We start from the raw sequence: 121,597 nt of genomic DNA, 5'->3' as shown, positions 1-121,597 counted from the left end.
AATGTCAGAATAATAGTAGAGAGAATTATATATTTCTGCTTTTATTTATTTCATCACATTCCCAGTGTGTCAGAAGTTTCAATACACTTTGTTAGTATTTGGTAGCATTGCCTTTATATTGTTTAACTTGGGTCAAACATTTTGGGTCGCCTTCCACAAACTTCTCAAAATAAGTTGCTAGAATTTTGTCTCATTACTCCAGACAGAAGTGGTGTAACGCAGTCAGATTTGTAGGCCTCCTTGCATGCACATGCTTTTTTATTTCCAGCTCTGCCCACAAATTCTGTAAAGGATTGAGGTCAGGGCTTTGTGATGGTCACTCCAATACCTTGACTTTGTTGTCCTTAAGCCATTTTGCCACAACTTTGGAGCTACAGTATGCTTGGGGTCATTGTCCATTTGGAAGGCCTTTTCCAACTGAGCTTTTACTTCATGGCTGATGTCTTGAGATTTTGCTTCAATATATCCACAGAATTTATGTTCCTCATGATGCCATCAATTATGTGACGTGCACCAGTCCCTCCTGCAGCAAAGCACCCCCACAACATTATGCTGCCACCCCCATGCTTCACGGTTGGAATGGTGTTATTCGGCTTGCAAGCCTCACCCTTTTTCCTCCAAACATAATGGTAGTCGTTATGGCAAAAAAGTTAAATTTTTGTTTCAATAGACCAGAGGACATTTCTCCAAAAGTAGGATCTTTGTCCCTATGTGCAACTGCAAACTCTAGTCTGGCTTTTTTGGAGCAGTGGTTCTTCTTTGCTGAGCAACCTCTGAGGTTATTTCGATATAGGACAAATTTTTCTGATGCTTGTCCTCCAGCATCTTCACAAGGTCATTTGCTGATGTTCTGGGATTGATTTGCACTTTTCGCACCAAACTAAATTTGACATGTCTGGTACAAATATGCGGTCTTGTTTCATGAATACAGCATATATTTTTTTTCACCATCTGCTGGAAAAAAGGGAAGTGAAAAGTTACAACTTCCACCATAGGTGGTGCACCATGTAACTGCTGAGGGGCACATTGGAACATCACCATTATGGTCAGCCAAGGAGACTGCTGTCAATATGTACAATTACAAGAATTACATTTTGGTCTGTTCTCTCCCAAAATTGATTTGATCCATTCAGACAAACACTGATTAAACCACTGGAGTCGTATGGATTACTTTTATGATGTCTTCAAAGTTCTGCCCACCATTCACTTTCATTGAAAGGACCAACAGAGCTAAGACATTCTTCTAAAAAATATATGTGTGTTCTGCAGAAGATAGAGAGTCATACACATATGGGATGGCATGATGGTGAGTAAATGATGAGAAAATGTTAATTTTTGGGTGAACTATCCTGTTTAAAGGAAACAATATTTATACATCAATTAAGGTTATACGACTTTAAAGCTGAAGTATGTAATTTCTGCGACACTATCAACACGGAATTGCAAAAATAAACAATGTTTTCAAAATTGTTTTCTGAAAACACCCCTCATCTGCTTTTGACTGAAGAGTCAGAGAGTCCCACCCCCAACTCATCCCATTGGTTGAGTAATATTGGTGGGTGGGGTCTAAGCAGGCCACTCAAAACAAACTTTTATAGGTAGACAATTTCAAGCATGTCAACAATACTAATGGAATTAGAATGCAATTCATGAAGCACTTCTGGTATCATTAACAGATCCTTTAAATAAGGCTCTGAGTTAACATATTTTCCTCAAATAGCATCAAACATTTATCAAGATGTGTTGTTCATACTGAGTGTTTATGCGAGAGAGACGATGAAATTTAGATGTTCACAATTATTTCCTCAGCTGAAAGATTGGTAAATTTTCGCCTTTCCAGCGTGTGTGGAAACGTGTAAACCACGTGTGTTACAACTAGCCCAGGGTTAGTTTGTACCTTGCTCTCCCCTACTAACCAATACTCTGATTATTGCAATAATCATTAGATGAAATTATTAGATGATTTGGGTAAACCTTTTCAATCCCATTTAAATGCATTTTAATGCTTTTTTTTATATAAAATAATATTTACAAAAAAATCTTGTTGCAAATATGTATCTTTAAATATAGCTTGGGATAAAGAAAATCATTCTTTTTGAATGAGTTATTTAAATAACTGGATTATAAAGTCATTTTCGACTACATTGGATGCCCTGTCTGTTTTGACTCACTAAAAAGAATCGGTTCATAAGAGTCACTTGTTTGTGAATTGGAATACATGCGCTGGATGTTATTGTGTTCCGCCTACGAGGACAAACTCATTTGAAAGACATACAGTACTTGCCATTTTTTGCAGTATACAGTCTTTTTATATCACCAACATTCAATTCAGGGGCTCAGACATGCTGCTGAGATAACTGCTGATCTCCTGGGATTTTCACACAAAACAGACTCTAGAATTTACTCCGAATGGTGCCAAGAACATAGAGTGAGCGGCAGTTCTGCAGACAGAAATGCCTGGTTGATGAGAGAGGTCAACCAAGAATGGCCAGACTGGTTTGAACTTACAAAGCTAACCGCGCTGTATAAATTTGGTGAGAAGAATAGCATCTCAAAATTATATTCTGAGATGCGTGTTGGCGCTGTTTTGGCAACTCCTGCCCTATGATTCATAAGTGAGGGCAATCGCAACAACGATCCAGTGAAAGAGTCTTTGCTTGGAGATGGACATGCCTTTTGTGCATCCTCTATAGCACACAAAGTGCCGATCTTGACAGTATGAACTGTCGGGTGTGCTCCACATACGTATGTAATGCCCTTACAGGGCATAGCAAATATGTTGACTGTTCTTCATCTGAATTAAACAGTGGAGGAGAAGAGGCTTGAAGGTGGACCACCTGAGCCCTAAATTGTGTGGTCAAGACCTTAGGTACTCAGCCTTTCCTGGGTTTGATGGTGCCTCACGAAAGACCCATCCCAAACTCTAAGCATGTGCTATCAAATGACAGGGCCTACATATCACTCACCCGTTGTACTGAGTCCAGAGCCAACAGGAGTGCAATCTTTTAAGAAGGCATGCGCAACTCCACAGATTCAAGAGGTTTGTACGGGGGGCCAGTGAGTGCCTTTAGCACCGGGTTTAATCCCAAGTTGGGACTGTAGGGTGGCGAGGGGGATTCAAACTCCTCACTCCCCTGAGGAATTTTATCACTAGGTCAGCCTCTGGCGTGATATGCTGAGATAGTTGCTATATAGGCCTTAAGCATTGACAGAGTAAGACCAGCCTCCAAGTTACATAGCAATTCACATGGTCTTCACCATGTGTAGAACACCAGTTTGCAAACACGTGCCATTTCAGTGCATCGTGGACAGTGCTCTAGCCAGTAAGATGGTGTTCATCTGAGGATTAATTTTCCACACTCCTGGTATCATCCCATGTCAAGACATTAGGTCCGCTTCACAGATCAGGCAACCCAGGACATGTGTTGCAGACAGCACTCGCTCCACCAAAGGAGGCGTCACGCCAGGCTCATCATTGACTGCAAATTAATTCTGCCCTGGTGATTTATGTATGCCATCACCATCATGTTGTCTGACCGAATCAGCACGTGGTGATTCTGTATCTTAGAATGAAAAGACTACAAAGCTAAAAAGATGGCTAACAGTTCCAGGTAGTTGATGTGCCATGCCTTCTTCAGACCTGTCCAGGTACAGAAGGCTGGGCATCCATCACACCATGCACCCCAGCCGGTGTTGGACGCATCCATGGTCACAATTTTTTCACCTAAAAACCTGATCCATAATAACATTATGATGTCAAAAGGCTGGAGCTGTCCATGGTGCTAGAGTAGCCAGACAGGGTGAGTTAAGGCAATGCAAATGTGTGACACATGTCAGACCCCTTAAAAAGGAGATTTGTTGGCTGGGGGAATGTTTGCTCTTCTCCCAGTTGACATTGAGACCCAGACTGTTCAAATGCTGAAGTACTAAATCTCTTTGCTCGCACCATAGAGCCTCTGGATGCGCTAGCAATAGACAATCATTGAGATAATTGAAAATGTACATGTTGTTCCGTTTCAAAGGGGTGAGTGCTGCATTGATACACTTTGTGAACATGCGAGGAGCAATAAACAGAACATAGGGAAGGCCTTGAATTGATACGCTGCTCCCTTGAATGCAAATCTTAAACAGCTAGTGATGAGGTGCAAGTTGTGCATGAAAGTACATTTCCTTCAGATCTATTGATGCAAACCAGTCATTTCAGATTTATCATTCTGAACAAGCTTTGTGAGCACGCGATTCAACCCATCACATTTTCTGCGAGGAGATTGTGAATTTTCTCCACACCACATCATCACACCACATTTTTTATGGGACTGTGGATGACAGGACACCATTGGTGAAATATGACCCTTTTGATGCTCTATATTTGAGCGTGTAGCATTACAGTTGAAATCAATTCCTATCGTGTTTTCTGACAGAAGATTGTGAATTTTCTGCATACTGCACCATCACACCCCATTTTTCAATGGGATACCATTGGTGAAAAATTAACCTTTTGGTGTTCCATATTGGAGCATGTAGTAGAATGTGTGTGCATCTCATGCAATTTTGCACTTTGCTCTTTTGTGAGAACGTTCTTATTGAACGCAATACACAGAAACAATATTAAGAGTGACATCCCATAAGGATACAAAACTCCTGCCAAAGCGCTGCTGGGAATCAGGATGGTGTAGCGGCCCGTTCACTAGCAAAGCATCAAGTGGCGAGGTGGAGTAAATGTTCACCAGAACTTTGCAGGGGAGCGGAGAGTCTTCTCGTTGCCGTGAGGATCCTGTCTGCTGACTTGTGTATGTCGACAGCAAACAGAGCCATATAAAGAGAGAGTTGCGACAACTCCATTGACTCCAATGGAACGTTTTTTTTTACAGCAATGGCGGCTCGTGGAGCCTCTCAATAGTTCCCGGAAGTAGCAGCAAACACTGTACAGATGCAGCAGAACAAACCGTTTGCGACGCACTTTTAAAAGGTGAGACGTTTAAAGAATAATATTATCCTATTCTGTATATTATCAGTACATCTAAATAAAAATAACTTGTAAATTAAAACCTTATAGTTGAGTATTACTCATTAAAGTAGGAGATAAGGGATGTTATCGGATAACTAACAGATTAGGCAAGGATTGGATCTGGATAAAGTTTGTAACGAACACCCTATTAATTGTAAAATCTTTGCAAATACCTCACACATTTTTTTGTTGTTGTAATTTTGACTTGAGCCAACCATTTTTTTCTCCTCTCCATGTCAGTGGGGAAGCCATACATTCGCACACCTTTCTCTGAGCGATTGGAGCATCCCCATGCAGCACAGCAAACCATGGTGAAGACTATGCAACGACAACATGAAAGAAAGGACACATACAAAATGCTTGGCATGCTATTTAATTTATTAGAAATGTATTCATGAATTGCTGTAAATAGTTATTGCATTTATTTGAATAAAAATACAAAAAAAGTAATATCGTAATATATTATTACAATTTTAAATAACTGTTTTCTATTTTAATGTATTTTAAAATGTAATTTACTCCTGTGATGCCAAGCTGAATTTTCAGCCTCATTACTTTTGAACGGCAGTTTATATACGAGTATGTTTAAGTTGTTTTAAAGCTGAATATATTGTGTATATGAATAAGTATTGTAAGAATTATACATTAGATATATAATATTTGTAATACATAAATAATTATATTACTATATATAGAATTGTAAGAATTGTAAACAATAAGCTTCATTTCACAAAATTTTACATTTACGTAACTGCTGCTAATAGTTAATAGTTCATTGACCCATTGTGCTGTGCGAGCTGGAAATCACCTGTCACCAGCCTGTCTCTGTACTATCTAAAAAGTCATAAATATGACATTAGTTACCATGAGATTAGTGAAAACAATGAACATGAGGTAACATAAAAAGGCAACAGAAACCATAGCCTGAAATAAGTTGAGGCAAATAACGGTAGCTGAACACTAATCCTCAAATATTAGCTGATTTGATCTTTAAAAAACAACATCGCTGTAACAACATACTCATGCTACATACATATGTCGGTGTGTTACATAAATATATCAAATAAATGCATTTATTGACTACGAATTACCAGAAATCGCAGTTCTGTCACTCTACTCTAACAGTTTGGAATGACCGCAAAAGCACTTCCTGGAACTATCTGAAGTCTACGTGAATCACGTGACGATCAAGCATTTAGAACTTCCGTTGTCGCAACTCTCTCTTTATATGGCTCTGACAGCAAAGTAGTAGAAGCCTTCTAGATGAGAGAGATGCTTGCAGTCTTGAAGGAAGAAAATTCTGTAGAAATGTGTTCTAGCTCCTGCTTATATAGGCCAAATGCATGCCAAAAGAGGTGTGGCAGACACGAACAGGCACAAACACCATTGCCAATCACAAGATTGACGTGATAGTACAAGGGTTTCAACTAGGTCTTCGGAGAAGGAATTCCCCATAGTGTCAGCTTGCTAATGCAATGTCGAATGAATCATAATCGAAAGGGAACTGCTGTTTCATATTAAGCTTTTTGTGATGTTTTTGAACCTGTACTTGAGTGTAACATTGTTTGTCTGCAGCAATGGAGCAGGCCCACTTTGGTCAAAGTAGAAGAAATGTGATTAAAGTGTTTACATACCTGAATAAAGTGATTAAAATAGGAGTACTCCACAGATCTTATTGCAGTTATCATTACTCTGATTATTAGCATAATCGCAATATCAGAATCACAATATTCTCTTTAGAAGAGCAACAATTTTCTCAGAGTATTGCTCAGTTCTTATTAATCTAGGATTAAAGAAAAATGTTCAATTGGTGAAAATGCTCCAGCTACACGCCTGAAAGAATGTGTTACAGTTCAGTTTCCTGATTTGAATAATACAAGTCCACAGCAGACTTCTGCAGAAGGCAGCAGTACTGTGAAGGTAGAAGAGCATCAAACTGCTTTACATGGGCCTCATCAATCTACACGGGTGTTAACAGGTGCTTAAAGAGATCAGAAAAGGGTCATGCATATCCCTAGCACAACGCAAGAACGTCAAGAACATGATTCAAGAAATTATGGTGTTTCAGAAATCCTAAGATGACAAATTGAATTAACAAGAATTCTAGTGAAACAACAAAGTTTACCCACTTTGCCTAAAGGTAAATTGCAAGTCTTTGAAGGAGACATTATTCAATATAAGAATTGTATCCATTCATTTGAGCACATTGTAGAAAGCATGATGGACAATTACCAAGACAGATTACTCTTCCTCCTTCAGTTCACAAAAGGAAAGGCTCAAGAGCTCATTAAAAGTTGTCAGCACATGTCTCCAGAACAAGGCTATAAGAAGGCAAAGTTCTGTTGAAGGAACAGTTTGGCAACAAGTATAAGATCTCCTGTGCATATATGGAGAGAATCCTTAACTGGCCAACAAATAAATCTGAAGATCAAAGGGCTATGCAGGAGTTTGCACTGTTTCTGAGAGGCTGTTGCAATTCAATGGAAGACCTTAACACTGTCTCTAGAGAAATGTGGCTCTCAAGTTACCCTACAAACTTAGGGAGAAATGGCGTGCAAAGGCATTTGAGCTGCAAGGGTGGTAGACAAGAAGAGTGGCAATGGTTGACCTAGTCTGCTTCACTGAAACCCAGGCCAGCATAATTTCTGACCCAATTTTTTGAGATATACAAGATTCAAACACAAAAATCAAAGTCCAAAGCAACAATAAAAACCAAATCAAAAGGGCAGTTTTGCTACTAGTGTAAATACATAGTCATCACCGCCGCCAACAATCAGAAAACCAAACCTCTCATGTCTATTCTGCCGTGGTGAACGTTAATTAGCCGACGGCCCGCATTTTGAGAAGCAAGAACACAAGGAGAAGATAACCTGTCTAAGAAAGAATGGATTCTGTTTTGGATGTCTCAGAAGGGATGGACATATGAGTAAGTATTGTACTAGACGTCTTATTTGCAAATTTTGCAGCAAGCAACTTCCAAGTTTTCTTCATATTCACTTTTAGGCAAAAGAATCAGCAGAAGCATTCCAAAAAACACCAGTAAGCAGTGCATGTTGGTGAGCATGCAGGTGCAGGTAATGTGCAAAGGGAATGTGTGCTATCTCTTGTCCCAGTGCAAGTAAAAAGTTCTAAGGCGAGTACTGTTATACATACATATGCATTTCTCGACCCTGTACCTAATGCACAAGCTCAACATTCCAGGAAGAAAAACCAACATCATGCTTCGTAAGATGAGTAAAGAAAAGTCTGTGCCCACATATGTTGCTACAGGATTAAAGGTCTCTGCGCTAGAGGAAAACTTTTTTATCACGTTGCCAGAGGTGTATACACAAAAGAATATGCCAGTAGACACAAGCAGTATACCTACAAAGGATGAACTCTCCAGATGGCCTTACCTGAAAAAGGTGAGAATTCCAGTCATTGAAGCTGAGGTTGATTTACGGATTGGAAACAATGCATCCAAAGCTATTGAACCCTGGGAAATTGTTAACAGTCATAATAACGGACCACATGCAGTGAAAACCCATCTTGGGTGGGTGGTTAATGGTCCTCTTAAAGACAGTAGCATCACAGGTGAGAGTGACTTTCCTTATGTTATTGTAAACAGAATTTCAATAGAAGAACTATTGATACAGCAATATAACCATGACTTTATCGAACATTCAACTGAAGACAACTTGGAAATGTATGTGGAAGACAAAAAATGTAATTGCAAAATCTAATTGCAAGATGGGCATTTTAGTTTAAACTTGCCTTTCAGGAAAAAGAACCCAGTCATGCCCAATAACTTCTTAGCTGCAGTGCAACACCTCTCAAGTCTGCAAAGACAATTTAAAAGGAGTTAATTGTTCAAAACCGTTAACAGAGCTAATAAATAAAGGACATGCAGAAGTAGTGCCCCAAGATGAGCTGGAAAGATCTGATGGCAATGTTTGGTATATTCCACACCATGGTGTATACCATCCCAAAAAAGGGACTATTAGGGTAGTATTTGACTGCGGTGCAACTTTCCAGGGCATATCTTTAAACTCAGATCTACTGCCAGGTCCAGATCTAACCAACACACTGTTTGGTGTTCTCACAAGATTTCGGCAAGAGCCCGTCACTGTAATGACAGACATTAAGTCAATGTTCCATCAAGTCAGGGTGTCCAAATCTCATGTTGACTTTTTGCGCTTTCTTTGGTGGCCTCGTGGTGATCTCAGCAAAACTCCTGAAGCACATCATATGGTGGTGCATATCTTTGGTGCAGTGTCTTCTCCAAGTTGTGCAAATTTTGCATTAAGACAAATCGCTAAAGACAACAAAGGTTGCTTTTCACCAAAGGTGGTAAACACTATTGAAAATAACTTTTATGTGGATGATTGATTGAAACCAGCGCCCACAGAGCAGGAAGCAGTGGAGTTGGTGAAGGATCTCACCGCACTTTGCCACAAAGGTGGCATCTCACTAAGTGGGTGAGTAACAGCCGCAACATACTCTTTAGCATTCCAAAGGAAGAAAGAGCTCAAGAGGTAAAGGGGTTAAATTTGGACAAAGACAAGCTACCCATTGAAAGAACACATGGATTGCTGTGGTGTGTAAAAAATTATGAATTCAAGTTTAACATAATTATTCAGCAAAAACCTCACACCAGAAGGAAAATGTTATCAATAGTAAGTTTTATCTATGACCCGTTGGGTTTCCTATGTCCCTTTACATTGTCTGTTAAGTTACTTCTCCAGGAACTATGCAAAGGCAAACAATCATGGGACGAGAAGATACCTGCGTTGGCAGCAAACAAATGGATAAGATGGATTGCCGACTTGGACAAGCTAGATGACTTCAAGGTGGCTCGTTGTATAAAACCAGCAGGATTCGGTACACCAACACAAGCTGAGCTACATCATTTCTCTGATGCCAGCGAAAATGGATATGGCGCAGTAAGTTATTTAAGACTGACCACTAACAGTGAGCATGTTTCATTCATGCTAGGAAAGGCTAGAGTGGCTCCTCTCAAGCAGATTACCATACCACGCATGGAACTTGATGCTGCTGTACTTGCAGTCCAAGTGGATAAGATCCTCAGAAAGGAACTGGAGCTAAATCTCAACAGTTCAATATTCTGGACAGACAGTCAATCAGTTCTAAAGTATATAACCAACGAGCACACTAGGTTTCGCACCTTTGTAGCCAATAGAGTAGCAACCATCAGAGAGAACACAGATGTATCACAATGGCGGTACATTAAAACAAAACTAAATCTGGCTGACATAGCTTCAAGAGGAGTAAGTGCCAATGTTCTGGCAAAGCGAAAAGAATGGATACATGGACCAGATTTTCTGCGGAAGGCAAGAGTAGTGGCCTTAGGACTGCATGGAATCAAGTTCACTCTCGCCAGATGACCTGGAGCTAAAAAAGAACTCATGTTGTGCAATGCTATCATCAAAGATGATAAGAATCCCACAAGTAAGCTACTTACCTACTTTTCAAGTTGGGAAAAGTTAAAAGGAGCAGTAGCCTGGTTCTTTAAATGGAAAAATATCCTGCATTCAATCAGTTCAAAAAGAAAAAAGATCAAGGTGTACAGACTGTCGCTATGGAAGATTTATTGCAAGCAGAAAGAGCCATTGTAGAATTCTGTCAGAGACAAAGATTTGCAGAGGAGATTACAAAGCTCAAGGCATCACCTAGAGGTAAAAGTGTGATTAAAAACAGCAGCTTATATAAACTGAATCCCATATTGGAAGATGGCATTTTGGGAGTGGGAGGGCATCTGAGCAGGTCAGCAATGCCTGAGGAGGCCAACGTCCAATTATCCAGCCAAAGGACACTCATGTCTCATCTCTAATTCTACGTCATATTCATGAGCAAGTAGGACATGGTTGCAGAAATCATGTTTTGTCACAACTCAGGAAAAAGTTTTGGATTATAAATGCAATTTCTGCAGCCAGAAGCATCTTATCCAAATGTGTTTTATGAAGGCATGTCAGAGGAAAGACAGGGCTACAGAAGATGGCAGACTTACCACAAGAGAGACTTGGAGCGGATTTACCGACATTTAGCAATGTGGGAGTGGATTACTTTGGACCCTTTAAGACCATATGAGCAAGAGGTAAGAGGTAGTTTACGGACATGTCCGTAAACTATCTCTCTCTCCCACACAATCCTCCGCAGTCGGCCTTTATCCCTCTCAGAGGCTTGATTAGCCTGATAAGGGACCGGGTGTGTATGATCACGACCTGGCCCCGCCCTCCGGCCTGTCAAACTCACATTAAAAGGTATGGCATTATCTTCACATGCATGTCAAGCAGGGCAGTATACATCGAAGTGGCTAATAGTCTAGACACAGACTCTTGTATTATTGCTCTAAGATGCTTCATATGTAGGAGAGGTCAAGTTACACATATACGTTCTGATAATGGAACAAATTTGATTGGAGCAAAGAAAGAGCTGGAAGATTCATTGGCACCTTGGAACCAAAGTAAGATCCAAAAGATCATGTATCAAAATCACATCATGGTGGAGTGTGGGAGAGGGTAATCCGCATGGTGAGACAAATTCTATACTCTATCCTGCAACAAAAAAGTCTTGATGATGAAGGGTTGCAAACACTCTTTTGTGAAGTGGAAGCCATTCTAAATAGTTGTCCCATTACATCCTCATCTGATGACAGTAACTATTTAGAAGCATTGACTCCAAATCATATTCTTATTAAAAGGGCTTAAAAAGGTTCTCCCACATGAGGCCCTCTCAGTTTTCGTTTTAGAAAGCTTTAGTACTTAGTATAAACACAGATCTGTGACAACATTAGCATTCAGGAGCCATTTGTCTCAGTATGGTCTTGGTCACTGTATGCATTACACTGTGCTGGATTGTTTTTGCTTGTGAGTGTATGAGAGCAAGTTCAAGTCAAGTCAAGTTTGTGTGTTTGGCTGCCATTAATGAGTTTACCTGCATTAAAAGAGCCTGTATGTGTTTAATTTAATAAATCAAACTTTGTATAGGACAAAAACTTTATAAATAACAGAGTCCGGGTCCAGTTGAAAACTGAGCCTTTTTTAGGTCTCAGATATATTCCCACAGGTCTGCAGAAACTCTAATTACTCAGTTTCCCAGGTTGTTGTATTGCTAAACCTCTGTCATGATCAGCTGTTGAGAAACAAAGACACATTAGAGCTGTTACAGTGACAGATGAGATCTTTCAAGGCTTAAGCAAATGTGTTTATTCAGTCATATGATCCTGATCCAGGGTTTTTTTTTTATATCTAATGCTTAACCACACCAATTGTTCTTCTAAATTTCTGTCTGCAGATAAAGACCATTCAGCAGATGTGAGATCATGTGTACTGTAAAAATACCATGATTTTCTTCACTTTAATGGGCACAAAAAAAAATTCCTTTATAGAGTACAAACCCTAAACCTTACATGACCTTTAACCTTGATCTCTCCTTGAAACCAGACCTGACAGGTGCTACACATGCAATCAAATACACAGCTCAAGAGCTGCTGTTTAGCAGAACTGTAATGGAAACATCTACAGGTCGGAAAGCAAAATTAATCACATCAGTTAAGTATGTGTGTGCGTCACATTTTGCTCTAGGGACCAAATGCCTCACCCCCCAATGCTCTTTTTGAGGAGAATGCCTTAAGGGACTAAATTATTATTATATTAATATCAATATCCATTTGTAATGGATAGGTGTAGGCTTAGAGCATACGATAGTATTGTAGGTCAATATATTAGCTCAATATAAAACAATAGAAGACAATGGTATAAAACAAGATAGTAACAAGAGTAGGTGTTTCTGGTTTTGTCTACTTTGTGAGGACCAGCCAACAGCCCCTACAAGGAAAAAGGCTAAAGAAAAACACTATGTCTCATTGAACATATAAAAATATGCAAGAGTTAGATTTAGGGTAGGGGATAAAAAAATCATTAGCTCAGTACAAAAACAATGGAAGGCCCACTGTGATAGAGAAAACAAATCATGTGTGTGTGTTTGAGAGGTTTAGATGAGACTCTCTTTCAGCAGAGATCATGGGGTTATCTTGCATCTGTTTCCACAAACAATCACTTAGCAAACAGCTAAGCACTATTAAACTTCCTCAGACTGTGTGTAAATAATCATCGAGTGAGTGTGTGGTGTTATACTCTCAGTAAACAATACACTGCACTTGGTTAAATGGAGAGCTGCATTCCTCTGAGATTCACACCAGGTGCATAGTTAACAGATAGGGACTGAGAATAATCTTATCTCTGAAGAAAAGATCAACATTATTAGTCAAAGATAGCAACTTTGCATTAAACTGACCATGAAATAAGAAACACATCTGCAGTCTGACTCCGAATCTTCTTCTCCTTCACCCAGAATCTCTAGGAAAACAACTGATTCCAGGATGGTTTACAAGCCCACTCATTCAAACCTACTGTATATCAAAACCCTCTCACAATGCTTTGTACTGTCTCTAGCTTCCCATGTCTGATAAAGTCCTTGTGATCAACATCTTCAAGAACCTGTGACTCTGATAAGATATTATAATATATATATCACTGCTAATATTTTAGCAATATAACTCACCATTCCTCTCTGTCATTAGAACAGTAACTAAGTGTAGTTAATACAGTGTTTAATTTCAACAAGCACCAAATAAAATAAAAAAATACAAAGACCTCTCAGTTAACAACAAACCCCTCAGAGGCTCAAGTCTGTTCTGTAAAGAGCCCAGAAGTCTGTGTGTCCCTTTTTCTTTTCATTACAATGACAAGATAAAAATCAGGCAAATCCAAGGACAAAGGGAACTGCAGAACAGGTTTCTACTGTAACTGCTGTTGAATGGTTAGAATCTGGGTTTTTAATCTCTCTATAGCACTGATATCCTGAAAATGTCTTTGATGTGAAAGAATGTTGATGAAAGATCAGAGAACTTGTGCTCACATTCACACAGAGAGAAAACCGCTATAAAATGGTGATTTGGATGTTTAACAGATTGAGCGATCATAAATCCTCTTGAACTGCTTTCGACTGACTGTAAGCAAAGCATGATCCAGATTTTCAATGATTGCGTCAATAAACCATTTGCAGTCAGATATTAAATCTTAGATGATTTAGATGAAAAATTGCAAACCAGTCCTTCTCATTAAACATCTTTAATAAAATAAATACACATTTTCTATTTGACATAAATGTACAAGTTTTCCCTGGGTGAAAGGTCTTTTCAGTAATACAAAAAACTAAGCTGAACAACTTCACAAAAAGATGGGATACATTACTATAAAATAGTATCATCATTCTTTCATAATCAATCCTGAGTACAGAAATTTTTTTAGGCTAACCAAACTAAACATTTTGATGTCCATCCCTTGCACCGGTATACCCATGACATTATCCACACGAGAATCATATGGTTGTATCTGACCATTAGATGTAACGTGAAATGTGAGACTTTATCAGCAAGTAACTAACAGTTTTACCCTTCCCCCAGTCTCTTCCTCTTAGCTGGAGTTGATGAGTTTTTGCTGCGATCGGCTAGGACTTAACACCCTGGTTTTCTGCAGGGTGCCTTTGGGGCCTCACCACAGGGTTCTTTATTTTACAGCCATTCATTAACTCTCTTTCAATGGTAAACTCTTCACCAACCCTTATTCCTTTATTCCAGCTCTTTTTTCTTCACTCTCATGCCATCCTTACAGCACTTAGAGAGGATCATCCACTAACTTACGGCTCAAAAAAGATCATACAAGTTTGAGACCAGCATTGCTACCAACTCTCTTTCTTCCTCTCCATGATCTCCAAAGCTTTTAGATGGAGATAATGCGTGTGGTGGTTTGTCACTTGCAGACGTATCTCTCAACCCTGCGGTGGCAGGTTTTGCAGGAGACGTAACAGCACCAGTGATATTTACACTGACAGCGTTCCACCAGCACCTCTGTATAGGCATTATAGCCCCGCCCACAGCACATGAGCCCACAACTCTCACTGTCTGTTGCAGTTTTATTACACTGCCTGCAGAAAGAGAAACAGAGATGGTCAGGATTATTCACACATAACAATCTGAACATAATTTTATCAGCACCATTTGTGTGAATGCTTGTATGACTGCAAGTATTGTGCTTCTACGTGTGCGATAATGTTTAGCCAACTTTATTCACGCATCTCTTTTCTTTTGTGCTCTGTCCTCTCTGTCAGATTAGTGATAATACTTCATTCATCATAGTGACTGAGAAAGGATTGCTCTCTCCCTTACACACTAAAGCCAGAGCAACACATCATTAATCAAAAATTCTGATTGATGTTCTCACCTGTCTGTGGTTCCAAATGACCCCTGATTGGCGTTTTGTGAGCAGTAATCAGGTGAGCTGACCAGGTAGACGAGTTCATTCTCTCCGACAGGTCTCACCTCCATCTCCCGGGGGACCAGCTGTCGGCGGGTGCCTACCTGGCGCGGAATAACTTTGGTGGCCGACAGGTATTTCGATTTGAGATCAGCGGAGATGGTGTTGATGTCCTGAAGGCCCTTCCAACAGGTTTTCACAGAGCAGGACCCAGAAACACCATGACATTTGCATTTCATCTCTAGAGCATCCATAAGCACCTACACAGAAACAAAATCAGCAGACACATACATGAATGAAATACTGATAAACAACGGTAGGCACATATAAAAATCGTTTGAAAATTCAAGATTACACATTTTCCATGTTGCAGTTTGCCTTCACATGTAGAACATGTGTGTGAACAAACCGATTTGGAGCTTTGAAATGGTTTCTACACTTTTTGACAATGAGGATTTTCTTTTTACCCTGATTCAGAACAATTTGCTAAAGAATTACTAAGATTGGAGAATATAGAAATGTTGCCTATTGAGTCCACCCCAAGTTTCCCCCAACGGGGACAATAAAGTACATTCCATTCCATACCGATTTGTAAAGGGGTAAGACCAATTAATAAAAACTGACTCAAGAGAATGATTTGCTCACAAATAGAACATCACTATGGCACTATGGCATTATGGCAAGCAAGTTCAGTTTCTCAACACAAACACAAGATTTTATTAATCCCATGGCTTTGGCCAATCATCAATTCCCTGCAATTTGCAGGTATTCCATGACTGTGGAAACCCTACTTTTGAGTAGGAAATTCTGTGAGGTGAAATATCAGAGAGTGTGTCATGTACAAAATGAGGTTACCTGTCTTCCCACTGCATTGTTGTGAAGCTGCATGAGTCTAAAGGCCTGTGGTCCGGAGCGGCGGTTCCTCATGGGTGCGTCTGAGAAAGCGGAGCCCATCTGAAGGCCATAACGGACATTATCTCCACAGCCACCCCAACGGAAATCTGGGGCCGCCTGCTCTGACGGCGCTGTCGCACAGGAACAGCTGGGGAGTTCTCCAGATGCACAGGCACGTGCGATGGCATGACTGACCACTGCGGCAGCCAGAGAGAACACAAATGCTGCCTCACGCGTCCCTACACAGAGACACCAATGTTAGGACACTATGGAACCATTTTTGGCAACCCAAATATGCATTGAATTGAATATGCAAAAGCAGAACTATACTATCCAAACATGACCATCCTTTCAACATGTTGAACCAAAGACAATACATTTACAAAGGCTGTAATATATTCATTCACCTTTTGCCAGGTCAGGAGTAAAGTGAGGCGCGCTCTGGATGGAGGAGCAGTTCCAACGCATGTCGCTGAAGGTGCCTTGGCACGCGCTCTTGGTGAGTTTGGCCGCGTGCACGATGCTGTGCATGAGCTCGAGGTTCCGTTTGCAGAGCTGCTGCTGATCTGGCACAAGTCCGTCCAGGAGTTTACAGTGATACGTTTGGTTCCATCCGACCGAGCTCCCATTTACCGTTAAACCACTATAAATCAAACACGGGGTTCATTAGGGAAACAAATACACCATATTGACGTGTCTAAAACATACATTTAACTTTATTGTCTTGGTTAACACTTTTACTTAGACTTGTTAACGTGACCTGTTTTTAGTAGATAACTTGAAAAAAGTCGAGTACTGAGAGTCTGAGACGGAAAGGGTATAACTCTCAGAATTGAGTGTCTTAAGCATGTTAAAATCAAGTGGGTAGTCGTAAGGAAATATAAGACGAATAGTTTTTTCTAAAATAGGTTGAATAAATTATAAATTAACTAAAATAAATAAATAAACATATAGAGTCTAAGGTAAAATATCGATCAGATATGTATGTCCCATATAAATTGCCATTAATTAGTAAAGATATACTTACAGCCATGATATTCCTGCGCATGGACACATCACTCTCAAGGATGCCACGAAAAACAAAAGAAAGCTGCTGTATTCTGTCATATCGCTCTTCCGCTGTTTAATAATCCTGGCGAAGTCCGGTTTTACGTCTATGACTAGTCAAGGTACACACAGAACTATGACCTCACTGAGATAAATGTGAGTCAAGTGAACCTCTCTCTCTCTTTCATTGCTCAGCTATGGGGCTCGACCCGCCCCTCTAAGTGTGGGCGGTCACAAGATTCAAGAAGCGCGCGGAGTAATTACGATATAGATGATAGTGAGTTTGAAAATGAACATGTTAGTTATCATAAACAGCGAATAAATCCTATGGTGGAATTACATACTACTCAAAGTAGTACCAAGTTGACCAACTTAAACTGAGTAATTTGGACTATCTTGCAGATAAAATGTTTAGGCAAAGTTTAGTTTAGCCTTGTTTTTTCTTCTTTTATAAACTCTCAAGAGAGACTTTATGGTTTATTTTTTGTTAACTTTCCGCATAACTAAGTGTGTAAACTGTGTTTTTTTAACAGGTTTGTAGAGGCTAAGGGCAAGAAAAGCCAGTGGCAAGCACAGCTTTCCCAAAGGAAACAATTAGGCTTGGGTCTTTTTGAAGATGTCTGTCTAAACGGGATCAACAACCCGTTCATTTACATTAAAATAGGGTTGGTTCGGCTTTTCCCTGGAGATAAACCGGATTTCTCGTTCCTCAAACCTTACAAGCGCAAACATCTTAAACAGCAGTAGGTCGTCGCTGTAACAGAGCACAGCATCACGAGATCATGACATTTAAATGGCATATAATTATATTGTAAACAGTTTTGAAGTAAAAAAAAAATATTAGATTTATCGACACCACCCTGTTTGATTTACCTCTAAAATGCACGTACGCTCACACAAGTTTATACAAAATAAAATTTATAGCGTGATGGCTCGTTGGTCTAGGGGTATGATTCTCGCTTAGGGTGCGAGAGGTCCCGGGTTCAAATCCCGGACGAGCCCAAATTTTTTTTCTTCCACTTAAATCTAATTTGATTTATCACTAATATAAAGGTCAACACTAAAAATACACCGCTCTGTAAAACTATACCATAAAACATATATAGCTGATATATTGTCAATCTTTCTTATTGAGCTGAGGGCGACTTGACGCACAGATAGTGGCGCAGAGACTGTCCTGCGGGTGCTAATCGCTCTAGTCTGATCATCATATAGGTGTGAATATTCACATGTTCTAGAACAGCCATACTCAGTCCGAGACAATCAGAAATAACATAACCCTCACCTTTGTTCTCGTTCACTCCACGCAAAGGCGATAACAGCTCTTCAATTCGACTCAGTTTTGCATACAGTCTGCTTGAAAGTGTCGGGACAAGCTGGCATCAAGAAGCGATTGGTTATTGATCTACCAGTGGGCCGAAACTCCAAACTAGAATTTTAATTGATTTGTATGCGCGAGTCGAGTGCATGAATTAGTCGGGATTAAGATCAAACAAACCTTTTCTCTTTTCTTTAACGGAACCTGAATAATAAAATGCCCCACGGGGCTCCTAATCCGATCAACAAATCCTGACATAATCGGAGGCGTAATCGACAGGCTTTATGAACGTTGCGTCCTGTAAAGAAGCGACGTATGTACATCAGTAAATTGTGCTGTAAAGGTGCTAACCAGAGATCACTTCAGTTTTTTTTTACTTCAGAGGATTAACTGATACCAATAAGACATGTATGTCAACATGAGACTTCATTTGCCACTGCCTGAACCTTGGATTTAGGATAGACCTCATCAAAATGACCTGCTGGTTGAACTACAATGCACCACACTGATCTCTGCCTGCATTACTTTGGTTTAATGATGGACTACAATCTTAAAATGGAATACATAGACTATAATTGAACTGACAACAAAAGCCTTCATTGGCCAACTAACAAAGGACTTCAAAGACATTAGTCATTAAACTTACAGTTCAAGAAATTATTATTATTTTTAAAACACTGGACCTTAATGCTTAATTTACAAATTTTAAACCACGATTTACACTACAAGTAATATTGACATTTTATTCATGATGTTAGCCAGAGGGGAACGTTATAAATATAACAATGATCACTCAAAGACTTTATAGATATTACAGTTAATTGTTTTGTTAATGCATGATTTCCTGTGTTGTGAAAAGCACTATACAAATAAAAATGAATTGACTTACATTTTCCTCCCTGCCCAGTAGGGGGCGATATGCACGAATAATTTGAATTGCCAAAACAACACGAAGAATGTGTAAGTACAAGTGAAAGTGGAGATTGATAGTAATAAAGGACATTAATATTGATCTTCTTCTCACCCACACTTGTGATATTTCTTCTGAAGAGATGGAATTAACCACTTGAGTTGTATGGATTACTTTTATAATGGCTTAAAAATGTTGTTACCCATTCAGTTAGACCTACAGAGCTGAAATATTCTCCAAAAAAATCTTCATTTGTGTTCTGCAGAATTAAGTCAATCACATTATAAATAATGACAGAATTAAATTTTTTTGGGTGAACTATCCTTTTAGCAATGTCGTCACATTTACAAAATTTGCAAGACACAATTTCACATCTACTGCATCCTATCCTTCCTATTTCAAAGTTAATTTCATGAAGAAGTATATGAGATAATGGAAAATCACTTTGCGCAGTATGAGCTGGGTGAGTGACCATTTTAATTTACAAATGGTAAGATAGAAGATTATGGTGTCGATAAACTTTGGAGGTTCAAGATGTATTCAGACAGGGCATGCCTGATTCAGTGGGCAGAGAAAATAAGGCCTGGTCAGCTATGCCACAATAAGGACTCTTATTCTTGGTGGCAAAACACTGGACTGCAACAGACACCAACAATTCATAGATGACTTAAATAAATAAAATAAAAAAACAGGTTTCAAGCAGCCAAGACATGCAAAGAATATGCAAATAATAATTACAGGCCCATCAGGTTTCAGGTTTTTTGGTCCTGAGAAAATGTGGGAAATGTCTAATATGCTAGACGTTAGCTGTGAGATTTTAAAAATCAAGTTGGATAAAAAAAAAAGTATAACTGAAACAAAGCCAATTGCCTATGCTTACACATCATATTAAATGTAGAGTTCAAAACAGAAACATGTTTCTGGAGAGCGCAGAATAAGCAGTGGACAGTGAAAGTAGTTCCATGTGCAGAATGAAGTGAGAAATCTCACCTAAAAACCACTTGAATATTTGAAATAAATGGTCTAATCTGTAACTGAATTGAAATGTTTGAAACAGTCAGAGGGTTTGTGACGGTATTTCTCTGTATTTCTTGCTCTTTGACTTAATTGTCCTGAGATTTAAGACAAAAGCTTTGCACAGAGAGAGTAACTTGTCTTTGCATTTGAGTGTGCAGAATGTTGCCTGCAAGACAGAGGAATGTGGAAACAGAGGTGATGAAGTCTTCATGTTTTTGAAAGAAGGACATTCAGAGGTGTTATTAGCCATTACGCACCATGTAGACCACTTAACACTGAATACACACAGTGTCTACAATGAACTTTTGGTACAGACATAAATGAAGCTGACATATATTTTGCTTTCAGAGTTTTAGTGTTTGGTTTAACTGATTTGTTTGCTCCACTTATGTTGAATCGACTTTAATTACACCCAGTCTCTAGCTCTGATGAACAGCAGATCTTTTGGCTGAATTGTCTCTGCATATTAGAAACATGCAAGCAGATAATCATGATCATGTTTGACTTTAATGTCACAGATTTCAAAGGTGTTGGAAAACAGACAAGAAAGTTTTTATTGACAATAGGTGGCACCCTCTCTTTTGTTATGTGTGACCCTAAAGAATAAAACCACTCTTTCAAAAACAATTTAATATGACAATATTTTTACAAAAGAGCAAAAGATCTTATGTACATATTTACAGTCCCTGTATAGTATACAAATATACATTATCTTCCGTAAGACACCGAAGTAAACACCTCATTTGCCTACAAAGATGCTTGTACCAAAAACGCCACAGAAAACAAATATAAACTAAAACAAGTTGGTCAAATCTGATGTTTAACCCTCTTGATTGTACATGTCAATGGGTTAAGAGAAGACAAAAGAGATATAAACAACAAATCTGTCAGAACATAATCACATTCAGACTCTCATTGTCCATTCTTCCTCAGTTTTACATTTCCATGTGGATACTGAGGAAACATGCAGAGAAAACCTGAGGGCAGATTACCAGCGCTCTTCAGAAAGTTCCAGATAATTCCCCTTTGAACACACAATAAAGTAGTTTGTCCTCACAGTGAGGATCTGAGATCTCATCTATTCTCATGGACCAAAGTACACACATAATTAACTCATTCAGATCCTCAATCCTAAACTGTTAGTCAGGAGCTGGAGACTGCCTACAGGACAGATTCATGACTTTGTGATTTACCTGTGTGTGTGTGTAATATAAAGAAACAAAGACTACGCTTACTATTTCTGTAGTGTAGTAGCTATGCAAAGTTTCTGTATGAAATGCAGCGCAAAACAGAGCACACTGTACAGAAAACTCCAGTGTGGTAAATGAACCAAAGTATTAATAAGCCATGAGCATCTCAAAAGGCTGTTCCGAATGGAATACAAGCTTACTTCCCGAATACCGTACAGTATGTACAGTATACTGCCTATAAAAAAACAAAACATGAGAAACAGAACGCATTATGCATAGAATGCTACGTTGTTGTCGTCACATGACCTCATCACGTAGCGTGTTGAATTCTGTGAGCAGCATCCAGTTGTGTAAAAATATCTTAACATTTGTCAGACAGATCAAAAGTGAGCCAAGAAAGAAATGTTAAAAATCACAACTGCTTTTAATTCTGGTTCATCGAACACACTGGAAATAGTCTAGTCGAATGTCTTATATTGTACAGACTTTCCACAAAATATGCTCTGTTGTATACTACAGTACAGTAAATGTAATCGGCCATCTGGTTGCAAACCCTAATGCATTTAAAAAATGTGTACACAGTATAATATCTACTGCAGCAATATTAATAGTAGTATTTTGTAGTATGCTTTTCTGAACATACTCATCCAAACTTCTCAGTGCTCAACTTGCTGAACTACTGACGCTTATTGGAGACATGTGGTATTTTGCATTCAGGGAGATAAATCATAATTAAAAATAATACTCCTATTTCAATAAAAGTTAAATGTTGATATAAACACAGACAGTGTGCACAACGGCTAAACCCGTCCGTGTAGCACAGGATCATAGAGTGATAACATTCCGCTTTGGCATAAACATTTATTTTGACTTGTCCCTGCTTTAATTAATTATAATAAAACAAAAGAATCTGGGTCACAGTGAGGCACTTACAATGGAAGTTAATGAGGCCAATCAAACGTTAAAAAAAAAAACACTCACAGATGTACTGCTATGGCCAAAAGTATCGGCAGTGACATACATTTTGTTTCGCAAAGTTTTCTGCTTCAGTTGTTGTGGTGTTGATTCACATTATTTCTAGATTATTATGCAGAGTGCTCAGATGCAACTTTATCACAAAAACACAAAATTCATTGTTTTTTAGTCCTGGCACAAAATGACTAGCTACCATCATTTCACTAATCATATCAGCAGCACCTGGGAAAGTGTGAACGACTTCTTGTCAGGTGAAATCACTCCATCATTCTGATTGGATTATAAGAGCAGACTGATTGCTAAAAAAGGAGGGGAAAAGTGTTTCCAATCGTTGTGTTCTTGTTAGCAATGGTTACCTCTAAAGAAAGACGTGCAGCCATCATCACTTTGCACCAAAATGGCCTCACATGCAAGGAAATTGCTGCAAAGAATATTGCACCTGAAAGAACCATTTACCGGATCATCAAGAACTTCAAGGAGAGAGGTTCAACTGCAGTGAAGCAGAGCTTGCTCAATATTGGCAGCAGGTTGGTGTGAGTGCATCTGCACGAACAGTGAGGCGAAGACTTTTGGACAATGGCCTGGTGTCAAGAAGGGCAGCAAAAAAGCCACTTCTCTCCAAGAAAAACATCAAGGACAGACTGCAGGAAGTACAAGGATTGGACAAAAGAAGACTGGTGCAAATATATTTTCTCTGATGAAGCCCCATTCTGACTGTTTGGGAGAAGAAAAGGTGAACGCAACCATGAGTCCTGTGTCGTGCCAACAGTGAAGTATCCATCCATGTGTGGGTTTGCATTTCATCCAAGCGAGTGGGCTCTCTAACAATTCTGCCCAAAAATACTGCCAAGAATAAAGAATGGTATCAAAACGTCCTGCAAGAGCAACTTCTCCCAACGATCCAGGAGCAATTTGGTGATGATCCGTGCATTTTCCAGCATGATGGAGCACCATGTCATAGGCCAAGAGTGATAATGAAGTGGCTCGGTGATCATTACATTGAAATTTTGGATCCATGGTCAGGCAACTCCCTGGATCTTAATCCCATAGAGAACCTGTGATAAATCCTCAAAAAGGTGAGTGGACAAGCAGAAGCCCACAAATTGTGATCAACTCCAAGCACTAATGAGGCAAGAATGGATCGCCATCAATTTGGCCCAGAAGCTGATATCCAGCAAGACAGAGTGAATTGCAGAGGTTATGAAGAACAAAAGTCAACATTGTAAATACTGACTCTTTGCATATATTGAATTTTTTTTGCCAATAAAAGCCTTTAAACTCATGAAATGCTCATCATTGTTTTCCAGTACACCATAGAAACATGTGAAAAAATAATCTACAAATACTGAAGCAGCAAACTTTGCAATCACAAAATGTATGTCACTGCCAATTCTTTTGGCCATGGCTGTAAACATTATGGGAGTTAACAGGATTTTGGTGTGATAAAATCGCCTAACCTTTTCTGTGGTTTTATCCCATTTTACAACTTCATTGCCATTAGAAACATCATTACGGAAGCCCTGAACCGCAAGGTGGAAAATAATTAATTAAAAATAACGGTGAAACAATTTTTTTTTATTAAAAGTGTGTCTCAGTTCCTTTCTGAGCCAAAGTTTTAAATGTTTTTTTCCTCCTCCTAAAAATATTTTTTGTCTCTTTGTCTCCAACCTTGGCCACCAGGTGCCACTCTCAGTAAACATGTAATCTTATGCTTTTATTGCTTTATCTGTTGCTATATAGTTGAACAATACATGTATTATTAATTTAAGGGTTTGCAAACCTTAATCTAGACAAAATCAGTTTACATATGTTTGATATGGCATTCATTGTCGTGTAACAACTAGTTATTTTTTTGTTTGAAATTCTTGGTCTTTCGAAGCACTCGTATGCCGTTTGCTCAGTGTTACATGGTGGAAGCGAAGGAATGTATCAAGGAAAACATGGTGAAAATATTATTATGTCCGTTCCTTTTTAAGTGTTGTTAAACATCAGGTGATGTTAATATTGTTGTAAGTAATCTACTTTCTAAACGAAATGATCATTTATAAATTAAATCCTCACCACTGAGCGGGGATGTCATGTGCAGACTTTCATGGTGGAATTTAATTATAATATATTTGAATATGACAAGTTGTCTAAAACGATCATAAAAAGCGACGATTTAAAAGGAATATACTGGGATCACTGCAAGTTAACATCATTTGTGCCATAATATTACCACAAAAAATTATTGACTCATCACTACTTTCAAGGTTCCAGTGAGGCTCTTACAAATGGTGACGTGAATGGGGGCCAATTTTTTTTACAGTTAAAATTATTTTCCAAAAGTATAAACACATGACATAAACGATGTGGGTGCAAATATGATTTTAGTGTGATATAATCACTTACTAACCTTTTCTGTTATACATTTTTATACTTTGTTGCCACAAAGATGAAATGTCAACAAACCCTAAAATGACAAAAAATATGATTTAAACAACTTCACTGCTCAAGTAATACATGGGTTTTAACAGAATAGATGAAAGTGCTTTTATGAAATTATAAGCTTCACATTTCTGTTTAAACCCTACAAAAAATAGTCCCCATTCACTTCCATTGCAAGTGCCTCACTGGAACCTCGATTTGTAAAAAGAAAATTTGAGAAAAGGAGGGACGAGACTAAATCAATTTGTGTGATAATCAACATTATGCCACAAATGCTGTCGATTGAGCTTAACCTGTATTACACCTGGAACATTCCTTCTAAAAGGACATTAAACCTTTTTGAAGAATCATCAGTTTCAGTGACTGAACTACTGCCATCATATACAAGTAAACACTTTTTTCCCCCTACCAAAATGTGATGATTAAAGAACCTGTTAAAGAGAAAAGAACCAAAATAATTTTTACATCGCTGTCATGTTCAGAATTTCATTATTTCATATAAAAATGGATATCTGGACTGGGTATGTAAAGGATCAGAGATATATGAAAATAGATATTCGGTTTTATATACATTTCCATTATCAGTGCTTATTTTTTATAGAATATTACACAGGTTCACCATTTGTGTTTGTTGTATACTATAGAGACTTTGTCTGTTGCACTGGAGCTTCTGGTGAGCACAGGTTACTTCTGGTAAGTCGAGCACATGGGTGTCTCACATAAAACACTTCCCCTTGATTGATCAGCTCTCATTGGCTCCAGTCACTGTATTTATTGCATGCAGTAGTTTCTTGTGCTGTTGCTGGATAGGCACATAACATATATACTCCACAGCAGCAGTGAAGGCACAGAGGCGATCCAATTCCACTGTTCACAAACACCTGATGTGTGAAATTTTCTAGAACTGTTGATTTGATTTGTAAATAGACATTGACTCCTTGTCTGTGTTGAACTTTGTGTTGGTTATGTATGAGGATGGGTAGAGGATTTCAGTGCTAAGAGATAGTTTGGTTAGTGGTGAATGCTTTTCAGTGTTGGTGAAACCACACAGACACATTTCCTCTTTGAGCCTGATTCACACCGCAGGCTGACGGGCTCAAGGGAGCACTAGCTTGGTAGAAATGTAGATGAACCCATTAGTGCAAAAATTGTCTGATCTGGCTCTACATTTTGTATGTCCATGGGGTAGGGCTAATGAGACATACTGGATCAGATGCATTCAGTGGTTGTGATCTATGTGTCTGACAATATCAATCTAAGAGCTGATTGGCTCAGGTGTGTCCTGCAGATGGGGCGTCCCCTAGGCGGATGCTGCCTAGAAAGGTGGTGTGGTTGCTCATGGAGATGGAGGTGTCCTCGTATACCATGCGGATGGAGATCCTCTGGCGGGCTCGCAACAAACACACCCCTGCTGTGTAACAGGTGTTGAACTTGCGCTGGCCGGTCTCAATACTTCGTGTGCAGCGTAAGAATGGAGTCTTATCCACCATCACCTCGTAACTTGCTATGTCCGTAAAATTCAGGTAATATACCTGTCGCGCACACGCACACAAGCACACACACAGGAAAGTAGAACCATAGTTATTAATTCAGAATAAATATTTAGCCATCTATTTATGTCCAGGCATTTGTAAATATGTTTGTGTATAATGACTAGAGTTAGTCCAGGGACTGTACTCACTTCTACCTGACTATATATAAAGTATGTTCCATCAATTAAGACTTCCAGCTCTCCAGATCGTGAGTGCATTTTAAACACTCTCTGATGAATTGAGATCATTCTCCAATTCTTCAACACACCTTCTGACAAATCTCACAGACAGACATCAGTAAATACTCAATCATCTGTTATGATACCAGCGACACACATAGACACAATTAGGGATGTCCCGACCCGATACCTGGATCGGTATCGGCTTCAATACTGACATTTTTAGACGGATCAGGTATCGGTCCGACGAGCCCGACCCAAATCTGATACTCTGTGTTAGTCATGTTCGTTCCTGTCAAGCTAAAAAAAAAGGCATTTTATTCAAAACCACTTGAAGACGTGTGATAGCTCTCTGAAATCGCAATAGGCTGTGTTTAATAAGTAAACATATAAAATGGACACACAGCTCCAGTGCGTTAATGAATGGTGCTTCTCTGTTTACACGCACGTGGCTATTTTTAGCCTTCACACGTGCACAATATTTGAGCGCTACAAACGAACAACATCTCAAATGTAGATGCTCAGCAGTTCGGTTCACTTATAATATGGACTTAGAATGGCACCAGGTGCATTTTTCCAGAATTTAAATAAGCGAATTAAACTGTGAATAAAAAGCATGAGGGTTTATAAATTAAAGCTGTTATGGAGAGACTCAAGGAGGTAGATATATAAACTCAGTGGCAGGGTTTATTGAGCAGAGGATTGAAACAGTAATGTAAACATTGTGAGTAAATCCAGTTGAGCAGAGTGTCAAACAACAGGTGAGTAATATCCAGACAGTGTATAGACACAATGAAAGCGATAACTCAAAACAATTTTATGATACTTGCAGGCAATAATGAAGACACTGGTATGTTTGTCATAGTAGAAAGTTTTGGAGTCTCAGAGATAATATTGATGAGAATAGGCTGTGTGTGTGTGTGTGTGTGTGTGTGTCTGTGTTATTTATGCAGTCTTTGATTAGCCACTAATGATATGCAGGTGCGTGTAATCAGAACTCAGGGAGTGCTGTGATGCACTGACGAAACTTGCACGATTGAGATATATTACTATTACAATATATTACTATTATTATTATCATTATAATAATATTTAAGTTGAATGGGTTCCAAAAAGTGACTGTGAACTAAATTGAACAAAAAAGAGATTTGAATCCTTTAAAGTCCAGATACAAAAAAAAAAAAAAAAGTTTTTGCCAAAATTTCTATGGATGACTTTAATGGAATTACTGTTAATTTGCAAAATTAACAGTAATTCCATTAAAGTCATCCATAGAAATTTTGGCAAAAACGTTTTTTTTTTTTATCCAGTTTACTAGTTAATAATAAAGTGTTTCTTAATAAGCTATACATTTATATTGTAATAATGTGTTTTTAAAGGTTTGTCTTTTACATATTAAAGAGTATACCCAATTATTTCCACTCAGTAATGTAAAGATATTATAAACTGCTTATGAAAAAAACAACACTGGTATCGGATCGGGATCGGCCAATACTGAGATTTCCGATATTGGATCGGAAGTGGAAAAAGTGGTATCGGGACATCCCAAGACACAATATCAATTGACATTCTCATCCAAATGTTGCTGTGTGAGTGTGAGAGAACATTATTTAACTCTTACCTTCTTTCACTTGGATAGTGGTTTCCTGACCCTGAAGATGCACCACAGCTGGCTACAGAAACATATCATGTTTAAATTCACAAATTCAAAAACACACACTTTGCACAAAGAAACATTTACCATTCTGTACACAAAAAAAGGTGCTATACTCTTTTTCTCCTTATGGTGAAATGACATAGCATATTCAAACCGTGTCTGCACATTCTTCTGTTTCTGATCTCCCAACACAAATACAGAGAGATGTGTCACATGGAAAGATCAGCAGTGTGAAATATATACCTGTGTCTCTCTGTATTTGCCTTTATCTGCACCACCTGTTGACACACAGGGAAATAGAAATTTGCTTATACTGTACATCTAATACTTTTACTGTTATTTAGCACAGGAGATTTTTAATTCTGAGGATCCCTTTGCAAGGGACCCCCTCTCTAAATATTAAGGCAGATATATATTCTCATATTTGAAGAACCTATTTTTACAGTAAAAAAATAATAGTAAGTGTGATATTGACATGTTATTTGCTAAATTAAATAATTGGATTTTATATTGTTGTTATACTAAAGCCAAAAGAACTGAATTATTATCTGGAAAATAAGTACTTGGTAATAAAGGAATAGTCCCGATTAAATACAAGTTAAGCTCAATTGACAGTATTTTGTGGCATAATATCGATTACCAAATTTATTTATTTTTTATTACACACAAAAAAAAAAGGCACTTGTAATGGAAGTAAATGGGGGCCAATTTTTTTACGTTAAAATACTGTTTCAAAAGTATAGACACAAAACAAACAATATGCATGTAAACATGATTTTAGTGTGATAAAATAAATTACTAACCTTTTTGTGTAAAGATCTAGCCAATTTTACAACTTCGAAAGCCATGATGTAATAACAACAAACCCTAAAATGACTGTAAAAATTACTATTTAAACAACATTACAGCTCAAATAATACATTCGTTTTAACAGAAGAATTAATGCAAGTGCTTTTATAAAATCATAAGCTTCACATTTCTGCCTTTAAACCCTCCAAATATTGACCACATTCACTTCCATTGCAAGTGCCTCACTGGAAACTTTATTGTTTTATTTTTTTTTAAAGAAAATTAGTGATGAACATAATTTTTTGTGGTAATCAACATTATGCAACAAATACTGTCAACTGAGCTTAACTTGTACTGAACCCGGAACATTCCTTCAAGTTGACCGCAGGTCCTGCTATTAGAGTAATGTTAGATGTATGAACAATTCTTTTTTTAAATTTATTTGTAACCTTTAGACAGTAGAATGAAACATTAATAATATCAAATTTGATTGTTAACTTGTGTTAAAAATAAAACTTTAGTTTTGTTTTCTAAAATTATAATTTTTTTTGTAATCATAATACACTACTATTTTGTATCAAGGATAAACCTCCCACAATAGATCATTGGTATAATGAGATTGAAAAACGACATTTGATCATCCAAGTGCGTCTCTTAAAAAAAACTAGGCCAAATTCTGGTTCAATGTATAGATTTGGGATGTAAAATTCTGTGGCTCTGTCATGTCTTTTAGAAATTCATGTTACTCTGTTGCTTTGCTCTTGGTGTGAATAGGCCTTTAGATTACCAGCTTGGTTTGATTGTGTGTAAAGGCAAGTGTCTTTGTAAACCTGTAGGTCCCTGTGGTCCAGGTGGCCCTTGTGGTCCAGGAGGCCCTGCTGGTCCAGGAGGGCCAGAGGGACCCATTGCGTTACTGCCTGGGATGCCCGGTATCCCTGGTATTCCGGGAGGGCCTTGTGGACCGGGTGGGCCTGGAGGTCCGGGAGCACCAGGGGGCCCTTTCTTGCCTTAAGAGAAAGTAATATCAGTTTAACTGAAACTGAATTGATACTGTCATTGAACATGGCACCAAAACCTCCTCAAGAGAATCAAGCATTAGCGTGATGTGAATAAAATTATGAAATTACCTTTTTTCCGTTCTCCTTTCTTTTTTCCATTGCTCTCTGAAAACAGGGATAACCAGCAGGAAAAGAGAGAAGTCAATTAAAGATATATCATCTCATATTTTCAAAATCTTGTCTGTCACAATGCAAGTAAATGTTTCTCTGGAACTCTTTGTTAAAATTCAAGAAAAGATGATTTATTCAAAGAGACTGTCTATCATTATCTGTTTTTCTCACACCACCACAGAAAAATAAGCCCAAAGTTAATTTGAAGGACAATTGCTCTTGTTTAGGTCTACCACACACACACACACACACACACACACACACACACACACACACACACACACACACACACACACACACACACACACACACACTTTTTTGGGGACAAAACATTCTTTTTTATAAACAATTATAGAAACAAACCTATCCTTTTAACTTTGTACTCTTTCTGCACATTTCCCCATACACAAGTATGTGTGTGCATGTTCTTTAAAATGTAATCAAGTTTGTTGCTCTCTAAAATAGAGTTGAAGCATCAGATGTAGACAAAAGAATCCCAACATTTCTAGTAAGATCGTGTTTGTGTGCTCTAATGTTACAAACTGAGCACATCTATAATAACAATTATACGTGTCTGACAAAATCAACTGTTTTATAGTTTAAAGACTAGTCTAAAAACCCACAACCACTCAGACATACACACACACAACCACTTTCAGGAAAGTAATCTATGTTCCAAAGACCTGAGGTCACTCTGTGTTTGTGTTGGCTCATATTCTGTTTTCTTTTTTCGCAATAAAACTACTTCAAGTCATTTGTAAATGACTGCTGTTTTCATTGGGTTGTCTGGAGAGCTTCGCACGCGATATCTCTTTCTCAAAACACAAAATATCAAAAGTGAAGAGAAACAACTTTGTGTTTTTAATGTTTTCCTGTAATCCTCCCTTTTTCAATACAAAAAAACAGAAGGAGAGAGAGAAAGTACATAATTTGATAAACAACATGCATAAGCAACATAAAACAAGCAAAACATGACATAAGCAAAACTTCACCTGCCGTAAAAGGATAGTTCACCCCAAAAGTTCATACTCACTCTCATGGTGTTACAAACCTTTATGACCTTCCTCTGTGAAACAAAAAAGGACATATACGACAGAATGTTAGCCTCAGACACCATTCACTTTCTTTTAACTGCAAAAAGACACAATGAAAGTGAATGATGTCAGAGATTAACATTCTGCCTAACATCTTTTGTTTTATGGAAGAAGAAAAAAAAGTCATAAAGGTTTGGAGCAACATTAGGGTGACAAAATCAAACAAAAAATGCCAAATACCAAGTTAATTTATGATATGAGTGTATTAAAAGTTTGCAATTTTCTAAAATAATAATAATAAAATTCAAATATAAAATCAACATAAAAATAAACAACACTATCATCACAGAATGACAACTTTCATAATTATAGTCATTATAGTCATTATAGTCATTAGTAGAAAGTCAGCCATTTTGAATATTTAATTAGTATTTTTTTGAATATATTGCAGTCGTTGACATTTGAAATACTCCTAGGGGATTCATGTGACTGTCAACACATTTAGACAACAGTATGCTAAAGCATAGAACATGCTAAATTGCAAACATATTTTGATATATCGAATGGAATGCCAAAAAATGGGAAACAGGAAGTGTCTCATATCATCTATGTGCAATATTTTATTTAGATCAAAATTAAGATAAATGTTTAGTCTTGGGGGCTAATCACATGGATTTTACTATTTTGGGTTACGGTCATAGCCCCACCGCCTGGCAGCAGGAAGTGTGGCTCTTACGACAGACTTTAAAATAGTCCTCATATTTACCCAAATTTCTTCAAAATTGTTTAGAATAATGTCACATCCCAAATGCATGTGTTCACCTTGCATTGTTTTCTGAAAGCCAGAGGGAGGAGTTATGCTTGGACCCATTATTGCTGCTTGCAGCTATATTTATTATTGTCATTGTACAATAAATTAGTAATTTAAGTAATTTAAATATTTAGTATTATCCAAGTACTCTTTATTACCATTTACAAAATCTTATCATTACAATTTTTTTATATAACAAGTTCTGTCACAATGTTTCACCAAACCTTTGAAAACCATCACGTTAGCTTTATAAATACACACACACCTTATTAGCAAGTTCTTTGCTAAACTATTCGTATTGTGACCACAGAAATACCAGCCAAATCCCAACCAACTGTGTATCAAACAATCCTAAAATCCTAAATTAAATAATCCATTTAAAATCTCACCCCATGCACTTTTATTAAATCACATTTGTTTCTGAAATTGTTGATAAATCTGCATCATTGTTTTGACAGAACAAATTAACTCTCTGCTGGTGAGCTTTGAGAGTTTAGATCATTTTAAGAAAATTTGACACATTATCAAGTTTACACATTATGTTGGCTGATTTGACTGAGAATCTTTTAGCAGTGCTTTTGAAATAAATAAATAAAAAAGCACACAAAGGCGATACGTCGAGTAACAAGTGCTTTTAACTGTTGAAATGTTAACAGAAATTTGCCTGCAGGTGTGTGCACATTTACGTGCATGAAAATTGTGTAGATTTCAAAGAATTTTGAGGGAGGTTACTTGACAGTGGTATGGCGCTGTTTGTTTTAAGTGGTAGACAAAAGAATGAGTGTTAAAAGTCTTTTAATGAATGGAACAAATTAGCATCAAAGAGTCAATAATGGAACCATATTTCATACCAAACATCCAGCTGCCCACACATATCACCATCTGTACATTCACAAACTGCATGCACACACATATCACCATCTGTACATTCACAAACTGCATGCACACACATATCACCATCTGTACATTCACAAACTGCATGCACACACATATCACCATCTGTACATTCACAAACTGCATGCGCACACATATCACCATCTGTACATTCACAAACTGCATGCACAAACATATCACCATCTGTACATTCACAAACTGCATGTTTATGAGGCCAAAGGCACACAAAGTGTGCGAGTTTGTGTATGTCGTTGTGTAAGCCATACACAAACTCACCCATAATTTGGAAGAAAGAAAGTACGACGTGAACGCAGAATGGACTCAAATGGAATCCTTAATAAATTAGCATTTGTTATCATATGCAAACAGACAGATGCACAGACACAGTTTGACCCCAGACAGAGTAACTCCCACCTTAATATTCACCTAACAATCCAATGCATTCATGGGAAATAAAAGAATTAAGCCACAAAACATCAATTACAATGCAAGTTTTGTGTGTGTGTGGCATGATGTTCAAAATTAGATCACAGTGATGAATGAGGTCTACAGTTTCAAACAAACCCATTGATCTTTATGCAATATCCTATATGTCTACATAATAGTATGTTAAGGATTTATCAGAGTCTATGAAACATCCATGCACTCTGTCTGGATCTGAATCAAACACACTGAGATTTACTGCACAGCATATTACAGGAATTGTTTCCTTCATCCATCTGCAACACACCTGAGTGTGCCACTCTATGTGTGCGTGTGTGTTTATAAGACAATTTAATGCATAATTTAGTGCACAAGCTTTGCTCTCCACACACAACCAGAACAATAATCTGAAATAGATGTGTCAGAAGCCCACCTTCGAATGGACTATATTTGACGTTTATGGACTTAATTAATGTTTTCTTTGAAGACTTCACTGGCAAATCAAACAGGTGTATTTAAGGGATCAATCAGTCGCACATGAGGCTTTTTCTACCATTGCTATCTACAGGTCCTTCTCAAAAAATTAGCATATTGTGATAAAGTTCATTATTTTCCATAATGTAATGATAAAAATTAAACTTTCATATATTTCAGATTCATTGCACACCAACTGAAATATTTCAGGTCTTTTATTGTTTTAATACTGATGATTTTGGCATACAGCTCATGAAAACCCAAAATTCCTATCTCAAAAAATTTAGCATATTTCAGCCGACCAATAAAAGAAGTGTTTTTAATACAAAAAAAAGTCAACCTTCAAATAATTATGTTCAGTTATGCACTCAATACTTGGTCGGGAATCCTTTTGCAGAAATGACTGCTTCAATGCGGCGTGGCATGGAGGCAATCAGCCTGTGGCACTGCTGAGGTGTTATGGAGGCCCAGGATGCTTCGATAGCGGCCTTAAGCTCATCCAGAGTGTTGGGTCTTACGTCTCTCAACTTTCTCTTCACAATATCCCACAGATTCTCTATGGGGTTCAGGTCAGGAGAGTTGGCAGGCCAATTGAGCACAATAATACCATGGTCAGTAAACCATTTACCAGTGGTTTTGGCACTGTGAGCAGGTGCCAGGTCGTGCTGAAAAATGAAATCTTCATCTCCATAAAGCTTTTCAGCAGATGGAAGCATGAAGTGCTCCAAAATCTCCTGATAGCTAGCTGCATTGACCCTGCCCTTGATAAAACACAGTGGACCAACACCAGCAGCTGACATGGCACCCCAGACCATCATTCCTTCTCCCCAGTCTTCCTCCAGACTCTGGCACCTTGATTTCCGAATGACATGCAAAATTTGCTTTCATCCGAAAAAAGTACTTTGGACCACTGAGCAACAGTCCAGTGCTGCTTCTCTGTAGCCCAGGTCAGGCGCTTCTGCCGCTGTTTCTGGTTCAAAAGTGGCTTGACCTGGGGAATGCAGCACCTGTAGCCCATTTCCTGCACACACCTGTGCACGGTGGCTCTGGATGTTTCTACTCCAGACTCAGTCCACTGCTTCGGCAGGTCCCCCAAGGTCTGGAATCGGTCCTTCTCCACAATCTTCCTCAGGGTCCGGTCACCTCTTCTCGTTGTGCAGCGTTTTTGCCACACTTTTTCCTTCCCACAGACTTCCCACTGAGGTGCCTTGATACAGCACTCTGGGAACAGCCTATTTGTTCAGAAATTTCTTTCTGTGTCTTACCCTCTTGCTTGAGGGTGTCAATGATGGCCTTCTGGACAGCAGTCAGGTTGGCAGGCTTACCCATGATTGCGGTTTTGAGTATTGAAACAGGCTGGGAATTTTTAAAAGCCTCAGGAATCTTTTGCAGGTGTTTAGAGTTAATTAGTTGATTCAGATGATTAGGTTAATAGCTCGTTTAGAGACCCTTTTCATGATATGCTAATTTTTTGAGATAGGAATTTTGGGTTTTCATGAGCTGTATGCCAAAATCATCAGTATTAAAACAATAAAAGACCTGAAATATTTCAGTTGGTGTGCAATGAATCTAAAATATATGAAAGTTTAATTTTTATCATTACATTATGGAAAATAATGAACTTTATCACAATATGCTAATTTTGTGAGAAGGACCTGTATATCAATGAAATGCAGCTCTACCGTTCATCCCAGCCAAATGACCACACAGAATCAAGGCAAATCTAGACTTGCCTTTCGGATATCTATTGTAAGCTATTATAGTATGCTTGTAGTTAATGCTGGGGTAGAGCGATATGAGCAAAAATGATTCAAAGTCATTCAAAAACTTCTGAAATAATTATGAAAGTAAATTTTAGTTGAACCTATAAACATTTGCTTTGAAGGAATCCTTAGGCAAAACCCTCCATCTTATATTTGTTTAACGGCGCCCTCTAGAAGTTAAATAAAACAATCACTGACTACATATGACTAGACTATTTATAGCGATGGAAACTTCAAACGTGGATTTAAAACACAGAGAGAGAAAACGTACCAACCATTGAAAGTGGAGGCCCTATTGTTTTTCTAAGGATTATTATTATTAGGGCCCAAGCAATGAAAGTGCGGAGGGAATATTGTTCTTCTAAGGATTCTACTTCTTTTTAAGGTTTTTGGTACTTTCAGGGTACTTAACATGCATGAAAACTCTTGAAAGTTCACACGCAGGACAACCTTCACACTGACCGTCATAATCTCCGCCCAACAGGAAGTCGGCCATTTTGGATTGTTTGAAAAATGCATGCTCTGGAATTTGAAATACTCCTCATAGGGGATTCATGTTACAGGTTCCAAATGTGGGCGACATCATGCCAAGACAATGACAATTCTAAATTGCTAATTAATTTTTTATATATTGAACAGTGTTGCCATGGCAACATGATAAAGTAATGTAAAAAAGGTAAACAGGAAGTGGCTAATTTCTTCTATGTGCATCGTGTGATTTACATTAAAATTGAGCCGTATGTTTGGCCTTGTGGGCTGATTACATTGATGTGGCTATTGGGTATTACGGTCGTAGCACCACCAACTTTTAACAGACTATGAAATCTCTCTCTCTTATGTTTTCCTGAGTTGCATCAATTGTTTTTAGAATAATGCCAAGACAGTGCAGATTTAAAATTATTAAGAGATCCATAATATCTTAAATAGTGTTGACATAGCAATGCATTAAATGTCATTATTCCTTTTTATACATATTCTCAAGTTTTTGAGTTACTTGGCATGCTTGAATTTTCACAATATTTTGCACATACATCAGAGCTGTCAGGCCTGGGAACAAGTTAACACATGGGCATGGCTGGGGAGCTCTGTAGTGCCACCTTTTGACAAAAGTGGTGAGGTCCGTTTCTTCTATGGTCACCTAACATGCTACATATATTGTTCTTATCAAACTGGACAACTTTCAACATTAAAGTCATTAGCTCCGCCTGACAGGAAGTCGGTCATTTTGGATTGAGTGTGCATTTGGAGGGTGGTGGGGGTCTGTAGCAGCCTGTTTAAAATGGGTGTGTAAGACGGCCTCTGTAGCACCCCCATTTAAACCTACAGCCACCAAAATTGGTACATAAATGGTTATCAAGCTGGACAACTTCCATAATTATAGTCATTAGGTCCGTCCAACAGAAAGTCAGCCATTTTGAATATTTAATTTGTATTTTTTTGAATATATTGCAGTCGTTGACATTTGAAATACTCCTAGGGGATTCATGTGACTGTCAACACATTTAGACAACAGTATGCTAAGGCATAGAACATGCTAAATTGCAAACATATTTTGATATATCGAATGGAATGCCAAAAAATGGGAAACAGGAAGTGTCTCATATCATCTATGTGCAATATTTTATTTAGATCAAAATTAAGATAAATGTTTAGTCTTGGGGGCTAATCACATGGATTTTACTATTTTGGGTTACGGTCATAGCCCCACCACCTGGCAGCAGGAAGTGTGGCTCTTACGACAGACTTTAAAATAGTCCTCATATTTACCCAAATTTCTTCAAAATTGTTTAGAATAATGTCACATCCCAAATGCATGTGTTCACCTTGCATTGTTTTCTGAAAGCCAGAGGGATGAGTTATGCTTGGACCCATTATTGCTGCTTGCAGCTATATTTATTATTGTCATTGTACAATAAATTAGTAATTTAAGACAACCAAAGGTGCTTTGATAATAAATTTGTTTAAAACTAAATTGCTGTGCTGAACATTAGCTTTTCAAATGGTTAGAACAATGTTCCAATTTACTCTTAATTTGCCATTTTGAAAAAAAAAAGTCACTTATGAATTTGTGCATATCCATTGAGGTTTCTTTTTTTCCGAGATAGAGGTGCATCCAATTTGTTTCAATTAGATTAAAATCATGAGCGCTCTGAAGAGGTTTTGTTTCTAAGTGAATTTATAAGTTACTTACCAGTATTAAGTACAGCATTAATGGCAACCTTTTATATGCTACCTAAGTTTTTGATTTTGCACTGTCGTTCGTTTGCTTCAGAAGACAAAGCGCGAGCATGTTTTATTGTGTGAATTCACGCACAAAGGAACAGTTTTATAATTTGACTATACATTTTTTTAAAGTTTTTGTTCTCTGTTCTAACTTTTGTCTAAACTTCCTAATTTTATGGTATAGTTATGATAAAAAAAAAACTTAAGAGCATGGTAAAACATATCCGTTTGATATTCATGAGGGCTCATTGTTATATTTACATTTACATTTATGCATTTGGCAGATGCTTTTATCCAAAGTGACTTACAGAGCCCTTATTACAGGGACAATACCCCGGAGCAACCTGGAGTTAAGTGCCTTGCTCAAGGACACAATGGTGGTGGCTGTGGGGATCAAACCAGCAACCTTCTGATTAACAGTTATGCACTTTAGCCCACTACGCCACCACCACTCCAGTATTATATAATTATTATAACATAATGTGTTCATGTGAGGGTACATGCAAATAGACAATGCTATTCTAAAATTACCTTTAAAAAGACTTGAGATTATTTTTACTCCCTTTCTTGTACATAATTTATAGATTTAAAATTATAATAAAATAAAATAAAATAATAAACATAGTCAATAGTGATGAAGCATACAGTCACTATTTGGCTTTGTAAGGCAGTGTTTTATGTTAATACTGAACAACAAATGCATTTTTAATTAATATTTTGATTAATTTCAGATGGAAAATGCTTTGAAGAAGGTACCAGTGTGGGAAGAAATGTATTAAAGTATCGCCATGGAATGACTACCACCCCTGGAGTCACGAGTTCGAATCCAGGTCATGCTGAGTGACTCCGGCCAGGTCTCCTAAGCAACCAAATAGGCCCGGTTACTAGGGAAGGTAGAGACACATGGGATAACCTCCTCGTGGTCGCTTTAATGTGGCTCTCACTCTCGGTGGGGCATGTGGCGAGTTGTGCATGGATGCCGCGCAGAATAGCGTGAAGCTTCCCCACGCCTTAAGTCTCCGTGGTAATAAGCTCAACAAGTCACGTGATGTGCAGATTGACTGTCTCAGACGTGGAGGCAACTGATATTCATTCTCTGCCACCTGGATTGAGGCACTACGCCACCAAGAGGATTTAAGAGCACATTGGGAATTCCAAATTGGGGCAGAAAACGGGAGGGAAAAAAAAGACAAGACAAAAAAGTATCGCCATGGAAAGTAATAATAATGTTCAGCACTACTGTACACCAACCGATTAATTGTTATTGGTCTGTTTTACCTCTAGTTATCGTATCGGTTATCGGTCGACCTCTGCTCTGGATGCATAACGAAAAAAACTGGTGAAGCTGGACCTTCCCTCTACAGCTAATAAACTCGTTTGGTTTGAGAATCGGAGTGATGTTGTATTCTTTGAATGTTTAATTCAGTCTCTGAAGTAAACTGAAGGTATTTGGAGATCTATTAAACAGACTGATACGTTATCAGATATCTTAAAACAGATTTTCCTTCTGGTGCCTGCAGTGAGCATTTTTCAGAGTCATTGTGATGCAGTAAACTTATCTGCGAGTCTATATTTGTGCATGCAGATATTTGGAGCGCTGGCAGCATTGATGCTGTTTGCTCAGAGTGGTTCATGGCAGATATTCTCTTACGTCAATTTTAAAACTGATTTTGAGTTTTATTTAAACTATGGTTCAAGAATCAGTGCACACTGTCATATATTTCAGAGGGGGAGGGATAACAGCTTAGGTAGAATATTAACTAGCAAAAGTTGTGACTGAAGTTATCATTCTGCTAAACAGCTTTTGTTGTTCATGGAAGAAAGAATGTCCTACAGGATTGGAATTATGAGAGGATGAGTAAATGGTGACAATTTTCATTGTTAGGTAAACCATACTTTGAAGGATCTACTACACAATCAAACATTCCCCAGTGTAAAGTTATTCAAAAATTGCATCCTAATTCCATCTTTTACTATTGTTTAAGTTTGTGTGGTATTCTTGTACTTATTTCAGCAAACGTCAGCATTGTTAAAATGAATATCCCATATCAGTCAACATAATGATTACACGTGTGAGATTGAAAGGGTGTACAATACTTGTGTAGTATATTTGTGCGTTATCTGTGTTGTATCGGTATTTGGTTTGGCACATCACACACACACACACACACACACACACACACATACACACACACAGGTGCAAAAGCTGAACAGTAGAACTCCCTATCGGAGCCAGACACAGCCATAATCAAAGCCAAAACCACCTGCCAATCAAACTTCTGCCAACTGGAGCCAATCACAACAAGGTATCAAAAGTTTCAGTCAGCCAACAAGAGAGAGAGAGAGAGAGAGAGAGAGAGAGAGAGAGAGAGAGAGAGAGAGAGAGAGAGAGAGAGAGAGAGAGATGTATTATCAGTTTGGTAGAAGCTACTAGCGTGGAGAGGGATTTTATGTATAAACTACTGGTGAGCACAGCATAGCCCAATAATGAGTAAGATGGAAGGAATGAACAAGGGGGAGAGAGAAAGAGAGAGAGGTAGCATGATCAAATGAAGGAAATGCATCTCGTTCTAAACTCTAAACCACATCAAAGAAAAACACTGGCAATCTCACAGGCTGTATACTCACATACATGTAAAAACACACAGACACAAGCACCGACTGCTCTAAATTTCAAGAATACCAACACACATAAAAGTTTTTTTACCTGAACGTTTGGTACGATGAATGACTGTTTCAAGCTCTCTTGTAAGTTCATCCCTCCATCTGCTCTGTGAGGATGAAGAGATGAAGGAAAAAGTATTTTTAAATAGAATCCAAAGAGTAAAATTTCAAAGCATTCAAGAGTCATTTCACATTTGGTTGAGTTTCAGCCAAGACATGATCAATGAAACCAATCCACCTCTTTATAAAATAAATGTCACCATGTAAATTGAAAACACACACACACACACACACACACACACATGTTGTGTTTCCATGTTTTATGGGGACTTTCCATAGACATAATGGTTTTTATACTGTACAAACTTTATATTCTATCCCCTAAACCTAACCCTACCCCTAAACCTAACCCTCACAGAAAACTTTCTGCATTTTTACATTTTCAAAAAACATAATTTAGTATGATTTATAAGCTGTTTTCCTCATGGGGACCGACAAAATGTCCCCACAAGGTCAAAAATTTCGGGTTTTACTATCCTTATGGGGACATTTGGTCCCCACAAAGTGATAAATACACGCTCACACACACACACACACACACACACACACACACACACACACACACATGTTGTGTTTCCATGGTTTATGGGGACTTTCCATAGACATAATGGTTTTTATACTGTACAAACTTTATATTCTATCCCCTAAACCTAACCCTACCCCTAAACCTAACCCTCACAGAAAACTTTCTGCATTTTTACATTTTCAAAAAACATAATTTAGTATGATTTATAAGCTGTTTTCCTCATGGGGACCGACAAAATGTCCCCACAAGGTCAAAAATTTCGGGTTTTACTATCCTTATGGGGACATTTGGTCCCCACAAAGTGATAAATACACGCTCACACACACACACACACACACACACACACACACACACACACACACACACACACACACCTTTGTTAATGAATTATTTAGAAGGGAAATAATTCATTTCAGTGTACCAGTACTTACAAACTAAATGCACACAGAAACACACTTCGAGTAAATAAAGAGCTACAGAACATAGCAATACTGCTACAAGCCTAAAGGAATTAATACACAGACACGCACATACTAAGAGACAAAGAGACACAAGTCTTGCTTACTTTGATAATGAATTATTTAGAAATCAAATTTTAACTTCTCTGAAAGTTGCTTATGCTCAAAACTATTTAAGAAAAAAAAAAAAAAAAAAAAGATCTGCCACAAGAAAAATAAATAACAATACAAATAAAATAAAAAAATAAATAAAAGGTAGATTCTCTGAAACCAAGCCTTGATCTTGCTTTAAGGATATTTAAATTGTATTACTGGAAAAGACCAAGATACTCAAAGAATATTATTTTTTACTGTGCAGGCAGATCTTTGACAAAAAGTCACACATTGTTTTTCATACATCTCTAAGTGATTCTTCTGGATTCAGCTCACCCCTCATATTGTTCTTAAAGCAAAAAACAAGACGTACACATTATACTTGTTAACATGATTTCAGTGTAATACAGCATTTACCAGATAATAGGGTTATCAGTGTTACCTCCTCATGGCATCAAAATTGTAATATTGATATATCTTTACACAGTTCAGATTAGAAAGCGATTTTATCACTCTGAAATCATGTTAACAGGAACAATGTTTTTATCTTGTGGCAATATTAAAAAAACATAGTATTTTAACATTTATGGATTGGCCCCATTCTCTTCAATTATAAGTGCATTACATTGACAGCCATTTATGCTTTTATTTAAATAAATGAGGGACGAGTCAAAATACATTTTTGTTGTAATCATTATGCCACAAATGCTGTCGATTGAGCTTAACTTGTATTGAACCAGGATTATTCCTTTAAATCTAGGACTAACTATCCAGTCAGGATTCTTCAGGACACCCAGGAGTTGGCATGTATGTGTAATTGTAAAGAGTGAAAAGGAAAAACAGGTTGAGATAATTAAAAGAGGACAGACAGAGATACAGATAGAGAGCAGTAGCACACATATCGGTGTTTCAGGAAGACAGAGAACAGCTATGCTTCACACTAGAGTCATGTTACCAGGTCTAGACTGGCATTGTCATCTTTATTGCTTTTTTTCTTATTGTAAATAATCAGAGGATTATTGAAGGAAGCAGTTTGAAATAACATACACACACACAGCTGGGTTATCGAGGTCATGCAGCTGGGGGGGGAAATCACATTATTTATGTGAGCAGATAAGCCACTATATAACCAATCTCAGCCCCAGAGTGTGTTGGGTGTAATGTGTATGTATCCGTGTACAACTTTGATATGTGCGTGTGAAAGCAAGTTTGTTTGTGTATTTACCAGTAAGATGACACTTTCAGATTTGTAAACACCTTGCTGTGTGAAGCTTCATTTTTAATCCACAGTGTGTTAGAAATCTGACACTTCAGGCCTGTCTTCCTGCCAGAGGATGTTCTAGCCTTTGGACATGATGTTCTGGCTCAGGGTGTGTGTCTGTGTTTGTGTGTGAGCAGTGTTGGGCAAGCCACTCAAAAAATGTAGCTAGATAAGGTACCAACTTCTCAACAGAAAAATTTGCTAAGCTAAGCTAAAAGCTACACTTCAGAGAATGTAGCAAGTTACAATAAAAGCTACATGCCAAAAGTATCTTGCTCTCTCTGGTTTCGATCGCCGTCAGTGAAGCCTGAGCACACCTGCTCTCAATGCAAACTGAATGAAAAGCAGTGAAAAAAAATTAAATGCATTGGGAGCGCGTGGGCTCCAGGGTCTAACTCACGGTGAGCAAAGCCGGGGAGGGTGGCTCATCTCGGCTTGAATGACATTCAAGAGCCCCTGGATGTTCAGTTGAACAGGGGGTTTGATGATAAAATGCAGTCGGGAGGAGTGGTTCATCCAGGCCCTTGGTGATGGTGACTGAAGCCAAGGAGGGTGGCACCTCTCAGCTTGAGGCTGAGGCTAAAGGCCCTGTGTGAACGGCAAAGCAAAAGCAGAGAAAAAATGACTAAGTCAAAGCACTGGGAGCGTGTGTCCTCCGGGGTCTAACTCACGGTGAGCAAAGCCGGGGAGGGTGGCTCATCTCGCCTTGAATGACAAGTCTGAGCCCCCTGGATGTGCAGTTAAATGGGGGTTTGATGAAAAAATGCAATCAGGAGTGTGTGTTCTCAAAACCCTCAGTGATGTTGACTGTAGCAGAGGAGGGTGGATCAGATTGTGAGTTCTTTGTCGACAGTACCGTATTAACATGCTATATCTGCACATCATGCGTATCAAAACCTACATTTAATTTTTTTTTGTTTTACACTCCGAACCTTCGCAAACTGGCCTCAGGGATACATACAACCCTCATTTAATTTTTCACCCACCCGTTAACCCAATTCAAGTGATATTAGCAATCTCTTTAGTTGTTTTCTTGATACAGGCCAATATTTTGCCCCTTCTGAAACACAGCAGCATCTTTTCCACAACCACGGTATACAGCTTTTGACATGGTTGATAAAGAAATGAGAAGCTAGACACTGTATTAGTTAGAGTTAAAATAATTTTTGCCAGCTGAAACATATTAATCACTGCAATAATGATCCAACGATGATGTTAACACACAAAAGCTGTGTTTTCTGACAGAAACAGAGTGTTGAAGCGCTTTCTCTTTACAGCCTTTCAGGACCAGATGTAGGTATGGGCAGGGGTGAGCAGAGTCCACCCAAACATGAGTCTTGCCCACCCAAACAAACATTTGATAAAAACGGGCAGCATTTCCTTGGTTATGATCATTTGTGCCCCTCATCAGTAGATCTTCTGCACTAGTGCCAAACCTATGTTCCATCGTGTTTGCAGTTTGTTGCCGGATTGATCTGTATAAATACTCACTTCAGTCTAGCCCTGCTGTCAGATTGTTTCGGTTTCGTTTGTTCCAGTCGCAGTGCTGCCGGTCAGATTTGCTGGGTCCGGTTTATGGGACATTACTCTCTTGCATCATTACTCACCTTGTGGACTTACCTGCTCTCCTCGCTGCCCTGGTGCCTCAGCTCACTCGCCATATTACCTCCTCTCTCCTATTGCAGCCTGTGCTTGGATTATTGACTGTTTCCCCTCCGTGTGCTGTTCAATAAAATACCATTAATAGTTCATCCGCATTTGGGTCCTCTCTACTGAACTGTGACAACAACCTGGCCAACACTGACCCAGTGGATGGAGCCAGTCTTCAAGCAGCAATCTCCCAACAAGGTGTGTTACTTGTCCGCTACCAGAAACAGCTCTCCACCTCCAACCAAGCCATGGCAGAACTGATAGCATGATTCAATGATCTATGATTCAACAACTCCAGAGCAGCGTTCAGAAAGTCTCAGAACACGTCGCTTCCTCCTCATCACCCACACAACTGTGCTTCCTGGCACTACTTCACCTCAAGGTAGGCTTTGTACGCTCTTGGCTTATGAGGGAGAGAGATAATCTGACATGGTGCATGCTTTGAGGGGATCGTCTGTGTTCCGCTACTGCTATCGGGTCCTTGAATAATGTATAACATGCAAGGAAGGGTAGCTGGTGGAGATTCTGGTGCCCCCATAGGCCAAGATGGTGCACCTAGGGAGTTGGTGCCCTACAGAGACTGCGTAAAATGTGAATAGGGAGTCACACTGTGCCACTCTGCTCAGTGGTTAGCACTGTCGCCTCACAGCAAGAAGGTCCTGGGTTCGAGTCCGGCTCAACTAAGGCCTTTTTGTGTGGAGTTTGCATGTTCTCCCCGTGCTTGTGTGGGTTTCCTCCGGTTTCCCCACAAGTCCAAAAAACATGCATGTTAAGTGAATTGGAGACTCTAAATTTCCCCATATGTGTGTGAGAGACTGGGGGTTGCATCAGGAAAGGCATCCGGCATAAAACTTGTGCCAAATCAAATATATATGAGGACTATCACAAAGCGGACGCTGAATGTCTGTCAGAATGACAGCTAAAAAAAAAAATTATAATCTGGCGCTGACATGGGATTAACTTCCATCCATCCATCCAAATTGCTGTATGTTTACTTAAAATTAGTTTACACATGTTTAGTTTCACTGGTAAAAACAAAAAAACAATACCCTTTACTATCCTACAAAAGGCCAAACTCAGTATTTACATCAACTCTGAAACAGATATATGTCTTGAATTGATTGAATTTATCTGAATTTTGCATCTTCACATCAAGTTTTCTTCAAATCTTACCACATTAGACAAACTTGTCTGTCACAGGACAGATCATAGTCCAAGACCTGATTTCAGTCATAACTCAATTTTGTGTTTTGCCTTTGTAGGGCAGTATAGCTGTTAATTACATTTCCATTTAACCAGAAAATTCAAAGAAAGAATAATCATAATTTAATATGATATCATTACATAAACAGTTCCCATCAGTGTTAAAACCGAAGGTTCTTAATCTACCTAATATACTATCCTTGTATTCATCCTTGATATTTTTTGTCTTCACTCCATTCTTGTGGGGAGTCTGATTTTTCTTTGTAATTTGCTGTATGGCTGAAACTCTAGTTACACTGAAAGTCTATCACTGTAATTTAGATCTTAGTTCTCAGTAATGGGGGCAGAATACCAAGAATAAGGCTGTCAGGGTCAAATGTTTATCTGTTAATTTATTTCAATATATTTTTAATATGGGGTATAAATATAAAATATACTGTAGGTATAATGGGCCTTATGATCTTAATGATTACACCAGGTTACACCAGTTACAGACATGAAAATAAATAGTCTGAGGACACCATGTTAGTAATGATGGAACATGCAATCATAGTTGGCAAACCAAACTTTTGGGAAACACACCCCAGGTCGACCAGTTTTACCAACACAGCTTTTTCTAGTGAACAACATGGCCAGCTAGAGTTCTCAGCTACATAAACCAGTCTAGAGCATCATCATGGTTAAGCTGGTCTTTTCAGCAGGAATGTGTGTGTGCTCTTGCATGTGGTTTCAGATGTTTCTCGGTTCATCAGATGAAAATTCAGAGGGAAAGTTTCGAAGAATTGCCTGTAATGTTTCAGATAAACAAGCATAATGTCAACAGAAGGTAGCGTGTATTAATGTGAAACACACATGCTTTCTCTTGTTGAGCTATATTTGTCTGTGTTTGTGTTGTGAGTTTGCGTGTTGTAAGTGTGTGTGTGTGGTCATTCTGATTAAAAGGGTCGTTTTTCTTTGGCTGCTGGTGGAAAGAATGGAAAATGTCAAAATAAATATGAGTGGAATAGATGCTACCGTTAGCTCAGACCACACACACACATGCAACTCCTTCAACACACAATGTCATACAATTCAAACAGAAATAAATTCTACCTAAAAAAGCACTTACTCTTATTTAAAATATTGTTTCAGCACAATGTATGTTTGAGGGTGTGAGTGTATATGTCCATTGTGTCAACTGACACACTGATCACAGACAAATATTCATCATGTAAAACATGAGATTGTGAGCACCTAAACACTGCTAACAAGCATGAAGAAATGTACACACACATGGACATACATTTGCAATCTTAGGGAGAAAAAAGAAGCAATTTTAGCTTGATGGAGCCTTTCACCAATCAGGTTGTGGGTGGTCTGTGAGAAGACTAATCTACACTCTAGATTTCGGTAACTTGTCTCCACTGGTCGTTTGAACTCTGTATGTGTATAAGTAAACCCCACTGTGCATCTCCCATGAGACTGCAATTAGATAAAGTTTCTAATGACCTTTAAGAGACACACATAAAGGAAACAAGTGAGTTCGGTGTATATTTGTGGACTGTTACCATGTGTGTTTTAAAACAAGAGACAGGTGAAGTGTTGTGTCTCACCCTAGAGTCAAGTTACAAGGTCTAGACGGCCAAGAACTTGGAGAATTCAACACTCAACATATGTTTACCTGGCTTCCTAAATGAGGACATACCAGGCAGACATCTATTGTTAACCATTGTTAGCTAACTGTTCGCAGTTTTGTCAGAGTTAGCTAACTTCTGAGGACAATTTTGGTCTCTTTTCGCATTCTATTATTTGGGATCATATTATTGCACATTTGCGTCATTAGTGTGATCCGACATTGAGTATTAGCGACAGCTGTTTACAACTGTAGCTAGGTAATAACTCGGTAGGAGAGGATGCCAGCTTCACTGTGTTATTCAAGTATCTGTCCATTCAGATTTACCACCAAAATGGTTACAGAACAGCCCTTGAAGTCTGCCTAACATGGATGAATTGAAGAGATGTGGATATTGCAAGTTGCTCTCCAATATCAATTTATGCAGGGAACAAACATCATTAAGGAAGGCATGACATTACAATAAGTGTGAACGAGAACATGCAAAAATGCTATTAATATGTTATCAATTGTGGTTCAGTTCATCAGAGTAAAAACTGTATCGGAGTTGCTATGAACCTTATTCCAGATCACCTTTTCAAGTGGACTCACTTACATAATGAACCCTAAAATGCAACTGTAACATGACTCTCATTCAATGCACATGTTGGTCATCAAAGACCCAGGTGAAATATAAATATTCTAGTTTTAGTCATTAAAAACAAAAGTTGGTATATAGTATCTTTTATTAAATTCTAAAGAATTTCAGACACATTTGAAATGAAGTAGGAGATTTGGGTGACCGTGCAAAAAAGCCTGTATAACAGAAATATGGACAATTTTCACGTTTGGTGGAAAAATATGAAACGTCTCAACAACTCTACCAACATAAACACATACATACAACGTTCATTGTCCTACAAGTACAATGAAATATGATCAACATCCTTATGTACTCTATATTGGCAAATGACAATACATTTATATATTATTCTATGTATCAATATTAGTCATTCAGACTGGCAAGGCGTACTTAAAAGAAAAGTTGCAGATTCAAAACACATTACAAAGTGGTCCAGGACCATTGAGCTCTTGCCGTGATCAAGGCATTTAAACTCAGGTTGCTCCATGAGTATTGTCCTGTAAAAAGTTTCAGTTTTGACCCACATATGTGTTCTAGTTCTCAATAGAATTCTGACATCAAAAGTATTACAGTCCACACCAAAAGTTCTGGTGTGAAAGCACTCAGTGGTACAGTGAGATTTTTTTACCATTATGCATAAAACCCTCAAAGATCAAGGGTCAACCACCATAAGAATCCAGATGTCTAGTAATAAATTACTTTAAAATATTTCAATAAACCATCCACATATTGTACATTTACCATTAACATAGATTAAACACTGATGGGCAGAGATCTGATGACAGAATCTCCATGATGAATTGTCAATATTCTAGAAGAAGAAAGATAATGACATCAGGATGGATTAGTTTGGCATATGACCTTAAAATCACAGAGACAGACAGCACTCACTTTCAGCAGATTGGCTCAGCTCTTCTAATGGTTGTGAATGACTGCAGTCCTCCTGGACCAATGAAGCTGAATTTGACATCATATAATAAAAATCCTATTGAGAGATACAGTCCTCTAGACACATACAAACAGACACAGACACAGACACACACACAGACACAGACACACACACACGCACACGTATGCATGTGTATGAAAGCAAGAAATTGCATTAAAATGTAATCAAATAAAATGGGATATAAAGATGTTTTGCACATGTAGGGTTAGGGTAGAAATGTGCCCATCTACATTTCTGCTTTAAATGGGCTGCTTTTACCTGCAATGCTGGAGTAAAAATATCTGGGACTTAAGTTACAATCTCTATAGTCTCTTTTACCTTGTTTACAGATTCATCATGTGTCTCTTTTGCATAAACATACTATACATGCAGGTCACATGGAAGAATCTGTCAGACGGTTGTCACTGCTTAAACAGGTCATGATAGTTCAGTGGTTAAAGATTGGGGCCTCTTGTTGAAAGATGTAATTCCAGGAAACTGAGTTTCTGAGATCACAGCCAGCTCTGTCCCGATTGTGCTCTTGTGCAAGCCACTTAATCCTGTGTTCCTCCAGGGGAACGGTCTATGTGACTGGTCCACTAAATATCACACTGAGTACAAGTTGAACTGTACATCTTCTGCATCATCGATATTTTAGCCATTTTAGATAAGGATCAAGGATGTTTTAGTGTACAAACCTCTGCACCGAAGGCTGTTTTTCCTAAACAACACTGTACAGTACATGTCAGTGAAAAAGTTTGTAAAGGACTTCAGGAGAGCTGATGGAATTATCGGAGTGTTGTAAGGGATTCTACTCTGCTGGAAAAGGGGTAAAGACCAGCTTATAGACCAGCATAGAAATTCAAGCTTGTTTATGCTGGTTTGGTGCTGATCTAGCTGGTGGACTGATATAGCCATATTTTTCTCCAGCATAATGCATGGTATTTCTGATGAGGAGAGTTGACCAAGGAAGGATTATGGCCAAAATATAATTATGTTTTCTGTGTGCCGGTACATCACGCGTGCGTGTGTTGCAAATTTTGTCATCAGCCTAGTTTCTCTAGACACTGGTTAAGACACCATACCAGCATCCCATGCTGGTGACCAGAAATGTTGGTCTTTTTAACAGGGTAGGTATGTAAAAAAGGTTTAAATGATGCTGAAGTTCTAAAAGTTTAAGAGTCAAGTCTCTAGCAGTGTTATAGTAACATATGTAAAAGTTGCAGAACATTTGGTGTTAGATTGCGAACAAGAGTGAGAAACCTTCACAGTTAATGATGTCACTCCCTCGGTGGAGAGATCTTGTTACCGTGGCAATCTGATTACAGCTCTGCTTGCTTTGGCTTAAGAGCACATCAGAAATCAAATGTTCTCTGGCAAGAGTTATATTTGCTCAAACACACACACACACACACACACACACACACAGAGCATGAATCCGACCATACAATACTGACTGGCAGGCCAGAGCGGTGTTTGGCCCGTTTGGAATGTGGACTTGTGATGTTTGTTACAACCAGCTTTAGCAGACCATGTTGGTTGACCAGACATTTTAAGCTGTGTTGGTCCAACATCTAGATCAGTACAAATCTGCTTGCACTAGCATAGAAAATCCATGCTGGTCTAAACTGGTCTTTTCAGTAGGGAACACTGCAATGGTGGTTAAATGGCTGGCAGTTTTGTAAAACACTCACACACACAAAAAGGAACAGTACCAGACCTTATGTGACAGTGGTCTCAACATGTTCTCACCTCATAAGCGGTGGGGAGTTTCTCAAGTCAGAGGCCAGTGTGACACACACACACACACACACACACACACACACACACACAGCTGGATTTGGGTTATTTGCTCCTACAGCTGGAGCCCAGCTGGGACCAAATGTGGATGAGATGTGCAAACACACATGCACACACAAACACGAAACAAGATGCAAAGCGTGATAAACTAACTGGATCCTCATCAATAGAACCTTTTATTTTCCTCTTCTGTCTTACATATCGTCATGTCCATCCTCTCTCCCCTTTCCTCCTCTCTGCTACCCATCAATAAAAGTTTGACCTTCAAGACATCTACAAATATTCTTCCTCCAGGAGATATGATCGTATTATTATTAAGATCAAATCACCAGATAGACTATTAATATGATTTTATTTATAGATTTCAAATCCAAAATATGAGCTAACCTTTAGAGAAATCTGGAATGAAAAGTACATAAATGGAAATAAAAAGACAACCTCTTGATGACCCAGTTGCACTTCAGTCTAGAGTTTTCAGTGTTGAATCTGATCAAAGCATGTGTTCATGCTTTGATACTGCTGTTAGTGTTGGATTCATTTCCCTCTGTCTTTTCATCTATTATTGCTCTATTTCATGTTACATCCCACGAGAGCAAAAAATGCATTATATCATCATTTCAACATGCAAATAATAAAATAAAACATTAATCTCCAACCATTTCAAGCTAGTCACTATAAAAGTTTTAGGGCATGGTGATGATAGCATGGCACAAAATATGTTGGGTAGATACTATCAGTTCGCACCACAATAATTGTCGAGAGTGCAACTTAAGTGGAAGTTATGAACTGAACAGTCCCAAGATTTTTCAACTTTGCAATCGCAACATTGAATGCAATTCTGTCTTATTTCTGCAAATCTTCCACAAACATATGTAAATTTGTGGGAAAAGGAATGCAGTATCAGCTTATTAACCCTCTGGGGTTGACGGCGCGTCCTGCTGGATTTTTTCGTCATTACAGCGGAAACAACATAAAATACTCCGTCATTTTTGGGAATACAGATAAGTGTAAGACATGATTAGAGACTATAAAGGGTCTACTACTTTTATTTGTGTACACTCACAATAACAACAAAACCTTGTGCTTTTGTAAAATAAATAAAATAAAAAGGTTGAGCTGTCAGCAGCCTCTGGGTTCACGAGCATATATCTGAAACACGTCACAAAAATGAACCGAATCTCCGTGAATACTTATCACACAAACATGAAACATATGTCTAAAGAAAGCTTAAAATGTCTTTTTTCGGTTCATTTTTGTGACGCATTTCAGATATATGCTCGCAAACCCAGAGACTGCTTACAGCTCACCCTATTTATTTTCTTTATTTTACAAAAGCACAAGATTTTGTTGTTATTGTGAGTGTACACAAATAAAAGTAGACCCATTATAGTCTCTAATGATGTCTTACACTTATCTGTATGCCCCAAAAGGAAGGAGTATTTTAAGTTGTTTCTGCTGTAATGATGAAAATATTCAGCAGGACGCGCCGGCGCGTCCGTCAACCCCAGTGTTAAAGGGATATTTCACACAAAAATTAAAATTCTCCCATCATTTACTCACCCTAAGATGTGCATTACTTTCTTCTGCTGAACATAAATTATGATTTTTAAGAATTTTACAAACTTTAATTCCCAATATGGTCACCAACTGAAACACATCCACTCCATGTTTGTTCACAGAACTCTATGTAAATTGCAGTTGTTCAATTAACACAATAGTTCACACAAACTGAACTTTGGTGGTATAAATTAATGCATGTGTAATATTTAATCTTTCAATATCATGTTTGATCTTTATATCTTCAGAAAAAGGTATTTTTTTATGAGGTTTGGGAAAGGAACAATACATAGATGAGACTTTAAAGACATTGTTCAAACTATGTACTTTAAAAATGTAAAAATGTTCCACACAGAAAAGGGAGGCTGAGATCGGAGGTGGCCCAATCATGACCCTAAAATAGGAAGGAGCCAAACTGAAATATCCTCCTCATCAGGAAGGTATAAAGCATACTTTCAACAGCCACACCTTTGTTCTGGTCTCACTCTACGAGAGAGGCAATAGCAGAATAATGATGAACATTCTGAATCTCTGGAAGGTAAAGTGGTAGATGTAACAGAATACAAACCATTCAACATGCCAAGTCTCACTCCATGGGAGAGAGGATAACAGATCATCCAAATGTTCTTTGTCTCCATCTGAGAGACAAAAGATCAACCAAGTGTCACTACAAGAAACTATGGCAACGCAATGTGTAAATTGGAGTCACAAAGCTTTCTGTGTCTATAATGTTTATGTCCACTAGATGGCATGAGTTTACTTAAACACTCATTTATTTCAGTAACTTTTGATTAGTTTAATTTGTTTGTTTTTATATTTTGACTATTTCATAATACTTAGTGATTTTTACACTCAACTGTCATTTATTTGAGAACGATTTATTCTATTTATTCCCATCGTGCATACTGAACTTCCTGTTTTATCGTTTGCATGAAGAGATTTAATGATGTTATCATCGCTAAGAAATCAGGTGTTTTTCTCTACAAGCATAAGCCATCCGATTAAGTAACCTCAAGATACAAAACCCTCTCTTAGCTCACAAGCAGGCAAAAGTGGTATGTAGATTTATTTTCTGTTTATTTAGAGTCTAAAGTCATATGTGTGTTTTTATGTAACTCAATGTGTTACAGATGTTTTCTTTCATATACGTTTTTTTTATTCAGTTGTACGGTGTTGATGTCGGTGTTAGTGTCTGTCGATGAATGCATTAAACATCTGTGAGAAAAGAACCTCAGCCTTCGCGTTGTGACTCGGGCGGCATACCATGTTTGGAATCCCTATACCAGGGATATAACTACAGCGACAAGGTTTAGCTCTGGCGAGAATACCTTCTCTTCAAGTTTCATGCATCTGTGTGTTCCAGATGATGAATCTTGCACAGACATAAGGGCTGTATATCTGTATGTTACAGATTGCAAGAACCCTCTCTGTGCTGCTTACAGGAGATCAGCATTCCTCAGCTCTTTCATGTCATGGAATCCAGCTCCTTCCCCACTGTAATGTGGCCCTGAGCCCCAGTGGAAGATGTTGCAGTCACCGATCTCATCGATCGATCAAGGAGAATGGTAAATATCACTACTAAACCTCTTTCCAGAGACCTTGGCATTAGTGTATACCATCAGTTTATGATTTTTTAAATGTTCTTTAGATTGCATAAGCCATGTATCAAATGTCTTGCAAATAAACTTTGAGTTATACGTTTAAATGGAAATAAGGTTTTCACCTAATTAAGATAATAGTCATACTTTACAATCAAATTCAACCACTTACATCTTTCCATCCAATGCACTTTATTTACCCATTCATTTATTTTTGTCTTTTAGCATTTTAGTACTATTTTGCTCATATTACAATTGTGTGTTCCTTGCGTTGATGATACAGAAGATCTGTAAAGGGTTAGGCAGAATTTTACGAATCCTTCAGATTAATCAGATGACGACTCCCTCCGATTTACATTCTTTCACTATTAAGGATAAATTCCTTAGCTGGTGCCCAGAGGATGAAGGGAGGGGCCATCTGATATTAATCATCACACACACACACACACACACACACACACACACACACACACACACACACACACACACACACACACACACACACACACACACACACACACACACACACACACCTATATATATAAAAAATCACCACATCTTTTGGTGTCTTGTATGAAGCCCGATTCATTTTAATTGGTTCAAGGGTGATTCTCACTACAATTAATAGACTGTTAACAGATTTAAAATCCAAAATATGAGCTAACCTTTCATTACAAAGTAGAACTTGAGGAAATTTAATGGAAATAAAAATGCAGTGAATCTCTAGAGGAAATCATGAACTAGACTTTAGCAAAACCAGTAAAGAGTAAAAGTAATGAGTGAAACTCCTTAGAAAATTGGGTACTGGAACTAAGTGATAAGTGGAAATTCTGAGGAGATCATATACAGAAAATCAGTAGGCCTACTGAGCAAAAAACCTGAAGAAAACCGTTCACTCTCCAAATTCACTCACTGAAAGGGTAAAGCCAAAGCTTATCCATTTACCTTCAAACAAACAATTCTTAAAATGGACAGCCTGCTTCTCAAGTGAATCACTGTGGTATAAAAAGACACATTCACACTCACACACGTCCATCAAAGAATGGATGCAAGAGAGAGAGAGACAGATAAAGCAAAAGATAGAAAGATGGAAAATTTTGGATTTTATTATTTTTTATTGTTGTAAAAAATATACATTTACTCACATTACACACTCACGCACACTACAGCAGTAAAATAAAATGACACACAGAAGTTTGTAACTGAATTACTGCGTATATTTGTGGCCAACCAATACATCAGAGTTCTTAGCAAAGCCACAAAGGAATAAGGGGATACAGCCATTAAACCCCTAATTATAGTAAACACAGCAATACCCCAACAAGATTTCTAATAGCAAATGAATAGCAAGCTACAGCTATATAGCTAGGGAAGGTATTGTAAGGATTTAATGATTCTGCTTCCGATTATTCTTAACGATTCCTTAACGTTTCAATTAATTCTTTTAGCACTTCTGAGGAAGAATTATTTGAAAAAATAAATAAACAAATAGAATGCGATTCTTATTGCATTTAATGCCCTCAGCAGCCTGTTGCCAAATGATGAGAATTTCAGATTTAAACGGAATAGAAATAAATTAAAAACAATTTGTGTATAAGGTGTCTTTACAAAGAGTTTGAGGAATAAATCCAATCAAATTCATTCATTATTCTATAAAAGTTATATAAGTATCATATCTATAAGTTACTGCACTGCCTGAAGTAGCTTTTACAACAAGCCTTAAGGACATCATTACATAACACAGTAAAGGGGCAGTCACACTACTGTATATTTCACACACATTCATTCCAATTCAAATGCATCTGAACACAGGACACCGGATTAATGTTAATGTGAAGTAATTTTGTACGCTTCTGCGTACAAAAGCTAGGTCTGCCTCGAAGTGATTTTCAACAATAACTTGAAAACCTTTAGTCTATGGTATAAATTAATGGGATTTTTACTTCCGGAAAATACTTTTTGCACTCTATAAAAGATTGAAATGTCAAACACGTAAAAAATATAATGCATATATCAAAGGTGCCTTTTTTTTTAGCAGGACATTGAGCAGACAATATATTTTTACATTACACATTCTGGAACCGTTAACAGAACTAAAAGTCATGAAAAATCATATGGTTCCGCTATAATAAAAAAAAAGGAACTGGTTCTCCATTCCTAACCTTATGAATATCTAATGCAATGTCTTCGTTTTCCTCATTTTACATACCATAACCAAAGTGCATGCTTTATTCAATTCGTAAAACTGGCCTTAAAATAGTGGAATAAAATAAATATGGGCTCAGAAAGAGAGAATTTTTGAAGACATTTACTGTCAAAATAAAGCTGACAGATCCAAACTTTAATGCAGAGCTGGGGTTTGGTATTTGGTATAGAAAAAAAGCATTGCTCGAATTTTATCAATTTGTATTAATTGGAAACGGCGTAGGTTGTTTGACTGATCATTGGTCAATGTTTTGTTCAAGCTCACTCGCACATATGGTTTGTTAATACTCAATCAATATAAAAAAAAAAAGCTTTGAAGCAGCAGTCATTCTGTTCACATTCTATATACCCAGACCTCATAACTGAATCCTCAGAGACCTCCCCTAAAGTCGTGCAGCCTTGTTACACCCTACCATGGATATTACCAAATGAGTGCAGAATGTGCTTTGGAGGTTGCAATCAGATCAGACTATAACATTACAGTGAGTTTTCAGATTCTCAGAGGACTGTCCTGGTGAGGCCTTATTTATGTATGAACATAGTAAATTATCAGATCATGATTGCTCCCAGAGCAAATACAGAAAGTCTGAAGCAATGGTATAAAATATGAATCTAGCAATCAGTAAATTGGCAACTACACATTTTCTCAAATTGGGTTATTTTGTCCTGATGTCCATCATAGTTCACCCGAAGAAATACAATTGGAAAATGATCACATTTAAAGCTGATGTGTAATTTTTTCGATATAAAAATGCTTTTTCCTAATCGATCCCAGTGTGGTGTAAACTAGAAGCAAGCCATTTGTATGTTTGAGCATCCCGACCAACCTGACAAAGCAACATTACATAAGAATGTGCATGTAAAAAGGTCTGCTAAGTCCACACCAAAGGGAGTTACTCTCTCCCACAGAAAACACTGCTCCTGAACTACCTGAAATGCCTGGTTTGCAGTCCAGCCATTACTTCAGTGACTTAGCTATGATACTATGGAAAACATTTGCATAATGCCCACCTAAGGGAAACTTTAGTTATGGTAAGGGGCGCTACATTTCCAACACACGCTCCAAGCGGTTGACCAATCACAACAGACTGGACTTTTTCGAAAAGGGGGGCTTTAAAGAGACAGGAGCTAAAACAGAGTGTTTCAGACAGAGGTTGAAAAGAGGGGCTGCAGCAATGTACAGTATGAGAAAAGTAATGTGTTTTTTGAACATTAAAGCATGTAAACGTCTTGGTTACCTACGTAACCTCGGTTCTCTCTAGATGAGGGAACGAGTATTGCGTAAGCTAGCTTACGCTACGGGAAAGATTAATCTTTTCTGAGATATTGAAGCCAAAAAATTATCCTTAATTTTGTATCATTTGTCAACGCAGTGCAGCAACTGCAGACCTTGAGCGGGCTAGCTCATCGAGCTCATTGGTTGCTCTGCGGCAACTGCTGCAGCCTATAGAGGAACTTGCGTGAACTCGCGCCCAATGAGAGGCGCCCGCGAGCTCACTGTCCCAAAGCCCGCCAGAATGGGCGTGGCTAGGGTGCATATAAGCGCAGTTCAGTAGGCTGGAACCCTGGTTTTCATTGAATGAAGCGAAAATCGCTGGGTGCGCGAAGCACGGCCAGCTACGCTAATACTCGTTCCCTCATCTAGAGAGAACCGAGGTTACGTGAGGTAACCGAGACGTTCTCTTACAAGAGGTTCTCTCAGTATTGCATAAGCTAGCTTACGCTCACGGAACCCATTGTCAACACCGTGCGCACCAAGCATCCACTGCATGAGCCCCAGGGGGTGGGGGACCCGGGGAGCCCTTGTGAGTGGGGAAATAATATTTGGCCGGCAAGAGTGCGGGTCAGTGTGTGTGTGATACATAAGCACATAGTGGGAAGGGAAAACAGAGCGGCGGTGCCGGTCTGTGTGGAATGTGTCCCATTAGTGCAGCTCACCAGGGGAGCTGTAGCGTATTAAACCGCTAGTAGTTTTGCCTGCAGAGCGGGCACTTCCAGATTGTAAAATCTAACAAAGGTGGAGGGGAAGCCCAGCCCGCTGCCACACATATGTCCTGAATGGAAATCCCGCTGGACCATGCCCACGAGGAGGCCATGCCTCTGGTGGAGTGAGCCCTAATGCCTAACGGGCATGGCAGGTCTTTCGACGGCGTACGCGGCAGCAATAGCGTCCACTATCCATCTAGACAGTGTCTGTTTCGAGGTGGCGAGACCCTTGGTGCGCCCTCGAGCGAAACGAAAAGCTGCTCAGCGGCGTCTGAAAGAGGCGGAGCGCGCAGTATACAATCTCAGTGCTCTGACTGGGCAAAGGAGATTTGTGTCGCGTTCAGCTATCGGATGCTGGCAGAGCCGATAGGGAAATAATCTGTGCTCTGAAAGGAGTACCGATCACCTTGGGGACATAGCCGTGTCTAGGCTTTAAAATGACCTTGGAGTCACTTGGTCCAAACTCCATACACGCAGCTGACAGACAGCGCGTGAAGGTCTCCCACACGTTTAACTGATGACAGGGCAGTCAGAAAACGTTTTTGAGTGAAAGGTATTTCAAATCCACGGATTCAAGCGGTTCGAAAGGGGGCTTTCATAGCTTCGAGAACTACAGAAAGATCCCAGATAGGAACCGATGGAGGCGCGGGGTTCATCCTTCTAGCTCCCTGAGGAAGCGGATGACCAGCCTGTTTTTTCCCGTGACTGGCCGTGCAGGGGTTCGGCGAACGCCGCGACGGCCGCCACGCATACACTTTGAGCGTGGATGGGGATCTGCCCTTATCCAACAGCTCTTGTAAAAACACGAGCAGTGATGACACCCCACATGTCCGTGGGTCCAGGTCTCTGTCGGTGCACCATTTTGAAAACACCGACCATTTGGACGCATAGAGTCTTCTCGTGGAAGGGGCTCTAGCGTGTATGATAGTGTTCATTACTCCTTCTGGCAAAGCGACGGGTAGTCGTTGATCACCCACGCGTGCAGCGCCCAGCGCTCTGGGTGGGGATGCCAGATCGTGCCGCGAGCTTGAGAGAGGAGATCTGCTCTCACTGGGATGGGCCACGGGGCTGTCAGTGACAGCTGCGTAAGCTCCGGGAACCATGTCTGATTCTCCCAGCGCGGGGCTATGAGGAGCACCGAGTGACGCGTTTCCCTGATCCTCTGCATTACCTGTGGCAATAGCGAGACGGGAGGGAAGGCATAAAGCGGGCGGTTGGGTCAGTCCTGGGCCAGTCCTGGGCCAGCGCGTCCTCGCTTTTCGAGAAAAATACTGGGCAGTGAGAGTTCTCTTCTGACGCGAAGATGTCTATCTCTGCTCTGCCGAATATTTGCCATAATTTCTGGACTGTTTGAGCCTGCAGGGACCATTCCCCTGGGGGAACATTGCCTCTGGACAGTCTGTCTGGGCCGTCGTTCAGGTGGCCTGGCAAGTGCGTCGCCCTCAGCGAGCGCAGGTGGCCCTGGGACCAACTTAGTATGCGTTTTGTCAGATGGAAGAGGTTCCTGGATCTGACACCGCCCTGACGGTTTAGATAGGATACCACAGATCTGTTGTCCGAACGGACCAGGACGTGGTGACCCTGAATGACCGGGAGGAAGCGCACGAGCAGCGTACTCGACCGCTATCATTTCCAGACAATTTATGTGAAGGAGCTTTTCCTGAACTGACCATAGGCCGAAACCGGCGAGCCCTCGCGAGACCGCGCCCCAACCCGTGTTGGACGCGTCTGTCGAGATGACTTTTCGGCGAGATACAGCTCCCATCGTCACTCCCCGCTGATACCATTCGGCCACCGTCCAAGGCTGCAGAGCTGATATACAGGTCTGAGTCACTCTGATCGGCTGGCGGCCTGTGGCCCACGCCCGGCGAGACGCGCGGGTGTTTAGCCAATGCTGAAGCGGGCGCATGCACAGTAAACCCAGCTGAAGTACTGCTGCGGCTGAGGCCATGTAACCTAACACTCTCTGAAATTTTTTCAGAGGCATGAGGCTGTTCATCTGAAAAGACGTGGCTAGTCGCTGAACCGTGTAGATAAGTGAGCCGTCATTGCCACAGAGTCTAGTTCTATTCCAAGGAAGGAAATTGCCTGACTGGGCTGTAGTGAGCTCTTGGTCCAATTGACTGCAAGACCCAGACTGTTCAGATGACTGAGGAGAACTGTCCTGTGAGACAGAAGCTCCGTATGTGACTGTGCCAAAATCAGCCAATCGTCCAAATAGTTCAGAATTCGCAAGCCCTGACTCCGCAGGGGTGCGAGCGCCGCATCCATGCACTTCGTGAAAGTACGGGTGCTAAGGACAGGCCGAGCGGAAGGACGGTGTATTGATAAACCTGACCGTCGAGGCGAATCTCAAGAATGGCCTGTGACGGGATTTATCTGAATCTGAAAATAGGCATCTTTCAGATCGAGAGAAATAAACCAGTCCCCTGGCGCACATGCGTGAGGAGTTTGCTGATTGTAAGCATTTTGAGCGGTCTTTTGCAAGCACCTTGTTCAAAACCCTGAGATCTAATATTGGTCTAAGGCCGCCGTCTTTCTTGGGGACAAGAAAATAACGGCTGTAAAACCCGACTCAGCTCAGTGAAGCGGCACTCTCTCTATGGCCCTTTTGCACAGAAGGTTTGCTATTTCTGAGCGAAGCATGCAGGCTGCTTCCGTGTTCACAGTAGTTTCGAGCCGCGCCCTGAAGCGGGGAGGCGGCGATCGAACTGTAGCAAATAGCCCTGTTTTATTGTGCTTAACACCCATTTGCATATCCCTGGGATAGCTTCCCACGCATTGAAGCGTAGCGCTAGAGGGTGAATGGCCGAGTCAGCCCTGATTGCCGTACACAGCGGGGTGAACAGAATGTGTGAGCACGCTTATTGTGCTTATGCATGACTGCTCGCAGACAGCAGGGACATGCTGTTCTGTGAGTGACTTCCCGATTGAGATGAATGGGGAAAGAGTCACATCTGTTAAGTGATGCGCGAGCATAGTCACGGGCACGGGACTTACACATAGAGAGGTGTTTGCTGGCCTTGTGACAGAGCCGGCAGAGAGGGGAAGCGCGCATGGGCTCGTGGGCGCGTTTATTGACTCTAACACTCGAGCGGGCTGTGCCCGCTTTATGTGAGTGTGCTCTGATAGGAACACGGGAAGTGTAATGCTTGTGTATAGGGGTGAACACTGGATTGTGGGCACATTTTCTACACATAAGACATGTTTGCTCTTTACAAGATCTTTTTGTGTCACCGTGAAAACGGCGTTTGAGTGCAGGCAAGCGGGTAGTAACACCGGCTTGTTGGCTGCTGAATTCACCACTGTAGTAGCCTGAGAGAAGGGGACTGACAGGGAGCGAAGCTTTGACGGTGGTCCGGCCGTGGCGGGACTGAGCCGTCGTTTTTTCAACAAAGCTAGGAGGACTTCGGTTGTTCAGGTTTCAGCGCAATCTTAGGCTGAGGCCCGCGGGGGGGGCGGCGGTCTGCGGCGGCTGTCTGAGCGCGATCTGGGGCGGCCGCCCTGTTGACGCTGGGAAGTCTGGCTTTGTTGAGCTGGGCGCTGTGAAGATGCTCGTGCAGGAGGCTGGTTACGTGGGCGGCCTGCAGAGGAGCTAGCGTGGCGAGGCAGGAAGAGATTCATGGCTTGGGTGGCTTTCTGGGCTTCCGAAAAACGGTCAACAATGCCACTTACCGCGGAACCGAAGAGACTTGACGGAGAGAGCGGCGCGTTGAGGAACGTGGAGCGCTCAGCTTCTCCCATGTCGGCTAGCGTTAGCCACAGGTGTCTCTCGGTTACAGTCAGCGAGGCCATGCACTTCCCTAGGGCTTGAGCTGCAGCTTTGGTGGCACGAAGGGCGAGGTCCGTCGCGCTCCTTAGATCTGTAACAGCCTCTGGGTGCCTGCCTTTCTCATCCCATTCCCGAAGAAGGTCCGCTTGGAGGATCTGCAAGACGGCCATGGAATGCAGAGCAGATGCGGCTTGGCCGGCGGCGGAATAGGCGCGGCCAACACAGGCGGAAGTAGTTCTGCAGGCCTTAGACGGGAGCACTGGCTTAGACCGCTATCTCGTGGAGGGCGGGCAAAGGTGTGCTGCTACCGAATCCTCGACCGGGGGGATGGAAGAGTAGTTCCACGATTTAGAGAGCTCAGCGTGGAGTTCCGGCAGGAAGGGAGCGGCCCGGGCCGCGGGCACCGTGAGGTGACGGCTTTGAAGAAAGCAGCCGTCGAGTCTGTTGGGAGCCTGCTCAGGGGGCGGTGACCACTCGAGCCCGAGGCGGTCAACGGCCTGTGTGAGGAGGCGTATCAGTTCCCCTTCGAGTCCGGCGCGGGTCCTGCTGGATTCCTGGGCCGGTGAGGAGGCTTGTGACCACTCCTCGCTGTCCGAAGCCATGATGGAACAGCAGCCCTTGTCCTCCGCCTCGCTCTCCGAGGTGGCAGCAGTGCGGCCGCTCGGCGGCAACTGCGCGTCCCGGGGGGGGGCGGGGAGGGTGAACGCGATGCTCGAGGGAGAGGCTCTGGCTCTGCATGCCCCAGTCCCAGGCAGAGAGCGCAGATGATGTGGCGGTCTCCGGCGCTGAGAGGGGTGCGGCATGAACCGAAGGTGCGAGGCATCTTTAAAAAGACGCTCGTGCTCTTTTGTGAAGTTCACTGAGGAACTAGTTTGCTTTAAAAAAGGATACGTCGCCGGATGGCGTAGCTCGCAGGATGGCTGAAGGTGGCGGCAGCCGGCTTCTTCGAGCGCTGTCCAAGCTTGCTTGATGCCCCTCGAACGCCGACGCAGCTTCTTGCAGTTTCAGAGATGCGAAGAGCTTCGCTGAAGAGATGAAAATCAGGGTTCCAGCCTACGAACTGCGCTTATATGCACCCTAGCCACGCCCATTCTGGAGGGCTTTGGGACAGTGAGCGCGCGGGCGCCTCTCATTGGGCACGAGTTCACGCAAGTTCGTCTATAGGCTGCAGCAGTTGCCGCAGAGCAACCAATGAACTCGCTAGCTAGCCCGCTCAAGGTCTGCAGTTGCTGCACTGGGTTGACAAATGATACAAAATTAAGGATAATTTTTTGGCTTCAATATCTCAGAAAAGATTAATCTTTCCCGTAGCGTAAGCTAGCTTACGCAATACGAGAGAACCTCTCGTAAGAGAACCTATTCTAATAGACACCCAAAATAAATGTATGAACCTGAAAAGGAGCATAATATGGGATCTTTCAGAGGAACTGCACATCCGGGGAGACCGCTCCCTCTCGTATTCGTACACACAAAAGGAACCCCGTAGTGATGTCATCTAGTTTCGTCCTTTTTTCTTCTAAGGCTGTTTGCACAACAAAATCAACAACACTGGTGGTCAGGGTCAGAGCTAAAAAATTTTTAGAGCCGTTTTAAACAAACTGTGTCTGCAGATTACAGTCTTTACACTGTGTGCATTAGTCGCTTGGTACATGCATCCCTAAAGCCACAGTGACCGAAGAGATGAAGCGCGCTGAACTCAGTGGAAAACATGTTCAGCTTAAAAATGCACTATAAACCTATTTGTCAACATAATCTTTTACAATAAAGGCTTTTATGATTCAACATAAAATATTGTACTGAACTACTCACCCATTGCCTTAAAAAAAAAAAGATGTACGCAAGTTCACCACGCAATTGTAAATTCGATTTCATGACTGTTAATTTTATAATCAATGTCAATTACCCACTCTCAATAACAATTTATCTGATAACATCTTATTATTTATGTCCATTATACCAGCAAAAATTCAATGTAATAATAAAAAAAATCACTTTCTATATTGTGAATACAGATGCGATGTAAGAACAGTACAGATGCAATAAACTCAAAACAGAGTCTCCTGCTGAAATCATGCAGCAGATCTCACATATGTGAAACGGACATGGATACTATTATTTCTGGGATTTATAAAATTAGCGCAATTTTCTGCATAGTAGGCTAGCTGCTAAATGTTTGTTTACTCTATGAAACTCTTCATGTTTCTCATTGCTGTGTGCATCATACATGCTATACCAATCAGAGGTTACGGCACCTCCCACAGACCCACGTATGCCAAAATGTACCTAACCTGGAGTAGGAGCTAAAAAAGTCCTTCCAAATGGATAAATGTGCAAAAACAATGAAAAGTAGTAGTTCAGAGTGAAAATACCTAAAAAGGCTTACCTAAAAAAAGGTGTGTGTTTACTTGAACAGTAATACCTTGATAACTACCAAAAGTCAGCTTATTCAGAAAATCTGACAATGCAAGAAAACCACATTGTGGCAGGGCGGAGGGTGGGGCCAGGTCATGATCATGCACACCCGGTCCCTTATCAGGCTAATCGAGCCTCCGAGAGGGATAAAGGCTGACTGCGGAGGATTGTGCGGGAGAGAGAGAGAGATAGTTTACGGACATGTCCGTCATGTGTGTGTGTGTGTTTGTCTTTTGGTTTAAGCTACTCATTAAAATATTATTTATATTGTCAAGCCAGTTCTCGCCTCCTCCTTTCCATTGACTGCTTTACACTGGTGCCAAAACCCGGGAAGGAGGAGGGATATGCCGTAGTAGAGTTCTCGCTACAACCGTCCACCCCAACGGAGCACGTGGACCGCGAGGGGAGAAGGGGCTCCTAACAGAATGCCTGGAGCGGTCAAGGCCGCTGCCAGGGGCGGAGGAGTCACCTATCAGCCGCTGAAATGCGGCGGGGTCTGAGACCGCCGACCGTGAGCGGGGAGGGGCTCGCTGCCGACCGCCTGGAGCGGGAGAACCGCTGCCAGGGGCGGGGGAGACCCCTTCTGTTCCCCGAGAACGTGGCGGGGCGTTCCGTCCACCAGGGGCTGGAGGACTACCTCCGATCCGCCCGGAGAGGCGTGGCTGTCATCCGTTAGAGGGTGGAGGAGTGGCCGAGGAACAAGCTACGGCGTATCGGAGAACTGGCGAGTAAGTGTTTTTTTTTTATTTCTCCCTCTCCTCTCACTGCCGCTCCGCGTTGGCCTTTTCCCTCTCATTTAAATGTTAAATTTTTTTGGGGGGTACTACACTGTTACAGGAAGTACCCCCCCCCATTTAATTATTCAAGTTTCCCTCCCCTTGTCCCCTCCCTCGTCCAGGTAGACGGGGATGACCTGCCGGCAGACGGGGCAAGAGGCACGCCCCTCCCCAAGGAAAGGGGGGGGGGGTGTACGTCAGGCCAGGGGCTCCCCTACCTGAGAGAATGAGGGAGGAATGTGTCAGGGCACACCCGGTCCCTTATCAGGCTAATCAAGCCTCCGAGAGGTATAAAGGCCGACTGCGGAGGATTGTGCGGGAGAGAGAGGTAGTTTACAGACATGTCCGTCGTGTGTGTGTGTTTGTCTTTTGGTTTAAGTTACACATTAAAATATTATTTATATCATCAAGCTGGTTCTCGCTTCCTCCTTTCCATTGACTGCTTTACACACATTTACTAGAGATTTAAACCATCAGTTATTCTCTGCTATTGACGTCAAAATGTGAACAGGCATGCACACACAATGGCTCAAATTGGATAAGCAGGTGAGAACACCAGTAAAGGTCTTTACATGGGGTGCAATTGGGGTAATGGCCAAAACTCTACATGTGCCAATCAGTTTTCGTTTAAATGGTTTTCCCACATTTGGGTAAGGTCATAAATGGTTTAAAGGCATTAACACAAATTTACAAATTGTTGGCTTATTAAGCATAATCTGCTCAATGGCTCGACCAATGGTTTGGGATTGGATCTTATTTGTCTGACTAATGAAAGATGGGGGGATTGTTTGGGGAAATATTTTGCACACTTTAGGCTCAAATTTGTCTTCTCAGTTTTGGTTCATTAGCTGTATGTAGTGTCTGACCAATTTATCGGTCAGCCGATATTAGCCTTTCACAGATATATCAATGTATAAGTTTTCCGAAATGGGCAGATATTAAAACTTTTTTTTCAGAACATATAATGCAGAAAACAATGCTTAGGTGAATTGGTGTCATAGTCCAGCAAAGCATGCTCCGAGCTGAGCTGACGTGGTTCTGCAGACAGTGCGGAGTTAAGTGGTATGGAGCTAAGTGGCGTCTTCTCTGTAAGTTGCTAACTAGTTCGTGAAATACATACTGGAAATGTAATAAACAATGATTCTGTCATTTTCCCTTTTCAATATAACTAATATAAAGTTAACCCTGTCCCTGACAACCATGTGACTTATGTTTATCACATCTGTTTGCTGTTAGCCAGCTATAGTTTGTCAGTGCAGTAAGTAATGAAGCAACAGAGTAATTTTTTCAGCTCAGCAGACAACAGTGCGGTGGTGGATTGTGTCTGTTGAGTGTTGATTTCATGCTATGTTGTTACCTAGTTGGTGAGACGCAAATCTGGAAGTAAATAAAGTCCATCTTTTACTCTCCATGACAACTAGCTTGTCAGCTGCGTGGAAGCTTATATGTAAACATGCATTCACCAAACGGTTTTGTTCAGGATTCGCAGTTTGGTACCCACTTCAACCGATCAATTCCAGTCATTGCATTTACAAAATGTAATATTTAAAAGTCTGGTTTTCCACTGAAATAGGGTGTAACACCGCTGCCGCTGTTTAACTCTTGACTTGGCAGCAGAGAACCAGGAGTTATTATTTGTGACTCTTTTGTTATACATTAAATATTGTTGATGATGTTTTGATAAGCAAGAAAACTGGATTTAGTACAATTTAGAGGTAATTTACTTGAGTATTACCATGACATTTTCTATTACTTTATACATCCACTCCACTCCATTTCTCCACTACTTTTTCCAATGATGACAATGTATTATAATAATAATGTAAAATATTCTTTGACAAAATATTTGTATAAGAAAGCAGCCTTCCGAGTACAGTATGCAGTCATATCAGTGCAAAATTGGAGAACAATCCACATAGAAAAGATCTGTTTTCGTTCCAGCTCAAAAATGAACTATATCGGCCACAAAATCAGTAATCGATGAGTTTCACCCGGTATTGGTCTCAAAAATCCCATATCGTTCGGGCTCTAGTTCAATATGAACAAGATGGCAAGTGTTGCACGGTTCGGCAAAACTGCAAAAGAGCATGTGTGCAAAATCACAGCCCCATTTCACCCAATTAAACTTTGTCCATTTCTGCTGTCATCCCTGTAGCTAAGTGACAACTGCAAAACCTCCAGCACCAGAGAGTGTAAGTGTGCATGTATTTGCCCTCTTAAATAAAACCAGACACTAGGATCCATTACCTTTCTATCTCTCTTTCTCTAAGGCACACACACACACACACACACACACACACACACACACACACACACACACACACACACACACACACACTAAAGACCAAGGGTCGTGTGTCTGGTGCCATAAGTGGTTTGTAAAGTGAGGCGTTCACGTATGTCTGAAGGGTATTGAGTGTTTGGAAGGATTAATACCAGCTGATGAACAGAATACAGCAAAGAAGTGAACAGCTGCAGAGAGAGAGAAAATCAGAGGCAGCTCAAAGAAGTCAATTCTGTCATCTGTTAGTCTTCACCCCTGAGCTTCATCTAAACCTCTCCGGACACACAGTCCGTTTCTTTCCTCGCTGAATCAATAAAACACCACCCCAAAATGACACACACACACGCACACACAGAAATATGTTGGTCTTGACTAGCGATACAATAATATTGTGATTCTTTATAGTTTTTGTGATTCAGCACTGTGTTGTAATGCAATCTTGTACTCACTTGTTTCTAATTCATCTTCACTGGACTCAAGTGCTTGGCGCAATGAGTGCAAAACTGTCTGCTTTGCTTCATTTTAGAGCCATAGAATTAAGGAAGAGTACAGGCACGTCAATGTCCGTAAACGAGTCCAGCATTCTTTCGAGGTTCCAGCGTTTTTATCATTACACGAAAATCCTTGAAGTCCAGCTGTATGAAGGATCTGATACTTATATTCTTAGATTGCTATGAGTTTGCATTTTAGAATAGAAATAAGTTCAAAGAATTCAATCTGTTTTTCCCAAAAATATGAATATGAAAAATTTTACTAAAATATAATTGTTTGGCATTAGAATATCAATAAAGTTTTGTGAGGTAAAATTGACTTAATTAAAAATCACAGCCCCCCCCCCCCAATATGCAAACACCATCTTAATACACACTCCACTACTGCACACCAATAAATCTACAGTACACACACACACACACACACTCAAGTTGTGTTTCCATGTTTTATGGGGACTTTCCATAGACATAATGGTTTTTATACTGTACAAACTTTATATTCTATCCCCTAAACCTAACCCTACCCCTAAACCATTTTTACATTTTCAAAAAACATAATTTAGTATGATTTATAAGCTGTTTTCCTCATGGGGACCGACAAAATGTCCCCACAAGGTCAAAAATTTCGGGTTTTACTATCCTTATGGGGACATTTGGTACCCACAAAGTGATAAATACACGCTCTCTCTACACACACACACACACACACACACACACACACACACACACACACACACACACACACACACACACACACAAGTCTACAAAAAGTAATCCAACAGATCAGTACACTCACTTTCACCCCAACTGTCCTAACATACAACATGAGACATTAATTGTGGCTTGAACTACTTACACACAGAATCTTAAACATACATCACAAATAAATATCCACAACCTAAGATGGGAAATATGTAAGCAAGAGATCACAGAGCCCCACATAACTCCACATATTTTTCAATCATTATTCAGTACATCTGACTGTGTTTTATGTTGTATGCACACCATGACAGCTTCAAACAAAAGGCTTGGCTCATGAAGCAAACAGAATACAGAATGCCCTCGACAACTTCAATCCCTCTTTCTCTCTTCTTTTTTGGTTTCTCAATCATCCTCTCATTATTTCTCTTTTCTGCTTCTTTTTCTCCATATTCATCCTTCACTGGAAATGTTCTCTGTAATGATTGCTGCGTGAGTTACTAGGACTGGCTTTAAACTAAAGAAATTTTACCTTTGTGTAACACTGAAATCCCATTAAAAATACAAACAGATGAGGTCTTTAAATGAATTCATTATTAATGATGGTAATACAATAGCACTGACAAACATAGCAATAATAATACAGAGCAATAACTTCTGTGAGTAGAAGTCTTTCATCATCAAAACTTCCAAATATTTTCAAAATCACTAAAAATCTTTTAAATAATGTTTCACAACTTACCATTTCAATATTTCCAAGGGCTTCAGAGTGAGGTCTCATCTACCTGCTCCTTCATAACCATTTACAACCCAAAGTTCTTTTAAGGCTTAATTATAAACATTTAAATTTTCTTAAAAGACATTTTACAGGAGGCCTGTAGTGAATAACTCAGACATAGTACTACCCCAAACTGATGAATCTCAGAACTGTTTAAATTCACAGTGACATAAAGACACATTTTTCTCAGTAGCTAAAGCTTTAAAAAGAGAGAAAACAACTAATATTTCCACAGACAAACGTGTGTGCCAGCAGCAGACTGTATTTTCTGATGAATATATACTTCTCAAGATGTAATTTGCTTTTCTGAGAATCTTTTTGAACTTGCCAGATGATTTCTGGTGCAAAAGAAAACCCACCCATCAACACATAAGCATACACACAAGCACATGCTTTGGCTATCTTGATCACTCACAGATTCACACCATAATCAGTCTGGCTTTTTAGAACAAACATTAAATTAACAAGTGATCTATTGCCTTTAAAGAGAAATGTGTGCATACAAATCACTCACATGTGTCTGGAATGTGTTCAACATCTTGTTGAATGCTGGAGCGAGTCTCTGCGCCACCTTTTCAATAGATTTTGTTTTTAATGCCAGACTTTAATGGCTTCATTAAAACACCTTTAAAAAAAGGAAATTCTTTTCTCTTGAGACATGGTGGGACACAAGGGACCTCAGGGATAAAACCTTCATAAAGCTTTAAAGGTTTATATTACACATTTTCCCAAGACATCCAACTTGAAAGCAAAGTGCCAAAAGGCATCAATACACCAACTAATCATATCGAGAGAGAGAGAGAGAGAGAGAGAGACACCAAACATTCAGAAACAGAGTAGCCCGACAGAAATCTCCAATATGATTAGTCAAGATTATGATCAAAGATCACATTTCAAATCAGCAGTAAAATCTGACATTGTGCTGCTTTACCTCAGATTATGCTAAAAAAAAAAAATTTCCCTGCTTGTATAGCTAATGTGCATGCGTGTTCTCAAGTTGATTGACAGGCGATGTCTGTACCTAATAGGACATTGGCTCGTTTACCTGTAAGGCGGGACTTGCTTTCTACATCTGTTGACCATTGGGCATTCCAATTCCTCCCATTCATTTTAATAGAAGTGAGCTGTCTCTTCTAAATAGACTCTGGGTAGGCCTACATAAGACAATAAATTACAAATATACAATCAACTTCTTAAGCCTACTTAAAAAAAAGAATCAGGATCTAATACAAAGCTGAAGCAAAATAGCCTTTCAGAAAAAAACTAAACATAATACTTCAGGTCAAAATAAACTGACAGTGACATACTGTATGTCTTTGTGTTCCAAATAGCCACATATGTGACAGTAATGCCCAGGACTCACTTTAAGTGCTATGCCCTTTTGGAGTGAGAAGGGCACAGTGATGCTCACTTTCAAATGGAATTCACCTCACATCACTGTGGGCATTCTTTGAGGTCAGAAAGAGGTTAGTATTTTATGTGTAGGACATAGTGTATGGCGATTCTGTTGTGTGCTTGGTGTCAAGGCTGAGCCGCACCTGTCTGCAATTTGGCACATACTCTTCTCCACCTGCTCTCTTGATTTATTCTCTCACTCACTGGCTTTGTTCCCCCTCCTCTGCTTTCCCTGGTGTAAAAGGCTCTGTGTTGTGGCTTTTAAACAATTCCAATTTGGGACAAACCACAAGAAACAGAGAGAGAGAGAGAAAGAGATAGAGAGCAGGACTACAGAGAGAGAGAGAGAGAGAGAGAGACATCTGCTCAACAGCTTGAGAGGCACTCAAATGAACATGCAACTCTTGGTAAGAAGAAAAGGATGGAAAGAAAGAGGGTGAGAAAGAGAAAGAGAAAGAAAAAACAAGATGAGGAGAAATTAAGAAGTGTATGTTTCAGAGGGTTTATAAAATCAGTGTCTGTGCTTCAAAGTCAGTGTTTGACTGATTTATTAATGGTTTGGATTCAGTGCATTTGCATTTTCTGCATTTTTATCCTAAGCACTTAAGGTTTGCATTTTTAACAGTCCATCCATTCCCTGAGAATCAAACCTACAATTTCAGTGTTGCTAGCACCACTGTCTACCCATTGTGCTATAGGAATGCCGTTTCACATTGTTATGATTGCTTTCAGTCTACAACAACACTTAAACTTTAATTTTAATAAAAGCCTCACATTTAATAACATAATTATTTAATATGCCCTCCATATGTATACAGCAGGGAAACATTCATACTGTATACATACCCAAATTCAAATGAATTTCCAGAGACTTGGTAGATATGTGATGCAGGGCATCAGTCTAGCCAGAAAAAAAAAACAAAAACAAACATGAACAATTGTATAAGCTGCAATAAATCAGTAATACAATCTAAAAGGAGCATTCCACTCATATTCAGATTAATTACAGTCAGCCTCACTCAGATGTCACCAAATGTAATCCGGCATATAGTTCAATGGAACAGATTGCAATCATGTAATGGGCCTTTTCCACTGCACGGTGCAACTCGACTCTGCTCGCTTTTTGGGGTTTTACCACTGTGGATAGTACCTGGTACTTTTTTAGTAACACCTCAGTCGAGGTTCCAAGCAAGCACAGCCAATACTACATGTGACGTCAAAACCATGCAGATCACCGATTGGTCAGAGAGAATCATCACTACCAGCACTGGATTTGAACCAACCTGCTAGTTTTAAATTTAAGGAAAAGTGGAAGTGGTTCGACCAAATGGACGCTATCTAGACAGGCGAGCAATGGGAGGGAGAGTGCTGCTGGAGTACACGATGGAGGATGGTACGTTAACTCTATACTCTGCTTGAAAGCTTCACATTTTATTCAGTTGACCAGCTACTGGAAAGCTTGCTTCAAATACAACCAGGCCAATTTAACTCTTACACTTGGGTAAAATCACCATGCAACAACTGCTTTATGCAGCATAATGAGCTAGTAGCTAACAGATAGCGGTCGTGTTTTGTGTCGCATTTAAGAAGATGTCACGGCTATGTTAATTTTTTAACATAATCGGCATCGGCCAATATCAAAGTATATCAAGCCGATTATTAGGCAGGCGCATCTGTGGGCAGCCTAGTGTTGTTGTGGAACATGTGTTTGACGCACGCTGCCCCTAGAGTCATTTTCCAGCAGAGTGATCAGACCTCATCCAGTGCCTAAGGAAGGAGCTAAGTTCCTTGGAGAAAACAGTAAGGATTAAATTCGTATAACTCCTTTATATTTAATTAAAAACTTTTGATATGTTACTGCCAACTTCAAGAAAAAACGCTATAGGCGGCTACTTTGGATATTGATAGCGTAGTTGAAGTTGCATTATCACAGCAGAAGGGTTGCTATCATGTCACAATAATTAAGCAAGAATATTGCAATTACAGACAGTGAATCTGAGACTTGTATTTGTTCTGTTTGTGTGTCTTATATTTGAGAGGGTTGTCACTCAATGCAGAGAAATAAGTAATAAAAAAGATACCAACGCACTATAGGCTAGTGAAGGACTGGCTTTGGTAAGCTCGGACGTTATCGGTTCTGCTGTCAGTACTGGAGAAATTAAGAAAATACATTTATTATTGCTATAAAGAGAAACTTATTTTATCTCGCCAGCCATTTCTATGTATAATAATATGAAACCATTTGTCTGTGATGCAATTTAGCTATTCGCAGTCAGAGAGAGAGAGAGATCTCGCTCACACGGTGCCACAGCGAGCACAACGCGAGCCCTGCTTAATGAGTGACAGAACTAAACATTCAAACATAGTCTGGTTACACTTTAGATCTGTGATATTAGTCTGATTTTATTTTAGATTTCGCCTTCCAAAGATTATAAAAAGAATATTTATACATAAGCATTCTGTCTAGCACAACTTCCTTCCCTTCACAGCGGTGCACTGACAGCGGTGCATTGTTAGTTTCAATGACAATCAATTATGAAAATGACTAATTTGAAGCAAGCAACTTGGCTCGTGCACTTTTGCTTGAGAGCTTAGTGATTACTATGAGTTCTATCACATTGAGAACAAATCATAAAGATCCAGACACTTTAGAGAATGGGACAAAACATGGATATGAAATTAGAACAAGGAGCATAGAAATAAAAGAATAGCCACAATTATGAAATAAAAGCATATATCCATGAGAGCAAGATCTCTACAAATGTCACCATCACTCCTTTTTCCAGCTTTATGATCTCTTGAGGGTATGTGGAGTCTTTACAACACAACCCATACAGATGTGCATGTCCACACATTCAGACTAATGCAGATTTAGATTAGAAGCATGTTATTACATATAGATTACATTACTGAGAGCCACATTCCATACGCTTCTCAGAGAACCATCAAGAATATGCTGGTAATGAATCTAAAAACAACAGAAACCTCTGCTCTCATCACAAACCACAGGGAGGTTCACATATCACATACACCGAGAAAAATTGTCCTGCTTAGTCAAGCATTCAGTCATCTTCCTTTCTTATTTCTTTCCTTCTTTTTTATTTACCTCTCCAAATAGACTGAGGTTTCACCAAACATGAAGGTTCTGTTTCCAAATGATCAAATATTAACCAAGCTATGCTCAAATTAATTGACCATCCTTAATTAATCCAAAGACACATTACACACATCTAATACTGAAATATCTAAACTGCCTTTGTTCGGAGAGGCCAATATACTTTGAAATCACAAATGGTTCCTGTAATATCACACACACACACACTCTCTGGGTGTACAATGACAGATCATTGTGTGGTCACAGAGAATTATGCATTTTTTCCTGAATTTCTTAGTCTGTGAAGCCCAGGATGAACCAAACTTGTTTAAGATTGGACAGAGGGAATTCCATTCAATGTAAACACAAACATACACACACACAAATGTCAAAACAAGGACGGAAACCACCAGGAAACACAAACCACTGTGAAAAGTTTAAACCACACCAACAGAGACAGAATACGATATTAACAGATACAGACAAACAAACACCACAACAGAAAGGCAGAGCATTCCTCACAAATGAGTAGGACCAGAATAATGGCTGTTATTATACGTTCGCTGTCAAACATACACACTCAGAGTGTAACAGACAGACCGACTTGTACACTCAAACAAACAAAATTATAAACAGATATCTCAGGCAAGCAGACATACAGACTGGGTTATTTAGGGACAGCTGTGCTGAAAATGGGGTAGTGTGTTCAGATTCCAGTCAAAACCAATATACACTCACCGACCACTTTAAGTACACCTACTTATTTATGTGATTATCTAATGAGCCAGTCATGTGGCAGCAGTACAATGCAGCAGTACAATGCATAAAATCCGGCACTTCAGTTAATGTTCACATCAACCATCAGAATGGGGAAGAAATGTGATCTCAGTGATTTCGACAACTAGGTGGGCTGTTTTAAGCATTTCTGTAACTGCTGATCTCCTGGGATTTTCACATACAACAGTCTCTAGAGTTTACTCAGAATGGTGCCAAAAACAAAAAACATTCAGTAAGTGGCAGTTCTACAGAGAGAAACACAGTGTTGATGAGGGAGTCCATGGTCCAAAATGAACACCCACAAAGCGCCAAATGTGGGTACATTTTCTGTTTGACCGGCATTTTTTTAAATTTTTTTTATCAGTTAGTCAGCTTGTAAAATACATTTAAACATGTTCTAGTTTTGTCCTCAAGGGGGCTCTGTAGGCCTGCAGTACATTCAGTAACATAGGTGTTGACAGAATGACCCACTGCTCATCAACAGTAAGGAAAATAGGAAAGGTCAACGTAGGGCTAGGTGGTTTTTCAATCTTTTTTATTTTCAATCGAGAAATCTAAATTTTGCATAAAAACATTGCAAACGATATAGTTAGATCTGTTGTAAATCAACCAAAGGCTGAATAAGGAAGAGAAAAATAATTCACAGCACTTGTCTTAATGCTGCTCCCAAACTGATCAGCTGCACGTGTGAGCGAGCTCCAAATGAACGTGACAAGTTAACAACACAGAGAATGATATAAAAGACAGCGGTAACGAATTCCCAGTATGATTGTACACAGTGTGATTGTAGCTCAACTTCGTCCATCATGTATGTATACAACACCGGCTTAAGCCTCGGCGTGCGCATGCTGATGAACTGTCTCCTTTTCTTTTTACTCATAAAAAGTGTTAGTTACGTGACAGTTATGGGTGCTTCATTTAAAATCATATGGATAGGCTACAGTAAAATCAAACATACACCACACCCTTTAACATGATGATTCAAAAAGATCGCTAATTATTGCTTTGTTCTGTGACATGTTTCAAGTGTACTGCATCTAAAAGCCAAAATCTGGCACGCGATTATTTTCACAAGCTTTGCGAGTTGAATTGTAATGATAAATTATTTAATTTTGCTGCACTGCTCAGCAAGAATCGATAGAGGGTGCGTCTCTATCTGTAGGGGTTTATGAATATACACACCAATTGTTTGATATACAATAAGTACTTTCTAGATAAACTTGATAATTTATAGATATTGATTTCTAGATAACTTTCTAAATACTCTTGGTTTAGATCAAATGAATACCTACACTGGCCAAGATGTATTTTGCAGTTTTCTTATTTTTTCTGAACATAAGGATTTATTAGCTTTTAATTTATTTTACATTTACACTATGACATATTCCCCCCATGGTGCATTTGTACATTGTTCTTGCACACCTTTGTTTCCTATAATGAAATAAATTATTTCTCTAACCAGGTTTCCTTGAATTATAATAAAGAACATGCAATTTGAATCATGTTACAGTACATTTAAAAGTTGCCCAGCCCTAGGCCAATTGTAGCGAGCAGACTAGCATCTCAGAGTGCACAACACATCGAACCTTGAGGCGGATGGGCTACAATAGTAGAGACTAATGGTTGAACGATATATCACGAGGTTGATAAATTGGATGATATTCTGATATTGCTTGTTTCATTCTCACTCTTTTTCTCCCCTCAACAGTTCCCTGTAACATTTAACTGTGTTGTCTAATGATACAAAAGGCAAATATCAATAAAACTAATATCATATACCATCTGCAAATAGGCACATATCTCGTTTAAACAGATATAATTCAAGAACCTCATGAAAATCTAGTGTTTTCATCCTGTCGATCACTTATCTTCCTCTGAATCTATTCAGAAGATTCAAAAGTTCCTCTGATTCACAAATCATGACGGTCACTCCGTGACAATCCAAGCAGGTGATCCAAGCAGTTTAAACTGTCAGGTGATTGCTGCTGCTCTTGCTGGATCCAAGCAGGTGAGTGCAACTTCAAAGCACTTCACACGCACCATGAGTAAATGTATTATTCACTATGCACTGTATGTACAATTGCTTTGATTTGGTATTTTTGGAGAAAATGCGATTGTTAATGTTGACATACCATCCATGGTTGCTGGACTACTGTGTGTACAGTTATTTCCCTCTTCCTAATATTAACAATTTCTTCACGTGCAAATAAATGACACAAATTTCATGACTAAAGAGAAATCAGAAGAAACTGCTATCTACCATTTTAATTATAATAGTATAAAAGTATCAAATAATATTTTGAGTTAAAGTTTAGTGTGAAAATTAATAAATAGAGTGCTAAATAAAAGTTTAGCAATTTTATGTTTATCTTATTAACTTTATTAAATTGTGTGATTTATCGGCATTGTATTGATAAATCACTGTCCTGTATCTGGATGATTTTATGCATTGCACTGCAGCAGAACAATTGGCTGATTAGATAATCGCATGAGTAAGTAGATGTACAGCTGTACCTATTAAAGTTGCCGGTGAGTAAAGGCTCATATAAATCAAATTCTATTTCAATTTTCAAGAACGTTAATTTATTTAAATTAACACTGAGCCATTTCCACTTCTTTTTGAGGTGGCAGGGCTTGTGTAAAGGGTCAGATGTCAGGGAGCATCTGCACTGAATTGAGCATCTGTCTTGCTCAAGGACACAAAGGAGCAACAGATAACATCAGAACCTGCAGCATTTCAGCTCTGAATAACCTCTGCAAAAAGGAAAGTTAAGACCCACCCCATCAATACAATACCAACAAAAGGATTGCAATGCACATACATCCATTTGTCTGACCACGTCCTAATTTTTGGTGGTATTTCACATCTCTCTATACATCCATCCATCCCCTTTATTGTGTAATTTTAAAGCTTTTGTTCCCAAACTTACACACATCTGTGGGCTGTTGTCTGGGACTCCTTAAATAGATCCAGCTGTTTAAAGTAAAGCAATTAAAGTCATGCAAACATTCTGTTTCTACAGAGCACAGCTCTCTAACACCTGTTTGGCTGAGGTGAACCCGATCCCTCATTAGTACACACACACACTTTTGTAATCAGACAGAGCACACCTCAGGGATATATGGCTAACACTATATCAGATCTGAGATGTTGATCAACAAGCAAATTCCTTACTGCTAACTCCTTACTACTAACTCAAAGGACAAAGGTCTCAGGCACACTGTGTGTGTGTTAGTTACAGTGGTAAATATTTCAATAGAGTAATTGGAATCTGGCTGAGTCCATCCATTAATGTAATATCCTGTCAAGGAGGAATCCCAAACCTACAAAGCTTAATAAGGAATTTGGTGTGTGTGTGTGCATTAGAAAGCTCCCACTGCGATTTGGCCACCTGCCATAATGCCTGAGAGAGAGAGGGGAGGGGGGGACGTTGATGAGGAAAATATTCCCTTCTCTTTCCCATACTCACTCTCTCTCTCACACTCTCTCTCTCTCTCTCTCTCTCTCACACTCTCTCTCTCACACACTCTCTCTCTCACACTCTCTCTCTCACACTCTCACACTCTCTCTCTCTCACACTCTCTCTCACATCCTTATGGAGGACTCTCCACAGACAATGATTTTTATACTGTACGAACTTTAGATTCTATCCCCTAACCCTCACAAAAAAAAATTCTGCATTTTACATTTAAAAAAAAAAAAAAAACATTGTTTAGTATGTTTAAGAGATTTTAATTATGGAGATTATTGTAATTACCAGTTTGTAACTGGTAATTACAAAGGAAGGGTCTGATCTAGACTGTAACAGGAATGATCCTTATTGGAATACATCCAGGACTGACTGATACATTAAAGCAAAACTATGTAACTTTTGGCCCTCTATCGGTACCCTACAAACTGCATGCGTCTTGTGGAAGAACATTGTTTTAATTGTGGTTTGGCTCTGCTTCTCTGCGTGGATGGATGTGGTTCGAGGCACCGGTGTATACATGGATACAGGACATCTTAGAGCAAATGGACAAATAAATAACGAAAGAAAAGACAGCTATCTGAAAACATGTAATTTGAGTAGATAAGTGTCATATCTTATGTTGTTGTTTTGACTTATTGGAAACATACGTGTTTTGAAATAAATTACGTTACAAAAGTTTGTTAACAACGTTCGTTAACATTAGACATAACATGTTTGATAAGGTCAAATGTTGTGAAGATTTCATAACTGCAGAATATTCTAGTAGTAACTAATTTATAGATTGTCATCATTACCAACCAGTGGTCAACATAATTTCAAGACTCACATGTTCTTGGAAAGCCTAGGACTAAAGGATTTATTTATATAAATTATTGCCTTTATAAGGAAAAATACACACATGTGCTAGCAAGTGAAAAGTTCTGCACTGATTACAGTACAATTATTGCATTTCACTACACACAGAGAAGTGATTAAACAATTATACATAAACCATATCAATAAAATATCTTACCTGTTGAGTAAGAAAAAGCCATCTTTGGATCGCTTTTAAATTTACCTCTGAAAAGCCAAGCCGATGTTGATTCGGGTTTCATTACGGACGCTGTCACTTTCCCTTTTTGCTTGTAGACTGCTCTGTTCGTGGTTTCTTTGTTTTTAAAAAGTGATTCCCTGGAGGTTTGCGGTTTTGAATGATCCATGGTTCATTTTTCTCATTCGTTGTGACAACAGACTTTCAGCTACACGCTACTCCCACACCACACACGTGCTACAGTAGCCGGAGCTTATTTTCTCTATGTACGGATATGACATGAACATGCACAGGCAAATGACGCATGTATGCAATTTCCCACGAAATCCGTCCCGACAGCTCTAAAACATTTATAATATAATATCATTATTATAGGTTTATCAAAGTGTATTTGCATAAAGTAAATACATGATTGGGAAGATGGATTTTTGTTTTATTCTCTCATTAATAACATAATTTTTTTAACATAGAAAATGTTACATAGTCTAGCTTTAAAAGAGATGGCTTTGATCTGTACTGTAATTAGAGGTGAACAGAATTTTTCCACAGCTGTTACTGATATTGAGTGCTACATTTATGGACTCATACATAAACTGGCATTGAATACTTTTATTTGGATAAAAAACAAAAAAAAAAAAAAAAAAACTGTCAACTACACAAAACAGAAAACAATATTTTATAAAATAAAAATGATTTCGCATGTTTTTGTCTGCTATGGGAAACTACATTGTGTATAGCAGTTTTCACATAGCAGTAGAGCGGTCATATGACACCCAAACACTCACTCTCTCTTTCTGTGGTTAGCTTGCATGTAATTTTTAGGCTGATAGATTAACCACACTCACGCCTCCCTCCATCACTCAAGAGTTTTCATGGTTACACGCCTTCTAAAGAAATGACATGCATCAGTGAAATAATCACAAACACAAAAATATGCACGCACATGCACACAGTAACACGCACAGACACACCCCCATACGCACGCAAATGTCATGTACAGTACACAAACACTTACATTTGATCTGAGGCAAAAAATGAGTCACCTCAGGGAATTTTAGGTGATTGTGTAAAACCATGTTGTGGAGGTGAGGGTGGGGAGAGATCTGGGGAGAGAGAAAGCGGCAAGGACATCAACCTGAGATGAACTGTGACTAATTATCATTTCTATGTTCACAATGAGAGTCGTGGGAGATAGAAGACAGAACCGTCGGGGTCCTGGGTAGCTCAGCGAGTGTTGACACTGACCATCACCCCTGGAGTCGCGAGTTCGAATCCAGGGTGTGCTGAGTGACTCCACCCAGGTCTCCTAAGCAACCAAATTGGCCCGGTTGCTAGGGAGGGTAGAGTCACATGGGGTAACCTCTTCATGGTCACAAATAATGGTTCTCGCTCTCAATGGGGAGAGTGTTAAGCTGTGCGTGGATCGCGGAGAGTAGTGGGAGTCTCAACAAGCCATGTGATAAGATGCACAGTTTGACGGTCTCAGAAGTGGAGGTAACTGAGACTTGTCCTCTGCCACCCGGATTGAGGCAAGTAACCGCGCCATCACAAGGACCTAGTAAGTAGTGGGAATTGGGCATTCCAAAACTGGGGGAATTTTTTTTTATAAATAAATACATTTAAAAAAAAGACGGCCCAGTCCACAGAAAGAGGAGAGAAACCAACTGTGTGTTCTAAGGAGTGTTTTGTTTGAGTGCTGAAAGGCCAAAACTGATGTGTGTATGCTGAAAAGTGATTGCTATTTAACAAGAATGAAATGTTGACTCACGTGGACTAACATGAGAAAAAGTTTCACGTGTGAAAACTAGCTCCCGCTCCCTCTTCAACCGTCACACAACGAACAATATCAATATAGGCCTAACTGAGGTATTTTAAACACTAAAAATAGATGCCAGGTCAATGGTCACAGGTTTGATCCCATGTAAGAGTGTTCCAAACTCTCAAAAACTTACTGAGATTATGCTTTGAGAAAGGTTGCTCTGGGAGGAATTAGTGTATTTGCCTTGGATTTTAAAATATCTCTGTCTAAAAGACAAGTCCTTTGCTCTGAGCTCAGCAAATTCATTCTGACAAATTCTAACAAATAGACAGTAAAAAACAAATCAAGCTGAAATTGTTGTAAATGCAAATAAGTACAAGCTTTCAAACAAGTATGATAACAGTGATTTTGCCAAGGAGGATGTGTACCTGGATCAGTGTCTTTTGATGGTCCTGGAACAACATTCCTTTCAAACAAACAAAGTCCTTACCCAAGCCTCAACTCAAACTTTAATCATTAAAGGGATAGTTCACCTAAACATGAAAGTCCTGTAATCATTTATTCACTCATGTTTTTTCGAACTTTCTTTCGTTTGTAGAACACAAAAAGAGATGTTAGGCCTCAATTTCCTTTCATTGCATTAGCCATACAATGAAAGTGAACGATGACCCACACTGTCATTCTACCTAACATTTTCTTTTGTGTTCTACAGATGAAAGAAAGAAATATGGGTTCGAAACAACACGAGTGAATAAATGATTACAGAACATGCATGTTTAGGTGACCTATCCCTTCAACTCCCTGTACAATCAAAGGGAAATGCTAGGTCCATAAAAATTGTTCAAGCCACAACCCCATCCCCTAGCCCAACTATAAAATCTGATATCTGGTTGATCAAGAAACATGTCCCACTGGGCTAAACCACAGTAAGCAAACTTGTTACTGCCCTTTACAATAAAGTCTACAGTAAATTACAGAAAACCTCATAATAACTTGTGGGTTATGTCTGGTTATGTCTGATCACCTGTAAATGATCTAGTTACATTAAGGAATATTTTCCCAAAAATAAACTCTCCCAGCATTTATTCAACCCATGCCACATTAGATGTGTATGACTTTCTTTCTTCTGCAGAACACAAATTAGGTTTTTAGAAACATATCTAAGCTCAATAGGTTCTTACAATGCAAGTGAATGGTGACCAGAAATGTTAAACACCAGAAAGCACATACAAGTAATCCATTAAACTCCAGTGGTTAAATTCATGTCTTCATAAGTGACATGATAGGTGTGGGTGAGAAACAGATCAATAAAAAAGTCATTTTTTACATAAATCTCCACCTTTTATTTGCCTCGACCAATAGGTGGCGATATGCACAAAGAATGTGAATCACCAAAAACTAAGAATGTGGAAGTGAATGTGGAGATTTATACTAAAAAGGACTTAAATATTGATTTGTTTTTCACTCGCACATATATCGCTTCTGAGGATATGGATTTAACCATTGGAGTCGTATGGATTACTTTTATGCTGCCTTTGTGTGCTTTGTTTTTTAGCTTCAATGTTCTGAGCACCATTCACTTGCATGGATCTACAGATCTTTTTCTTCTAAAAAATTCAATTTGTGTTCTGCAGAAGAAACAAAGTCATACTCATCTAGGATGGCATGAGGGTGAGTAAATGATAAGATAATTTACAATTTTGGGTGAACTATCCCTTTAAAATGACAGTTCCTTACTGCTATTATTTGTACAACAGCACCTGCACACGTCAAAATCATGACAAAACTGAGTAAGCAACAGTATATCGCTGGAGATATGAACAAATATGCTGACTGATGTGTTCTAGTTAAACCATACAAGCTGCTGCTTGTGCATCAGTTTAAAAACCATAGCCTATTGATATGTCATTAAATTTTTTTGCACCCTCAAAATGAATTGTAGTTGGAGCAGTACAAACTGCATTAACGGTGTACGTATTCTACCTTTACAAAGCCATTGACCTCCAGTGATGTTAATAAAACGCATCCCTGAGCTGTGCTCTTTTGCATGCAGCAGTAAGGTGCTGCCCGCGGGGTGAACATCAGGAAACGCTGCGACGTGCCTGGAGTTTTGCCAAAAGAATAAAACACGAGTCCGGGCCAAACCGCAGCGAAGGCTAAATAAACAGCGACCTGTGCCGCCAGACAGTAAAAGTGCTCTGATGAAGAGAGCACGTAAAATAGACAGATGTTGTTTAAACAGAATAAATGTCGCCCGCAGGTGAACGATTCACAGTAACGAGAAGCTCGTTTTGACGCACCGCGTGACTGTGGGGAGAGAGAACGCTGATATAAACCGCAGTCTCTATAGCGCTTTCGGTAGAATTAGGCATGTCTTCTTGCCAGGTGTATCAATACTTGCGCTAGTAACTGGAAGGGTGCAAGTTCAAGATTCTGCAATACATGTTCCCTCGAGCAGGACACGGATTGTTCCTTCCAGAGGGCTGTGTGGGGCCGTTCACACCGAACGCGTATGTGCGACTGTCCGCGCTGTTTTCCAATCGTTTTCCACGTAAACAACCGCTAGAATTACCCGTTGCGCCAACTTGTCGCTTTAAATAATAGCAAATTAGTCAGTAATTACTACATATATCTGGATAAATATCCTCTTATAATGATCATAACTTAATAAACTAAATGTTGTGACGCTTGGTAAAATTGACAATGTAGGCTACCATCTACATCCCCCACAGTCTGTGATATCTTTGCAACCTACTTTCTGTCTCATACAGTCACTTTTTCGAGGACGTGGACTCTAACAATAGGTCGCCAACAAACACGATCAATAGACTGGGGTGGGAAGGCAATAAAAAGGACGCCTTTGAAATGCTTAATACAATAACATAAGTTGACGCAAACGAATTGTGAGAAAACAAACGATTTAAAGTGTAGTTTTTATTTATTAACTTGCTCTTTATAGAACAACAGAAAACTCAGTTTACCTGGTCGCCTATTGTTGGGTTGTCGGTGTCCGGTAACCGGAGCACTGGCGCTGTGGTTTCATAGTGCGGCATTGGCCCCGTGGATGACACATCATCTTTGTTCTTCAGCGATAACTCTCGTTTGAGCTCCGAGCGCAGGTCCATGTAGCAGAACAGCGTGATGAGGTGTAGAGAGAGCGAGAGGATGAATAAACTCAGGAAGATTTTGTAGTTGTTGCATTGACTTTGGCACTCACACGCCGCCTCTGTGTGCTCTCTGTCCTCTAACTTCACCCGGTCGCGCTTCGGAACCATAGCTGCGTGCAGGACAGTCAGAATTGCTTCTGCATACCGAACGTCCTCTCAACGACTGTCGGGTTCAGCTGGTCGAGGTGAGCACGAGCTTCTCTGCGGGCTCATCTGGCTTCCTGACCTTGGAGTGCGAGGATCCAGGCTGATAACCTACTACGGCCAGTTCCACAGACCGACCCCCTCGCAGCTGATTGGCTGCTGATGCGACGTCATCTCATTGAAAATCCTCCCGCGGAAAAGTGGCCTTTTAATAGCGCGAGGCACTCCAGATAGGACATAGGGGGCTAAGTTTGAGGACGTGATGCGTGCGATCGAGGTGTCACTTTTTTTTTTTCTTTTTTTGGCTATCAATATCATTGTAATGGCGACAATACCGTCATACTTTATCTGCCAGTTACAAACTATTTCCCACTTTGTAACCTCTGAAAGGGAAAATCTGCAAAATAAGTTTGGATGGATTGTTGGATTCATTACTAGATTCATCTTACTAGTCTCCAAAATCAGTTCTGTTGATTCTAGTTATGACAGTTATAGTTTACACTCATTACAGTAGCCTATGGTTTGTTAGACTTTTGAGTATGCAGTACTGCAAGCTCTTTCTTTCTTTATTTCTTTCTTTCTTTCCCTGGCCACATGTTTGTACATTAGGCTCACTCAGTGAGATTGTGTGTGAAGTTCCACATCTTTAAAGTGTTAGAACAGAGGAATAGTAGTGTAATTGTGGCATATGTTGGGAATCAGAGGAGACTGAGTGTTAAAAGTAGAACAGGACAGCCAATCAAACAAAAAACATCAAATGACACACACACACACACTCACTCACTCACTCACAGGGACACACTGCCTTTCAAACAGAAATTATACACATACATGGACTCCAGCTACACGCATCTATCATACTGTCATGTACCAAAGCACACACCATATTAATGTGATTCAAAATAAGCATGATTATTTATTATATTGGCAAAAGCATTTTGCTATGAGCTGTTTGAGATGACTAACAGGTTTCCATGGAAACAACTAATAGGGAAACACAGATAATATTTGGGTATTCATTTATCTTTTTCTCTCTTACTAGACACACACATATACACAAACACAGATAGAGAGAGAGTTATTATAGTTTTTATTTGATTCATTACCTGGCACCTTATTTTCTATCTTTATTGTTATTTGTCACTATTTTATCATTATTATTTGTCTTTTCATTATCTGTTTTGTGTATTAATACTCTGGCAATATTGTATGTAAATACAATCATGCCAATCAAGTACTTTTAAATTGAAATTGAAAATTGAGAGAGAGAGATAAAGTTTTTTACAATCTTTCATTCTCATGGTGTTGAGAAAGCAGGATGTATCTAAAGAAAGTTAGAGGAAGGATGATATGCAAAAAGAAAAGGTTTAACATCATTGCTACTTTTAGCTTTCTTTAAAATCTACATTGACAAGGCAAGTTTATTTATAAAGCACATATCATACAAAATATACTTTAAATTGCTTTACATAATCACAATAAAGTGAAAAAAAACTTAAGAAACAGAACTAAAAATAAATAATAAAAAAATAAATAAAAGTTAAATATATAAAAATGAAAAGAAAAAATTATGTAAAAAAAAAAAGCAAACTGAAATAAAATGAACACAATGCAGCATTGTGCATAGTCAGTGAATGCAGGTCAACAAAAATGTTTTCATATCTGCAATGTAGTAATAAACAGCACTTTGTAATTATTTTAAAATGTTACTGGAAGCCAGTGTAACAGTGTTCAAACTTCAACTCTCCACGGCCCGCAGACACATTTTTGTTTGCTGTTTACAAATTCTACAGCTGTCACAAAGATATCTCAGGACACTTATTTTATTAATATCTTTAAGGGAGTAGGATTTTTTTTTTTTTTTTTGCATATTTCCATTGAAAAATCACTTACAGCACCTTCTTTCTTACTGTTAAACCTGTAAAAAAAATTGGCGATCAACATTATACTTTGTCTCAGCAAACTTTATGTATCTAGTTTAATCAGTACTTTTGAACCACACAGAGTAAAATATAAATATTTTCCTAAGTAAAGTAATTTTTTGTAATGTAGGGAAAACATGCAGTTATAGCAATGAATAGTATAATAAATGTTTTGTTAAATGTTCGACAGCCTTTTATACAAAGAATAAAGCTTAATCATATAAAGCCTAACATATGGTGGGGCGGCTGTGGCTCAGGTGGTAGAGCGGGTCGGCTGTTAATCGCAGGGTTGGCAGTTTGATTCCCTGCCCACACGACTCCACATGCTGAAGTGTCTTGGGCAAGACACTGAACCCCAAGTTGCTCCCAATGGCAGGCTAGTGCCTTACATGGCAGCTCTGCTGCCATTGGTGTGTGTGTGTGTGTGTGTGTGTGTGTGTGTGTGTGTGTGTGTGTGTGTGTGTGTGTGTGTGTGTGTGTGTGTGTGTGTGTGTGTGTGTGTGTGTGTGTGTGTATTTATCACTTTGTGGGGACCAAATGTCCCCATAAGGATAGTAAAACCTGAAATTTTTGACCTTGTGGGGACATTTTGTTGGTCCCCATGAGGAAAACAGCTTATAAATCATACTAAATTATGTTTTTTGAAAATGTAAAAATGCAGAATGTTTTCTGTGAGGGTTAGGTTTAGGGGTAGGGTTAGGTTTAGGGGATAGAATATAAAGTTTGTAAAGTATAAAAACCATTATGTCTATGGAAAGTCCCCATAAAACATGGAAACACAACATGTGTGTGTGTGTGTGTGTGTGTGTGTGTGTGTGTGTGTGTGTGTGTGTGTGTGTGTATGTGTGTGTGTGACTCAGTGTAAAGTGCTTTGGTAACCTCTAAAGTTAAAAAAAATGCTATATAAATGCAGACCATTTACAATATGATATAGTAGTCAGAAAATTATATATTTTAAACCTGTTTAAACACATTCTCTATAAATTAATTACATTTAAAGCACATGTTGCTTGAATTCAATAAATACTAATTTTCAAATATTGGTAAAAATATAAATGTTATTGTTAATTTTAACTTTATCAAAATCATCAAAGATTTCACATAAAAAAGATGAGTGCATCAAAATATGAAGGTAGCTATTTTGGAAATTATTTTACAAGGTCTTCTACTTCCAGAAGAGCATGGAAAATGTCTCCAGGTGGCGTTGGCCAAAAAATGTCATTAGAATCAGGAAGGCAAAAGGGTCCTATAAGAGGGGTGGGGGCCCTTATAGTCACAGGGCCCTGTTGAGGGGGCCTTGTATAAGCTCTGGTGCCCACATATTTAAGCAAATATAAACATTTGTTTTCAGAGTTGATGGGCAGCGAGACCTTGTATCCCAGGGCCCCTGGTAGTTAAGGGACCCAGGGCACTGGCCCCATTGGCCCGGTCCATAATTCACCAACGGCTACAGCTGTAGGTCTTTTTGGGAAGGTCAGTAAAGAGTCTGTTGCAGTATCCCTGCTACTATATTAAATGCCTCTAATTTTTAAAACACCAAATTTTTGTGATAGTAGGCAGATTTAGTTATTCACATAGCTCATTAGTTTCACATACTTTGGAAAATAATGGCATTAGGAAATGTTTAATTTTCAACCGAAAACGCATTAGAAAACTTAGCTCTGATTTCAAAATGACACAAAGATTCACAACCTGTCAAGGTATTTCATCTTTGTTGCCAATCACGATGGCTTCTGTTTTGTCTTTGTATAATTGAAAGAAGTTATGGAATATCCAACTGTTAATTTCATCAATGCACTGGCATAGAGAATCTATAGGGCTGTTCACACTTGACAATAAATCTACTGTAGGTAGATCTGGGAGCAGTTGTCTGCATAGCTTTAGTGAGAAATGTTGCTGTTGTGCAACATTTGGCCTGTTGGGAGCACAGATTGAACACGAGAGGTGCAAGGATTTAGCCCTGCGAAACTCCACATTTGGTAAAGATGGTGCAGAATAATTCCCTGAGTCATCATAACTGTTGTGTGAAATCTCCCATAGTCAGAGGGAAAGACTGCAGAGCAAACCAAGAGGGCTGGTGGGTACTTTCTTACTATCAGACCTTAGGTTAAGCTCCACATATCTGATGTTACCTCTCTCTTCATTGCTTTCTCTCTCTTTTTCTCTCCCTCTGTTTTTGCTCTGCTTACAGCAGATCCCCTGTGACCTCATAAAGCTAAGCCTCTTTATAATGGTTTTATATTAAATTGGTGCTGTTTTATTCCACTCCAGACTCTTTAATCTTAAATCACTTCAATATTCACAGCTGCACTGCTGCTGAATCCATTCATCGCACATCATTCACACAACCATGTGACGCTCTCACACTCTGACAATTCTCACTAACAATTCGTGGTGAATCTCTAGAAGCAGATATTACAAAATAATTTAATAAAAGCATCATTACAATAGCAAAGAAATACTGCAATGAATATGCAGGTAGGGTCTGAGGCCCTTGGGCAGTTTAATCCTTGGGCAGTTTAAATTAAATTATACAAATTAACTTAACAGAGAATCCAGCCCATACTGAGTCCTGGAGGGTGCTAAAGTTTAAGAAAACATGAATTACACACACACACACACACACACACACACACACACACACACACACACACACACACACACACACACACACACACACACACACACACACACTCACGTTGTGTTTCCATGTTTTATGGGGACTTTCCATAGACATAATGGTTTTTATACTGTACAAACTTTATATTCTATCCCCTAAACCTAACACAACCCCTAAACCTAACCCTCACAGAAAACTTTCTGCATTTTTACATTTTCAATAAAACATTGTTTAGTATGATTTATAAGCTGTTTTCCTCATGGGGACCGACAAAATGTCCCCACAAGGTCAAACATTTCGGGTTTTACTATCCTTATGGGGACATTTGGTCCCCACAAAGTGATAAATACACGCTCACACACACACACATGTTGTGTTTCCATGTTTTATGGGGACTTTCCATAGACATAATGGTTTTTATACTGTACAAACTTTATATTCTATCCCCTAAACCTAACCCTACCCCTAAACCTAACCCTCACAGAAAACTTTCTGCATTTTTACATTTTCAAAAAACATAATTTAGTATGATTTATAAGCTGTTTTCCTCATGGGGACCAACAAAATGTCCCCACAAGGTCAAAAAGTTCGGGTTTTACTATCCTTATGGGGAAATTTGGTCCCCACAAAGTGATAAATACACGCTCACACACACACACACACACACACACACACACACACACACACATGTTGTGTTTCCATGTTTTATGGGGACTTTCCATAGACATAATGGTTTTTATACTGTACAAACTTTATATTCTATCCCCTAAACCTAACCCTACCCCTAAACCTAACCCTCACAGAAAACTTTCTGCATTTTTACATTTTCAAAAAACATAATTTAGTATGATTTATAAGTTGTTTTCCTCATGGGGACCAACAAAATGTCCCCACAAGGTCAAAAAGTTCGGGTTTTACTATCCTTATGGGGAAATTTGGTCCCCACAAAGTGATAAATACATGCTCACACACACACACACACACACACACACACACACACACACACACACACACACACACACACACACACACACACACACACACACACACACACAGGCAATTTAGGGTCACTTAACCTGCATGTCTTTTTGGACTGTGGGGGAAACCAATCATCTCAGGAAACAGAATGTTATCATGCTGATTTGTACAATTAAAAGAGTATTAAATCCAAAAATGGATTACATTTTTTTCACCCTCATGTTGTTAAAACCAGTATTACTTTGTTTCTTATGCATAACACAAAAGGAGATGTTTTAATGAAGGTCCCCTGTGTCTTTGCAATACGCTGCAAATAAATACGTTTTAAGAGGACTTGTTCACAGAGGCTCACAAAGGTCACGTACACAACAGCAGAAAATGGTTGTCAGTCCTGTATTTGAGTGCTTAATACCAGTGGCAGATTTATGCATAGGTGACATGGGCAGCCATGTCAAGCATAACCCCCCACACCCACACAAACAAGTGGGTGCCCTATAGTCCACCAGCCATCTCATCTCCAACCCTCCGTCAACTATTTTTGTTAGCGGGGGTGGGGGTTTAGGGTGCTGAAGGGAGTTTCGCCCAGGGCGCTACACAAGCTTGAACCGCTGCTACTTAATATGGTTACATTCACACACAATGTTTTTTTTTAAAACATTTTTACGAGAGTGACTTCCACATTCTACAGTATAATCAAACTGATACCTGTACATTTTCTGCAATGGGAGAAAGGTGCCTCATGTTGTTCAAGGCAGGGTTCTCAGCCTTACAGGCTCCATATGGTTAAGATTAAGGTGGGGGCAGGGTTAGGGCATCTGCTGCCTGCCAGGAACAAACTTTGTTACCCATTGTACAATGTCTTGAGCATTTCATGTGGGGTTTCGTTAAAGGGATAGTTCACCCAAAAATGAAAATTCTCCCATCATTTACTCACCCTAATGCCATCCCAGATGTGTATGACTTTCATTCTTCTGCAGAACATAAATTATGATTTTTAGAAGAATATTTTAGCTCTGAAGTTCCATAAAATACAAGTAAATGGGTGAGAAAATTGTAATGCTCCAAAAAGCACATAAAGGCATCATAAAAGTAATCCATAAGACTCCAGAGTTTTAAACCATGTCTTCTGAAGTGAAATGATAGGTGTGGGTGAGAAACAGATCAATATTTATGTCCATTTTTGCTAGAAATTCTGAGCTGAGAAATTCTTCTACAAATCTTCTTTTGAGTTCAGCAGATGAAAGAAAGTCAAACACATCTGGAATGGCATTAGGGTAAGTACACGATGAGCGAATTTTCATTTTTGGGCAAACGATTCCTCATGGAGACAGAGATATGAGCTGCATGTAATTCGAAGATCCAGCTGCTGTCCTCCACCGTAACTGCTTGCAAGTGGGAGCAGCACGACACAAATACTGAGCTCTGCACTTGGCTTAAATGTATTTAAAGCCGCTGTTGATTAATTATGATCTGAAAATAGCACTGTGCCAATTATGATAAAAATTTCTGAAGTTATGGCCGTCATCATCTTTGATATTGAAATCAGTCTGTCAATATGGTTACTCAATCTATCGGGAGAATAGAATACAGCTGTGACTTCAGTTATTTGTTCATTCAAACATTCAAGCTGCTACTGTAAGCTGTTGATTGAACAAACAAACTCACACCTGCAATAAATATGGTTATCAATCCCAATCATTGCCTGTGTGAATGTGGGCAAGTTCAAATGGGAATTTAGTCTCATGCTCATGAACTTGCAATGGACATCAAGTTTTTTCTGAAAAATTACTCAAATTCTCACTTGTTTCTTACCAAAAACCTATCCAATTCTTTCAGAAGTCTTGGAATATGACGCAGAAGTGGCATGGACAACTTTTATGATACTTGTGTATCCTTTTTGAAGTTTTAAAGTGAGGCACTATCCACTCCCATTGTATTGAAAATACAAAAAGGGATCCTCATTAAAACATCTTCTTTTGTGTTCTGAAAGAAATACATGCAGGTTTGGAACAACAAGAGGGGAGTAAATAATGACAGAATTGTCATTTTTGAGTGAGAGAAAACACTGACTCCTACTGGCTAAAACCCCACACTCTAGCAGGCCTATCACTGTATATAGAACACAAAAACATGCACTCTCATAATGAAAATAAATGTTATATAGATGCTTTATTGGGTTGCCACAGCACAGACTCAAAGTCCATACGTGGAGAACTGACATCAGAGTTCTCCAAAGAGTTCAGATCCTTGACCAGATAATCCTAGAGAAAATTATATCAGAAAAAGGCCAAAAATCTGCTCAGGCTTCAACACACTGCTCACACTCTCATAGAAAACCACTAAGATGAGTGGGAAAACATCTTCAAAAAACAGATAAGTCCAGCTGCCCTTGAGTAAATTTTACATGTGATTCTACAATGAGCTGTGTGATTACACACAGACAGAAGAAACAGTTTGAGACATAATCAAATTACATTTTTAGTACAAAAAGTATTGTAACACATTACATTTTAAATACGTGTCATCAGATTACAAGTTACTGAAATAACAACAACAAAAAAGATCCAGTCTGCTCAAAAAATCAAAACTATATGGAAGGTGCTCTTTGGTAGGGGAAACAACTTTCATCATCGAAAAATAGGCACACTCTCTGTTGTCCGATAAAACAGCCTTTATTAGATTCGCAAACCACATTTTTATTGCTGACATTTTTTAGAGTTGTTCTATGAAATATCTAATCCAATGAAGACTATTGAGGGCAGTGGTGGCTCAGTGGTTGAGGCTCAGGGTTACTGACCCTCAAAGTTCAAGCCCCAGCACCACCAAGATGCCACTGTTGGGCCCTTGAGCAAGGCCCTTAACTCCAGGTTGCTCCGGGGGGATTGTCCCTGTAATAAGTGCACTGTAAGTTGCTTTGGATAAAAGCGTCTGCCAAATGCATAAATGTAAATGTAAGACAACTAATTACCGAAGGGTCCCTTGGAACCTATTTTTCGATGATACAAGTTACTGACTTTCAATATGGTTAATTACTTTTAAGTATATTACTTGGATTGCATACATTTCTAAAACAATATTTACTGTATGTTATTTGTTGAAAATGTATTACTTAAATGTATGTCTGTTTGCATTTCTTTGACAACTGGTAAGTCCTCGTTAGGGAGAAATGTGTTGACAATGAACAAGGATGAAATTTAGACATTATTTTGAATTTGTTGAGAGGAAAACCAAAACTAATTTTGTGAAGTGTTGTAAAAAGTAACTTAAAAATAACCAATAATGTCATTACGTTTTGATGAAGTAATCAGTAAAGTCAGTAATCTGATTACAATTATAATTATACAATATATAATTCTGATCTCTGATGAAATGGCTGTTTGGTAAAATGGTCTGATAAAACAGAGTCAGCTTCTGTTACTACTATAGACCCAATCTGAACCAGGCGAGTGTTGTTCTGGCCTTACAACAAAGTTGAATTATATTTAATTTGGCATTTAATTTATGCAAAGCCATGAGACCTTATCACCATATTAAAATAAATATACAGTATACTAGCATACAACGCATCAACATGATGTGGAAACTTCACCCTTACCCTCAGACATTTCCACTGCACTCTATATAGATCCTCTGTGTCCACTCTGTGTCTGCTGTCTAAGCAATCTATCTCCAAAGCTCTTTTATTTACCTCAGTGACCTGCTTCACAGACTGACAGCCAGAGCAAAATAATAAAATATAGTACTATGAAAGTGAATATCACTGATCATTATGCAAAGTCCCCCCCCATAATTAATTTACATTTGCTATCATGTTGCTGGAGAGTTTGCAGAAATGTGACAGTCCACATGGAGTGGATTTGTAATGTTTCCAAAGTTTTTCCCACAATATTTTTCCAATTTGTGCATTGTGAGATGTTTTGGAAGAAAAGCATCTGTTAAATGGTACAGTGACTACCAAAGCCCCCTAGACAGCCCCAAATCATCAAGACTAACATAAAATTCATGAGAGTGAAAGGCGTTAATTGGTGTTGGCTAGAGCAGTGTGTTGAAGCCTTTAGAATGAGAGTAAGAGGGATGGTAACAGATTAACAAGCATAGTCCAGAAAATTATCCTGTCCAAAGGAAGTACAAAAAGAAAAAGAAAATAGTTGAGAATGCCAGCAGAAACTGCTCTTAATTCAGATTGTATAAGATCAGCAACCACCTGTACCCAGTGTACACATCTGGACTGGAGGAGGCAAAATGTTCTGAGACACAAACTAACCTAAACTTTAGATTCTCATGACCACTATCTGAAAGTATGCAGAACTTAGATTTATTAGAGGAGAAATTGTCATACATTCTTCATACATTCATTTTTGTTTCCAAGAATGTTGTCTAAAACAAGACATAAATATGGAGATTAGTCCTGATAAAACAAACAAAACACTGAAAAACTGTTAAAAACACACACACTCACTCAAAACAAAAATGCACACATGCTTAGATCAGGCCCAATGTTCCAACCCTCATTAAGACAAGCACCGACACACTTTGTGAGACTTCTTGTGCATTTCAGGCATTTGGCAAGGTTCATCTCATGTACAGCAGAGGAAAACACTTTACAGCATGCACGTCTTCCATTTAGTAGGGAATTGTTACAGTTCCTTACTCCTCCCTCATAGAAACTTCGTCAAGAGGTACTATGGTCTCCAAGGAGCCAGTGCTGCAATGCTGCAAGGTTGTTATAGTGATGACAGTTTGCAATAAGAAGAGAACAAGCACACACAGTTTAAATTTACTGCCATGGAGACGACTTGTAGACGACGCAGCACCTGATGATAACCTCCTATGCAAAGAAAATGAGCCCGGGAGTTGTGCCAAAGCACACGCAGCCCCCACAGCCGAGTCACACCCACTCCATCTGACATCACAGCAATTTGGACCTTCAATGGACAAAGACTCTTCTTGCAGTTCTGATAAGGAGAAGGAGAGAAACAATGAGTTACCTAGCAGAAACTTAACAGGACTTGGTGCAAAAATGCTCCTGATATATAAATGTGAGTGTGTGTGTGTGTTTTATAACTTTTTATTTATTTCATAATTTTTAGTGATTTTAGGATTTATTGCTTTTGCAGACAATGTAGTATTCATAATTGTATTCATTGTCTCAAGAGGCAAATGTTGTTGAAAACCTATTATCAGGCCAAAAGCACACAGAGAAAACACTGAATGTGAAGAAAGCACTCCTAAAAATTTCAAAACATGAAACAGTGTTTACATAAATAAATTTACAGTAATGGTAGACAGCAGAGATCTTTCTAACCTAATATAGAGACTGGCCAATTATTTACAGTTAATGTATTCTAGCAGTGCAGTTATTTGTTTTATGAAAGTTGGTGCATTAATTACTGCTCCTTTTGTATTTGAATTCTACAGGATTTTACAGCAATTACTGTTCAGATTTAATGGGGTTATGACATGCCTTTTTTATTATTTTAAAATGTTCCTTTTGGTTCACTTGTAATACAAGTAAAAGAAATGTGCACCCTAATTCTGACCCTCTGTCAGAAACACTCAGTTTTGATGCTGCTTTTCTTTTAAGACTTACATGTAACAGTAAATGCCCATGTTTGTGATTGGCTCTCTGCTCTTGACTAATCTGCTCTCTCCTTGCCATCTCACTGCTCACCGCTGATGGCTACGGAAGTGATATGGCAAAGTAGATGTTCATGTGTTGTTGTGGAGGGCAGTGTTGTAGTATTCGAGATCAGTCTTGAGACCACTTTCTGAAGGTCTCGTCTCGGAATCGACTGCAATTTTACTCTGTCTTGTCTCAGTCTCAAACAAAGAGGACTCTGATTTTATTTCAAGGCCGATCAAGGCCACAACTGTGGGGATATCACTAAATTGCCAGCGCATTGCCTGATTTATTTGTTAAAATTATTACTGTGATTGGATGTATAGCTTCCTGCTTCAAATGCAATTAATAACTTGACTCATTTCTAAATTAAAATTTTCAATGTCAGAAAAATGCCAGTGTTTCGCAGCCACTGTGCCCACTAGTGTGCCATGAAAGATTGTCAAGTGTGCCAAGGAAAATGATAAAATTGCTCAAAATAAATAAATATTTTTTTCCGGTATTTTAGTGAAGGCATAGAGATGGTAGAAGAGTTTTAAAGTTGCCAATTCAGTATATTTTCCATTACAAAGTATTTTATGCAACCAGTTTTTATATGTTGTCCATCATAACATTATTGTTCTAACAAACTCTAGTCCACTGTCAAATGCAGCACATGCACACAAAATGATGCTTCATCATCACACTTGTAGTAAAAACATTCAGTCAGTGAACCGAATGAATTAATAGAATACAACAGGTGTATTGTTTTACTCAAAGACTAAACGCTGTTTATTTGTGCACAGCATAGAGCTAAAGATGTTATGAACAGATGTGGCTTACATCTAGAGTTTCTTTCATGACATGAATATGTGAAAATGTTACATACGATTACTAAAAGCAAATTCTCCTGTTTTTAACAAGTCCAAAAAATACTGTGATACGTGTAGTTCCCTTACGAGGGAACTCGCGATGCGTCGATGACGCTTTGGGAACGCCTTTGCGTGTTTACTCCTGAAGCACGTATGTCAACTAGTCAATGGAATGAATGAACGCCACGGGCGGGTGACGTCATGACCAGGAAAGGATATAAGTACATCCGGTGCGTTACTCGCGTTGGCGATGGACAGGCTCGCTAACCTCAGCAGTGCGGAGAAAACTCACTTGGGGTTTGCAAATGGATCTCTCGGCAGGGTTGGAGGCGGGCTCTGCCTTATCTTCTCCTTTACCCGAGGGATCCATTGCTCTCTTGCCAGTGTCGGAAGACCGCGCTGCGGCTTCTTCCGCCCGGGAAGAGAGTCCGACGCTTCGGTGCTCTAGCTCTGAGGAGGTAGAGTTACTGAGCATCTATGAGAGTGACACAAACACTAACACAATAAGGGGAGAGGATTCGCCATCCCTCTCCCCAGCATATGAGGAGCTTATTGAGGTGATAACTCGTGCTGTTAATAAATTAAATATTGACTGGCCAGCAGAAAAAAAGAGATACTCGTCCTAAAAGCAAATTAGACGAGCGTTTTCTCACATCTAATGTTTCATCTCAACCACGGGCCCTTCCATTTTTTCATGATCTACATAGTGAGCTATGTAGATCATGGAATAAACCATATTCGTCATTTAGTTCCCATGTTCACACATATTCAAATATAAAGGGGCTGAAAGATTTTGGTTATGGGTTGATGCCCCCAGCGGAACAGACGCTCGCGAGCTATCTGTCTCCTGGGTCAGCATCGTCCCTGAAGGATCCCGTGTTGCCGAATAAACCACTAAAAACCACATCCAATTTAGAGGGTAAGGCTTATACGGTATTGGGCGGTCTATGGCAGCCCTCGTAGCTACTGAGAGACATCTTTGGTTAAATCTTGCAGAGATTAAAGATAAAGAGCGGGCTTTTCTTTTAGATGCCCCTATGTCTCCCTCTGGTGTTTTCGGTGACTCGATGAATACGGTTGTTGAAGGGTTTCAAGAAAATAAAAAACAATCTGAGGCTTTTAAAAAAATTCCTTCCTCACCGAGTCCATCCCCCTGGGGATGCTGGGCATGAGCATCCCCAGCCAAGTTCCTCGCACCGTGTGCAACAGAAAATAAGTGTTGCGTCTCGTGCTCCCCCGAATAAATCTTGGGGACCGAGCCAACGCTCTCAGCCGAAGTCGGCTAAGTCTAAGCCGGATCTGAGGACCGTACTTACGGCTAAGAAGGCTTCGGCTCAGAAAAGGTCCTGACGCTATGCACGTCAGACCATCGAGGACAGCCCCAACCGGGGTGGAGCGGTGTACACCTCAGAATACGGTGCCTGCTCCACTTTGGGGTCCTCATGGGACCGGTCTGCCAACCCCGCCACCCTTGGTGCTTCGGGGCGCAGTGGTATCCAGCGAAAGTTCGGCGCAATGTCGACTTGACATTGCGTCGGACGTGAGCCCTCTGATGGGGGTTCAAAAACAGTCAGTTCGGTCGTTTCCTGCCAATATGCTTCAGGTCGCCGAAGTGGCTGTTCCTTTAACACCAGAGGCCAGTCTCGAGAGAATGGTACCCTTAGTAGATTTTCTGACAGAGTGGAAGAATCTGACGAATATATCTCCTTGGGTCCTGCAGATTATAGAGGAAGGTTACAGAATCCAATTGGTTCTCCTCCGCCTCGTTACAACGGGGTGTTACTCACGGTAGTACATCCCGAGCAGGCTCTGGTAATGGAGCAAGAAGTAGAGTCTCTCTTAGCAAAGGGAGCTATAGAACAGGTGTACTCCCCCAACAGAGAATCAGGGTTTTACAGCCGATACTTAATTGTTCCAAAAAAGGATGGGGGGTTGCGTCCAATTTTAGATCTCCGTTTGCTGAATCGTGCAGTCATGAAATTGAAATTCAAGATGCTCACACTCAAACAGATAGTGACTCAAATCAGATCCGAGGACTGGTTTGTCACAATAGATTTGAAGGACGCTTACTTCCATGTCTCCATCCTCCCTCAACACAGGAAGTTCCTGAGGTTTTCTTTCGGGGGCAAAGAATACCAATATCGGGTGCTTCCATTCGGTCTAGCTCTGTCACCCCTGCACGAAGTGTGTTGATGCAGCTCTGGCCACGCTCAGGCTGCAGGGCATACGCATTCTGAACTACATCGACGACTGGCTGATTCTGGCAGAATCAGAGCAGTCATCGTGTCGGCATCGAGATGTCGTTCTCGCTCATATGAAGAAATTGGGGTTGAGACTCAATGCCAAGAAGAGTGTGCTTTCTCCATTACAGAGAACCACTTTCCTTGGTGTGGTATGGGATTCAGTCACGATGCGGGCCACACTATCGCCCGTTCGTGGAGCTGCTATCATCACAGCCACAAAAGAGTTGAAGCTAGGCCAGTCATGCACTGTGAAACAGTTCGAGAGACTGTTAGGCCTCACGGCAGCAGCGTCCAATGTGATCCCCTTTGGCCTGCTGTACACGAGACCTTTGCAGTGGTGGCTCAGGACCAGAGGGTTCTCCCCGAGGGGGAACCCACTTCGTACGATCAAGATCACGTGGCGGCGCATCCGCGCCTTGATTATATGGAGGAAACATTGGTTCCTGTCCCAGGATCCGGTGTTGGGAGCTCTTTGCCATCGAGTTGCTATCTTGACAGATGCTCCTCTCACTGGCTGGGGAGCGGTAATGGAAGGCCGCTCAGCTCAGGGTCTGTGGAGGAACCATCATCTCTCTTGGCACATAAATTGCCTGGGGATGATGGCCGTCTTCAATGCGTTGAGACATTTCCTCCCAGATCTGAGGGGCCATCATGTGCTTGTCCGTACAGACAACACATCGGTGGTCTCTTATTTAAATCGACAGGGGGGTCTGCGCTCGCGTCCACTCTGCAACTGGCGCACCAGATCCTCTTGTGGTCCCTGGGGAAAATACTCTCCCTGAGGGCAGTGTATATCCCAGGGTACCAGAATATAGGAGCAGACACCCTGTCGAGGCAGGTGCTGAGGCCAGGGGAATGGAGACTCCACCCCGAGGCGGTGTAGCTCATTTGGGAATTTTACGGCCAAGCAGAAGTGGATCTGGTTTGCGTCTCAGCTTACGACGCACTGTCCACTTTGGTTCTCCCTCATGCAACCAACCCCCTTGGGGTTGGACACTATGGTACAGACGTGGCCGAGGCTACGTCTGTACGCATTTCCCCCTGTTGCTCTGCTCCCAGGAGTTCTGGAGAGAGTCCTCCAGGACGGAGTAAGTCTATTATTAGTAGCTCCACGCTGGCCGAGTCGAATTTGGTTTACGGACCTAATTCATCTCCTCGACGGCCCTCCTTTTGAGGTACCTGTCAGGAGAGACCTTCTGTCTCAGGCAGGGGGCACAATACTTCACCCCCGACCGGAGATTTGGAACTTATGGGTTTGGCCTCTGAGGGGGCCCAACTTTTACAGAGTGGTCTCTCGACTGACGTCGTTGAGACCATTCTTAGCTCCAGAGCTCCAGCCAAAAGGAAATGATATACACTTAAGTGGAAAGTTTTCAAGTCTTTGTGTCAACAGCATCAGCGAGATCCAGTTAACTGTTCAGTCACACAGTACTTGAGTTGCTCCAGTATCGTTTTACATCAGGTTCATGTCATTCTACCTTAAAGGTTTACGTGGCGGCCATTGTGGCTTTCCGCGCCCCTGTGGGTAGTACATCTTTGGGTCGAGACCCCCTGGTTATTCGTTTCCTTCGTGGCACCTTGAAGCTGAGGCCTGCGGTTCGAACTAGGGTCCCGGCATAACCAATATTCCAAGGCCTATTGTACTGCAGGCATTCTGTCCTCCTCAGTTTACATCTTCGGACCAGGAAAAACTGAATCTCTTGTGTCCAGTGCGAGCACTGGACACTTATGTCCACAGGGCTGCCCCGTGGAGGAGATCTGATCAGTTGTTTGTCTGTTTTGGTTCACCTAAGAAAGGTCTTCCTGCTTCTAAACAGACAATCAGTAAGTGGATAGTTGAGGCTATTTCTCTTGCATATGAGTCCTCTGGCCAGCCATGCCCTTTGGTGGTCAGAGCTCACTCTACTTGAAGTATGGCGAGCTCTAAAGCCCTCCAGGAGGTGTGTGATGCGGCAGGTTGGTCCTCGCCGCTAACTTTTGTGAGGTTTTATAGCCTGGACCTGGAAGCTGCCCCAGGATCCCAGGTGCTTTTTACTTAATTTGCCGACAGTTTTTATCATCTGGCATTTTGTAATTATGGCGGATTGGGTATTATCGTTCCCAAAGCGTCATCGACGCATCGCAAGTTCCCTCGTAAGGGAACATCTCAGGTTACGACTGTAACCCTAGTTCCCTGAGAAGGGAATGAGACGATGCGTCGCCCTGCCATACTTCCTGCATCCCTGCGATCGACTTTGCTTCGGCTCTAAAAGCTAACGCGAGTAACGCACCGGATGTGCTTATATCCTTTCCTGGTCATGACGTCACCCGCTCGTGGTGTTCATTCATTCCATTGACTAGTTGACATACGTGCTTCAGGGGTAAACACGCAAAGGCGTTCCCAAAGCGTCATCGACGCATCGTCTCGTTCCCTTCTCAGGGAACTAGGGTTACAGTCGTAACCTGAGACGATTCTGAGGTACTGTAATCTTCACAAAGTGTGTTTGACATCTGAACTGCTGAATAGAGGCGGGGCGTCTGCTCCAGGGGTCATAGTGCCTGCAGGATACAACCTCTGTCAGAATGAATTATGTGGGTTTTTTCCTCTGATTTTGACCCAGTGTGACTTATAGTCAGGTGTGACTTTATTTCAGGAAAATACAGTAAATAAATAAATAATTTATTTATTCGCGTAATTAAACAATAATTAATTAATTTGCAAGAACTGATCTACAAATTTGTTGTTTTTTCCTCATCTAATTAGTGCTCTTGGCATCTGAGTTCTCATTATACAGCGTCCCTTTATTACTTGCATTTTTTGCATAGCCGAATTTCAAATATTATGTTCACGCTACTAAGACAGACATCATGGACAAGTTCTTGAAAAGGAAAACTATCGACGATGTTTGTTGTATAGTTGTGTGCCATGGGATTTTTTTTTTATCGTAAAAAGTGTGCCATGGCAGCAACAAGGTTGAGAAACACACAAAAAAAGCATCCAAAAGAAAACACAGCAGTATGCAAATTTTTCAATGCACATTGAACGAGACGGCTGGGACCACTTCCATATTTTATCGGCACAAACATAAAGAAAGGTAAGCTAAGTGTAGTGATGCTAGCAAAGCTAGCTAGCTAATGTTAGCAATCTGCCTCTTGCTGCATTTCATTAAACTCAGAAAGTTGGATTTTCCAACTTCCTACAACGTGCTATGGAATGCCACTTGAAGTCGTAACTTCCACTTGGAAAGTCGTGCGGAAATTTTAAACTGCGATTTCCGAGATGCAGGTGTGTGACATCACACAATCATGTCGGCACACAGGAAGTTGCACAAAATAAGTGATAAACATGAACTTTTATTAATTAACATCGATAATTTATTCAAAGTTCCTACATTATACAAATAAAGCTTGTTTAGCCAATATTATCAGAGTAGCAGGTGTTCAAAACATAGTAAATTATACTCTCTTTTGATAATCGTACACATGTAGCACAAATGCTAGCGTTGCAGATTGTTTATGAATTGGGTTGTTAGGAGACATCTCTGGTGACAGTCAAACACTTGCTAAGCTAACCGGACCGTTACAGTTTTGTTTCATTTAACATCATCTTCCGAGCATCCGGCATTGGAATGCCTTTAGTCTGAGATCTGTAACTAATGATGGTTTCTATGGGAAGAGTCATTCAGAAAACCCGATGTGACGCTTTGAAATGTTATTGTTTTATGTGGATGGTTAAACTTGGAAAAGGAGTGTTGAATAAAGATGGTTAAGTTGATTTCAGCTCCTTAGTGTTTGTATGTATTTGTTAGCTCATAAAATTCACAAAAGACAGACACATTAAAATCACACACGCACACACACACACACACACACACACACGTAGTGTTTCCATGTTTTATGGGGACTTTCCATAGACATAATTGTTTTTATACTGTACAAACTTTATGTACAAACTCACACACACACACACACACACACACACACACACACACACACACACGTAGTGTTTCCATGTTTTATGGGGACTTTCCATAGACATAATTGTTTTTATACTGTACAAACTTTATATGTACAAACTCATGGGGACCGACAAAATGTCCCCACAAGGTCAGAAATTTCGGGTTTTACTATCCTTATGGGGACATTTGGTCCCCACAAAGTGATAAATACACGCTCACACACACACACACACACACACACGCACACACACACACGGCAATAAAAGAGGGAAATGAAGAGGAATTTTCATTTGTTTCTGCTGGTGTTTTTATGGGAATAAAAATTTTCCACATTTTATCGTAAGTGTGACATGCAGTGGCTATGGCTGAATGATACATCACGTGCAAGGAGAATGTCTTCGTTTCTTAAATTTTTAAAGCATAGCCTACAAAACATTCTTGGATTAAAACCAATTTATTAGAGTATGGTCAGAAATGAACTCATTGAAAATTAGTTCATCCAAATTAGACTTTTTATAATTTTTTTATTAGCCCACATCATTTTAAGCAGCATCCGAATCAAACACAAAACAAGCCAGCACTGAGATGACTTTGTTGAAAATAAAATCATCAGACACATCCCTTGATCTTGTGAAGAAGACCCCCCTCTCCACTATATTTTTTCTTAATTTAAAAAAAGCTTCTAGTCATCTCTTCATGATGAATTCATGTTGATGCGGGACAGCTTATTATTATGGCGTATGCAGCTCCAATCCCTTTCAATTTCATTTTACTGTGGTAAGAAAGACAGAGATTTTTAGGCTACTCATTATCCAAGTTTGCAGATTTTATAAACTAAATCATGAATATACAGTATGTTTACTTTAGCTTTCATTTAAATAATTATCCATACGAGAACTGTCTGTGTAAATAATAATAAACAATTTATTCTCCAGGAGTATTTTATATGGAGTGTACCAGCAATTTGAATAATTTGTTTTATTTAATGTATGGCTCCAGATGCAAATATCTACCACAGTGTGACATCACAATGTAGTTGATACGGCTCGTGCATTTTATTCAAAACCACTTGAAGACATGCAATAGCTCTGAATCGCAAAAGCCTGTGCTTAATAAGTAAATTTATAGTTTGCACTTGCAGTGCCAGCGCGTTAATGAATGGTGCTGCTCTGTTCACACACATGCACATAAGCACGATGCACAGGCTGGTGAGGCACTCGCAGCTATTTTCAGCCTTCACGTGGTGCGCAATATTTGGGTGCTACTCACGAACAACATCTCAGATGTAGATGCTCAATAGTTCGGTTCACATATAATTTGCACTTAGAATGGCATCAGAGGAGCATTTTACAAGAATTTGAATGAGAAGTGAATTAAACTACTGTGAACTTGCCTACAAACAGAGACAGGACTTACTGGGGAGTTCAGAATAGGGATGGGTGTATCAATGCTAAAGTATCGATACTTCCGATACTAATGTGTTATCAAGAATATAGATCCTCACATAAAAATATCGATTCTGATGTTGTTGTTTTTTTAACTAGTGATCTTATTGTTTAGATATCATGAATATGAATGCATCCCTTAAGCTTTGAAGTGGAAAAGAATAATTGTATGAATTAATTATTGCATGGCACTGGAACAATTTTTTTCTTCCAACCATCTTGCCTCGCAGAAATGCTAAAATACACTATCAGTCAGACAGCGCTCACCCTTTCAGTAACAGCGCTCATTCAAATAGGGAACACTGTTTTTTTGAGGTAATGACAGAAAAACAGCATCTGGAGTTATTCACACTAATCAATGACAAATCTAGATGTGACGTATTATAATGGGCTTGTGTGACCATTTTTACTGGTTTATTTAAATTAAGAGGTATTATATTAATATTGATAATGATCTTTAATCCTCATAATAAATGATACCCTTAAGAAAATTGACGATGGATTACTGTAAGTGATATTGTATTAACCATGACTGTAGTAACCATGTTATTTGTTTTTATTATTATAAGGTTTTGACACACTTAAACATGGTTTTACAGCATTACTGCAGTATCCATATGGTAACTTGTTTTTAGTAGTTGTAACCATATAATAATATCTATGGTTCATTTTGTGGTTTTATATGTGGCTTATACTTACTAATTTTTAAAAGGTAAACAAAACAGCCTAATAATTGACTGCTTAGGCCTATAAATATATAAAATATTTTAGAAATAATTTAAGTTACACATTTTATCCAAAGAATTTGTAAAAATTCAATTTATTATAGGTATTGGTATCAATATTGGCAATACTGGCCTAAAAATACTTGTATCTGATGGAAAAAAAACAAGTGTATCGCCCATCCCTAGTTCAGAATGTCAAAATAAAAGCCTGAGGGTTTTAAAGTTAAAGGTACATAACTGAAATATATTACTGTTGTATTTAAAATTCTAAAAGGCAATAATAATATAAATAATAATACAATTTATGATTATTATTATTGGTTTACAAATTATATTAAGTTGAATGGGTTCCAATAAATAACTGAAGTGAAATCTTACAACTAAATTGACCAAAAAAAAAGTTTTTTTTATCAAAGAAAACGGCTTCTTTTCTACTGAAGACTTATACTGGAATTACTGTTGATTTGTTGCTACATTATCCAGTAGAATAGTTAACAATAATGTTTTTCTTAATAAGCTATACATTTATATTGAAATAATGTGTAGTTGGAGGTTTGTGTTTCTCTACATATTAAAGAGTACTCCCAATTACTTCCACACAATAATGTAAAGATATTATAAACTGATATACAAAAAACAACACTGGTATCGGATTGGGATCGGCCGATACTGAGATTTCAGGTACTGGAATCGGAAGATAAAAAGTGGTATCGGTGCATCCCTAGTTTCTATAGTACAATAAACTCTTACATATAAAAATGTATTTCCTTTTTGTCATGATCACTTTAAAACTTCAATTATTTAACTGAGGTGTATGAGATAAAAGGATGATACAGTGTGAGATTTTATACTGTTAGGGAAAAAAATTTGCTCTCAAAAATGTACAAAAAAAAGAGCCCCAGAAAATCAATTCCAGGGTCAAATATTACCCCTTAATAAATATTTTCTGTCACTGCTATTCTAGCTGTGTTACCACTGATCCTCCCAGCTAGTCTTTCTTCAACCTGAGTGAACAAAAAAGTTATTCTCTTTACAGATACAATGTGCCATATCTCCTGTAGTAGCAGCTGATGATGATGATGTAAGCGTAAGAGGTCTGGGCTTGGAACTGAAATATTCTTAAATTCAAAACCCAGAAAGAGGGATCAAAGAACTATCACCATTGTGCCCTTGAGCAAGGCATTTAATCCCATTTTGATCCAGGGGGACCAGTAAACTATGTATCGATAAAAGTGTCTGATAAATATCTAATAACATGTGCTGTGTTACCTGTGTTGACTGATGTTTACCTGCACAGAGAAAGCTGGGCAGGCCGGCATACAGCAGTCTGTCGTTGTCAGGTAGAATGAAGGGGCAGCTGGCTGTGACCTCTCCACAGTAGTGCTTGCATGGAAGCCACCTAACACATTGCTGCTGGGGAACCGGAAAATATTCTGCACAAAGCCAGGCTTTATACACAGCCTGCAATACATATACACAATGAAACATTTATTCTGTATGTAACACACCAAGTTATAAATAGAATATCAAGCAATACAGTAACATACAGCTAGCCATAAAATTAATTGCGTGTGGAACAGAAAAGAAGAAAAACAGAACAAAGTCGAGTGCTGCTGGTAGTAACAGCAAGAGCACTTTGTTTCTCACCTGACACAGGTGAGTGTGCGCTCGCACGGAGTAGTCATCCGCCATGTATTTGCGCGTAAGGATGTCAAACTCCTCATATTTTTCCTGAGCGTGTTGGTCGAGCCGGATGTAAGCGTGCACACATGCGCTGCACACATCCCCGTCCTCCGGTCCGCCGCTGAACAGGTCACGAATGACACGGACCAGACTGCAGTTCATCCCGTCCGGGCTGGCCATGCTCTCCAGCAGGTCCGCTATCGTCAACGCGTCGCAAAACGACAAGCTAAAATTCCGGAAGTACTCTAAAAACGCGTGAGGAGGCACTGTGGGCACCGGTACAGAATAGGAGGAGCCCACTGCGCCGCTCTTCTGCCGGTAAAGCGTAGAGCACGCGGACTCCAGAGGCGCGCGGCGTTCTGCGTCAGCCTCCACGCACTCCGGCCCGTTTTCTGTCAGATTGCTCAAGAGAACCCCGCAGTCCTCATCGCGTAGGCCCGTCTGGGCGTCGTGACTCGCGTTGCTCCACGTTCTCCGGTGATTCCGGTCTCTCGAGCGGAGCTTGCCTCCCGCACAGAGCCAGAGGTGATCAGACAGAAGCGCCGTGAAAAAGAGCAGTGATGCGAGGCTCATGCGCCATCTCTGCACCTTCTCCGGCTCCGCGCACGGTTTGTCGATTGGTTCGGTCACGCAGCAGATTTCTAACGGGGCGTCAAGTTTCCTTCCACACCGCCAGGTGCCCGTGATCATATTTTAGAGGGGGAGGCAAAAGCGCGAGCTCACTCCTCCGCAATATTTCCCCCGTGACGTTGCCCAACGCGGCGGTTACATGATGGATCGAAGCATCTCTTTCACATGGTGCTCAAAATGTATCTGCTCTGAAAACACCTGCGTCTGAATTGCCGAGACAGTGCATAATAAAGCACATGCTGCGAGATTCCCCATCACCTACCCCGCATCGCCTTGAAAACACATCGTACGCATCCAAATCTTACTCATTCACGGGCATCTCTTAGGCGGGATGAAAAGCTTTGTTTGACGGTAGAGGCCTTGTCATCTTCCCGTGGTCTCCTTTACTCTGTCGCCATCTTCGCTCGCACGCAGACGAACCCTGAGATGTTTTAATTGAAGGCGGGGGTGTGACGCGTGCGCCGTCGCGCGCATCCTTTCCTCCATTGACACTTCATTCACCTTCCGCTCACCATTGAACAATACGCATCGTTGACAGCCCCTCTAGGAATAGCAGTGTGCTACTTCCTCGTTCAGGTACAAAGCTCCCGGTTAAGAGCGTTAGAGCTAGAATGACCGGAAATAATGTTGAAATGATGCGGACTGGTGGCTTCAACAGAAGCTGAAATCATCACTTAAAGATAGAGAAAACAATGAAATAAAAAGCACATATAGCTGGTGCCCTGTGGCTGGGAACTGGAAGTTGAAAACCATGAAACATCAAGATTTTTGGTTAAAATGCCCTATATGGTTCTGTATGTATAATGACAAGTCACCAAGTTATTTACCATTTTTAATCACTTTTTAACTTTTAGACAATGCTTAAAATTTCATGTCAGCTACCATAACTACATAGAAATGTTTATTTGGTGCAAAATTATTGAAAAGTGGGCAGAACTATGTGCACACATGAATTGATAAAAAAAAAAAAAAGATTAAACATACAGTATTTTAAAAATAATCAAATTTCAATATAAGTAATAACTATATACACATATAACGGGGCTAAATGTACATTTTATTTTATGTTATCCCAAAACACTAAATGGCAACAAAAAGTACCACAGCACTTTCCTGAATACCTGTTTGTCACTATGCACTGCAAACATTTTCTTGATCCAAGAGATCATTGCGTGTAATGCCTAATTAAAAAGGAAATTTTTTAGGCAATTTGATCTAATATTTAATATGTTTTTATGTGAAATGTTGAAAGTGTGCTCACATTTACTGATCCAATCACAATGGAGATTCATTTGTTTAAAATTCTTGAGATGTTCTGAAATGCCAAATGTGTTTGAAATGAACAGGAAATGGTGCACCCTTTTCTGAAGTAGTTATTTTCTTAAATTCCATGTATAATCTTAATTCCATGGTCCTCAACAGGCGGCCAGTTGTGCCTGCATGATGTTTTCATCACATAAAATTGTTAATGTGCATGATTATTTAGGTGCCGATTTTCTAGAGCCTTTGTGGTGCATTTTGCTGTGGTACATTTGTAAAAGTGTGGATCTTTAAAATAAATACATAAAACAGGAAGCATACATTCATATATGATTATTATAATAATACTGTATACTGTGTATCACAGTTTTTATTTTCCAAAGAACCACACTTTTACAAGAATTAAGCTTTATTAGGCTATGTGTAAATTACATTTCCATGATGTATTAAATAGCATATTTAGCATACTTGCCTCATTAATATCCATCCATCTTCTAGATAGCCACTTGTCCCATGCAGGGTTGTGGGTAGTGCTGAACACTAACCCTAACCTGTCTTTGGCAGGGAAACACCCTGGACAGGTAGCCGGTTCCACACAGGGCAACACACACACAGGCTATTTAGAGTCTCCAATTAACTTAACCTGCATGTCTTTTTGGACTGTGGGGGAAACCCGAGGACCTGGAGGAAACCCATGGGAACATGGGGAGAACATGCAAACTCCAGACAAAAAGGCCCAGTTGAGCTGGGACTAGAACCCAGGACCTCCTTACTGTTAGGCGACAGTCCTACCCAGTGAGCTACTGTGCTACTCTAATTAATATGAATCCAAAGCGACTTACAGTGCACTTATTACAGGGACAATCCTCTCAGAGCAACCTGGAATTAAGTGCCTTGCTCAAGGACACAATGGTGGTGGCTGTGGGGATTGAACCAGCGACCTTCTGATTACCAGTTATGTGGTTTAGACCACTACACCACCACCACTCCTAAATTAAATAAATAAAATGATAATAATTAGGCTAGGAAAAACATGTGTGGCCCTCGAGGCTAAAGGCATCCTGCTTTCCCCCTCCCCTCATATTTTCATATTGTATGCACTTCCTGCATCTTTTCAAGTTGAGTGTCGAAAATAATTATTCCCAGAATATTCTTGAGAAAACAGGAAAAGCCATCTGCCATTCAAATTGCTTTAAACAGAGTAACTAAGACTCTAATAGGCATGCACAAAGTAATCTTTCATTTTATTTTCTGGATATCTGTCAAACTGGAGCATTTTTCAGCAAGGTGTGGAATTTCTGGATATAATATAGAGGATGTGGTAGCAACTTCCAAGCGAGTTACCAGCAATGCACTGGAGAATGAATAAAATATGGAGATTATGGAGTACTATTTACTTATGCCTATTTTATGCATGCTGATTTTTTGTTTTGTTTTGTCACTTTCAGTTATTTGTCTTGTGGCATTTAATTAGTGCTCATATTATACCTAAGTTGTTGTTTTTGGTTGACACTGTGCATCTATAAACATTATCAAATATACATTAATTTAATAAAAATCAAGGTTATCATCACATCTTGATACTTCAAAACTTATCCGTATTTATTAGTTTAAAACAGTAGATCCAAACTGATTATGCCTTGTTGTGCAGTTTGATTCTAGTAAAGAGGAGTATTGATAATACTGACCCTGTGCACACACTCATCTGTCTCTTCCACTAATTGTCATGGAATCTGGAACTGGCCCTTTGTAACATCATAATGCTTGGAATTAGTGATGGAATGTCTTGCGGCTATATAAAGCCCAGAGTTGCTTGTCTTTGGGTGAGGACTCACTCGAGAACACTTTTGTGAAAGTTCTGCAAGGTGAATGGGGTGGAAAGTGTGTGTTTGACAGGGTAGGGTGGGGTGCAATAGTGTGACAATTGGTATTTTATTGAGATTACAGATTTTGTGCATCATTTAATGTGATGTAAAGTGAGGGTTAAAAATTATTTTTGAAATGAATCTAATCCCGCCATCATTTCGAGGTGCTTGCCATTTGTTTTAGATTAGTTCCTAGCTCCGGTGCAGCACTCTGGGCAGAACTATCAGGTACCTGGCTCCAGTTTAGGGAATCCAGTCTCCATTGAACAAGGGGAATCTAGACATGGGATGCAGGGTGGAGCAGGGCTGCTAGTTCACTCCAGGGAATCATTGCAGCCAGAAGTTGAGTGTGCCCTGCAAGGTGGTAGGTGGGACACAGGGTGGGCCCTAGGGTTTTTTAAGATTTAAAGTATCTAATGGCAACCACCTAGTTTTTGACAAATTTGAAAGTTGACAAATCAGTTTTAACAAATTTGATTGAATTAATTATATTATGTGCCTATAAATTAGACAAATTAATAACAATTATTTGCATGTATCAATATCAATATTTACCCCAATTATATATATATATATCCATATATGCCATACATACATTTGCAATATAATATATTCAAATCATAAATAATATATGTAATAAATACATTTAGATAATTCATATCCCTGTTTCAAATTTTTTTTGGTCACGCCTTCCTTTGAAACAAGAAAAACTTTTACGTACCCCACCACATAACCGGATTGAAAAATGGAAAAACAAAAACATGTTTACATTTTTTTTATTATTATTGAAAAACCTTCTTTAAAACATTAACTGCATTTTATTTAAAGTTCATGTTACCAAATAAAAGTTGTAAAAAAGGACATTGTGTTCTTTCAGTTTTCACTGTTTTGCTAAAAAAACGAAAAGAAAAAAAATATCAGAAATGTAAGTGCAGCATAGTTCTAGCAGGAAGACTAGAAGCTGTACATCATCTTACCATTAGCTAAGTAACTCTTAGCCAATCACATGTAAGCCATTGCTTTATAAGTCTGCTCACAACATCACATTGCTGTTTCAGTGTGCTAAAACGGCAACCTCAACCACCCCACCATCACCAGTTGAGTCCCGTCCTGCATGAGGGTAGTTTCCTTGCCCCTTCCTTCTATCTCCCGCAGGATATGACGGTTCCGAGAACTTCTTCGGGCTACCAGATGGGGCTTACGCCAAAGAAAGGCATTACATTTCTGTTTTCATCAAATAAATGTCATCTTAAATTTCACTCAAGTCTGCGAGTCATATATTAACCAATAAGCATATATTTTTGTTATTTTCTGTATTCTGTCACATAAATGCATGACATTTAAATTATGCCTATAAATTCTTAAAAATATAAATATAAAAATAGAACAAAAAAAGAATTGATACTGCTTGCAGCAGCAAGATTAAATATACTAGCTCACACCAAAATTGAAATGTTTGTTATTTACTCACCCTTTTCTGAACCAGTATTACTTCTTTCCATTTGTGAAAAATAAGGGATGAGAGGATTGTGGTTGTGACTGTCAAGCTCCAAAAACACTATAAAAGTCATCCATATCACTTGTGCCCAGTATTTCAATTCCTCTGAAGCCAAGCCAAGTTTTGTTAAAAAAATGTAAAAAAATCAGGCAAAATGTAAGTGCTAATTCACCTTTTCACACACGGGCGGGCTCCCCACCGAACTACTAACTCAAATACATTACATTATTGTGACATACTAGTAAAGCATTGATTTAACAGTCCACAGTGTTAAATCCCAGTGTTAGATCAAAACCCAGCACCTTGTAATAGGGTACAACGCGTCTAAATGCTCCTCGGGGAAAAGGTTCCTTTGATTTTCTTTTTTCCTAAAACACTAAATAGCATCAAAAACTAGCACAGGTATTTCCTAAACACTTGTTTGTCACTATACACTGGAACATTTTCCTGATCCATGAGTTCATTGCATGTAAAGTCTAAAATAAGATTTTAAGGTCAATTGATCTAATATTTAATTATTTAGAAAATGTTGTACATTTATGTAGCTAATGAATATCCTGGAAATTATCACATTTATTTTGAGACAAAATAAAATTTGTCATTTTAAATTATTTTCAACATGATTATATACAGTGGGTACAGAAAGTATTCAGACCCCCTTACATTTTTCACTCTTTGTTATATTGCAGCCATTTGCTAAAATCATTTAAGTTCATTTTTTTTCCTCATTATTGTACACACAGCATTGCAGAAACACAGAATTGTTGACATTTTTGCACATTTATTAAAAGAAAAACTGAAATATCACATGGTCCTAAGTATTCAGACCCTTTGTTCAGTATTTAGTAGAAGCACCCTTTTGATCTAATACAGCCATGAGTCTTTTTGGGAAAGATGCAACAAGTTTTCACATTTGGATTTGGGTATCCTCTGCCATTCCTCCTTGCAGATCCTCTCCAGTTCTGTCAGGTTGGATGGTAAACGTTGGTGGACAGCCATTTTCAGGTCTCTCCAGAGATGCTCAATTGGGTTTAAGTCAGGGCTCTGGCTGGGCCATTCAAGAACAGTCACGGAGTTGTTGTGAAGCCACTCCTTCGTTATTTTAGAGGTGTGCTTGGGGTCATTGTCTTGTTGGAAGGTGAACCTTCGGCCCAGTCTGAGGTCCAGAGCACTCTGGAGAAGGTTTTCATCCAGGATATCCCTGTACTTGGCCGCATTCATCTTTCCCTCAATTGCAACCAGTCTTCCTGTCCCTGCAGCTGAAAAACACCCCCACAGCATGATGCTGCCACCACCATGCTTCACTGTTGAGACTGTATTGGACAGGTGATGAGCAGTGCCTGGTTTTCTCCACACATACCGCTTAGAATTAAGGCCAAAAAGTTCTATCTTGGTCTCATCAGACCAGAGAATCTTATTTATCACCATCTTGGAGTCCTTCAGGTGTTTTTTTAGCAATCTCCATGCAGGCTTTCATGTGTCTTGCACTGAGGAGAGGCTTCCGTCGGGCCACTCTGCCATAAAGCCCCGACTGGTGGATGGCTGCAGTTATGGTTGACTTACTACAACTTTCTCCCATCTCCCGACTGCATCTCTGGAGCTCAGCCACAGTGATCTTTGGGTTCTTCTTTACCTCTCACACAAGGCTCTTCTCCCCCGATAGCTCAGTTTGGCCAGACGGCCAGCTCTAGGAAGGGTTCTGGTCATCCCAGACGTCTTCCATTTAAGGATTATGGAGGCCACTGTGCTCTTATGAACCTTAAGGGCAGCAGAAATGTTTTTGTAACCATGGCCAGATCTGTGCCTTGCCACAATTCTGTCTCTGAGCTCTTCAGGCAGTTCCTTTGACCTCATGATTCTCATTTGCTCTGACATGCACTGTGAGCTATAAGGTCTTATATAGACAGGTGTGTGGCTTTCCTAATCAAGTCCAATCAGTATAATCAAACACAGCTGGACTCAATTGAAGGTGTAGAACCATCTCAAGGATGATCAGAAGAAATGGACAGCACCTGAGTTAAATATATGAGTGTCACATCAAAGGGTCTGAATACTTAGGACCATGTGATATTTCAACAATTCTGTGTTTTTCTGTCAATATGGGGTGCTGTGTGTACAATAATGAGGAAAAAAAATGAACTTAAATGATTTTAGCAAATGGCTGCAATATAACAAAGAGTGAAAAATGTAAGGGGGTCTGAATACTTTCCATACCCACTGTATATATATATATAATATCAGAAATAATCCAATAAGTGAAAGGATTGTATTTGGGGTAAAAAGCCCCCCTTTTGCGTGGGCTAAAGGTCCTCATAAATCACATTGTTTTTCTTAAGAGGGAGTAGATTTGTTGACAATGGAGATTAATTTGCTAATAGAATACTTGAGAATTTCTGAAATGTTAAATGTGATTGAAATGAACAAGAAATGATGCACCCTTTTCTGAAGTACTTATTTGAAATACACAAAATCTCAAAAAAACCTTCTTGCTGTCTCAAAAGTATTTTCAAGTTGACAAATTGTGCCCTAAAACTATTACCCCAGTATCTACACTATATTAATATAACCCCCCTTGGGGCCTTTTACCCTAGGTTTGGGTTAAAAGGCCCCCTTCGCTACCTTTTAAAAAAAAAAGAAGAAACATTTTTATGACTTTTATTCAAAACCTTCTGTTGTGAATTATTTTTACAAAGAGAATTAAGACAAGGAATTTTATTCAAATTGATTTAATAAAAAAAAAATGTATGAAAACACTTTGTCTGGGTCAAAATGACTGGAACACAACATGGGTTAATAAATGGTGCAAAAGTATTGCTCAATGTTAGTTCATGTAAACTGATGTTAACAAATGATACCTCTTTGTTTTTGTTCTGCAGAAGAAAGAACATCATCTGGGATGGCATGAGGGTGAGTAAATGATGAGAGAATTTTCATTTTTGGGTGAACTATTCCTTTAATGTTTACGTGGTGAACATCAAAATCTAAATAAAATGTTGTTTCATAATGTTAAGTGTTGTTTTAAGTACCCCAGGAAGGAGAGGGAGAGAAAGCTATGGTTATTCTTAGTGCAACAGAGCCTATTCTTTAAACATAAGACAATTGAGTTGTTGAAGTCAGTGGTTCTCAACCTTTTTGACTCCAAGACCCCCAATGTCCAAAATTTGAAGGCCTTTTTCCTGTTGAAACTAGGAGTGTCAGTGGATTAAAATAATGAATCACAATTTTCATGTGGATTAATATTTTAGTGGGACTCTGCCCCACCTGCCCATACAAACAAGCTGCAGCTGATCTTTGGACACTAGATGACACCATAAACCTAAAAAAACAGACTGTAGTGCAAAGCATGGCTGCAGTATCAGAGAAAACAACCTGAACTGAGGGTCTCTGGAAAGTGTTGAGATGAGAAGTGTGATTTATCTGCTGGACTTTTGATTCTGCTGTATAATAAGCCTAGGGGGACTAGGTGTGTTTCCTGGCCAAGCTCTGTCAAGATCTTTTACTGGTTTTAAATAAACTTTAGAGCATTTGCAAGCCCTGTAGGACTTATAAAAGAGTTACTATTCCCCTCAAACCGCACGTGTTTTTGAATGATTTTGTGCGCTACTCTGACTTCTCATCCAGAAATCATTGGGTTCATTGCTGAGGTTTGAGAACATTTTGGTTAGTAGTATGCTAAATAATAGCTTTTCTCCAAAAGCAAAATATAAAACACTAATTACATAGACAATCCTCTTGGAGCAAGTTGTTCAGTTTTTGTTTCATATCTTATGCGATCTTGGTGCCATGGCGCTCAATCTTTGTCCTTTTTCTGCACCTCATAAACAGGCCTGATGTCCCTGTCCTTCATTTTGGTTCAATATGCAGTGCCAGACCAGCTCTTTCTATGTTCTGATACTGTTCTCTATGTGTAATAGTACATCAAGAATCAAAATTGTAACAGTGAAAAAACGTTTTCATTGTAAATGTCAGAAGGTAAATGAGAAGGTATATGATGGTACTCTATTTTTCAATACCATTATTCTTTTTCTCCCCCTCCTCTATTAACTGCTATATGCTTTATGGCTGTTCTCTAAGAGGTAAATCTGGCAAAACTTCCCTTTGGGGAGATTGAGGGGCATCCTCAATTAGACAATCGATTCATTTTTTAATCTAAAAAAGGATATATATAAAAAATGCAATTTTCTTTAGGCTATGGTCAGGTAAGTGTAATCATAATTACCTTTATATAATAACAATAGAATTCTATGGTATTTCCCCATTTAGATAGCTGACTCAAGGAAATCTTTGAGTGAATGTGCATGTGAGCTATATTCATTTTGTGAACGAATTACCCGAACTTTCCTCAGCCTTAAGCAACATGGGGTCACAGATGAGGGGGCATGAGTCAAACTTTAAAGATGAGATACGGATAAAATGAAATATACACCAACTAAGAACACAAATGCATGCTTTTACTTGCAAACAGATGTAGAGAAATTACATCTAACACCCACACATAAATATTTTTGAAGAAATGAGGACAGGAATAAGAGACAGTTCCACTGAACCAATTACATATAGCACAATACATAACAAAACGTTATGTATTGTTAAACTATATTATCCTGATTTTCAAGGAAATTTTAATAGATTGATACTTTAGTGTTTTTGCGCCTTTGACTGGGATTGACATGTATGAAAGGAATTGGTGGGTCACCCCACATGATTGTGTTACTCATCATGATTCTTGACATCTGACCCCTGACAGAAAAAGGTCACGTAGGGAATGTGCCGAGGTTTACAGAACACCACTTATCAGAAAGAAAGAAATCCCTTTGTGTCAATTAGTGTCATTCTCAAAAAGTGAAAGCATAATATGCTCTGGATTTACAGTGTGATTTAGACTATATGTGGTACATCTTAATTTAAAGTTTGTGTCATAGAGCAGCGGATGGCTGCAGTATGATAAAGTGACAGAAGAGGGCAGCATAATCTGTCTTGTATTAAAAAACAACAACATTGGACTGTGTGTGTACGTGTGGGTGTGTGTGTGTGTGTGTGTGTGTGTGTGTGTGTGTGTGTAATGAAATATGCTGATTGATTTTGTTTCAGAATTCTCAGAAATACAGCCCACTTGCTTCATAAGGAGCCATAGAAACCACAAATCTGTACCAAAACACACATTAGTCCTAGCCATTCAGTTCAATTGTTTCTTATAACAGTATTACGGTTCCTTTTATATAGAATTGATCTCAGTCAGCTGTTAACACACTGGTACTAAATATAAAACATTTCTATCCATTCAGTCTAATTGAATAAAATGTAAAACATTCTATTCTTGGGTTCTCATTTTTAAAATGACTAGAACTGGACTACAAACATTATTGGTATAGCAAGCAATGTAAAGAGGTGAAGATTGTTTTTACTATTAATTGTATTTTTTTTTAACAGTATAAAGGCATGTGTAGAGATTTAGGAATTTTGGGTAAAGCGATAAGACTTATTTTCAACATTGCAGCTCAAAGCAAACCTCTCAGTGCCATGCCCTTTTGATGTTTTTGTGGAATTTTTTCAACCTTTTGAAACCCCATCTGGTTTGTCACTCAGGCACACAGATACATATGCGTGGTTGTCTTCTGGTTAAATACTAATAGTTTACTTGCTGGGAACAAATGTATGATGTTGATCTTGATTTCTATTGTGAAATTAAATGAATCCAAACTTCTGATATGATAATAATAACAATAATATTAATAATAAAATAGCAAGAGAGTTGTATTATATAATGAAGCCACATTCAATGTTTTTTAAATGTTTTGTTATATCTGAGTGGGTAAGATGTTTTGATAGATAAGAATTCATCCATCTACTGTGAGTTGATGGGAGAGTTAAATGATCCATGAAGACATGTGAACAGGGCTGGTAGCAGCCCCACATGTCCAAGCCATGAGACCCCACACAGTGATTCACAGATGGAGTTGAGTGATGGGCTGTCACTATTTCCCCCAGACTCTTTTCATTAGTCCTTTAGTCTTGAATTAACCATAAACACTTAATGCATGCACTTAAAAAAGATGTACCCTTTTGGCTTCATGTGTCTTTGTACCTCTTTGTCCACTACACCTGGAAAGTATACCTTGATCTGTTGGATGGCCATTTGATTTGAAGGAATAAGTCAGAACTACTTCCTAATATTCACTCAAACCTTTACTTACAGTGTAAATGCACACATACCAGAAAGTTCAGAGCTTCAAAAGCTCCCACTGTTTTCTCAGAATCTGAGCAAGCTGAGCCAAACCCATCTGCCACAGTACAAATGATAGTTTAAGAGATCCGATTTCAGTTACAATTCAGTTTTTACTAAATGTATAGTTATTCCTTCTCGCCTTTGCATTGAGGCAGAGACCTCCATTGTTTTTATAGAAACCTAAATGTTCTATTAAGTTCAGTTAGGATACTCTACATGGTGCAGGCTGATAGGTTCAGGTCCCGACATGCCTCTACATAAACCCATCGTACAATTACACCCTCCTAAACATATAAAAACTGTAGTCACCTCATCAGCTTTGACTCAAGTTCAGCAGCGCAACCTTGCATAGCATTCACCCTCCTCCTCCCCAGCTCCACTTGTCCAGATCTGCTTCACCTAGTGGGGTTTAAGTGGATTTGTTCAGTAACAGCAGCATGTTTCTCGTCTCAGATGCAGCACGATTCCAACTGCAGCAGCATAATGACTTATGTTAAGCAGCAGCAGCAGCAGCAGCAACAGCATCTCTCTCTTCTAAAAGCAGAAGCATATTGACTAATGTCAAACAGCAGCAACAGCAGCAACAGCAGCACCAGCAGCGTGACTAAAGCAGATCTAGTCCATCAAGAACAAATCTTGTCCAATGTCATTTACATTAATCACATTTTTATAAGCTACTTTGAGTAGCATCTAAAATACTTCTTGAGCTACTTTGCCCTATAACTGAATTTGAATTACAACAGAATAACCCCAACCCTTTCCCTAAAAACTTAGCAAAGTTTGTAACACCTGCAGTCAGAACATCAGACCCCCAGACATGTGAGACACATCATTTTGTGTGTGTGTGTGTGTGTGTGTGTGTGTTTGTATGAATGAATGACAATGGTTCCTGTGCTTCTCTGTCCTCAAGAGCCATTCTGAGAGGCAGTATCGGCTCAGCTTTACAAACACAGACTCACAATTGTATTGCAGTCTGTGCATATGAGCCAGTATCTGAATGTGTGGTCCATGGGCTCGAACACCTTCCCCGGTGACAGAAAAATGGTCCTCTTTGCCAAGTTACATTAGCGTCAGTGCAAAGGAGAGGTGAGGTGAGGCATGTGTGCATGCATATAGTAGGTCAGGTCAGATGTGTGTGCAGGGTCCAAAAGAACATTTTGACACTTGCCCGTGGTGAGTGAAATGAGAACATTTACTAGTCATAAATGCTGGCCATGAAAGTGTAATTTGTAATATTTTATTATAAATATATATATTTTGCCCTTACGAAACAGTGGTTGTTTAGCATCCCCTGCATGTTTCTGAAAACAGCATTGATATTTGCATCACTCACAGCATTACAATTGAAATGAGTCAGGCTCCACATTGAAACGGCACATGTGAAAAAAAGCTGTTTTCTTCAGTAAACGGTCTTTAATCTGAGTCATTCACATCACTTACATCATTGAGGTTGAGACTATTATTTTTACAGTTTGATTTAAACCAATTATTGTATTATGTTGCAGTTACCGGCCACCGAGAAAGAGCTAATATTTTACAAAAGCTACCACAATTTCCTTTTGGTCGCTTTCACCCTGATAAACATGTGTGCTTTCACTCTCATAAACACCTACACATACAGTACACCCACTCACAAACTCCAGAAGATCTGGTTCACACATCTTCAGAGAAAATTCATAGACATCAACCAAGTGACATATTTAGATTCCAAGATTAATAAATGCTGTTGAAAAATAAAGTTTATTGTTAGTTTAGGATACCTAATGCATTTACTGATGTTAACAAATAAAACCATATTATAAAGTGTTACCAGTTGGCATCCTTAATTGGAAACATGATTCATTTTGTTATTTTTATATTCTAAAAATAATATATATATTCCATTTACTTTATATATATATAAATGGGTGAATAGGGATTGTGTTAAGTTTATTTTATAATCATTATAATAAATATAAAGAAACAATAGAAGTCTTTGGTATTTCCTCATTTATATAGCTAAGAAAACATGGGTGTGTGGGTGCTTTGTTTTATATTGAATGGTATTTGAATTAATAATTGGCAATGAAATGACGCCATGCATTTGATTTATTTTCCTCTTGTCATAAACTGTCATAAACTTCACAGGACTGGCAATTCACTTCGGATCGGAGGAAGCAAGAAAGATAAAGAGAGATCTAATACAGTGACAAAGTTCTGTGCTTATTGTTAAATATATTTTTTTAGCATATACTAAAAAAAGATACACAACACAGACAATGCACCCCCAGCTTCATAATTCTTTGGGCTGATGCATGCATAAACCAAAACAACTTTTTAATGGAATACCATGGAAAACGCTGGTCTGAAAAAGTTAATAAATTAGTGTCTTTCCTTTTGAGCCCTCAGTGCTGACTGGTTCATCGTGGTTGCCTTCCTGCTAAGAAAACTTTTAACACCTTCTATTTATACAGATGTAGGCACACATTCTCACTCACTCTCTCTCTCTCTCTCTCTCTCTCTCTCTCTCTCTCTCTCTCTCACACACAGAAACACCAAATTATCTCAATATTAGTCTTCAGTGGTCATGTCTTTGCACAAAAAAGCACAAAGCTGCATGCCACCTTAGATACTTAAATGATCCATACCTAAATACTTAAGATATTTCAATCTGAATCATGTGATCTGGGCCACACTCAGATTAGGGATCGGCTTTATGCATCCAAAAGCATGGAAGCACATTTTATTTTGATGGGAAATAGAGTTGTTTTTGTATTCTGGGGTTGCTGTTCTAACCATATCCTTTGCAATGAGTCCCTGAGACTGCAGAGAAAATAAATGAAAAAGAGAGAAGTTGGAGGACAAAACGAAATTGTTATGTGAAATTTGTTGATAAAAGATACACAGAGCTGGTTTTTGCAAGAGTTAGTGAGTATACCTGTGAATTTTATGAAAAGACCAACCTCGGAGAGACATCATGACCTAAGGAAGAGATTGAATGGTCCAGTACGTACAATCCATTAAGCCCCCAATGAAATAAAAATTTGGAATTTTGTGGCTTTTACTCCATGTCTATTAGCTTTTAAGCCATCTATGTGCTAGTGGAGGCTTACTCCTAAAAGTTGACAAAATTACTTTTAGCAGATAGGACAATACTGTACAGTACGCATTTAAAATAAACAGTCTTTTTCTTCAAGGAAATTGAAAAAATATTAATGACTCATCTTACACTTCAGACTTTTACAATCAAGCATGATAATTTTCCTCCCCCTATTACGACATGCAACCAACAAGTAAGTAGCAAATCACAGTTCATTGCATGTAGGGCTTTTTTGTTTCTTTAAAGGTGTGGTGAACACACTCCTATACTGATACATCCCTATTAATTTTTGCCTGCACCACCAAAATGAATTTTAAATGTCATTCTGATGCCGTATTCATATTCATTTCAGATGATTGCAATACTTTACAAATTATTTTAAATAAAATTAATTCTCACATAATTTACTCATTATGTTTTCCTTTAATTTTTGTTCAGTTTACCGTGGGACACAAAGGGATTTTTCAGAATGTCCAATCTGTGGCAAATTGAAAAACTCCATAAAATGATCATAAAAGTTATCCTCTATTCATATGCTGTGGTTCAATTTGTATTAGGAGCAAAATGTTAAATTTAAGTCTTTATTTAATTTCCATTGTTCCCATCCACAGTAACAGTCAGATCCAGACCCACACTCATTCAAGCATTCAAAAAAATTTAGGACAGCTTTGATATCAACAACATCAAGTG

General features: G+C 39.4%; 3 protein-coding genes and 1 non-coding gene across 8 annotated transcripts; 1 reads left to right on the top strand and 3 right to left on the bottom strand.

Moving 5' to 3' along the window:
• Positions 1–14,196: 14,196 nt before the first annotated feature.
• Positions 14,197–18,639, bottom strand: LOC127640630 (protein Wnt-11). Of its 2 annotated transcripts, none has more exons than XM_052123313.1 (5): positions 18,551–18,639; positions 16,626–16,861; positions 16,180–16,457; positions 15,292–15,584; positions 14,197–14,995 (listed from the first exon to the last, which is right to left on the bottom strand). In XM_052123313.1, the coding sequence occupies exons 2-5, from the start codon at positions 16,747–16,749 to the stop codon at positions 14,821–14,823; spliced, it is 870 nt and encodes a 289-aa protein (XP_051979273.1). In that variant the 5' UTR covers positions 16,750–16,861; positions 18,551–18,639; the 3' UTR covers positions 14,197–14,820. The 2 variants fall into 2 exon arrangements, with proteins under 2 accessions (XP_051979273.1, XP_051979265.1); XM_052123305.1 differs by lacking the exon at positions 18,551–18,639 and adding an exon at positions 17,246–17,325.
• Positions 18,196–18,267, top strand: trnap-agg (transfer RNA proline (anticodon AGG)). Its single transcript has one exon. It is a non-coding gene; the product is annotated as a tRNA-Pro (tRNA).
• Positions 18,640–20,862: 2,223 nt separating the features above from the next.
• LOC127640650 (ectodysplasin-A-like) lies at positions 20,863–84,396 on the bottom strand. 3 transcript variants are annotated; one of them, XM_052123338.1, is made up of 8 exons: positions 83,995–84,396; positions 40,758–40,821; positions 30,387–30,422; positions 30,090–30,266; positions 28,714–28,748; positions 28,435–28,486; positions 26,784–26,914; positions 20,863–26,634 (listed from the first exon to the last, which is right to left on the bottom strand). In XM_052123338.1, exons 1-8 carry the CDS (start codon positions 84,286–84,288, stop codon positions 26,374–26,376), a joined length of 1,050 nt encoding a protein of 349 aa, XP_051979298.1. In that variant the 5' UTR covers positions 84,289–84,396; the 3' UTR covers positions 20,863–26,373. The 3 variants fall into 3 exon arrangements, with proteins under 3 accessions (XP_051979298.1, XP_051979304.1, XP_051979311.1); XM_052123344.1 differs by having other exon boundaries at positions 26,790–26,914; XM_052123351.1 differs by having other exon boundaries at positions 26,784–26,905.
• A 9,239-nt stretch (positions 84,397–93,635) lies between these two features.
• LOC127640602 (NALCN channel auxiliary factor 2) lies at positions 93,636–107,450 on the bottom strand. 2 transcript variants are annotated; one of them, XM_052123255.1, is made up of 3 exons: positions 106,314–107,450; positions 105,936–106,127; positions 93,636–94,799 (listed from the first exon to the last, which is right to left on the bottom strand). In XM_052123255.1, the coding sequence occupies exons 1-3, from the start codon at positions 107,037–107,039 to the stop codon at positions 94,569–94,571; spliced, it is 1,149 nt and encodes a 382-aa protein (XP_051979215.1). In that variant the 5' UTR covers positions 107,040–107,450; the 3' UTR covers positions 93,636–94,568. The 2 variants fall into 2 exon arrangements, with proteins under 2 accessions (XP_051979215.1, XP_051979207.1); XM_052123247.1 differs by having other exon boundaries at positions 105,956–106,127.
• Positions 107,451–121,597: the final 14,147 nt, after the last annotated feature.

This window comes from Xyrauchen texanus, chromosome 4, assembly GCF_025860055.1.
Source record: "Xyrauchen texanus isolate HMW12.3.18 chromosome 4, RBS_HiC_50CHRs, whole genome shotgun sequence".
Taxonomy (NCBI): domain Eukaryota; kingdom Metazoa; phylum Chordata; class Actinopteri; order Cypriniformes; family Catostomidae; genus Xyrauchen; species Xyrauchen texanus.
This window is presented reverse-complemented; position numbering and strand designations above follow the sequence as displayed.

Coding starts and splice junctions, on each gene's coding strand:
- LOC127640630 (XM_052123305.1), bottom strand. CDS start 17,325: ATGACAGAATACAGCAGCTTTCTTTTGTTTTTCGTGGCATCCTTGAGA. Junction 16,862..17,245: donor TGCGCAGGAATATCATGGCT/GTAAGTATATCT, acceptor TTTGATTTATAG/TGGTTTAACGGTAAATGGGA. Junction 14,996..15,291: donor TCATTTGGAACCACAGACAG/GTGAGAACATCA, acceptor CTCTTTCTGCAG/GCAGTGTAATAAAACTGCAA.
- LOC127640650 (XM_052123338.1), bottom strand. CDS start 84,288: ATGGTTCCGAAGCGCGACCGGGTGAAGTTAGAGGACAGAGAGCACACA. Junction 30,423..40,757: donor TCATCGTACCAAACGTTCAG/GTAAAAAAACTT, acceptor CCCTGTTTTCAG/AGAGCAATGGAAAAAAGAAA. Junction 26,635..26,783: donor TTATATATAGTCAGGTAGAA/GTGAGTACAGTC, acceptor TGTGCGCGACAG/GTATATTACCTGAATTTTAC.
- LOC127640602 (XM_052123247.1), bottom strand. CDS start 107,039: ATGATCACGGGCACCTGGCGGTGTGGAAGGAAACTTGACGCCCCGTTA. Junction 106,128..106,313: donor CGCACACTCACCTGTGTCAG/GTGAGAAACAAA, acceptor TATGTATTGCAG/GCTGTGTATAAAGCCTGGCT. Junction 94,800..105,955: donor GCCCAGCTTTCTCTGTGCAG/GTAAACATCAGT, acceptor TCTCCTTATCAG/AACTGCAAGAAGAGTCTTTG.